The sequence below is a fragment of the Oreochromis aureus genome, linkage group 23, assembly GCF_013358895.1.
Source record: "Oreochromis aureus strain Israel breed Guangdong linkage group 23, ZZ_aureus, whole genome shotgun sequence".
Taxonomy (NCBI): Eukaryota; Metazoa; Chordata; class Actinopteri; order Cichliformes; family Cichlidae; genus Oreochromis; species Oreochromis aureus.
Window position 1 is genome coordinate 26247810 of NC_052963.1, and position 141389 is coordinate 26389198.

A 141389-nucleotide genomic window follows, 5' to 3' on the forward strand; every position below is an offset into this window, starting at 1 on the left:
GTTCATGTCTTGAGGTAGAAATTTATGATTTTTATGATCAGTAAGGCTCTTAAGACTTCTTAGGTACATGGAGTCATCTGCTTCTCCATCTAGTCATAGTATCAATTACTGTATCTTTATCTGGTGCTTGAACTAATTCTTGATGATTTACCCACAGGCTGGACCAGGAGAGCTCAGATGTTCCTAGTCATCAGTCTGCCCAAGACCATGAAAGACATCTTGACTCCATATTTATGGTATCTATGTGTACAACAAATACTTTTATATGTATTCTGTTCAGTCATCTCCATGCTGCTCTTGGTAGACCAGTTAATTATCAGTATGTCCAACATGGATCTGATATTTGGCTGCATGATTTCAGTCTGACTAAGTCATTCATGTAAAATTCTGTTCCAGCTGCTAGAGGACAACATCATTACTTTTGTGAGGAACGAGCTGAAGAAGTTCCACAAGGTTCTGAGTCCCAATTATGCAGAATACTTAAATGGTCAACGGGAGGATGAGGAAGTGCTGGAAGATAAGGATGGGGAGCAGATGAGGAGCAGCAGAGAGGCATTTGTAAAGATAACACTGTACTTCCTGAAGAGAATGAAACAGGAGGAGCTGGTTGATCGTCTCAAGAGCAGTAAGAGGATTTGTAGTTCTTTTTTTCCCATTGTTTAGGGAGATTAAATTTTCATAAGAACTCTATAAATATCTACTTAATATCTTGAGTTCTTTCCCTTTCATTTCCAAATAGGAACTCCCACTGGATTTTGTCAACATCTAAAGTCTACTCTGAAGAATAAGTTCAGACATGTGTTTGAGGGGATCGCTAAAGCAGGAAACCCAACCCTGCTGAATGAGATCTACACAGAGCTCTACGTCACAGAGGGAGGGACTGAAAAGGTCAATGATGAACATGAGGTCCGACATATTGAAATTGCATCTACAAAACAGCACCAACCAGAAAGAACAATCAGACAAGAAGATATCTTTAAAGACTCACCTGGAAGAGATGAACCAATCAGAACAGTCCTGACAAAGGGAGTGGCTGGCATTGGGAAAACAATCTTAACACAGAAGTTTATTCTAGACTGGGCTGAAGACAAAGCCAACCAGGACATCCAGTTCATATTTCCATTTACATTCAGAGAGCTGAATGTGCTGAAAGAGAAAGTGTTCAGCTTGGTGGAACTCATTCATCACTTTTTTACTAAAACCAAAGAAGGAATCTGCAACTTTGAGGACTTCCAGGTTATGTTCGTCTTTGATGGTCTAGATGAGTGTCGATTTCCACTTAACTTCAATATCACAAAGACCCTGACTGATGTTACAGAGCCGACTTCAGTGGACGTACTGCTGATAAACCTCATCAAGGGGAACCTGCTTCCCTCTGCTCATCTCTGGATAACCACACGGCCCGCAGCAGCCAATCAGATCCCTCCTGAGTGTATTACCATGGTAACTGAGATCAGAGGGTTCACTGACCAACAGAAAGAAAAGTACTTCAGAAAAAGATTCAGAGAAGAGGAGCAGGCCAACAGGATCATCTCCCACATCAAGACATCACGAAGCCTCCACATCATGTGCCACATTCCAGTCTTCTGCTGGATCACTGCTACAGTCCTGGAGGATGTGCTGAAAACTAGAAAAAGGACCAAACTTCTTAAGACTCTGACAGAGATGTATGTGCACTTGCTGGTAATTCAGGCCAAAGTGAAAAAGGTCAAGTATGATGGAGGAGCTGAGACAGATCAACACTGGAGTCCAGAGAGCAGTAAGATGATTGAGTCTCTGGGAAAACTGGCTTTTGAGCAGCTGCAGAAAGGAAACCTGATCTTCTATGAATCAGACCTGACAGAGTGTGGCATCGATATCAGAGCAGCCTCAGTGTACTCAGGAGTGTTCACACAGATCTTTAGAGAGGAGAGAGGACTGTACCAGGACAAGGTGTTCTGCTTCATCCATCTGAGTGTTCAGGAGTTTCTGGCTGCGCTTCATGTTCACCTGACTTTCATTAACTCTGCAGTCAATCTGCTGGAAGAACAGCAAACAACCTCTATATGGTATACATTATTTAAAAAATCTAAATTACAATCGTTGCACCAGAGTGCTGTGAACAAGGCGTTACAGAGTTCAAATGGACACCTGGACTTGTTCCTCCGCTTCCTGCTGGGTCTTTCACTGGAGGCCAATCAAACTCTCCTACGAGGTCTGCTAACAAAGATGGAAAATAGCTCAGGGACCAACCAGGGAACAGTCCAGTACATCAAGAAGAAGCTCAGTGAAAACCTGTCTGCAGAGAAAAGCATCAATTTATTCCATTGCCTGAATGAACTGAATGATCGTTCTTTATTGGAGGAGATCCAGCAGTCCTTGAGTTCAGGACGTCTCTCCACAGATAAACTGTCTCCTGTTCAGTGGTCAGCTCTGGCCTTCATCTTACTGTCATCCGAAGAAGATCTGGATGTGTTTGATCTGAAGAAATACTCTGCTTCAGAGCAGGCTCTTCTGAGGCTTCTGCCAATCATTAAAGCATCAAGAAAAGTATTGTAAGTAAAAAGTAAGATGCATTTTTTTATACACTGCACTGCTAACTTACTACATATCTTCTTATTTTCACATTTTCAGAGTGAATGTCTGTAACCTTTCAGAGAGAAGCTGTGAAGTTCTGTCCTCAATTCTCAGCTCTCAGTCTTCAAATCTCAGAATACTTGACTTGAGTAACAATGACCTTCAGAATTCAGGAGTGAATCTGCTCTCTTCTGGACTAGAGAGCCAGCACTGTAAAGTGGAAACTCTCCGGTCAGTATAAACTCAATTTAAGATGGTGTATAAAAGGTTTACGATAATGGATTCATTTGTAGGATTGCATAATTTGTGAAATAGTTTTTTGCAGTAGTTTTTTTACTCAGTGTGTTAGCCTTCATAAGGACTGTTTTTGTGTTTTTGTTTGTTTTAGTGTTTTCATAACCAACTTGTTGCTTCTGTCTTGTGGCTAATTTGATTTTGCCGTAGTTACAGTTTTGTCGCACAGTATCTGTTGGTGACACTTCACTCTTCATCACATCCAAATAGAGAGTCTCATAGATCAAACAATTTTGTTGGACTGGATTTGATAAAACCTACAAGTAATACACTCAGCAAGTTTGGTTTATATTTCCTGCTGCCATTTTACACTTGACAATTATCATCGTGCAGACTTGAGTTACTTTGATCCTCAAAAACATCCACTTCCTAGCCTGGTTAATTAAAATTTCACACACATATGGATATAGTTCAACTTGTTGTTGGTAGCTGGACATAGTTGGACTTAGTTTGATATGTTGATGTTTAGATTTGCTAAAATATGTATCATGTCTGCTGTTTTGTGTGTCTGCAGCCTGTCAGGCTGTCTGATCACAGATGAAGGCTGCAATTCTCTGGCCTCAGCTCTAACCTCCAACCCCTCACATCTGACAGAGCTGGACCTGAGTTACAATCATCCAGGAGACTCAGGAATGAAAGCCCTGTATTCTGGACTGGAAGATCCACATTGGAGTCTGGACACTCTTAGGTATGGAAATGGCTTTTGTAGCCACAGTCATGTCCAATAGAGAAGGAAGAGGTGGGGAAAAATGCTCTGTTATCTGCTGTGCACCTGTGTGTTTACCTAATAATAGATATGACTGGTATATTATTAGGCAATGTGAAAATCTTTTTCCTTTTCTTACAGAGACACTAAATATACTTGAGATAAATAAATATAAAGGGTATACAGGAGCTCTATTTGTAGCAGATACATCAGGAACACCAGTTATAACCAGCTGCTTTTTAGTTTGGACAGCTCTCTATTGTTAAAGGAGCACTATGTCATTTTAGTTTAGCACTAAGACTTGTGGTAAATTTAGATTAAACAAAAACAGAAAACTAAATCATTCTGAGATTCAAATTCAAACAAGAACAATGGAACTGTAATTCACATTTCGATGAATAAATGTGTTAACATTATGAATTATAAGTGTACATATATGTATAGACATTTTTATTTGTGAAATATGTGTAATGTGCATGTTTCCATAATAAAAGAGACTGTGGTGGTCTGACCCCCCTCCTCCTTTCAGGGTGGAGCCTGCTGGAGAACAATGGTTGACACCAGGTCTGAGGAAGTGTAAGTGTGTTTTTAATGTGATTCATGAAAATAAAGCAGCACACATTCAACCATCTTCAAACTGTCACATCACTCATTCACATCTCTGATGTCAGGAGTCATCATCAAAGTGTCAATCAATGAACAGATGATGGATCAATAACTGCAGCTGGATTGTGTTTGTTCTCTCCACCAGATTCCTGTCAACTCACAATCGACACAAACACAGTGAACACAAACCTCAAACTGTCTGACAACAACAGGAAGGTGACATATGTGGACAAGGATCAACGATATCCAAAGCATTCAGATAGATTTGATAAATGGTGCCCCCAGGTGCTGTGTAGAGAAGGTCTGACTGGTCGCTGTTACTGGGAGGTTGAGAAAAGTGGACAGGTTCACATCTCAGTGAGCTACAGAAGAATCCCAAGAAAGGGACACAGAGATATTAGAAATGAAATTGAATTCGGATTTAATGATCAGTCCTGGTGTCTCAGCATATCTGATAAAGGTTGCTCTGCTTGGCACAACAATAGAGAAACGTTCATCTGCTCTTCCTATTCTTGGTCTGGCAGAGTAGCAGTGTATGTGGACTGTCCTGCTGGCACTCTGTCCTTCTACAGAGTCTCCTCTGACACTCTGATCCACCTCCACACCTTCAACACCACATTCACTGAACCTCTTTATCCTGGATTTGGATTTGTGTTCAGGATGTCATCAGGGTTTTCGATCACTCTTGGTTCTTCAGCATCTCTGTGTTCAGTTTAGTATAGATAGTCCCCAAAGCTCAGTTCAGCACTCACTACCTTAGACTTTCACAAGTGGAAGTATTTAGTTCTCAGTTTATTTAGGTGGCTGTGGATATGGAGGTACAAGGCCTCATGGTTGCTAAACTATGTGTCATAGATAAAGTACTGTATGAATATGTGTCAGTGAATGAATTATAATGTAATAACTGAGAGGTTAGTAAAGTAGGATACACCCTACAGATGTCTATTGTGACATCTGTTCAACTGTCAATCACCACACCAGCTGCATGGACTTTAGCTTAGTCTTACTGTCACATTGTCACCCAAAACCAGCCCGCTGCAGACCAGATAGTTCTTTTAGTTTTAAACACCTCAACTTTTTTGTCTGCTAGTCCTCCAGTTTTGACTCATAGTTTCTTAGAAAGTTTCCCTAATTGATAAAATTACTCACCCACAGTCTTTAAACCCAGAAGATTTAACACTTTGATCCTAACACCATGAGGTAGTCTGTTTTCTGCTGGCTGTCACCGTTGTAATGGTAACTGTCCACAAGCTGTTTTTGTACACTTGATGAACTAAACTTTAAACAATGACACTATCTTGCAGAAACACTGAGTTTATTTAAGATAATTTCATTCAACAACAAGTGTGTTTTTAAGTGTTTGCAAAAGCACTGAAAACATACCAGAACAAAACTCCATGCAATTATGAACAACTCAGGTAACTACCCCATCACTCAAAACCGATGTAATGCTGCTGAAGTTGCGTGGCTAAATAGGCAACGACTGTGAAGTGCAAAAAGAAACGCTCCTGTGGACACATACCATGAGTCACACTGATAATTGTTGTGGATTTGTCCAGTAATTGAATCATTGAATTGTTTTTTTAACTGTATTTTGCAATACTTCTTTCACAGAAAGACCCATCACCTCTCAACACAGTACACTGCGTTTGTAAACTATCTGTGCTGTGTGAGGGTTCCTGGGTCGTTGACCCAACGTTTTCAGTTTGTACTCTCTCACCGTTTAACTTCAAATGTATGTTTCCTGTTTTATTGTGTTAGCCTTTGTTCTGTGTGCATTACGTTCAGTTGTATTTCTGGTGTCTCATTAGTTATATATATTCAGCTGTGCACTCATCTGTCTCTTATCATCATCATTATCCTGCCTATTTAAGCCCTCAGTTTCCTCAGTTCCTTGTCTTGTCATCATCAATCCTGTGTGTGCCAGTCAGTCAGTCAGTTGTCTCATGTTCTGTTCATCCTGCTATCACAATAAACACCGTCCGCGTCCTTCACCAGCCTACGAGTCCTGCGTTTAGGTCCCCTCTTCTCCACGTCCACACACCAATCGTGACATGCTGTGCATGTATTGCTGCAAAATCACGCATGACATCAGAAAAAGACCTTCTGATTAAAAGTTTTAAGATTTGTGTTTGTGTCTTTCCTCTCCTTCCACTGCACTTGGCCTCCTCTTTAGTTTGGACCCAGGAACTGCCAATCCAGTCTGGGCCCTTTCTTTCATGGTCTCGTTCTTGGGGGAAATTAGTTTTAGGTGGTTTTGAAGTTGAGATACCTAGTTATTTATTTTTTCTCAGCTTGAGCTTTTCCTCTGTTTGGCCAACTAATGTGCACAGTGAAAGTGCAGAAGGCAGGAATTAAGAAGACAGGACTATCAAACTATTTAAAAACTTTTTCTTTCCATCTCCACTGCTCAGCCATCCCTCACAACCTTTTTTAGTGCAATGTGTTAAATGCTGGTCGCTTATATTTCATTATATAGTGTGTAAATTCTGAAAGAATTGACTTGGGAACTGAACTGTTTTCAAGAAGTTATGCTCAAACTGAAAACATCGTGTATGTTGTACATATTGAAAGTGTCTGTAAAGATTTTATTTTGTGTACTTGTAGTTTGTTACCAACTATAGCTCAGTACAGCTTCCAGTTACCAAGAGCTTTAAATAGTCTCAATAAACCTGTACCACTTCACATCTGCTGCCTGTTTCTTATTTATTTTTAATCAGCAACTCAGATTTAAATGCAATGATCTGAGTGAGTCATACATGGTTACAGTTACTGAGGTATATATAAAAAATACGACATTGGTTTTGTAAGGAAGTATAGAAGCAGCAACTGCTGGTGGTTTTGAATGTGTTGGATAAAATGTATCAAAACACTTGCTTGGCTAAATCTGCCTATCAAGGTTCTGGATGCGAATCAAGACTGGACCAAGACTCTGGTTGGTCACTGCTCATATCTGTCATTTACATGATGCTTAATATTAAATACATTCACATCAGTGATGAACGTTAGCACTGAATGCCAACGTGAATATCGTTCTTGTCAGTGCTGTATGCATGGAGTTGTAGTTACTGAGAGTCACCACTGGATGGCAATAAAATGAAAAAAATAAAAGAAAACGTTTCTGTAATGCGTTAATCTGAATAAAGGTCCAGTAAAAACAACATTTTGCATATCATCTGTGGACTCACCACTTGTACTGGGTGCTTTCCAGTTCTCCCAGTCACCCGAGCTTCTCATTCAACATATAGCAAAATTAAATTATATAAAAAAACGTTCTGTTTATCTGATAGATACAGTTAAGCCCAAAATTATTCATACCCCTGCCAAATTTTGACTTAAAGTTACTTTTATTCAACTAGCAAGTTATTTTTTGACTGGAAATGACACAGGCGTCTCCCAAAAGATAATAAGATGATGTACAAGACGCATCATTGTGGAAAAAAAAAAATTTCTCAGCTTTTATTTACATTTGAGCAAAAAGTATCATGTCCAGAATTATTCATACCCTTCACAAACTGTCACAGTCTCTGGGAAAATCCAAAGTTCCATACCATTCCAAATAGTCAAAGCTGTTCTAAAGCATCCTAATTACCCTGATTAATTGGAAATAGCTGTTTTAATCAACTCAACAGGTGAAAAACAGCAGCTCTCTGCAGGTGGTTTGTGGACAGTCATGGCTAAGACAAAGGAACTCAGTGAGGACCTGCAGCTGTGCATTGTGGCTGCTCACAAGTGAGGAAAGGGCTACAAGGCCATATCCAAATGTTTTCAAGTTCCAGTGGCTACAGTGCAAAGTATTATTAAAAAATACAAGATGTTCCGCACAGTGGAAAATCTCAGAGGACGTTGTCGGAAGCCAAAAGTGACACCTGTGCTGGCCAGGAGGATAGTGAGAGAGGTGAAAAAGAATCCAGGATCACCACCAAGGCCATTCTGGTGAATCTGGGCTCTGCTGGTGGCAATGTCTCAAGGCAGACAGTCCAACGGACACTGCACACTGCTGGGTTCCACGGATGCAGACCAAGGAAAACGCCACTTCTCCAGATAAGGCACGCAAAAGCTCGTTTGGCCTTTGCAAATGCTCATCTGGACAAAGAAGAAGATTTCTGGTCTTCAGTGTTATGGTCAGATGAAACAAAAATTGAATTATTTGGTCACAATGATGTTGCCTTCATTTGGCATAAAAAAGGAGAAGCCTTCAACCCACAGAACACCATCCCCACTGTCAAACATGGTGGTGGGAACCTAATGCTTTGGGGTGTTTTCAGCCAATGGACCAGGGAACCTAATCACAGTAAACAGCATCATGAAAAAGAGCAATACATGAAGATTCTCAACAACAACATCAGGCAGTCTGCAGAAAAACTTGGCCTTGGGAACCAGTGGACATTTTAGCACGACAATGACCCAAAACATACAGCAAAAGTGGTGAAGAAATGGTTAGCAGACAACAACATTAACGTTTTGCAGTGGCCTAGCCAGAGTCCTGACTTGAATCCAATTGAGAATCTGTGGAGGGAGCTAAAGATCAGGGTGATGGCAAGAAGACCCTCCAACCTGAAAGATTTGGAGCTCATTGCTAAAGATGAATGGGCAAAAATGCCTGTGGAGACATGCAAAAAGCTGGTCTGCAATTATAGGAAGCGTTTGATTGCTGTAATAGCCAATAAAGGCTTTTTTCTATTGATTATTGAGAAGGGTATGAATAATTCTGGACATGATACTTTTTGCTAAAATATAAATAAAACCTGAGAAATATTTTTTTCCACAATGATGCCTCTTGTACATCGTCTTATTATCTTTTGGGAGACACCTGTGTCATTTCTGGTCAAAAAAGAACTTCCTGGTTGAACAAAAGTAACTTTAAGTCAAAATTTGTCAGGGGTATGAATAATTATGGGCTTAACTGTATCTGACTAAATACAGCTGATGTCTCACATTAGACAATTTTTCCAAATGAGTGTTGGGTGTTATTATTAAATGAGTGTTACTGCTGACAACAGTGTTGAAACAGTTTATTATTATCATTGTTCTCATGATCAGAATGACGAAAAATAAACCTCAGGGTCAGTGTGAAAATGATTCTTGTGAACAACGTATGCAGTGTTGTGTACTGTGAGAGTGGTTTTACCCAACATGGCCAGGTCATTTAACATGGTGCACTTCATGACTGCAATAGTATTTATGAATGACAGAATAACTTTATCATCACTTTCATTTTATAGATACATACATTTTTTTTAATTTTTTTTTTTTAAAAGCCCTCTCGCCCCTGTGGGCGAGCTCGGGTCCTCTACCAGAGGCCAGGGAGCTTGAGGGTCCTGTACAGTATCTTTGCTGTTCCTAGGACTGTCCTCTGGACAGAGATCTCAGATGTTGTTCCTGGGATCTGCTGGAGCCACTCGCCTAGTTTGGGAGTCACCGCACCTAGTGCATCTATTACCTCTGGGACCACCGTTACCATCACCCTCCACATTTTCTTGAGCTCTTCTCTGAGCCCTTGGTATTTCTTCTGCTTCTTGTGTTCCTTCTTCCTGATGTTGCTGTCATTTGGAACCGCTACATCGATCACTACGGCCGTCTTCTTCTGTTTGTCTACCACCACTATGTTGGTGGTGGTAGGTTGGTAAGCCATCACCATTTTGTCCGTCTGTATCTGGAAGTCTCAAAGGATCTTAGCTTGGTCATTCTCCATCACCCTAGAGAGTGTCTCCCATTTTGACCTCAGGACTTCAAGTCCATACTCGAAACTGTTATGTGCTGGATTGTCTCATGGGCATCTTTACACAGCCTGCACCTGTGTTTTGGTACACTATATATATATAGATAGATAGATATAGATAGATATGTGTGTATATATATATATATATCTATATATCTATATATCTATATATATATATATATATATATATATATATATATATATATATATATATATATATATATATATATATATATATATATATATATATATATATATATATATATATATATATATATATATATATATATATATATATATATATATATATATAAGATCCGGGCCATCAACACCTACGCCCTGCCCGGGATCAGGTACCCTGCTGGGGTAATAGGCTGGCCAAAGGAGGAGATAGAAGCCACTGACATCAAGACAAGAAAGCTCCTTACCATGCATGGAGGGTTTCACCCCAAGTCCAGCACCCTGAGGCTGTACGCTAAGCGGAAGGAAGGGGGCCGGGGACTGGTAAGTGTCAGCACTACAGTCCAGGATGAGACAACGAACATCCAAGAATACATCACGAAGATGGCCCCAACTGACCGAGTGCTCAGTGAATACCTCAGGCAGCAGAAACCCAAGAAAGAGGACGGAGACGAGAAACCATCATGGAAGGACAGGCCCCTGCACGGTATGTACCACCAGCAGATAGAGGAGGTGGCTGATATCCAGAAATCCTACCAGTGGCTGGACAAAGCTGGACTGAAAGACAGCACAGAGGCACTAATCATGGCAGCACAAGAACAAGCTCTGAGTACAAGATCCATAGAGGCTGGGGTCTATCACACCAGGCAAGACCCCAGGTGCAGGCTGTGTAAAGATGCCCCAGAGACAATCCAGCACATAACAGCAGGGTGCAAGATGCTAGCAGGCAAGGCATACATGGAACGCCATAACCAAGTGGCCGGCATAGTATACAGAAACATCTGTGCCGAGTATAACCTGGAAGTCCCAAGGTCAAAATGGGAGACGCCCCCAAGGGTGATGGAGAATGACCGAGCTAAGTTCCTGTGGGACTTCCAGATACAGACGGACAAAATGGTGTTGGCTAACCAACCGGACATAGTGGTGGTGGACAAACAGAAGAAGACGGCCGTAGTGATCGATGTAGCGGTTCCGAATGACAGCAAGATCAGGAAGAAGGAACACGAGAAGCTGGAGAAATACCAAGGGCTCAGAGAAGAGATGGAGAGCTCCATGTGGCAATCGCCACTGAAGAGCTGAAATCCTGCCAGCTGCAGTTCAGACTCCAGTATCGATCCACACAGCATTGTTTCTCTGAAGTGCAATACAGCAGAAGATCACAGGTCTCTGTTTTTCCCTATCAATAGCAGTCATCTATTTTACTCCCTAATGAGTGTACGTTGGAGAGGGATTTTCCCTGTTGTACAAAGATCCCCACTGGTGGAGATGCACTAGTGCAGCGGCTCAATGATACGTGGCAACTAGAACAACTAAGGCAGATCTTGGCTAATGACCTCAAGCGGGTTAACAATACTGCACTCCCAGGGAAACTGAAGCTCTGGTGCTTCCGGTTCGGGTTATTACCCAGACTACTGTGGCCATTGACAGTGTACGAGGTCTTGCTCAATCATGCCAATCGACTAGAGAGGCTAGTGAGCTCCTACATTAAGTTTCATCATCCGAGCGACATGCGATGTGCTGCTTTCCCCAATAAATCTGCAGCTGTGGTTCAGAAAGGACCCATCCTGGCCCCTGTGTACAGTCCCAGCTACACTTAAGCACATCTTGGTTTGTTGTAGGACTAGCCTTACTCAGGGCAGATGCACATTGAGACACAACCAGGTTCTCAGGTGTCTAGCTGAGAAAGTTGAGCGCAAAAGAAAATCCATCAACGCTCAACCTTTCACGAACCAAGAGGAGCGTCAGTTTTTATCAGCATTTGTGCGGGAAGGAGACAAGCTGATGACGAGCCCGTCAAACCCAGACCTGGGCTCGCTGAAGGTTGCCAGGGATTGGCAGATGCAAGTGGACTTGGATCAGAGGCTAATTTTTCTTGTACAAATGACAATAAACGCTTTGAATCTTGAATTAAGTCTTTAGATGTAAAAGCCTCTAAGTGCCGCCTCCATCAACATTGTATCAAATGAAAGCTTTCTGTGAGTGCTATAAGACAAACGCTTTTGCTTCAAGCCTTGCTAAATCCTACCTGAGCCTCTGAGCACCTGACCTGAGCACCAGTCAGAGAACACAAATCAGATCATGTCAAGTCTCATTTATCCATTTGTTCAGATTATCACAAAGTTGCTTCTTGCTAACTTCATGCAGTTCTGTCTTGATTTACTTGTGATGACACTCATATAGTTCTTATTCTTACTTTTTTATGTTACATTTTATATTGATTTCATGTTTATCCTTGTTTTGAGCAGCGTGTGGTGCAACTTTTGTGGATTGTCTTCTGCTTAAAATTTATTGTTTATATGGTCATTTTATTGCTGATCATTTATTCAGTGTTTTGTTTGTGAACTGTGTTTTCATTATTTGTAATGTTTCATGTTGCATCTTAAATTTGTTTGCCACTGTTTCCTATGAATTGTCTAAACTGGTGACCTTAAAGGTTTCTGCACAAAATAAAAAAAAACAAAAAATAATTTAAATTACATTTTTCAAATAAGACATTTCATTCAGTGTCAGTTTTATTTCTAGTTTTTGCATTTGAACTTTTCAAATTCTGAATTTCATGCCAGAAAAATGTTTCAATTATTTTGGGGCAGGGAAAACTACTAATTTTAATGCAATAGAGGACAAAAACGTAGCTCTATGTCACAGGATGAATAGCAACCTTGATATTCCAAATAGAGCACAGAGTGTGGGTGCTGACACTGTTGGAGATATTGTATCTCTAACATATAGCAGCTGCAGGTTAATTATTGATGGCATTAAAGTCATTTCAGTGTGAAGCTAATCTTTGACCTGTGAGCTGCAGATTAGGATTTTTTAGTGGTTTGAAGTGTTTTATTTGGCAGAAGTCTCCTGATGCAGAGGAGCAATCACAGGGAAGAAGCGGAGGATTTTCTGTTTTTCAATAGAAATCTGGTCCAGGCAGCAGAGAGCTGCAGACTGAAGTTCATGGGAACAAGCTGAGTAAGTGCAACTTTGATTCATTTGAGTCTGAGATTTCTTCTTCATCACAGAGCTGCTGCTCTTTGTTAATGTGTGTTTGTTTGGGGAACAGATTGGGACTCATTGCATCTCTGAATACATCTCTGAATAAATCAATAAAAACAATACACAAAATTCCTTTAACGAAAAAGTTTTTGATATCGAATTTAGAGCTTTTCAAACCAATCCATGTAAGAAGATCTTTTCCCCCTCACATCACGTCAGACTGACAGTTTGTGTTTTTCTTTATCGGGCAACAACAGTTTGTTAACAGCATCATGAAATGTGTCTCAGTGTGCACGTCACATCAGATCCGATCAGAGAAAGTCTGACTGTAATGTGATGTTTAGTAAGATGGACTCTGAACAAGCTCACCATCAAACTGTAAAACTATAAAAATCCTGGATTTCATGTTCATGATCAGATTGTTTTATGAAGGATCATAGTTAATTTCTGTTAAATATTCTCCATAATTCATGGAGAATATTTAACAGGAATCGCTGAGAGCCCCCTGCTGGTTCCCTCTAAGTCAGGGGTGTCAAGTATTAGGCCCAGGGACTGAATCAGCCCGGCAAAGACTAATCCTACCTGCTGGACGAGTTTGGAATATTTTGGACTTCTAACTGTGTTTTTATGCTTTACATCTTTTCCTACTGATCAACATCTCCCCATAGCAATTCATTCATTCAAGCTTTTAAATAATATCTGTTTTAAAAAGTTTAAAAACATCTGCTCGCTGGGCTGGAAGTTAGATTTCCACCACTGTCTGCTTGTGAAATTTCTCTGGTAAAACATCAGTTAAGTTTACCAATTGCAGCTCTGAGTCAGTTTCTTGATGGTGAGTATTACTGTTGTTTAGAGGTCTACATCTACACACAAATCAAATTTACTCTTTTTCTCAGACACTTCAGAATAAATAAGTTGCCCTAAATTATCTATCCTAAGTAAGCATAACTTTGTTTTTTCAAGGCAATGAGTTTGCATACTCATTACTGTACAGCTTTTCATTTTTTTTCTGATTATCCAATTAGGGGTTCAGGTGATGAGGAAGAAATTAAAATATTCAGTCAAAGTAGCTTCATGGCGCCATCTAATGGACTGATAGTAGAAGTAGAGCCGCTGATGGCAGCTTCCTCTGCCTCACACTGCTGTCTGACTGCATTCAGCTGACACTCAGATGTAGCAGAAAAGAATCAGCTGATATTTGGACAGCACAGATGATGGAAAGGAGGATTTCAGTTGATGTGCACATGCATGATTTGTGTTTCCTCTGAAGGTGAAGGTAGAAAGTGTGTGTGAGCTGACGTGAATTCAGCAGCATGGATCAGTGTGAGGACAGAGAGGAGGGAGTCCCTCCCTCTAAAACCAGTCTGTGTGGGGAACATGAGAGCCAGACCACAGCTCAGAGGTGAGATGACCATCTCTAACTGTCCATGACTCTTCTCCACGTCACAGCTCAGCACTCACATCACTGCTCCATCATTATTCACAGGAATCAACCTGGACCTGAACCCAGCTGTGTGTCCTTGAAGAGCAACTTCTCAAAAGGTATTGGTGAAGATTTTATGGGACAACATTCTCCACCAGAAAGGTAACCTGTAAATGTCTTTACTCTTCTTCACACATACATTTTTGTGTTCATGTGTTACACAGTCTGTGTTAAAGTTGGTTTTTTGGGGGGGGGTTTTTGTTGTTTTTTTGGGGGGGTGTTAATAAGAATAAGAATACCTTAGCCTTTCTTAACAAACATAAGTTGTGTTGTCTGTCCTTTCAACAGTGGCAGGACACACGTCACTCCCAGAAGCTGTAAACAACGAAACAATCAATATATTTTGACACAACACACTCAATTTTTCAAAAAGAAATAAAATCTTCCAGTTATAATGATAGTGAATAATAAATATTATAATGTTATTCAACCTTGTATATTGGAAAACATTTGTTTTCAATGATAGAGTCTTGGAGTGCAGGAGTGCCTCTCACATTGATGAATCACAGTGTAACTGCAGTAGCATTTGTAGTTCTGATGTGTGAGATGACCACCTCTGACTGTCCATAACTCTTCACCATGTCATAGCTCAGCACTCACATCACTGCTCCATCATTATTCACAGAAACCAACTTAAACTTGAGCCTTGGCCTACACCTGAACCCTGCTGTCTGTCTTTAAAAAGCAACTTCTCAAAAGGTATTGGTGAAGATTTTAGACAACAGCATTCTCCAGCAGAGAGGTAATTTTTTTCTGAATAAATGTTGAACTCTTTTTACACACATTTGAGTGAATAATAATAATAATAATAATAATAATAATAATAATAATAATAATAATACCTTAGTCTTTCTGATCAAACATAAGTAGTAATGCCTGTCCTTTCAGCTGCAGCTATGGCACACTGCTCCACTCCGCACAGCTTTAAACACCAAAACAATCACTATGGCAACTCTAATTTCACACAACACACCCACTGTTTGTTTGTTTGTTTTTAAATAATCAATCAAAAAATTATGTTAAATAATGAATTATCAGTAATAAATATTAATAATAATGTTATTGACCTTTAAATATATTTACAAGTACAGAACCTTGGAGTGCAGGAATGCATGGTGGTTTTCTGGGTGATGTGCTGTTCTAGGGGCACACAGTAAATGAACTGGAGTGTATGCAAGTCTGATGTGTCAAAGAGGTCGAGTCCCCTCATTAAACTTGAACTCTCTAAATAATGGCTTTAATATTTAGCCCTATTATAGATGATAAAGTACAGAGTTTAGAAATATACACACATGTGATTTTTTAAATTGTATTTTTTTATTCTGTATTATCATTAACCGATCTAACACAGTAACTGTTAAAACCAGGAAATCAATGTGGAGCAACAAGAGTCAAAAAAAAAAGAGTGATCTCAGTGGGAGTGGAGAGAGAACAGAGTAGATTTTGTAAAAGGAGAAGTAGTCATGGTCAAACAGCTGCCATCTCAAAAGATGATTAAGGATTTATTCTCTGCTCGCTCTGCTGCACTGGATTAAGAACATGAGGGGATCTAGGGAATCATGAATCACTACTTCCTCATCTGCTGTACATCCATCCAACGGTGCAAGAAGTCAAACTCAAAGCTAAACTCAAAGATGAGCCGTTTATTCTTAGTGGGATAAGCAGAAACTATTTCTGTGGGGTTATTACAACCACAGGGAGTCACTTGCTTCAGTGTTTTGTCAAAATATCAGTTACTACATACACTTTGAACTAATCATGATTTCTCCACAGAGTGGACACGAAGCGCTCAGTGGTTCCCAGTGTTCATTCTGCCCAGCAGAATCCAAAACACCTGGACTCCATATTTATGGTCTGTACATGTACAACAACTACTGTACTTTTACATCTATTCTGTTCACAGTCATCTACATGATGCAATTTGTAGACCAGTGCAATGTCACTGTTTCATGGCTCTTATATTGTGGTCCACAATTTCACCCCAACTGGTTCATTAATGCAACTACTGTTGTGTTCCAGCTGCTGGAGGAAAACATTATCACTTTTGTGAAGAATGAGTTGAAGAAGATCCAGGAGGTTCTGAATCCCGGTTACAGGCAAAACCTAGAGAGTCAGAAGGAGGATGAGGAGGTGTTAGACACTGAGAATCAAGAGCAGAGGAACAGCAGCAGAGAGGCATTTGTGAAAATCACACTGCACTTCCTGAGGAGAATGAAGCAGGAGGATCTGGCTGACTGTTTGCAGAGCAGTAAGAAGATTTCTCTCAATATTTAAACTGCTCCATAAATGTGATAAAGAAAGTTTGCAAAGGAATCTATGCAGTCCTGTGAAAAATGATCAAACTTATTGCTGGAGCATTCAGGTGTGTTTTAAGACGTTGCCAGAGTCTTAACAAGAGTGGATGTCCTATAAAATTTATGTTACGTAAGGCCCAAAATGGCCTCCGTGCAAGAAAGTAGTAGCTCTAATATTGACCAGTAAGGAACCACCACATGCACACTGCAATGGGGTACACAAGATATTTTTCCTCAGAGTCAAACTACTGGCTGAACACAACTCTGGCCAGGAATCCAAGGCCCAAAGCCACCACGGTCAGGGTTGTTAGCCTGGTTACCAACAGGGGAAAGGTGGTCACTTGGAAGAACAAGCAGCCAAAAATAATCAATCCTGCGTTTTCCTCAGAAAGGCTTGCCACCCACCTTTTCAGGCCTGGTGTCGTTCGAGGTTGGGTCTCCACATCAAATCCTTTGGCTTCCACTTTGGAGCTGAAACTTCCCTAAAACTTGTCCAGTTTCCTTTTCATGGGCGCAGAGAGTCTCCAATCCAGTGTTTTTTCTCCCAGCAGATCCAAAAAAATCCCAACTAAAATGAGTCCTCCCTCCAACATCCTCAGATTATTTTAAAAGCAAAACCAGGCCAGGTTAAAAATCTTTTAAAATGTGCACACTTCATTCTGGAGTCTCCGAGGCTTCCCTGCTGCAACCTCCCCCCCCCCTTCCTGATTCCTCTCCCCTTTATAGAGAAGGGCTCCAATCCTTAAGTACACTGGCTAATGATGATCATTGGGGACCAGTGAAAACACAGCTGAACATAATGAAACAGAAAGTAGAACTAATGACACTGAGACAGTTCAGGAGGGCGGCCATGGGGAAGGCAGTGGCGGCAACTGAGCAGATCCAGAGGCCGACCACGCCGGCGACAAGGTCCAGTCAGCGACCTGCAAGGTGGCCGCCAACGTTAAATCAGATGTGGGCGAGGAGGTGGCGTGGGACTCGCTGGACTAGATGAAGCATGACCAGATAGCGACAGGGCAGCTGCAGGCGACGGTGTGGGAGCTGGCGGTGCAGGGCCAGCAGGTGTGGAAACCTTTGGCTCAAGAACTGAACAAGGGGATGAATGAGTGACTAGGCCAGAGACTGGATAGGAGAGTGGGCAACGGGCGACTGAGCTACAGGAGAGTGGACTACAGACTGGACTGACTGGAATACAGGGGACTGGGCAACAGACTGAGCCACAGGTGACTGGAGGACAGGAAGAGACTGAGCTACAGGTGACTGTGCTACTCTTGGTGAGGTTAATGGCTGAGCTGATGGTTGGGTTAGAGATGGTGACAGTGCTGCAGCCTGAGATAATAAACCGGGTGCTTGAGCTGGGAATAGCTCTGTTAATTTGACCAGGGATTGAGCTACGGTGTGTAAAGCTGGATGAGGAGGTAGATGAAGTGGTAGACTGGCACGTGGAGAGGCTAGCTCTTCCGAGCCTCTAGGGAGGTCAGCCTGGATTCTGGCTGCCCTCACCCTGGGCGCTGGGACAGGCACAGAAGGTGGCTGGACACCAGTAATCCCCACCCGAGAAACAGGAACGGCTGTGGAGGTAGACTGGGTCACAGCTGCCCTCGTCTTGGGGGCTGGCACAGGATGTTACGATTTAATGTTGTCAGTGTTTTGTTTTATATTATGTTTAAGGATTTGTTCTCGTTTCCTGTTTTATTGTGAAGGTCTGCGTCTCATGTGAGTGTGTTCAGTTTTACCTCTGTCTCGTCTTGTTGATTATTCCCAGCTGTGTTCCCCACCTGTGTGCAATCTCCCTGTGTGTATTTAAGTCGCGTCCTCTGTCTTTGTTTTTTTTTTGGGGCTGGTCCGTCTGTGTATCCACTATGTTCCACTCGGGTGTCTGTTGTTAGTATCGTAGTTTTGTAAATAGTTGTAAATAGTCTTATCAAGTAGCAATCGTGTATATTGTTCACCTTGTACATATTCTTCACTGCAGCAGCCTAGTAGGCGTGAGAAGCCATTTTTGTTTAAGTTTTCTCCTGTTTTTCGGTTAGAAAGTTAGGTAAGTGGATTGTCTTTTGGTTGGTTTTTATTTTGTGTAGGAAAGCACAGGGACCAGGGGCCTGTTCTTCGTACCTCGCTTACTACATCCAAGATCAAATGACACATCCAAGATCAAATCATCGCGCTAACTTTGAGCTCGCTAATCCGGTTCTCCGAACGCACCTGTTGTTGACGATTAGTATAGCTGGATGAAGTAATCTGAGATCACTGGGTGGCTTAAAAGGGCTACGATCGATAGTAGAAACATTGATCGGCAACCCTGTGATTGGTCGGCGAAGATGTCGAAGGAGCGCGCAGTATCTCACGGCAGCAGAGCAAGAACTCTTGATTGAGGGATAGCAGGAGTTTCAGAGTTTAATTAAAACGCAGGGGAACACTGCAAAGGCTGCAAAAGCAAGAGAGAGGGCTGGCAGAAAGTTGCTGACAAATTAAACTCGTAAGTGATCCATGATATTACATTATATCATGTGATATTATATTATACTACATTATATTATATTACATCATATCCTCTTTCACATTAGAGCCACAACAGGACCCACTAGAACATGGGAAAAAGTAAAAGTGAAATATAAGAATATTCCACAGAATGGTAATATTTATCACTTATATTGCTTTTAGTCTATGACAAGAGACCCTGGAATAATCTGTTTGTTTATAACAGCAACCAAGAAAAGGGCAGAGCAAATAAAGACAGGTGGTGGTCCTGCACCCCTCGTCACACCCCTTTTGTACTGTGACATTTATTGACATTGTGGGTTTTTATGTGTGTAGTTTGAATAACACTCCATCACTTTTACCTGTTCCCATGCAAGGGGTGACTGAAGCATGCACAGTAAGTCGGGAGTAAGTATATACAGTACAGTAAGTCATCCATACATACATACATACATACATACATATATATCTATATCTATATATAGATATAGATATATATCGAGAGAGAGAGAGAGAAAGGGGAGGAAGAAAGTAAATAATACCCTCACGGAGAATCGATATCTTTCTATGAGCACACCGTCGTCGCTGAGCTAAAGGATCCTGTCTATCCCGCAATATACGCTAAATTCTGTAAACTCTCCTTATCAATCTTGCACCTTCCTTGCTCGCGTACAAACGGACAGGACATGGCTGCGACAGACTTCCCAAATCCACCTTCGCTTTTATAGTCGTGGTCTCTCATCTTGATTACACTAAGTAATTTACTATTAAGACTCTAAAATATGAATTACATCTGACATGATCTACTACATGTAATAGAATGGTTAATAGTACATTTCCCTTTTTTTCGGAAATGATCTGTATGTATCTGTATGCAATCAATAAAAGAATCAAATACTGCATTATCTTTAGTTACATTGATAATATTTATTTATGGTAAAACAGTGGAGAAATATCGCTCTTGCTTTCATATAACTGCAGCAGACATACCTGAGTGGCCGCGATCTAATCCTGTTTACATAAAGTAAACCTGCTCCCGAGCAGGCTTACTCTTACGGATCTGTTGCTATGACAGCAAGTCCCAGATGAGCTTCGGAGAACCGAACGATCCAAGATCACGCGAAATCGTCAACATTCAAATCCGGCTAACTTACTTAGCGAGGTACGAAGAACAGGCCCCAGTAGGGAGTTTTGTTTGTTATTTTTGGCACTGCTCACAGCTGAAGTAAATAAATGGCTGCTTAGCATTTTAGAAGATATTGTTGTTTGTGTATTTACTTGGGTGGTCTGTGTGTGGGCCAATTTCTTGTTGCGTTCATACACGCCTAGACAAAGAACGTAACAGAATTGGGGGCTCGTCCGGGATCCGTCTGTCTTCGCTGGAGGGTCCGAGGGGCCTGTCCAGCCTTCATTCGTCTCCGCTGGAGGGGTCCAAGGGGCCTGTCCAGCCAACATTCGCCTTCGCTGGAGGGTCCGAGGGGCCTGTCCAGCCTTCGTCCGTCTTCGCTGGAGGGTCCGAGGGACCGCTTCAGCCTTCCGTTTCCGCTGGAGGAGTCCAAGGGGCCTGTCCAGCCAACATTCGCCTTCGCTGGAGGGTCCGAGGGGCCTGTCCAGCCCGTCCGTCTCCGCTGAGGGTCCGAGGGACCGCTTCAGCCTTCCGTTTCCGCTGGAGGAGTCCAAGGGGCCTGTCCAGCCAACATTCGTCTTCGCTGGAGGGTCCGAGGGGCCTGTCCAGCCTTCGTCCGTCTTCGCTGGAGGGTCCGAGGGACCGCTTCAGCCTTCCGTTTCCGCTGGAGGGGTCCAAGGGGCCTGTCCAGCCAACATTTGTCTTCGTCTCCGCTGGAGGGGTCCGAGGGGCCTGTCCAGCCAACATTAAATCTTCGTCTCCGCTGGAGGGGTCCGAGGGCCTGTCCAGCCAACATTCGCTTCGTCTCCGCTGGAGGGGTCCGAGGGCCTGTCCAGCCAACATTAAATCTTCGTCTCCGCTGGAGGGGTCCGAGGGGCCTGTCCAGCCAACATTCGTCTTCGTCTCCGCTGGAGGGGTCCGAGGGGCCTGTCCAGCCAACATTAAATCTTCGTCTCCGCTGGAGGGGTCCAAGGGCCTGTCCAGCCAACATTCGCTTCGCTGGAGGGTCCGAGGGGCCTGTCCAGCCATCATTCGTCTTCGCTGGAGGGTCCGGAGGACCGCTTCAGCATTCTGTTTCAGCTGGAGGGTCCGAGGGGCCTGTCCAGCCTTTATTAAATCTCCGCTGGAGGGGTCCGAGGGGCCTGTCCAGCCAACATTAAATCTTCGTCTCCGCTGGAGGGGTCCAAGGGCCTGTCCAGCCAACATTAAATCTTCGCTGGAGGGTCCGAGGGGCCTGTCCAGCCAACATTCGCCTTCGTCTCCGCTGGAGGGGTCCAAGGGGCCTGTCCAGCCAACATTAAATCTTCGCTGGAGGGTCCGAGGGCCTGTCCAGCCTTCGTCCGTCTCCGCTGGAGGGTCCGAGGGACCGCTTCAGCCTTCCATTTCCGCTGGAGGGGTCCAGGGGCCTGTCCAGCCAACATTCGCCTTCGCTGGAGGGTCCGAGGGGCCTGTTCAGCCTTCGCCTGTCTTCGCTGGAGGGTCCGAGGGACCGCTTCAGCATTCCGTCTCGCTGGAGGGTCCGAGGGACCGCTTCAGCCTTCCGCTTCCGCTGGAGGGGTCCAGGGGCCTGTCCAGCCAACATTCGCTTCGCTGGAGGGTCCGAGGGGCCTGTCCAGCCTTCGTCCGTCTCCGCTGGAGGGTCCGAGGGGCCTGTCCAGCCTTCGTCCGTCTTCGCTGGAGGGTCCGGAGGACCGCTTCAGCATTACGTCTGCCTGCAGAATAGCGGCCAGTGCCTTGTGCGCTGGTCCTCCAGGACTACAGCATTCATGGCTCTCTAGGTCATGAATCAAACATTTTCATTTGGGGTTAAATGTTTGATTTTTGGGTGGGGGGAAATGTTACGATTTAATGTTGTCAGTGTTTTGTTTTATGTTATGTTTAAGGATTTGTTCTCGTTTCCTGTTTTATTGTGAAGGTCTGCGTCTCATGTGAGTGTGTTCAGTTTTACCTCTGTCTCGTCTTGTTGATTATTCCCAGCTGTGTTCCCCACCTGTGTGCAATCTCCCTGTGTGTATTTAAGTCGCGTCCTCTGTCTTTGTTTTTTTTTTGGGGCTGGTCCGTCTGTGTATCCACTATGTTCCACTCGGGTGTCTGTTGTTAGTATCGTAGTTTTGTAAATAGTTGTAAATAGTCTTATCAAGTAGCAATCGTGTATATTGTTCACCTTGTACATATTCTTCACTGCAGCAGCCTAGTAGGCGTGAGAAGCCATTTTTGTTTAAGTTTTCTCCTGTTTTTCGGTTAGAAAGTTAGGTAAGTGGATTGTCTTTTGGTTGGTTTTTATTTTGTGTAGGAAAGCACAGGGACCAGTAGGGAGTTTTGTTTGTTATTTTTGGCACTGCTCACAGCTGAAGTAAATAAATGGCTGCTTAGCATTTTAGAAGATATTGTTGTTTGTGTATTTACTTGGGTGGTCTGTGTGTGGGCCAATTTCTTGTTGCGTTCATACACGCCTAGACAAAGAACGTAACAAGGAACAGGCGATGGCTGAACATTAACTGCCCTCACCTGAGCAGAATGAACAGGTGAAGGGAATGGCAGACTTTGAGGTGCCTTGCTAACAGGAAAAGGCTGAACTATGGGTGAGGAGATTTTGATTGAGTGGGAGAAATTATCTGATCTAGTGGTGTGAATGTCATTAGTAACGTCCTGGGATAATGAAACAGTCTCTTTGGGAGAGGGGATCAGACTTCTCAGCATCACTGGGAATGTCTATGCCAGGGCGCTGAAGAGGTTAGTTGAGTCTCAAATACAGGAAGAACAGTGTTGTTTTCAACCTGGTCAGAGAACACTAGACCAGCTCTTTATCCTCCTGAGGATATTTGATGATACGTGGGAGTTTGCCATTCATGTTTTGTGGAATTAAAGAAGGCATTTGAGTGCATCCCTTGGAGTATCCTGTGAGGGGTAGCTCGGGTGTATTGAGTGTCTGGCTTGTTGCTACAAGCCATTCATTCCCTATATAACAGTTACAGGAACCTGTTCTGCATTGCCAGCAATAAGATGAACTTGTTCGCAGAGGGTGTCGGACTCCAGCGGGCCGTACTTTTTTCACTTGAATCCTGTTCAGAATTCTTATGCGTAGAAATTCTAGACATACCCAGATGGCAGAAGGATTCCACTTTGATAGCCTCAGAATTTCATCTCCTCCTCAGGTGGTGGCATCCAGCTCAGCCTGGAGGGTTTAGCGTTGAGTTTGAAGCACACTGTGGATGTTGTCACTTACAGAATAATTTCTTGGCACTGATCCCATGAATACCAGTGAATCTGGATTTTTTTTCATTGCATTAAGTTTCTCATCTGAAGCTGACAGATCAGACCTCCACATGTTTTATTCTTTTTCTTGTAATCTGTTAGTCTTTTTCATATGAACATTGATTCCAGTTTTTTTTTTTTTTTTTTTTTTTTCACTCAAGTCAGAGTAAGTGTCTTGGGGAAAATTATGTTATTATATGTTATATGTTATTTGAGCCCAAGTATCTTAAATAAAATATTTCCACTTATATTTATATATTTGTTCACTCCTCCACTGCAGCTGAGCCAGGGACAACACCTCTGCCACAAAACTCTAATTATAATTTTTTTTTTTTTTTTTTTTTTTTGTAGAATTTTTTTAACAGTCATCACTTCCATGGAAACACTTTGGAAAACAGCTTCTCTTCTGGTGTCCTCATTGGAGCCCGAACAGTACTATTCAGTTCTCCATAGTGAGACTTTCTCTTTATTTTTTGCCTTAGAAGTGCAGGTAGTGATGGCCCGCTTGAAGCTGACGCTCCGGAGCGTGTGTCGAAAAAAACAACACACTGGTTCAGAAGCACTGTGTCGAGGCTTGCTTCGTTTGGCAAAAGTCACGTGACCAGTGACGTCCGAAGCTTCATTACGCACGTAATTGCTTCGGTACCTGATTCAAATGGAACGAAGTGAATCATTTGCGGGATTTGTGGAGTGTTTTGATGGTGGCAGATAGCGAACCACTGATCATTCTACTGAGAGATTTGGTTCTGTTGTGTGGGAGTATTTTGAGTTGATTCTGGTCGGTGGGTTGTCCAGCTTTGTGTTCTGGCTGTTTGCTTTTGTTTTGTGCGTGTTTATTTCATCTGAAAACGGGAAAAACTTAAAATGTCAAAAATCTGCTTTTCATAATATAAATATCATTAAATAACTTTAGAAAAACTTCCATTTGACTCGTAACATTTAATGTTATACAAAGATATATTTTATTTAAAAAAATAATCTTAAAATGTTAGTCTACAAAATGTGCAGCAATTTAATTTATTTATTCTCTTTAGCTGATAGTTTGTGCAGCCATAACTGCATCTCTACCAGTTTTTCTGCACTCCAGCCTCTTCTGTGACATGTGAAGGGATTTTCCTTAAGGCAGGAGAAATTATCTCCACGAAAAGGAACAAGTTCGGCCATCGCACAGTGGAACTAATTCTCTTCTCAAATAAAAATGAAAAAGGGTTACGTTAAATGCATCATGGTTTTAATTTGAAAGTTCATAAGCATTTCCCTTTCCATTTCATAATCAATTCTACCCCCAGGTCAAAAATATGTATAGGAAAATTTCCCTAATATAATATTATTTATAAATATACCCGTCTAGCGATTAATTGCATAAGTACATGGAGGCTGGACCTCACAGCAGAAGCATACTGCATAATGTGCATTATTATATGTATGTTATATGTAACGTGGTATTTTTCAATTATTGCATTTACCAACATCAAGAAGTCACAACCAAAGAAAGACCACACCATGGTGCATGTTCAAACAAGGAAAGTTTACTGGTCAAAATTATTTATTAAACAAATAAACTACATTTTTAACACCAAAAAATACGCGTTCAAAGCAACACAACAGAAGCCCAATATCACACAGAATTCCGCTCTGTAGAGTGAGCAATCATTATGAAGGAGTTGGTTTTATTTTGTGGATTCAAGCTGCTCTTCATACTTGTGGCCACCAGATGTAACCAGAGAGGACTGTGTTGAAAAGCTTCGAGTAATGAACCGTTTATCAATACAAGCTTCAGTGCTTCAGAAAGCTTCATTTGGCCATCACTAAGTGCAGGCTTTTCTCTTAGAAAAATCATCATCAGTTTCTCTGCTTTACCTTAATATGTTTTGTTATATAAGAAATGTGAGTGGGTCAGTATGCAGACAGTGTTTAAATTCTCTGGAGATTGCACAATTGCACAAACATACACAGGTCTTACATACACAATGAGAACAAAATTTATCAACAAAATAGACTAGTATGTGCATTACAGATTATTAGGCAGAGGCTCTGAAACAATAAAGTACAACAGTAGATCGTATTATTGTATGATCTACTGTACAATGTAAAGCGCCTTGAGGCGACTGCTGATGTGATTTGGCGCTATATAAATAAAATTGAATTGAATTGAATTGAATAGATCCCATGGTAATTTTGTGTGAGTACACATTGTTTGCATAGGATAGGAATGTTTGCATGCAAATATTAGTAAATTAAGCCTGATGTCCTTTGGACAGGCAATAATAATGAAGTTTGGTCATAAGGCACAGTTTGTGTTTAGAGAAAACTAAACACAGTACAGGAGCACAAATGCCTCATACCAACTGTGAAGCACGGTAAGGGAGGATGATGATTTGGGGTTGTTTTGCAGCGATGGGACCTGGGCACCTTGCAGTCATTAAATTAGCCATGAACTCCTCTTTATAAAAAGTTATTCTAGAGACAAATTCTCAAAATGATGATAACTGTCCAGAAGCTAAAACTTGGCCACAACTGGGCCATAAACAATGGCAGCAGCAAATCAAATACAGAATAGATGAAAAATAACATTGCATTGCAATGGCTCAGTAAAATTCAACTCTCAAGTGGACTGAAGCACTGAAGCACTTTGCACAGTTTTTCACAGGACTGTATATTCATGACAATAATTCTCTTGAGGAATGGGATGTTGGGATTATTTAAGTACTATAATTCATTTATTTGACTTATTTGTTGTGTATTTTTCAGAAATGTTTGCTCCACTTTATCAACATAACCTAAAATCTAAGCTGAAGAGGAAGTTCCAGTGTGTCTTTGAGGGGATCACTAAAGCAGGAAACCCAACCCTTCTGAATCAGATCTACACAGAGCTCTACATCACAGAGGGAGGGACTGCAGGGGTCAATGATGAACATGAGGTCAGACAGATTGAAAAAAAGTCCAGAAAACCAGACAGACCAGAAGCAACAATCAGACAAGAAGACATCTTTCAAACCTCACCTGGAAGAGAGACACCAATCAGAGCAATGCTGACAACAGGGGTGGCTGGTATTGGGAAAACAATCTTAACTCAGAAGGTAACTGTGGATTGGGCTGAAGAAAAAGCCAACCAGGACATCCAGTTCATGTTTCCATTCACTTTCAGAGAGCTGAATCTGCTAAAAGAGGGAAACTTCAGCTTGATGGAACTTGTTCATTATTTCTTTACTGAAACCAAAGAAGCAAGAATCTGTAGCTTTGAAGATTTCAAGGTTGTCTTTATTTTTGATGGTCTGGATGAGTGTCGACTTCCTCTGGACTTCTACAATACTGAAATCCTAACTGACCCTAGAAAGTCCACCTCAATAGATGTGCTGCTGACAAATCTCATCAGAGGTGATCTTCTCCCCTCTGCTCGCCTCTGGATAACCACACGACCTGCAGCAGCCAATCAGATCCCTGCTAATTGCATTGACATGGTGACAGAGGTCAGGGGGTTCACTGACCCACAGAAGGAGGAGTACTTCAGAAAGAGATCCACAGACGAGCGACTGGCCAGCAGGATCATCTCCCACATCAAGACATCACGAAGCCTCCACATCATGTGCCACATTCCAGTCTTCTGCTGGATCACTGCTACAGTTCTGGAGGATGTGCTGAAAACCACAGAGGGAGAAGAGCTGCCCAAGACCCTGACTGAGATGTACATCCACTTCCTGGTGGTTCAGGCCAAAGTGAAGAAGGTCAAGTATGATGGAGGAGCTGAGACAGATCCACACTGGAGTCCAGAGAGCAGGAAGATGATTGAGTCTCTGGGAAAACTGGCTTTTGAGCAGCTGCAGAAAGGAAACCTGATCTTCTATGAATCAGACCTGACAGAGTGTGGCATCGATATCAGAGCAGCCTCAGTGTACTCAGGAGTGTTCACACAGATCTTTAAAGAGGAGAGAGGACTGTACCAGGACAAGGTGTTCTGCTTTGTTCATCTGAGTGTTCAGGAGTTTTTGGCTGCTCTTCATGTTCACCTGACATTTGTGAAGTCTGGAGTCAATCTGCTGGAAGAAAATCAAAAAGACTCCCAGAAATTTGAAACAAGAAAACCTGGAAAGAAACATTTCTACCAGAGTGCCGTGAAGAAGGCCTTACAGAGCCAAAATGGACAACTGGACTTGTTCCTCCGCTTCCTTCTGGGTCTTTCGCTTCATAATAATCAAAGTCTTCTGCAAGGACTGTTGGCATATACACCAAATAGCTCACAGACAAATCAAATTCTGTCACAATGTTTGTTGACACTGACTGGAAGTAGCTCACAGACCAATAGAAAAGCAGCTCAGTATATAAAAATGAAGCTCAGTGGGAATCTGTCTACAGAGCAAAGCATCAATTTGTTCCATTGTCTGAATGAACTGAATGATCGTTCTCTGGTGAAGAAGATCCAACAATCGTTGAGTTCACAACGTTTTTCCACAGATAAACTGTCTCCTGCTCAGTGGTCAGCTCTGGTCTTCATGTTACTGTCATCAGAAGAAGCTCTTGAAGTGTTCGATCTGAAGAGTTACTCTGCTTCAGAGGAGGTTCTTCTGAGATTGTTGCCAGTGGTCAAAGCCTCCAACAAAGCTATGTATGTACACATATACTACAGTATATTCATTAATGAATATACTAGTTCTTTTATGAAAAGTAAGGCACTGGACATCATTATCATCAAGGTTTGAGTTAAATCATGTTAAGCCCTGGCGTAGGGGAAACCCAAAGCGCAACATGCAGATGGCTCCCCTGCTCCCAGAGGAAAGGCACAGCAGGACTTGTAATTTCAAACACAGGACATTTTATTTCCCTTTAGCCATAGAAATCAGGGTGGGCATAGCAAAAACAATAAACAAAACATTCTGGAAAGGAAACTCAGCAAACTTATGTACCTATCACAAGAAGCAAAAGAAAATACAGGCCTCTGACCTGTCTTCCTAACCTAAACCTAAGGGAGAAAAAGGCTTTAAAAGAAAAAGGCTTTCCACCCCTACAGCTACCAGATCAATCTCTACAAAAACAAAACATTATTTACAATATACATAAAAAAATAACAAATCTAGCTCTTCTAGATAAAGAAAAACTTCATTACACAATACACACACAATACACAACTAAATACACAGCATGGTCTGATTGGATACTGGAAGTAGGCGGTGCTACACTGGTGGGTTCCAATTCATAGTCTTATTCAGTCTAAAGTCTTTTATATAAATTAATAAGTTTATACCACTTGTTTTTTTGCTTTTTTTAAAGAAATATTCTACCACATTTTCAACCAGATATACATGTTTCTTTATATTTCTCTCCATATTTCTGTTTCTTCAGACTGAGCAACTGCAACCTTTCAGAGAGAAGCTGTGAAGCTCTGTCCTCAGTTCTTAGATCCCAGTCCTCCAGTCTGAGAGAGCTGGACCTAAGTAACAACAACCTAATGGATTCAGGAGCGAAGATGCTGTTTGCTGAACTGAAGAGTCAGCACTGTACACTGGAAACATTAAGGTCGGATGTGTATGTTTGTATGTGGATATTAGAGAGAGTGAGAGAGACATTATTTTTACTATTAAATTCATTAGTTTCTAAGACGTAGCTAAAACAAGTGTCTACATATTTATATTATTGTATTTTTTTCAGATTAAGTCTGTGCAACCTCTCAGAGAGAAGCTGTGAGGCACTTTCCTCAATTCTTGGACTACATCCCACATCTTTAAAAGAACTGGACCTGAGCAACAATGACCTGAAGGACTCAGGAGTAAAGATGCTTTCTGCTGGACTGAAGAGTCCACAATGTACATTGGAAATTCTAAGGTAATGTTGAGCTCTATTTTTATTGTTTGAGAAAATTAACCACTAAGAATTGTTACTAATACAATTCAGAGGCTCATACGCGTCCACAAAACCGAGTTGGCAGGCAATTAAACTTTATATATGTTAGATGTCAGTATGACTGAATTTTGAAGCAGCATATAAGCATTGTTTAGTGGCTGTAGAATTTTGCTCAAAGCATCAATGTGTTTTAACTGTAACACAGATGAGCATCTACAAAACATAAATCACAGTCATTTCTAACTCACCAACTCCCTTACTCAGTGACTGTTTAATTATATGTTGGAAACAGTTTTCTCTTATATTATTCACAGCAGAAAACAATTCTTTCAGAGAACCTGTGATATGAATTGGTTTATGTGTCTGCAGGCTTTCAGGTTGTATGATCACAGAAGAAGGAAGTAATGATTTGGCTTCAGCTCTGAGCTCCAACCCCTTCCATCTGAGAGAACTGGATTTGAGCTACAATCATCCAGGATACTCAGCAGTAAAGCTTCTGTCTTCTGGAGTGAAGGATTCACACTGGAGACTTGACACTTTGAGGTATAGAGAGAGCTGCCGCAACAAACTCATGCTGCAAAACTTGCCAAATCCTCAAAGAAGATTTGGCAAGATTTTATCAGTGCAACCTACATACTCAATTCTCCTCCTTAACCCACAAATACCTTTTTCTTATGGCACAAATATGGTACCATTTAAGGGGAAATCAAATGGTTTTCCATACACGATTTACTGCCAAGAAGCATTGTACAACAGGGAAATAATCATTTAAATACAAATTTCCTCACTTTTTGTGCTACATTTAAATTTTCTGTCACCAAAGTGACAGAGAATATATCTGGCATGGGTCAGTACAACAAATAAAAAAAGATGTATGTCAAAACATTTGGTTAATTAGTCTGGATTAGTTCAAATGTTGTGCTCTTCTGTCATCACTGTCTAACAGTATGTGTATGAGAGCGATGTAGTGTTCATGTGTGCATGCTGAAAGAGACTGTGCTGGTCTGACCCCCCTCCTCCTTTCAGGGTGGAGCCTGCTGGAGTCCAATGGTTGAGACCAGGTCTGAGGAAGTGTAAGTGTGTTTTTAATGTGATTCATGAAAACAAAGCAGCACACATTCAACCATCTTCAACAGATGTTTATTATGTTTGTTCCCTCCATCAGATGCCTGTGAACTTACAATTGACATGAACACAATTAGCAGAGAACTTCATCTGTCTGACAACAACAGGAAGGTGACACGTGGACGACCATTTCAGTCATATCCTGATCATCCAGAAAGATTTGAACGGCCTCAGTTTCTGTGTCGTGATCCCCTGAGGGGTCGCTGCTACTGGGAGGTTGAGTGGAGAGGATATTCTGATCTATCTGTAAGTTACAGCAAAATCAAAAGGAAAGGAAGAAATAATACTGGTGCATTTGGATGGAATGATCATTCCTGGAGTTTGTGGTTCTCTGAAAGTAATCCTTACTGTGTCTCTTACAATAACAAAAAAACACATATCTCCTCCTCCTCCTCCGTCTCTAACAGAGTAGCAGTGTATGTGGACTGTCCTGCTGGCACTCTGTCCTTCTACAGAGTCTCCTCTGACACTCTGATCCACCTCCACACCTTCAACACCACATTCACTGAACCTCTTTATCCTGGATTTACACTCTGGGATAGAGCCTCAGTGAGTCTGTGTGTACTTTAGTATAAAGAGTGTCCTCTTGTTAAAAATATTCTCAGTTGAATTTGTATCTGAGTACAGTTAAATCTGTAAATATCTGTCTATTTCATTTAGACACATTTTCAGATTCCTGGATTAAGACAAATTTAAAAACTGCTCAGAGACATTCAGACATTATTACCTAAAGAAGTTTTCGTTCACCCTCTTTTTATTCATACTCACTCTTACAATACTGAAATGATAACTATGCTGTAACCTGTTTGTGATGTATAAATAACCAGGAAATTATTATTATGTTACAAATTATGTTTAAATTTTTGCAGTTGTAGACAATGTTCCTTGTTTTTTACACTGCATCTGTTTTTTATAGCATGTATTTGGTGTTTAAAACAAAATGCTGTGTTATGTTTTTTAGCCAAAATCTGAACAAATTAGAAAACATCTTAAAACTGAGACCTTCGGTTGCCTTTAACAGCCTGTTGACTCGGTTGTTTATAAAGAACCAGGGATCAATTTCATATGAACAAAAACAAAAAGAAAAGAAATGACAGTTAAGGTTACTCACAGTTGCCTTGCCCCAATGTTTAACTTCTAGTCTCTTAATCTAATGTTATCTTTTAAATAAAGTGCACAAATGACTAATATCACCAAATATGTAACTCCACCCGGAGTAACTAGGGACATATCCATACAAGTTCAACCCAAACTTGCCTGAACCTAAGTGGGGGGCTTTTTTCTTTCTTAAACAATCTGTGAATATTTTACACATTTGCATTAGAATGGCCGATATTTATTTTCCTCCAATGGAATAAATTGTTTCTACTCATTCTTTCTGAGGTTTAAGCAATTAATCCAGCCGAACACTTTTCCACTTCTTATTCTGTCTGGTTTCTGTGATTGAAAGAGTAACAGTGAAAATAATATATTAAGATTTTTAATTAATTGATGTTGTAATTGTAATTCCAGATCATTTTTCTCACTCAGTTATTATTGTATTACTTTATATACTGAAGGTGAATTTATATCAGCTTATTACTTGTTTAATTTTTCAATAAAATGGTGTCATACGACAAAGATCAGCTGTTTGGATGTCTCTGTTTCTCTATTTATCTGTGGCTGCAGCTGCAGACTCTTCCTCACTATCAGTCTGCAGACTGTTTACTCAAAATAATGATTTGTCTGGTAAATATCAGCGATCGCTGAAAGGTTCCCACTGTTTGTTTAAGCGGGACAACAATACGAAAGCTTCAAATAATCAGATTACAGCCAGAGATGATAAAATAAAAACTTCAAAACAGTTAAGAGCTTCAACATGGAGATGATTGGAAGATGATTCAACAATTATCAGAACAGATCCAGATTAATTTTCTGGTATAAACGAGAAAACATCACTTCATTGGTTGCTTTAATTCTGGGACAGTATAAACATTGAGACCGAAATCACAGAAGAACCCAGGATCAAGTAACATGCGGTGACCATCAGATTGATCTCTATTCTCTGTCCCAAGTAGAAAAAAATATACCGCATTGCTTTTCACAAAACAAAGGCACCAAACATTCAAGGAACAGCAGAGGCACTAGCGTTACTATTTCGCGGCCTGCCCCACTCCACTTCAGTTTCAGCCTGAACAACAATGACTCAATCACTCAAAGATAACTCATGGTTTACCCCAGCTTCACTAAAAACAGTCAGTCAGATTCATTCAATCCAGAGCCAGCAGCATAGTTTAGATTGGAGAAATCCTCATTCACACAGGTTCACTTCAAGAATTATTTTCATGTTGTTCTTTTTAACCTGCTTCACAACAGGTGAACATGGCTCGAAGGGCTAATTCTGCATCAGAAAATCTAAAGGATTGACATCATGTGGTCAAATACACACATAACTAATGCATAACTCAATACTCAACAAACCATACACAAGCAAAACATCACAACAGCTATGTCTCTCTAACCAGATTCTGATCAGGCTGCCCCTCATCTTTAAGTCCTTCTAATGGTGTTACTTATGTACGACACAATCCTGGTAACAGTGATGGAAACCCTGTGATATGGTCCAATCAGATATGCCCAGACAGCAACTCTGGCGATTTTCATCCATTTTTATGGAAACAACCTGCCAAACAAATTCCGAAGGGCAGCGGCAGTTTTATCACAAATCACGGATATAGTGTTATGATTGACTTTTGAGGTGTCAGGGGTCACAGCCTGGCCCAAACACTGAACAAGACACTGTAAGCAACATGGGGTGGTAACCAAGAAGATAAACTATAAGCAACTCAAAAAGATGTTTACTTATCAGGAAATATCTGATGTGTAAAAACTATATGGAAGCGTGGCAGTGTGCACAAAGAACAAAAGGATGAGCATGCTGTTGCAGAAGTCAGCCTCAGCACAGCATGATGAAGGATGTCTCGGATCCTAAAATGTGTCACAGTGGGAGATGAAGCTATTATGAAGGATGCACAGTTGTACCCTTTAGAACTGTTTTTACCTTCACAATATGGAAGAACAGAGGAAGGAAGTCTTTAAACAACTACTGCATAAACAGATCACCTGATGTCACAGTGCTTCATGTTATGAATTCTGTTTAAAGTGGCTGTAAATATGAAACACGTCGTGTCACACCTGAGCTCGTAACATACAGCAAACAAAACTGTCCATGCTGTATTTTAATTTAATAGACGTTTAAAAACAAGAACATTGAATTTAAACAATCCTCCCTCTTTGCGTCGCTTCCTCCGACTCCTCCACTCAGAGCTCTGGTGGGAGGGACTAAGAGGAAGAGTGGATGAACATACAGGGTGGATTCGCGATCTTTGCTGAGTTTTGTGAGTGGGCCTCTGGGACGAGGCTCGTTGTAATGACTGAATCCTCGCAGCTGGAAGCTTTTTAAAGGCAGGTGAGTGGCTGCCATCAGAGGTGTGATTATAGTGTGAAGTGGGTGTTTTTGTGCGTCCACAATATTATATATTATTACTGTTACTCATTGCGTCATGTTCCGAAGGAGGATAAACATCTTTGTAAGGGTTTCTAGTGTCTCAGTCCGCAGTTTTAGCAGAGTCTCAATTACATTTTCTGGGTGTCACGTGTGTTTTCTGTGACCTGCCCCGCGGTGCGTGGGCTCCGTTTGGCTTGTTTCGTGTTTTCAGTGTCTACAGACGGCTCTCTCTCTCTCTCTCTCTCTCTCTGCTTGTTTCTGGGCAGCTGTTCAGTTTCGGTTGCTCACCGGAAATGATTGTGAACGGACTGGACAGGTGAGTCTGCGCAGCCGCAGTTGAAGGTGTCCGAGTTCTCTGAAACAAAACACCTGTTAAATTCACCGAGTGCCTCATACACACATCCGCTGGTCTGTTTTCACTGAGGTGGGCGGGGAAACCGGCCCGCGGGGAAAACACACCGGGTTTATCCAGGATGATGAAATTCTGAACGTTTGCCTCCTGCTTCCTATAAATAGAATAGAATAGCCCTTTATTGTCATTGTACATCTAGAACGAAAATGTAGATGCGCCACATCAACTGTGCAACAATATAAAACTACTAGTAGACAGTGGGAATAAATGGAAATCAGGAGAGAAATATATTGATTAAATTAAGAGAAATGTATAGAAAAAATAAGAGAAAGGCGAACTTTGGAAAACAAAATAGTTGCAAAGTGCTCTGAGAAAGTGCAAAGAAAAGACACGAAAAGTGCGTGTGTGAGTGGCCTGAGTAATGAAGGTTATAACTCAGTTACATTTACTGACACTAATTCCATTAAAAACATGATTAAAAATATTAAACTGCACACAGAGCAACAAGATAAGCTGAGCAAAGTTAACACACTGATGCTCAGCTGGATCAAATTTTATGGAAACTTTTATAGATGTAAGGATTTAAAATGTTTCCAGAAAGTCTCTCATTAGATGTTTTTGGTTGATTTAAAGTCTGTGATGTTGCTGTAGAGGCCGCTTTTCAAAAATCTAAGTACTGATCAAAAGTCTGTATACACAAATGTCCTACTGATTTTAAAGCTGAGGTGGCCACAGCACAGCCGGATTCTGTCAAACCAGCAACAAAACCTAACATAAAGCCAGTCAGCTTGAAACCAGATTCATTTTGTGTTAAAACAATAATTCTACTATAAAATCAGCTTCATGCTTCCTTTTAATATTCCGTGATTCATGACTGAACCTGAGGGTTTTTTTTAGGAAATTATGAGGGTGAAATAATGTGGAGAACACATGAGCTCTAATACAACATGTGTGTAATAGATATATAACAGCTGGTTATCTGGTTCAGACTAACATCCTGCAGTTTCCTGTTACCATCACCATCAGTGACATCTATGGAAGTAATGAGCTGAATATTTCTGAATGAAAAGCGTTATGAACGCTGCAGCTTATATACGTCTGTGACATGGAGACAGTCGGATTAGTGCGTTCATGACATTTTGTTTTTTGTCACCATCATTTCTCAGAATGATGACCTGCAGGTCCACGAGGAGCCACCATGAGTCCGCCCATCGTATTTGACAGACAACCTTCTGAAAACATGATGTAAGTCAGCATTATGCATTTCTGTATAATGAACGGTAACTTCATCATACAGAAATGTAACCCCACACAGAATCTTGTACAGAAGACTTCACTGTGGTCCTACAGTAGAAACATTGCTTTATTTTGTATGTGTCAGTGTTTATAAAGCAGTTTCCTTTCAGAGCTGTTTTTCCTTGTTTCACTCCAGACTGTAACTGATGATTATTTCATCATGGATTTATAATTGATCTGCTGATTCTTTGTTTGCTTGAATAAAAACTATTGCAAAGTGCTGTCTTCAGATGATAATTAATGCTTTATATAAGGTTAAGAAGTTAAAACTGTGAATAACTTTTCTTTTTTGTAATGTGTGACAGAGAAAGCGAGATAGTAAGCAGTAACTAAAGCTCTAAGATCAAATCCAGTGCAGTAGAAGTAACTCAGAGCTGCAATGAAGCACTACTCACTGAACTAATTACTTAGTTACTTCTATCTTTTATGTATTTTCTTGTCAACTACTTGAGAGACAATCAGACAATGATGGTTGCCGTCTTTCCAGTTATCTTCTGGTCTCTTCCAGGTTTTACCAGAGGTCAGTTTCTCCTGAAGCAGATTCTGGAGTCAGCTGTTTGTCTTTGAAGAGTAATGAGTCAAAGGCTGAACCTCTCCTTTTTAAAGAAGGCTTTTGCTGTGCTGAGCACAGGCAAGCTATTTTTAACATTCACGTTTTAGCTCAAGACATCCTGAGCAACTTTACTGTTTCTTAAGTGTTGATTTCCTGACTAATGATAGTTAATACGATACAGGAAGCTCAGTAAAGCATCACGGGTAATGCTCTTTGGTGGTCTTCTAACAGGATCCATCACAGATCATCTGAGGCTGAGTCTAAACTCAGCTGTTTGTCCTTGAAGAGCAACGAGTCAAAGTCTGACCCTCTGCTGTTTAAACCAGGAGTCTGCTGTCCTGATCCCGGCCTGAGGTGAGGTCTTCAAACTGTTTCAGTTCTGACCTGCAGACACAGTAAAATACGTTTAAAAGAGAAAGGTGTACAAACAGTGTAATTATAAAGTCTACGTTTATCAAATTAAGAAACAATACCTTACTTTTTATATAATGTGTAACAGTTTATAGTAACCTATAAATAATTCTAAATGTATAGTTATTTATAATGAAGTCAAAAGCTGTTTTACCGTTTACAATAAAAACATGAATGTTATACACAAGTTTATTATATTTTACTAATATAAAATAAAAAAATAAAACTAGGCATGAAAAAAATATTTTATTTAACTAAGACAACAATAAAAACTAGACTTTTGAAAAATTGTTTAAAACTAAAATAAAATTAAATATATATAAAGAAATATCCTTAGTTTTAGTGTCTATTAGTGTGGTTGAAAAAAAACATTACTAAAACTTGCCTGATGGCATAGATGGATATGTTTATCAAGACTCTAAATGTCTGTGTGAGTAAACGGCTTTTAAAACGTTTTTATTTTTTTAACACCTGTACTGATTTTTGGTAATTTTCCCTCTGATATGTGTCCTCCTTACAAGACTGATTAAAAAGACTAAAACTGAAACACTGAAATGAATAAGACCTCAAATACAACTAAACATTTACAAGAATAAAAACTTAACTGAAACAAAAACTAGTCTGGAAACTAACTGAAACTATACTTAATTATAAACAAAAAATTAAAAAAAAAAAAAAACTATAAAACTATAATAAATATATTAACTACAAGCGTTAAATTTAATCATTTACATTTCCAACAGGAAAATAAAATATGATGTAATTTTCTCTGTCTTATTAACTCTAAACATAATGACTATGATGGGGAAACACAGAAAACACTAACACTTAGTTGAGACAAAGATCGGGAAGCAGTGATTCAGCTAGAATAATAGTTAAAAACAAGAAAAACAGGAACCAAAACCCCGGCCAGTGGTGTAATGTTAATTTTTATTCGTCATTAGTTGGTATAATAAAGAAATAATAATTTTGTTATCAAATTTTCTGGCAGCTCAGAGACTTGGTGTTCTTTACCTTTAGACCCACGATATGTACAATGCCAATAAATAGAGAGTAAATTGTTGTATTTTACCCAAGTTGTTGTAAGTTGTGGTATTTTTTTCTAAATCCAGTCACACTAGTAAGTAAAAGTGAAAGTAGCCACATTAAAAACTATATTAACCAGTGAGAGAGCTGGGACACAAAGGTTAACAGTGTATTACATCGGGTCACTCCATCTTCTCTCTTATACATGCTTTAAAACACTAAACTTCACAGATGGACACTATGCAAGATAAGATAAGTCGTTATTGTCATTGCACAGTCATACTTAGTACAATAGTACAAGGAAATGTAGAACCCAGGCTGTGGAACTCTCTACCCCCAGATTTAAGAAACACTGGTTCTCTCCCTCAGTTTGAATCTCAACTCAAAATCTATCTGTTCAAGTCTGCATATTCACTGTAAACATATTGTTTATTTTATCTTTTTTTATTGTTCTTCATTTTGTTCTACTATGTGTTTTAGTCTATTGTTAAGTGTCCTTGGGTGTCTTGAGAGGAGCTTTTAAATGAAATTTATTATTATTATTTTTATGCATTATAGTGAACTGTTAACAGTTACTAAACAATATTATTATTCCACTCTCTCTTAGCAGTCTACATTCATTTAAATGTATGAATTGAGTGTATAAATATTGTAAATAAGTGCTTTACATATTTAAGGGTTTTTAATAAGATAATGTAAGTTTGTAACTGAGAATGAATAAAAAATTATTTAAGTGTGAGAAACTAAAAAGGCATTTTAAGGACTAGCTGAAACTACTTGCTAAACTCCCATAAGGTTGAGTCTCTTCATCTGGACGTAGCATTTTCAGCAGCAGAAAAGTTTCATTACTCATCCAAGTGACCTCTTCAGTCGTTGGATGAGTGATGAAACGTCTCTCTCACTGAAAATGCTACGTCCAGACGAACAGACTCAACTTTTTGGGATTTACTTACCAGGAGTGACTGTACATGCATCAAGATTCTTCCTAAACTTCTAAAAACTAAATAAGTTTTTATCACCATTCATTTTTTCATGTATTTTTCTTTTTTACTTTTTTTATGAAAGTAACAAGGGATTATACTTTCACATTAAATGCAATGAGGTCTTTAGTTATTTCACATAAGTTTAAATTAAACGTGAAATTATACATTTCATTTTTGGAACATGCTGGTCTGCATAAATGTAACAATTGTAAGTTGTTTGGGTGCAAACACTTGTAAAAACCCAACTAATAATTGTTCCTTTTAAACAAGGACTTTAGAGTCTAAATTTATAAAGCCCCACTGCACATTTGCTTAAGTGAAGTCAAAGTTTGCGACATGTTTATTTCATGTTCAGTTCATAATTATGACTTCAGGGATCCTTACATTGTGTCTGTCTCTAATTCTTCATGATTTCTTCACAGCGTGGACCAGCAGACCTCAGGAGCTCCTCAAGGCCGGTCTGCCCAGGATCATCAAACACACCTGGACTCCATATTTATGGTCTGTACATGCACAACAGCTATTCTTGCATCTATACGGTTCAGTCATTTCTATGCTGCACTTGTAGACCAGCACATTGTTAGTGTTTACAACGTGAATCTGATTGGCTTGATGATTTCAGTTTGATTGGATATTCACAGAGTATTGTGTTCTAGCTGCTGGAGGACAACATCATCGCTTTTGTGAAGAGTGAGCTGAAAAAGATACAGAAGGTTCTGAATCCAGATTACCCACAATGCTTAGAGAGTCAAAGAGAGGTTGATGAGTTGTTGGAGGGTGAGGATGAAGAGGAGAGGAAGAGAAGTAGAGAAGCATTTCTGAAGATCACACTGCACTTCCTGAGGAGAATGAAGAAGGAGAGGCTCGCTGACTGTTTGCAGTGCAGTAAGAATATTTCTCTAATGGCTTAAACAGAGACTTGTTCAGGATAAATAGTTTATAACTAGTTTATGCTACCTTTGCTAGATTTTCACCAAATGCTGTAAATATTTGATCAGTCACTATGGACCTGTGCTTTGTCTGCTTTTTGTTTCTGACCGTCTCTGGCTTTGAGCTCCCTCCTCCCAGCATCAAGCTTCTCTTTTGGCTGGCTTTAGCCTAAGTAGATTAGATTTTCAAATGTACCTCACCATCCAAGCAAGCTAATAACACCAACAGACTTCTTTAAAGTAGAATTACGTTTTTGTTTTTTGTTTTTTACAAATGGTACAGTGGCACCATTTGTAAAAAAAAAAAAATGGTGCCAGTGTACTTAAATGAAGTCACATGCTTCATTTATGCCAAGTTTTTTTTTTTTTTTTGTAATGAAAGGCTGATTTTATTTGCACTTCAACAAGAATCAAAATGACAATTATTCTGCGTCAGCCAAGAGTAAAAAGTTTTGTGTCAGTATTATGATGTAAGTTCTCTTTAAGTACAGGATGTTCTTTGTTCTTTCAGAATCTCCTTCCATGTGCCAGCAGAATCTCAAATCTACTCTGAAAAAGAAGTTCCAGTGTGTGTTTGAGGGGATCGCTAAAGCAGGAAATCCAACCCTTTTGAATCAGATCTACACAGAGCTCCACATCACAGAGGGAGGGACTGCAGAGGTCAATGATGAACATGAGGTCAGACAGATTGAAAAAAATTCCAGAAAACCAGACAGACCAGAAGCAACAATTAGACAAGAAGATATTTTTAAAGGCTTGCCTGGAAAAGAGGAACCAAAAATAGTGCTGACAAAGGGAGTGGCTGGCATTGGGAAAACAGTCTTAACACAGAAGTTCATTCTGGACTGGGCTGAAGGCAAAGCCAACCAGGACATTCAGTTCATATTTCCATTCACTTTCAGAGAGCTGAATGTGCTGAAAGAGGAAAAGTTCAGCTTGGTGGAACTTGTTCATCACTTCTTTACTGAAACCAAAGATGCAGGAATCTGCAGGTTTGAAGACTTCCAGGTTGCGTTCATCTTTGATGGTCTGGATGAGTGTCGACTTCCTCTGGACTTTAACAATGCAGACATCCTAACTGACCCTAGAAAGTCCACCTCAGTGGAAGTGCTGCTGACAAACCTTATAAGAGGGAAACTGCTTCCTTCTGTTCACCTCTGGATAACCACACGACCTGCAGCAGCCAATCAGATTCCTTCTGACTGTGTTAACATTCTGACAGAGGTCAGAGGGTTCACTGACCCTCAGAAGGAACAGTACTTCAAGAAGAGGTTCCCAGATGACAAGCTAGCAGATAAAGTTCTCTCACATATAAAGACATCACGAAGTATTCACATCATGTGCCACATCCCAGTCTTCTGCTGGATCACTGCTACAGTTCTGGAGGATGTGCTAAAAACCAGAGGGGGAGGAGAGCTGCCCAAGAACTTGACTGAGATGTACATTCACTTCCTGGTGGTTCAGACAAAACTGAGAAACATTAAGTATAATCAATATAGTAAATCTGAACCAGATAAACACTGGAGTCCAGAGAGCAGGAAGATGATTGAGTCTCTGGGAAAACTGGCTTTTAATGAGCTGCAGAAAGGAAACCTGATGTTCTATGAATCAGACCTGACAGAGTGTGGCATCGATATTAAAGAAGCCTCAGTGTACTCAGGAGTGTTCACACAGATCTTTAGAGAGGAGAGAGGACTGTACCAGGACAAGGTGTTCTGCTTCGTCCATCTTAGTGTTCAGGAGTTTCTGGCTGCTCTTCATGTCCATCTGACCTTTATTAAGTCTGGTATCAATCTGATGGAAGAACAACAATCAACTTTCCAAAGAGAAAAAGGGTTTTACCAGTGTGGTGTGGATAAGGCTTTAGAGAGTCCAAATGGGCACCTGGACTTGTTTCTTCGATTCCTTTTCGGTCTGTCACTGCAGAGCAATCAGATTCTCCTTCGAGGTCTGCTGACACAACCAGGAAGTGGCTCACAGACCAAAGAGGAAACTGTCCAGTACATCAAGATGAAGATCGAGGAAATCCCTTGTCCAGAGAAAAGCATCAACCTGTTCCACTGTCTGAATGAACTGAATGATCGTTCTCTAGTGGAAGAGATCCAAAAGTCCCTGAGATCGGGAAGTCTCTCCACAGATAAACTATCTTCTGCTCAGTGGTCAGCTCTGGTCTTCATCTTACTGTCATCAGAAGAAGATCTAGATGTGTTTGACCTGAAAAAATACTCTGCTTCTGAGGTTGCATTTCTGAGGCTGCTACCAGTGGTCAAGGCCTCTAAGAAAGCTCTGTAAGTGGGTACAGATATTGGTTTTGGTATTTTGGTTCATGTGATAGTTGTTAAAACCAGATTTTTTTCTCCTTTTCTTTTAAATATGTGTTTATTTATTCTCATATGTTTTTCCAGACTGAGTGGCTGTAACCTTACAGAGCGAAGTTGTGACGCTCTGTCCACAATTCTCAGCTCTCCATCCTGTAGACTCAGAGAGCTGGACTTGAGTAACAACGACCTGCAGGACGAAGGAGTGAAGGCACTGTCCAGAGGTCTGGAAAGTCCATATTGCGCCCTGGAAACTCTTGGGTCAGTTCAATATCTTCTGTTTTACTGAGTTGCTTTAAAAATGAACATTCATGTTTTTTGTTTTTTTTTATCGTCATTGCACCTCATATTTGTTTTCCAAAATCTCAATTTAAGAAAATGTATTTAGTTTAGTCATATGCATGACGACATTAAAAAAAACAAGAAAAAGAAAAAGAAGCAAAAAAGTGTGTGCGTGTATTTATCTTTATTGTACAGCTGTGTGACGATTGTTTGATCAGAGAAGGTAATTTGGGGTTTAGTGTCTTGCCCAGTAGACTTGCAAAGGTGACTAGGTTGCCCAGTATTTGTCCACAGTGATTCTGGAGCACCTCAAAGTCTGCTAGTGATGAGAAATGCTATTTTCAGTTTGAATACACTGTTTGGGTTTGTCCATCAGCAGATTCAGAGGTAATCCAAATGGGTGTGGATAATATGTAATATAATATAGAATAACCTCTCTCTGCAACAGTTGCTGGACAGACAATGGAACTCTTTCTCTAAGATTCACAGATTGCAGTAATGTTTCAATTTTTTATTATTTAAATTTTATTTTATTTCACTTTGCAACTTGTTCTTTTCACTCTATAAGTTTTTACCTTACTGGGCTATTTTGTTATTCTGCTTCATTTATGGCCTTTTTTAATAGATTTTGTTTAATGCATTGGCTCCCGTGACACCCTTTTCCAACTCCCAGGATAAAAGAAGTATAATACATCTTATCTCATAAAGTGTAATATATCCTAGTTAATGGTAGTTTTGCATTTGCAGGTTGACAGGCTGCATGATCACGCATGAAGGGTGCATTGCTCTGGCCTCAGCTCTGAACTCCAACCCCTCCTCCCATCTGAGAGAGGTGGACCTGTCCTACAATCACCCTGGAGACACAGGAGTGAAACTTCTGGCTACTGAGTTGAATGATCCACACTGGAGAATAGAAAATCTCAGGTCAGCAATCACCCTGATTAAAAACATGAAAAAGTCCTCATCCGCATCTACATGCAAACTTAACTAGGATTACAATTTTCAGTAGTTCTGTGATATGCAAAGATTTCTTTTGCAGACTATTTGCTCTTAGTTGTGTTTACCAAAGGGATACTTCACAAATATTACAACAATCTTTCCACATTTGGTGTTTTGCTTTATTTAACTTTATTTGCATCTTAGTGTTTAGAAGTATTTGCGGCGTAACAAAGGAAGATAATATTTTCTCCTCCCATATCTTCCAGAGCTGACCCAGTTGGAATCGAGTGGTTAAAATCAAGTCTGAGGAAGTGTAAGTGCTCTTTTTTGTTTTTTCCAATGTACTATGTTTATACTTCCCCTGTTGAGCTCTCTCTCCCACTTTCAGTGATTCATAGTTTTTCTTTTGAATTAGTTTCTCTTATTCATCATGATATTGCATTTTGTGCATTCTTGCATAGTAAATGTTACTCTATATTGTATGATTTGTGCTTCATCAACCACATCAGGGCTGAATATGAAGTCCCTTGCTTTTAATTCATACATGGAGGGGATGGATCGCAAACCTTTTTGGCATGTGATGCCATTTTGATTTAGAGTTTTGATCTTGAACGTCTTGATTCTTTTCAAACCATTCACAGTTTTCGGTACTGCATATATTGAGCTTGTTTCCCTTAAGTATTTTCTCATGTCATATCAAATATGAGTCCACCGACATCTCCTCAAACGTCCCCAGTGGCAGGGTACAACACACTGGAGGAGGTAGTTTTACCCCAGATGGAAACATCACTTAGTAACAAAATAGACTTAGCCAAAAATCAACTTAATGCAGTTTAAATATAGATATCCATGAAAACAGGAAACTTTAGACAATGTTAACCAAAGCTTTTTATGCTCTTTTTGGTAGATTTCTGTGAATTCACGCTGGACCCAAACACAGCTCACAAATTCCTCAAATTATCCGAAAGCAACAAAAAAGTGACAGACCTGAGAAAGGAGCACCCGTATCCTGACCACCCAGAGAGATTTGATTACTGGCCTCAGGTGCTGTGTGAAAATGGTGTGACTGGTCGCTGTTACTGGGAGGTCGAGTGGGTTGGAAAGGTTTATATTGCAGTAAGCTACAGAGGGATCGTAAGGAATGGAGACAGTGATGCCTCAAAATTTGGAGGCAATGAGCAGTCCTGGTGTCTGACCTGCACTGATGGAGGGTATAGCGCCTGGCACAACAACAGCGGGACTCCCATTACAGTAACGTCATTATCTGATGTCTCTAACAGAGTAGCAGTGTATGTGGACTGTCCTGCTGGCACTCTGTCCTTCTACAGAGTCTCCTCTGACACTCTGATCCACCTCCACACCTTCAACACCACTTTCACCGAAACTCTTTATCCTGGGTTTGGTTATGGGGTGAAGTTTAACTCATCAGCCTTTCTGTGCACACTGTAGACCAGAAGCATGGACAGAAATCTTACTGGTTCCATTAATAATAATAATAATGATAATGCATTGGATTTATATAGCGCTTTTCAAGGCACCCAAAGCACTTTACAATGACATTATTCATTCACGCTCACATTCACACACTGGTGGAGACAAGCTACAGTTGTAGCCACAGCTGCCCTGGGGCAGACTGACAGAAGCGAGGCTGCCATATCGCGCCATCGGCCCCTCTGGCCAACACCAGTAGGCGGTAGGGTAAAGTGTCTTGCCCAAGGACACAACGACCAGGACAGAGAAACCGGCGACCTTCCGGTTACAGGTGCCCTTCCCAACCCCCTGAGCCACGGTCGCCTGTTTAACCTTAAAACTGATGAAGATTGTGAAATATGATTTTGGAATGAAAACTGACAGAACCAAGTTTGAACAAAAACCCAGGGTGAGATCAGTGTCACTGAACTTTTTATTTCAATTTTATTTATATAGTACCAAATCACAACAACAGCTGCCTATAATTTATATTTATATTGTAATGTAAAGACCCTATAATAATAAGGGTCTTTTAGACTTTAAAATCTTGGAAAATGTCAACTTTCAAACCAGGTACTGTACACTGCTCTGTTTATGTTTGTTGTGTTCACCTTCATTTTGTATTTATTTTAATTTTATTAGTTTTAATGCTGTAAGAAAATTATTTCACAATTCTGGGCTAAAGACTATTTCGTCGTTATTTTGTCTTTATGAAATTTGTTTATACACTGTTAATACATATAGTTTTATTTTGTCTCTCATCTTGTTTGTTTATTTATTATACTGCCTTTTTTACAGTAGTAATAGTAGCAGTAGTAGATAATAGTAGTAGTATAACAGTGCCTAATGTTTGGGGTAAGTAACAGTAGCATCTGTAATGGAATATAAAGAGATTTAAATCTACAACAAAAGTGTTTTTGTTGATTGTTTTGAAACAGTTTACCAGAACATGTGGTCTTCATGTTTGAAACTCTGTATGTTAATGAACATACTGATGCTGTGTAATGTAGGTAAACAAGGGTTTTGCTCTTTTTTTTCTGTAGGCTGTGTGAGGCTACGGGTTCTTCTTAAAATCTGCCACAGTCGCATTAACAGTTGCATTTCAATACAGTCTGCATAGCTCTGATGGGGGTAAACTATATGAAAATCACTCTGTGTGCACTGCTGAGAAAAGAGCCCCTTTTGTGAAGAGCTGCAGGACAGAGACAAAGTTTTAGCACTACACTCACATCTTTGAGTCGTACATCCATCCCATTTATATTTTTCTGACCTTTCCCCATTAATCCAGATAAACACTCAAACCATCACAAATCCTACAACTGAAATCACACATGGTTTTTCAGTGTTAAATTTACTGCATACCACAAATATTATTATTAATGTAAAATGTGAAATACATTATAGATCTGCCATAAAAAGACTTGCTGTGACCATGCCTCTCAGTCACAAAAATGACACTACACCACTTGAAAATCCCAACCGTAGTTTTTTAATGCCTGAACATGTTTGTTTCTCTGGTGCTGACTGTTAGTAAATCGAGCCACTGTCTGTTAAAGTGAGCTGATGGATTTCCAGCGTTAAAAACCTTTTTGCTCAAACCAGAGGAATCATCCCATAATGACCACAAGTACAGTCAGACAGCTCTGCAACACCACAAATGGCGCATTACAGTGAGGCTCTCATGTTTCATCATCAGAGGACTCTCTCTCAATTATGTGTTTAAAATATGATGAAAGTTCACTGAAGCTCTAGTAAAACTAATATCAACTGTGAACGAGTTTGACTCTAAATTGGTGAGTTGTCGCTCTCTGCTGGTAAAACTTTGACCTACATTCTGATATAAATGACTGGCTCTCACTAAATGTGTAGGACGTGCTGCATTTATTTCGCTCCCTGTGAAACTTCGCTGCTCCCCAAAAGTTCAGTTCAGTTCAGAACTTAATCAAGGATGCAGCTCACACAAAACAACAGTACACTGTCAGACTTGAAAAAATAAATGTTTTAAGCATTGAAGAAATTAAGAGCTTAATCCTTCAAGTTAAAAAATAGGCCTGTGTGTTTGACGTTTAAGTGACAAAAAAATTACACCGTAAGACAAACAGTAATATATGCGTCAAAAACATTTCTCTCCCCAAAAAGATTAAAACTATAAAGTGATCAGATGTTGATTTTGTCAATTCTGATTGGCCTTAAACGCATCTCTGAGTGTTTCCTTCCTCATTGAAGTTTCATTTCACTTTCCTGTATTTCGTATCAGATGATTGTTTCCATTTGAAGCTCCGTGTGAAGGTGAGTCAGGCGGTCTGTAATTTTTCCTGGATCACATCAGCTGTGTGCAGTTTAGTTCCAGCACAACTCTGCCGCTCATAGTTCACAGTAACAGACTCAGAGTGAATGAAGGAGGCCAGCAGGTAAATGTGTCAGCCACAATTTTATCTGTGTGCATGTTTCTTTGTATGTGAGCCAAGGAACTTACCTACTTATTAACTATATTTGAATTCCTATTTAAATATTTTCACCATGAGGATTTTTGTCTTTTATTTTGAAACTAGCTTTACAAATTTGATCTTATCCTGGACCTGAAAGTGCTGAAAGTTAACTCAATATTTTTTCTTCACTGCTCTCTTCGAGTAACTTTGAATATTTCTTTTTTTCTGCTTGAGATATTCCCACCGCTACAGTTACTTCAACTCAAAGTACACCTTCCATAATTCAATGATTAAACCATAGACAGGAGCTGTTCCAAATGAACAGTATTTTTACTTTTACTACATTTGTCTGAGAACACTTGTTAAGATGAGAGCAATGCTTTCATTTTGGTGTCTTCCACCACACCTACCTTTAAGGGGTTTTTTTTCCTAATTATTAAGAGCTCAAAATTTCTGTTTATTTTTAGAAATGATATAATCATATATAGCTCTGCAAAAGATGACATTTTATTTATGTATTTCTACTGATTTCTTCCTAGAACAGAGTGAACATGTACACTGCTCAAAAAATGAACACTTTGAAAACACATCAGATGTCAGTGGGGGAAAAGGACACCGTGGATATTTGTACTGATATTGAATAGGTAATGTGGTCGGAATGAAAAGAGGCCACGTCGTTTGATGGGAATGAAAATAACAAACCTAATGAATTCAAAGACACTCAGAAAACCGAAGTGAAAAATTTTCTGAGAGGTGAGTCCATTTTGATGAAATTTAATGGCACCAACTCAAAATGGTATTCAGTAGTCTGTATGGACGTCATGTGCTTGTATGCAAGCCTGACAATGTCTGGGTGTGTTCCTGACAAGAGGGTGGAGGATGTACAGAGGGATCTTATCACAGATCTGGAGAAGGGCATCACTGACCTCCTCAGCAGTCTGAAACTTGGTGGCATCAGATGGACTCAAACATAACGTCCCAGAGTTGTTCTGTTGGATTTGGGTTAGGCAAGCTTGGGGGCCAGTCAGTGCTGTCAGTTCCTTCACCCTCCAGGAACTGCCTGCATACTCTCGCCATATTTTTCATCAGGAGGAACCCAGGACCCTCTCCACCACTGTCAGGTAGGACATGGGTCTGGGGATTTCATCCTGATACCTAATGGCAGTCAGGGTGTAGTTGCCCAGCCTGTAGAAGTCTGTGTATCCCTCCATCGATTTGTGTCCTCAGACCATCACTGACCCAACACTAAACCGGACATGCTGACATGCTACAGGCAGCATGACGTTCTCCACTGCTTTTTAGAGCCTTTCACAGCTGTCACACATGCTCAGGGTAAACCTGCTCTCATCTGTAAAAAACACAGGGTGCCAGTGGTGGACCTGCTAATTCTAGTACTCCACAGCAAATGACAATCAGGCTGGTGCTGTGGTGCTGGGCAGTGAGTACAGGGCCCAGTAGAGGATCTCGACCTTCACCACAGGATCTTCACCTTCGTGAAGTCTGTTTCTAATTGTTCGGTCATTTACACCAGTGCACTGCTGGAGGTTGTTTTGTAAGGCTCTGACAGTGCTCATCCTGTTCCTCTTAGCACAAAAGAACAGATACTGCTGATGGCTCAGGACCTTTTATGGCCCTGTCCAGCTCTACCAGAGTGACTGTCTCTTGGTATCTCCTTGATGCTGTTGAGACTTTACAGCAAACGTTCTGGTATCACCTCTTGGTGCCAGTAGGGACAATGACCTTAGCCAAAGCAAAACTAATGACAAGACAGACAGAAAAGATGAAGAGGGAAAAATGTTAGTGCCCTGCACCTGTAAAACCATTCCCGCTCCTGCTCTATTAACAGAAAGCTTTAATTATTTCTTTGAGTAGTACACATTTATAATGGACTTTATTTGATCCTGCTCCAACATTATAAAGCTTAATAATAATAATAATTTGATAATAACTGATAATAATTTGTATGTTTTACCATTAAAGGTTCTAGTTTTCTGACTGTCACTGTGTACTCATTGCCCAGCCTGTTGGGTTGTTACTGAGGATTTACACCTGCTACATCTGGCAGTAAAGACTTTTGTTCCATAGGTCAAAAAGAAGTTATTGAATTTTTCATTACATTGAAGCAAAAATATTAAACATATTTAATCTTAAGAATATAATGTATATATGTATGTATGTAAGCATATATCACAGAAGAAACAGCTAGAGACTAGGATGAATGCACAAAGCTGACACTGATTTCTCCCGTGTCAGCCTGTTTTACTAAAACTCATCCTAGACATGTGACATCACATGGTAAAAATGCAAACCACGGTTGCATGTGTTTCCTGTCTTCTCTTTTTTCTGACAGATACAAATGCAACCAAAGGAAGTGAAACACGTTGCCATGGTAACATGGAAACTTGTCAGTCACCTCCATATATTTCTGCAAATACTGATGTCATTGGTCTAATGTGTAACAACAAAATATTTGACTTCCTGTCCAATTAGTTCAGGCAAAAGATAAAAGAATTGTTACTTAATATAAAAACACAATTTAGAGAAACACGTGTGAACCTTAGTTTACTATGATTTATAAAACGTTAAACCAAAACTCGTACATTGGGTAGATAATGTTGTAATCTTCACTCTATACTGCTGGCCCTTTTATCACCCAGCTAAAAAACCACTCTGAAGTTACAAACACCCTAATGCTTTGATCTACCTCTGTTCAGAGGGAGATCATGCAACCTACAAGCAGATCTGAGTGGCAGTCCATCAGGTCCTTACATTTAGACTTGGTGTTTTTGTTTCTAATGGTCATCTACAGCATTCAAAACAACTTTCCTAAATGATGATATATGAATATACATAGCACTATGTGTGTGTGAGTGTGCGTGTCTGTGTGTGACACCAATGCTCAGGCCCCTATAAAACAGGATGTGTGTGGGTATGCCGTACCCTCTGCACCTCAGGCTGAAGGGTAACGAACTACTTCTCTCTTTCCTAGCTGTTCCACACATTCCTAGCACCCTCCAGCTGTGGCTTTCTATTTCCTTTTATGACAGGCAGACCCCCACTGTCAATAAATTCCACTCTCTCTACAATTACACACACCCAGGCTTATAGCTAAACCAACCTAAAACACACACATTAACAAATCCTGTCCTATTCTTGTGATCTACAGCTGCACCCTATCATCTAAACAAACTTGAGCCTATTTTATTCTAATCATTGTTTTCTTGTACTCACAATAATTATAATCATCACATATTCAAACAGTAATATCCAGTTCTTCACTTTACCTTAAATACTACTGATCCTCTTTGATTTATGGATCATCCAAACTGTTTTAAAATCCTGTTTAAGTGTGTTAAACTGAGTGATTATTAATGAACTGAAGCTTCCAGTTACAGTGACTCAGTGTATTTCAGTGTGTGATTCATGGCGCCATCTAGTGGACTGATAGTAGAAGTAGATGGCAGCTTCCTCTGCCTCACACTGCTGTCTGACTGCATTCAGCTGACACTGAGATGAAGCAGGAAAGAAGCAGCTGGTATTTGGACAGCACAGATGATGGAAAGGAGGATTTCAGTTGATGTGCACATGAATGATTTGTGTTTCCTCTGCAGGTGAAGGTAGAAAGTGTGTGTGAGCTGATGTGGATGTGAATTCAGCAGCATGGATCAGTGTGAGGACAGAGAGGAGGGAGTCCCTCCATGTGAAACAACTCTGTGTGAGAGCCAGACCAAAGCTCAGAGGTGAGATGACCATCTCTAACTGTCCATGACTCTTCTCCATGTCACAGCTCAGCTCTCACATCACTGCTCCATCATTATTCACAGGAACCAACCTGGACCTGAACCCAGCTGTGTGTCCTTAAAAAGCAGTGATTCAAAGGAAGCTGTGATTAATTTCAGACAAAAAAGTTCCTTTGGTAAAATGTAAGTTGATATTGGTATTAACTGATTTGGACGTCAAATACACATTTTAAGGTTTTATGTGCAAGGAAACATTTGCGGAATTTAACAACATTTCTTCTGTCAGGATTCATCAAAGACCAGACGCACCTGGACATGAATATAAAGATGAACCCAGCGATGTCTCCTTTAAGAGCAATAATTCAAGGAAACTGCCTACTGATTTTAAAGATGGACAGGCTAATTCTGTAAAGTAAGCAGAAGCATGTTGACTTTGTTAAGATATAGAAAACAAATACATTTTGTTAATTTTTGTTTTGCTGCTGTTTTGATTTTCAGGCCTTTAGATGAATGTATGACCACAAGAGGAAAGATTTCCTCAATTCATGTCCATATTAGTTTTGTTTATGAGACAGTCCTGCTTTTGGTCTTGAAATAATTGTATTAACCTCTTTTTTTTTTAAGTATCCATCAGACTCTGAATTCTCCTGAACCTAAACCCAGCTGTGTGTCCTTAAAGAGTGATCAATCAAAGGATATGAGCATTGATTTTAAAGGACAACATTTTGCTCCAGATAGGTAATCTCTATTTAAATGTAACTGACTCAGCATGGAGAGTTTCTCTGCTTTCCACAAGTTTAGGCCTGTTTGTGCTGATTTTTGTGTCTGATATCCGATATTTATTCTAATCTACTGGACCGATAGGTCTTCTCGTGACCTCTGTTCCCTTCACCTTTCTGCCCACTGACCTGCTGCAATTACCACTCTGTAATCCCTGCCCAGGAACACTCTTTACCATTTCACCTAGCTTACTTCATAATTTGTCTTTCTCTTCCGAATGACATTTCGGAACAACCTGTGGGGCATGCCCACTAAAAACACTCAACATCACCCGTTGGATTACTGGTGTTAAACTCATGACCTTTTTCTTTCCAAGCTCCTTAGATCCTGTCTGACATTCTTTTGACCTGCACAGCACTATTCACATACTTTTCCTTCCTCCTACTTCATTATGTTTCATAACTACACCTTTGAACAATAGTTTGAATCCACCTCCAACGGCCCTGGCCTTGCTGTCCTTCCACACACAACATTTCTACATCCCTTCTTTCGCTCAACCAATTTGCTTTGTTTACCAATTGTGGCCCACCATTTGAAGCCCATATTGTTACCTTCCTTCTCTCTCACTGCATTTGAATATGCCGTTCCCTTCTCCTCCTCTTTTGCCTTTAGCCAATACTGGCAGTTTTAACTGTCACCCTGTTAATCAGCAGAGTTGTTTGTTAACCCAGGTCCTGACTGGCTTGGGAGTGCTAATTATACTCCTACCTCTTCTTGACTTTGTTAGATTCAGTTTTGTTGTTTTTTTCTTTTGATAATGCTAAAGTGGTGATTGAATTCATTCTCTTTAAAAATATATATCAGATTATTGATTTGGAAACTCCTAGAATTTATGCTACCTATGTGATAGGTTTATTTTGATTCCTCCATAGCTTGGACCAGGAGAGCTCAGAGGTACCCAGTGGGCAATCTGCACATTCGTGTCAAACACACTTGGAGTCAATATTTATGGTCTGTACATGTATAACCAGTTTTACATATATTTTGTTCACAGTCATCTCTATGCTGCAGTTTGCAGACCAGTGGATTGTTAGTGTGTACAACATGGATCTGATGTTTGGCTCAATTATTTCAATTTATTGTATCATTTGTGTGGTATTTTGTTCCAGCTCGTGGAGGACAACATCATCTCTTTTGTGAAGAAACAACTGAAGGAACTACAGGAGGTTTTACATGCAGATTTTCCAGAATACTTAGAAAGTCAGAGCAAGGATGAAGAGATGCTGGAGGGTGAGGTTAAAGAGCAGTGGGAAAACAGCAGAGAGGCTTTTGTGAAGATTACACTGCACTTCCTGAGGAAAATTAAACAAGAGGAACTTGCTGATAGTCTGCAAAACAGTAAGAGGATTTTTCTCAAGATTGCAGATGTTGGATAAATGCAACTAATATAAGAATAAGAATAAGAATGACTTTATTTATCCCGAGGGAAATTCTTTTGTCATGTACATGCTCAAAGCAGCAGGAGAGACAGAGGAACAGATGAATAAGATTGTCGGTCATACATTTCAATACAGGGAGTGCAGAATTATTAGGCAAATGAGTATTTTGTCCACATCATCCTCTTCATGCATGTTGTCTTACTTCAAGCTGCATAGGCTCGAAAGCCCACTACCAATTAAGCATATTAGGTGATGTGCATCTCTGTAATGAGAAGGGGTGTGGTCTAATGACATCAACACCCTATATCAGGTGTGCATAATTATTAGGCAACTTCCTTTCCTTTGGCAAAATGGGTCAAAAGAAGGACTTGACAGGCTCAGAAAAGTCAAAAATAGTGAGATATCTTGCAGAGGGATGCAGCAGTCTTAAAATTGCAAAGCTTCTGAAGCGTGATCATCGAACAATCAAGCGTTTCATTCAAAATAGTCAACAGGGTCGCAAGAAGCGTGTGGAAAACCAAGGCGCAAAATAACTGCCCATGAACTGAGAAAAGTCAAGCGTGCAGCTGCCAAGATGCCACTTGCCACCAGTTTGGCCATATTTCAGAGCTGCAACATCACTGGAGTGCCCAAAAGCACAAGGTATGCAATACTCAGAGACATGGCCAAGGTAAGAAAGGCTGAAAGACGACCACCACTGAACAAGACACACAAGCTGAAACGTCAAGACTGGGCCAAGAAATATCTCAAGACTGATTTTTCTAAGGTTTTATGGACTGATGAAATGAGTGAGTCTTGATGGGCCAGATGGATGGGCCCGTGGCTGGATTGGTAAAGGGCAGAGAGCTCCAGTCCGACTCAGACGCCAGCAAGGTGGAGGTGGAGTACTGGTTTGGGCTGGTATCATCAAAGATGAGCTTGTGGGGCCTTTTCGGGTTGAGGATGGAGTCAAGCTCAACTCCCAGTCCTACTGCCAGTTTCTGGAAGACACCTTCTTCAAGCAGTGGTACAGGAAGAATTCTGCATCCTTCAAGAAAAACATGATTTTCATGCAGGACAATGCTCCATCACACGCGTCCAAGTACTCCACAGCGTGGCTGGCAAGAAAGGGTATAAAGAAGAAAAACTAATGACATGGCCTCCTTGTTCACCTGATCTGAACCCCATTGAGAACCTGTGGTCCATCATCAAATGTGAGATTTACAAGGAGGGAAAACAGTACACCTCTCTGAACAGTGTCTGGGAGGCTGTGGTTGCTGCTGCTGCACGCAATGTTAATGGTGAACAGATCAAAACACTGACAGAATCCATGGATGGCAGGCTTTTGAGTGTCCTTGCAAAGAAAGGTGGCTATATTGGTCGCTGCTGATTTGTTTTTGTTTGGTTTTGAATGTCAGAAATGTATATTTGTGAATGTGGAGATGTTATATTGGTTTCACTGGTAAAAATAAATAATTGAAATGGGTATATATTTGTTTTTGTTAAGTTGCCTAATAATTATGCACAGTAATAGTCACCTGCACACACAGATATCCCCTAAAATAGCTAAAACTAAAAACAAACTAAAAACTACTTCCAAAAACATTCAGCTTTGATATTAATGAGTTTTTTGGGTTCATTGAGAACATGGTTGTTGTTCAATAATAAAATTATTCCTCAAAAATACAACTTGCCTAATAATTCTGCACTCCCTGTAGTAGAAGCCTGTATAAAAATGTTTCTAAAATTACAGAATGTTTAAGTAAGTTAAAAAAGTTTAATATAATTGCAATATCAGAAACCTGGCTCGATAATGAGAAAGTTAGTGAAATGGGACTGGAAGGATACGAATTATTTACAATGAACTGGGTGAATAAAACAGGAGGCGGTGTTGCTTTATATGTAGATAAAGTTTTGAAATGTAGTCTGATTGAATGTATGTCAAGCATCATAGATGACGTAATGGAATGTGTTACTATCGAAATCCATGTTGAAAAAGCTAGCAATATAATTATAAGTTGCATCTATAGGACACCAGGATCATGCCTTGAGACATTCAATGAAAAACTTGCTGCTATGTTTAGCAACCTAAATGATAAAAAAGTGCAAATAATTTGTGGTGATTTTAATATAGATTTGCTAAACCCAAATGGACATCAGAAAACAACAGATTTCATCAGTACAATGTATAGTAACTGCCTTTTCCCTGTAATTATAAAACCAAGTAGAATAACAATTGATACAGCTACATTGATAGATAATATATTCACAAATAAAATTGACCATGAAATAGTAGGTGGACTTCTTATAACTGATATAAGTGATCATCTTCCTGTTTTTGCAATTTTTCAAAATTATTTTGGGATTAAAACTAAAAAAAAGAATCAAACATTTGATATGATACGACATAGAACATCAAAAGCCATTGCTGCCCTCCAGGTGGACTTAAAGGAACACAATTGGAATGAGGTTTTTGCAAATGAAGATTCAAGTAGTGCATATGATGCATTCCTATCAACGGTATTTTCACTATATGAAAAACATTGTCCTTTAATGAAAATCACTGGAAAGCATCACAGATCAAATAAGCCATGGATCACAAAGGGGATAGAAGATGCATGTAAAAAGAAAAATAATCTATATAAGAGATTCATAAAACAGAGGACGAAAGATGCTGAAATAAAGTAAAAGTTATATAAAAATAGATTAGTAAATATTATAAGAACAAGTAAGAAAGAATATTACCACACATTATTGGAGCAAAACAGAAGTAACATACAAGAAACATGGAGGATATTAAATAGTATAATCAAAAAGGGCTCAAAAAATAAGAATTATCCAGACTATTTTAAAAAAGATAAAGATAGTGTGCTTGATAAAACTAAAGACATTGTAAATGAATTTAATGATTTCTTTGTAAATGTTGGCTTTAATTTAGCAAAAGAAATTCCAGAGTCAAGAAATAATAACGACCTAAATAAACATATTACTCAGAATGTGTCCACCATGTTTATTGGTGCTGTAACTCATAGAGAAATAATTAACATTGTGAAGACATTTAAAAATAAAAAGTCCACCAACTGTTTTGGTATTGACATGATATTAATTAAAAGTATTATAGAATATATAGTGCAACCTTTCGCATACATTTGTAATCTGTCCTTTCGAACTGGTGTGTTTCCCTCACAAATGAAAATAGCAAACGTTATTCCAATCCATAAAAACGGAGAGAGATGTCAGTTTACCAACTACAGGCCAATATCACTACTCCCACAGTTCTCAAAAATTTTAGAAAAGTTATTTGTTAATAGACTTGATAAATATATGGAGAAGCATAATTTCCTAAGTGATAACCAATATGGCTTTAGAGCGAAAAGGTCCACTTGGATGGCAGTGATGGAACTTGTAGAAGGGATATCTAATGCAATAGATAATAAGGAATATACTGTTGGTGTTTTTATAGACTTACAAAAGGCGTTTGATACAATTGATCATTCTATATTAATGAATAAACTAGAGAGATATGGCATAAGAGGGATAGCATATAAGTGGATGAAAAGTTACCTGGATGACAGATATCAATATGTTGAAATCAATAATGTAAAATCTAAGCAGTTGAAGGTAACTTGTGGTGTTCCTCAGGGCTCTGTGCTGGGCCCTAAATTATTCATATTATATACAAATGACATATGTAGTGTTTCCAAACTGTTAAAATGTGTATTGTTCGCTGATGATACTACTCCGTATTGCTCAGGTGAAGACCTAGAACAGCTTCTGACTACAGTGGAAAAGGAGTTAAATATATTAAAAAAACTGGTTTGATGTAAATAAGTTATCACTAAATATAAAGAAAACAAAATTGATTATTTTTGGCACTAGACAAATGAAAAATGTATCTAAAATCAGGGTTAATGGAATTGAAATTGAAAGAGTGTTCGAAAATAAATTTCTTGGAGTGCTAATTGATGATAAGCTGAGCTGGAAGTCTCATATAAACCATGTGAAAACAAAAATGTCAAAAACCATTGCTATTCTCTACAAAACAAAGCAAGTCCTGAACAAGAAATCATTATACACACTTTATTGTACTCTGTTGCTTCCATATATGACTTATTGTCTGGAGATATGGGGTAATGCATATAAAACAAATACTCTTCCTATTTTCAAGTTACAAAAAAGAGCTATAAGAATTATAAATCAATCAAACTATATAGAACCAACTAACATTTTGTTTATTAATCTGAATACCCTAAAATTTTATGATTTAGTTGAATATAAAATGGCACAGATAATGTATAAAGCAGAAAATAACTTGCTTTGCCGCAGTACTCAGAAGCTGTTTGAAGTCAGAGAGAGTCAATATGACTTAAGGGGAACAGATGTCTTTAAAAAAACAAGATAAGGACAAATATAAAGCAGAGATGTGTTTCTGTTAGAGGAGTTAACCTGTGGAATAGTTATGACAGTGATTTAAAAAGGTGTAGTTCAATTTCCTTGTTTAAAAACATGTTTAAAAATAGAGTATTAGAAAAATATATAAATCAAGAATGAAAAGAGCAAAAATAATAATACTGAAACTCTTGATTGTTTTGCTTTGATGTAGTTACTTATCTAAGGTGGAAAGTTTTTTTGTTTGTTTGTTTGTTTGTTTGTTTGTTTTTGCTTTGTTTTATTCTTTGCTTCGAGCCCTGTAGGAGCTGCATGCAAAAGATTTTTTGTTAAAAGGGTTGGCGTAATAAGCAAATGCTTCAGCCAATACCTTTGATTGGCCTTGTCTCATGATTTTTTGCTTTGTGGTAATCTTTATTCTGTATTCACTGAGATATTTGAATGCTAATCAATAAAATCAAATCAAATCAAAAAATAAGATATAAGATATACAATATATACAATAAGAATAGTAGTGTACAGTAATCTCAAGAGGTAGACAAATATATGTTCACTCTTTAGGGAAATGAGATGTTGACTATATAATAATTCATGTATTTGGGTTATTTATTTTATGTTTTCAGAAATCTTTGCTCGACGTTATCAATATGAACTTAAATCTCACCTAAAGAAGAAATTTGGGTTTGTGTTTGAGGGGATCGCTAAAACAGGAAATCCAACCCTTCTGAATCAGATCTACACAGAGCTCTACATCACAGAGGGAGGGACTGGAAACGTGAATGCCAAACATGAGATAAGACAGATTGAAACAGCATCGAGGAAACTACACAAAAAAGAAACAACAATCACACAAGAAGACATCTTTAAACCCCCACCTGGAAGAGATAAACAAATCAGAACAGTCCTGACAAAGGGAGTGGCTGGCATCGGGAAAACAGTCTTAACACAGAAGTTCACGCTAGACTGGGCTGAAAAAAAGGCTAACCAGAATTTTCAGTTCATATTTCCATTTGCATTCAGAGAACTGAATGTCCTTAAAGAGAAAAAGTTGAGTTTGGTGGAACTTGTTAATCTCTTCTTTAGTGAAATCAGAGAAGTAAGAATCTGCAGCTTTGAGGACTTCCAGGTTTTGTTTATCTTTGATGGTCTGGATGAGTGTCGACTTCCTCTGGACTTTAACAATACAGACATCCTAACTGACCCTAGAAAGTCCACCTCAGTGGAAGTGCTGCTGACAAACCTTATAAGAGGGAAACTGCTTCCTTCTGTTCACCTCTGGATAACCACACGACCTGCAGCAGCCAATCAGATCCCTGCTGAGTGTGTCGACATGGTGACAGAGGTCAGGGGGTTCACTGACCCACAGAAGGAGGAGTATTTCAGGAAGAGATCTAGAGATGATCAGCAGGCCAGCAAGATCATTTCCCACATCAAGACATCACGAAGCCTCCACATCATGTGTCACATCCCAGTCTTCTGCTGGATCACCGCTACAGTTGTGGAGGATGTGCTGAAAACCAGAGACGGAGGACAGCTGCCAAAGACCTTGACTGATATGTACATCCACTTCCTGGTTGTTCAGACTAAAGTGAAGAAGGTCAAGTATGATGGAGGAGCTGAGACAGATCCACACTGGAGTCCAGAGAGCAGGAAGATGATTGAGTCTCTGGGAAAACTGGCTTTTGAGCAGCTGCAGAAAGACAACCTGATCTTCTATGAATCAGACCTGACAGAGTGTGGCATCGATATCAGAGCAGCCTCAGTGTACTCAGGAGTGTTCACACAGATCTTTAAAGAGGAGAGAGGACTGTACCAGGACAAGGTGTTCTGCTTCATCCATCTGAGTGTTCAGGAGTTTCTGGCTGCTCTTCATGTTCATCTGACCTTCATCAACTCTGGAGTCAATCTGCTGGAAGAAAAACAAAACACCTGCAGGAACTTTGAAACAAGACAACATACAGGGTCTCAATTCTATCAGACTGCTGTCAAAAAGGCCTTACAGAGTCCAAATGGATTACTGGACTTGTTTCTTCGCTTCCTCCTGGGTCTTTCACTGCAGTCCAATCAGACCCTCCTACAAGGTCTTCTGACACAGACAGGAAATGGCTCACAGATCAATCAGGAAACTGTCCAGTACATAAAGAAGAAGCTCAATGAGAATCTGTCTGTAGAGAAAAGCATCAACCTGTTCCACTGTTTAAATGAGCTGAATGATCGTGCCATAGTGGAGAAGATCCAACAGTCTTTGAGTTCAGAACATTTCTCCACAGATGAGCTGTCTCCTGCTCAGTGGTCAGCTCTGGTTTTCATCTTACTGTCGTCAGAAGAAGACCTTGAGGTTTTTGACTTGAAGAAATATTCTACTTCAGAGGATGCTCTTCTGAAACTGCTGCCAGTGGTCAAAGCTTCTCAAAAAGCTCTGTAAGTTATAAAGATTTAAAGATTTAAAAATCCATCTCTCCCTTTAACAGGAATGACAAACACATCCATCACTGCTTAATTTCATATTACTGTATCTTCAGGCTAAATAGCTGTAACCTGTCAGAGAGAAGCTGTGAAGCTCTGTCCTCTGTGCTTACAATGGAGGACTGTGAGTTGACAGCTATAGATCTGAGTAACAACAACCTGCGGGACTCAGGAGTGAAGTTGATATCTGCTGGACTGAAGCATCCACACATTACACTGAAAACTATCAGGTCAGATAATGTATTTTGCAATTTGATGTGAGAAGGTAATTAGTAGCTATTTAAAAATAAAACTTCCCAGACTTTGAATTTGATGTTTGATGTTTTACAGATGTATATTCATGTTTTTGATTATTAAAATCTATAAAGTCTGGTGATGAGACTAACAAACTCATATATACATTTATTGGAAAGAGTTAAGCATTTCATTTTAAGCACTTTATTTACTCACTCAGAGTAGGCCAGTAAAGACTTTGCATGTACAAGAATTATCTTTTTTTTTTTTGGTGTTTTGTTGTCTTTCCAGACTGAGTGGCTGTGACCTATCACAGAGAAGCTGTGAAATTATATCTTCCATTCTCAGTTCCCAGTTCTGTAGTCTAACTGAGCTGGACTTGAGTAACAATGACCTGGCAAAATCAGGAGTGAAAGTGTTGTCTTCTGGATTAGGAAGTCTTCACTGTAAACTAGAAACACTCAGGTCAGGATTCTACATTTTTTTATTACTAATAACCACTTTCGTTAGCTTCATTTTTATGATTGTTAGACAGACGGTTTTTAGGATTTTTCATAAATTTTCTCCTTCTTTCCACCATAATGTATTGTCACAAATTATTCAGATTTTTACTTGAATTTGGTTAAAGACTGAAAATAGGTTCCAACTTAGTTTAAGTTTAGCATAGATTTATATTTTTTACTTTCATTTTAACTATTCTACTTTTATTTGAACTATTATATTTCATTGTTTATCATATCATTGACTATGATAAAACATTTAGATTTTAATGTTTTCTCTCAGTGATTTATAGTAACCTAAATGATCATCTGTGTTTGAAATTTAGTGCCATCTTCTGGTCAACATTGTAGTTTGCCCACTACACACTAAACCACTACATTTATTTATATATATCTACAGTCTTTCTGAGTAAGTTTCTTTTTAACTGCACTGCTATTCTGGAAGATTAGCTGTCATGCTTGGTGTCTGCAGGTTGTCAGGTTGTTTGATCACAGACGAAGCTTGTGGTTCTCTCGTCTCAGCTCTGAGCTCCAACCCTTCTTATCTGAGGGAGCTGGACCTGAGCTACAATCATCCAGGACAGGAACAAGTAAAGCAGCTGTCTGCTATACTGAAGGATCCATCCTGGGGACTCAACACTCTTAGGTATAGAGAAGCCTTTTGCAGCCACAGCCAGTCTCTAATATAACAGTAATAGATGGCAGTTCTTTCTGTCCTTTATTCCCTCTGGTACACTTGCCTCATTGCTCGATGTCTATGATATTTGGACATCAAACATGTATGAGCTCCATCAAAAGAGTAAACTAACATATTAGTCACATGAAATAATTAAGCATCAGCATTTGACTTCATCTAATTAAAATGTATTGCACTGCTATGCTGCTGTTTCTGACCGTTACTGTTGAAACTGTGCTCCCTTAAAAGAATAAGGGAGCACTTATCTTTCACTCATAGTTACTGGTTGGGTGAAGCCATTTATTAAACAACTGTGTTTGCCTGTTTTAAAAATCTTACTGAAAACAGTAAATACCAACATGACCCTAATTCAAAGTTTACATACACTAGTTTTTAATAAATAAATAAAAACATGTGAATGTGTGACCCTCCAAGAAGATGCTTCACACAACCATCACAGACACGCTGGCTCCTGCAGTGTAATGTTGGCCAAATTTGTTTGCTCTTAAGGTGGAGTGCTTCTTTCTAAAAATGCTCATGAAGGATTGTGTGATTGTTTTTTATTTAGCAACTAAAGTGCCTACAGGCAGCTGTTGTCATGACTGGCACTCTAAAAATATCATTCAGTTGAACTGATATTAATTTAATCACTGGTTAAATCACTTGTTTAGTCTATTTGTTTGTTTTATAAATTATGGACTCATTTATTAAACAAACTATTTTATGAAACAAACAAAAATGTATCAGTACTTTGATATAAATAAATTATAATAATTTTGAATCTATAAGGCCGTGCTGAATCTATATGGTGAAGCAGTGCTGCCCATAATATGTACCTTTCAGACCACATCACCGTGAGTTAAGTTTGGGGATTTTTTATTTTTTTTAATACGTTTCACACAAACTGAAGAGTAAAGTAAATAGTATGCTTACAACAAAAAAGTCAAATTGTCTGCTCAGCCTGCAATTTTTATAAATATGTTGGACTGCTCCTTTATCAGTGTCTAACAGTATGTGTATGAGAGCGATGTAATGTCCATGTGTGCATGCTGAAAGAGACTGTGCTGGTCTGACCCCCTCCTCCTTTCAGGGTGGAGCCTGCTGGAGTCCGATGGTTGAGACCAGGTCTGAGGAAGTGTAAGTGTGTTTTTAATGTGATTCATGAAAACAAAGCAGCCCATTCAACCATCTTCAAACTGTCACATCACTCATTCACATCTCTGATGTCAGGAGTCATCATCAAAGTGTCAATCAATGAACACATGACGGATCAATAACTGCAGCTGGATTGTGTTTGTTCTCTCCATCAGATTCCTGTCAACTCACAATCGACATAAACACAGTAAACAGAAACCTCAAACTGTCTGAAAACAACAGGAAGGTGATGTTTGTGTGGGAGAGTCTTCCATATCCTGATCATCCTGACAGATTTGATTGCATCTGTCCTCAACTGCTGTATAGAAATGGTCTGACTGGTCGTTGTTACTGGGAGGTCGAGTGGAGAGGAGGAGTTTATATATCAGTGAGTTACAGAACAATCAGAAGGAAGGGGAGGACAGGCTGTGTGTTCGGAAAAAATGATCAGTCCTGGAGTCTGAGCTGCTCTGATTATTGTGGTTACTCTGTGTGGCACAATAACCAAAAAACATCCATCTCCTCCTCCTCTGTCTCTAAGAGAGTAGCAGTGTATGTGGACTGTCCTGCTGGCACTCTGTCCTTCTACAGAGTCTCTAACACTCTGATCCACCTCCACACCTTCAACACTACATTCACTGAACCTCTTTATCCTGGGTTTACGGTCTCATTTGGTTCTTCAGTGTGTCTGTGTGTAGTTTAGTATGAATAGTCTTCTTGAGCATTTCAGTCTGTACATGTCTGCCTTTCTCAGTCAAAAACATGTTTTCAGATTCATGGATGTTTTAAATGATGATGGAAACTTCAGTTATTGAAAAATGGAATCTATGATTATCCCAGGATTCTTTTTTTGTATGTTGTGTTTCTCTGAAGTTTAGTTCAGCTCATAATCTTTATATAATACCTCTTCATTAAATAACTGTAATAATAGCATGTAAATTTGGAGACAAAGCTTCTGAAGTATAACATTGTTATTCAGATTTATAAAGAAGTAAATTTCATGATACTACATCAGTGACCCAGTATTTGTGTTTTTCTGATTTCATTTATAATGTGGGATTTAGTATTATTCATGGTTCAGTTTCCTTGTTTGTCCCGGAATCTCCCGGAGCCAGAATTTCTCCCGATTTCCACCCGGACAACAAAATTGTTAAACCATCCTTAACTGGGCTGCCATTTCTGGCCGGACAATAATAACAGTGACACCTTGAAATCAAGTGCTACTGGCTGCGAAGCATTGCACCTTCAAATATGTAGAGGAGTGTTGTTGTTATGGATATTGTTATAGTTAGGGAAGAGTATCCCCAGTTCTCTGTTTATGTAAATACCTGTATCTGTTGTTGTATAGGATGGTTCTATTGAACCATCACTACCATGCACAGGTACTGGACAGCTATTTCATTTATTTATTTTTTGTCCGATAAATAAACACTGTAAAATGTAGGGTTTTTTGTGTGTATATGTATATGACGATCCCCCCCAACTTCCCTTTTGAATGCTGTACTTTATCTGTGAGGCTTTGCACCCCTGATGATCCAAAAGGACAAACTCAGCCTCCTCTTCCTGTGTGAGGAAGAGGAGGAGGAAGAGCCAGCACCAGCTGAGAAATGGAGAGAATAGACAGACTGTTCCCTCTGTGTGAAGGACTGCTTGAAAAGTTTAAAATAACAGATTATCTATCCTGAGTCAGTCTTATTAGGTAATTTTAAAATAATTTTATCATTCAAGTGTTTTCAGTGTGGAGGAAAGAACTCAGGGCCTTAAAATCAAAAACTATGAAAGGCAGCAAAAAGTTTTATAGTTCAGAAACTGAAAGTATGTAAGTATCTGTAGCACAATGCACCTGAAAATAAATGGCCATATTTTTTTTCTGTTATATGAAGCATGGAGTATTTTGGATTAGTAGCACTGCTGTGTTTGTTGCATCATATTGCTGTAAATGTTTATATGCTTTATATATTCTGAGGTAAGTTGCTCTATAGCAGGGGTCGGCAACCTTTCTGATGATGAGTGCCATCTAAAATGTCCTCAGAAGTCAATGTGCCATATGACTGCATTAGCAATAAATTTAATAACACTCTATAAAAACTGTTACACACTATATAGAACAAATTTATAGAATTATATTTGTTTGCAGATGTTGGCAGCTATCAGCGAATAGTTATCAGCTATTTTGAAACAAAAAAAAGACACTTTTTATCCATAGCAAGAACAACATAACAGCAAATGAACTGTACAACAGAAAATGCAAATGCTATTTATGGTCTCCTCACAACAATGATAAGAAAAATAAACTGTGCCAATATGGCATGTTTGTTAATACAGAGATACACATGTTAATGTGATCTCTGGTCTCCCACTCAGAGACACAGGTCTCCGAGTGTCCAGCATTCAGACGGCTACCTGAGGACACTCATGTGAGAGAAAATCTGTTCACACAGATATGTAGAGCCAAATACTGTCAATAAGGCCTCTGCAATGTTCTGAAGACAGTGAAACTTGTCAGGTAGTAATGTCCAGCAGGTGAAAATGCAAGCTCCATGAACACGCACAGCTGTGGATTCCAGCTGCGTTCGTAGTTCTGCAAACTTTGACCCCCACAGAGTCGAGCTTTTCAGTTCAATCAGCTACATTTCGATGTCCTCTGTGTCCAGCTAGTTATTGCGAGACAAATCCAGCTGCTCATTAAAGCTTTCTGGTTTGATCAGAAGAGAAAACATTGGTCCATACACCTGAAAGTCCCCTAAATGCATTGTGAATTCTGTCTCGAGTCTACAGATGTATCCGTGTATTTCCGTGGTGCTGATGCTGCGCTGAGTGGAAAGCTCCTGAAGCTTTTGAAGTGTCGGAATGTGGAAATTTCAACATCACTTGAAAAAACTGCCAGCTAGCAACGTCCCAATCACAGCTAGGCTATGTTATTTTTAGCCAATTACAAGGTGAATCTGGTAGTTGGGGTTGTTAGCTAAGATACCGTCATTAAGAAGCGGCATGTGTCTATGCGAGCTAATTTGCGATGTGCACCGCTGGCCCAGCCATTTATTTTTTAATGTACCTTCTCAGATTAATTCACTGCATGTCGTGCCCAGGCCTAGACTGGGACAAAAATCACCAGAATAACTCCAGCTTTGTGTCTTTTTCCATCCTAGCTGAAGTAGGGGACAAACTGTGTTCCCTTTCAGCTCAATACGAAACGCGTAGTACTTTCTCTGAATACAGGACGATTCCGTTTTTTACGGGAAGGTTGGCAACTCTACTAACTAACCTTATGAATAAAACAAAGTTCACTATCAGTAACCTCATAGCACCCACCCAGTTGTATAGAAACTCCATCATGCTAGCTAGTACGCAGTACGAGTTATTGTAACTGACTGTAAAAAGTCAGCATAATGCAAATAAACTCCACCTAAACTTGGTTTATATCTGACCCAGATAGACTGCAGGTCATAACTTCTTACCTGAAGTTCAGTTCACCTGACACTCGGACCGGCGGCTGCCTCGGGTCTCTCCTCCTCCTGCCTCCCCTTTCCCTCATCCACCTGCTAGCCTCTGTGGATGCTCCGCCATAGAAACCACCACCAAACAACTGAGTTATTTTTACACATCTGCCAGCATCTTGCCAATCCAACACCTTTCATTGTTTATACCGTTACACCCCCCCCCCCAAAATAAAAATAAATAAATAAATAAATAACAAATATTGGCCCATAAAAACGAAAAATCACCATCGGCCCACCCTATGCCCGATGGCCAGTCCAGCTACGCTCGTACCATCAGTTATCCCAGTGGATCCCAAACACAACCTCCAACCACACACATCCATATTTTGTTTTCAAACCCCATTGTTGTTTATTTTACTCAAACCTCAAGCATTTAGTAAACAATTAAGCAAATACAAGTAATCTGGAATAAATTACAGGTAGTAATAAAATAAACTACTAACTCTTTTACGCTATGCCCACACCTACGCGGGTATTTTTTGAAAACGCAGCTGTTTCGTCCACACGTAAACGGTGTTTCAAATCACCGAAAACTGAGATTTTTTAAAACTCCGTTTTGCGTTTATGTGTGGACGAGGAATACAGACTTCGTCATGCAACATCAAAGGTATGTGCCTCTTTTCACGTCACGCTGTGCGCCACGTTATTGTTTACATGAGATGAATTGCAGAATGGCAGATAGATACAAAATACTACTGTTACTGTTAATCTGACTATCTTCAGATTTTACACGCTTACATGTACACACGCAGTTACTGTCCCTCCATTTAGAAAGGCAGAGGCGTCACGGTGTAATTATTTTACGTGTAGTTGTTTTTTTTCCTGTGTAATAATATTCAACATTGCTATCAATACATTTTTCAAAAATGCCTCTCTGTGCAAAATGGGTTCAAAACATAAACAACTGTGGGATACTGTTTGTCCGTGATTTGGACAGGGGGAACAAATTAAGGCAGGATCAGCCTGATATTATTTTTATCCCACTGTAACTGTACTGTGTAAAGAGCTAACATCTCCAAAATGTCAGTAGTTAGACACTATGAGAAGTGTTTATGAAGTAAAAATCAAATATGTGGGATACTGTTTGTGCGTGATTTGGAGAGCCCAGCGCGTGTTCCCGACACAGGGAAAACCAATTCTGTCGCAGAGACCTACCTCGGCACTTGTGTACGTGAAGCCAAAGGGAAGATATGCTTCACCACATTTTCTAGTCTTTGGCTTGGAAGGAAGTTGGTTTGGAAACATATTTGGTGATGCTTCATCTCCTGCTTTACGTTTGTGTGGGAGCCCCGTCAAAAACCTGTCCTATGCTAGCAGTGTTTAAGCATTCTTTTTTTTTCTCTTTTTTTCCTTTTCATCCCCCCCACCCCGCAGGGCGCAGAGCCCACACTTTGGGAACCTCTGAGTAAACCCGCGAAGGGTTACTGACCCCTACTCTAGCACAGGGGTGGGCAACGGCTCTTTTGTCCTTATACTGCAGCTCCGGGTGGTTTGGGAAAATAAATTAGAAGTATTTAGCTGAAGTGTATTTTATTTGTGTTTAGTTCTTTTTTTAACTTGTAGTTCTAAATTGGAATATTATTGTGATATTGAAATATAAAAATAAATTTATATTTTATTATTTTTCATTGCTCAAAATAAGCGTCACACTCGCGGAAGCCGGTGTACCCGCCGAAACGCCGTGCATTTATCGAGACTTTCAACCCCAGGTAGGCCAATTATGGATCTTCGGATCCACATTATGTCAGCAGCTGTTCTCAACCGTGAACTATGTTAAAAACAAACACCGCTCCCGCCTCACAGACAACAGCTTACAGTCCTGCGTGAAGATGAATGCCCCGATTTGCAGATGCTGTGCGCAGAGGTTCAGGAGCAGAAGTCCCACTGTAAACATACCACGGCAGACCCGACGATGTTTCCATGAACATGCTTTTCAGCGTCTCTTTATTGACCACTTTTCACACACAGTTTCTGTACGCATACAGGCGGCTGTAGCTTTTCAGCTCACAGTCCGACAACACAACAGCAGAGAGAGCACAGGCTTTAAGGCGGCGAGGCGCGATTGCGGGTGCCGCTCAGGTGCGTCCGCCTCCCCTGCAGCGGCGCTGCAGACCACGCCCCGCCACACACATTAACCAGGTGAAATAGATATTTAGGCAGAATTTTGCAAATATCTATTTTTCATTTTTTAGCAGCATAGTGCTTTTTTTCAATTATTTTTTAAAAGTCAGGTCAAGGCTCCAAAAGCTCAAAGACAATATAAGGGTGGCGGCTCACAACAGTTTTTGTTTGCTACATGGATCATTTTAGTTCAGCTGGGTGTCTTTCCTTTGGTTATATTTCTTTAAGAGTTAAAAATGTGTTAATTACATAAATAAAATGTAATTTTCATTGTAGCACTTCATGGATTTAAGCAACACACCTTAGTTGTTCACACAAAGCATAAAAGTAAAAAAAAACCAATATATACAGTGTTATCTTCATTTTAGATGTCAACAAGTATTTGCGGCTTCCAGTGTTTTCTTTTGCGTGGAAGCTGGGTCCAAGTGGCTCTTTGGGTGTTAAAGGTTGCCGACCCCTGGTCTATCAGAATCAGGCTGAGGTTAAGGTTGAGGTGAGGCAGACAGGAAAACTACTTTTACATAACCTGGGAAGTACAGTCTAAGAGCAAAATGCTCTTTTGTGGTAATATGGTACCTTGAGGTCTTTATGATATGATGGGGCCTGATTTTTGAAGATCTTGTATGTGAATGATTTTAAATTTGATTGTCTCAATGCAAACTCAATGATCCAGGTAAGGAAATCCCTGATTGTTGTTTCTGTTCATGTGGATGTAGCATTTTCAGAGGGAGCAGTGCAGTTTTAGTTCCCTTTGATGAACAGAACATGGTTAAAAGGTCTGCTATAATCCTTTACACTGAGGAAAGACACTGCCCTCTACAGACTGAGCCAGTGGATAAATTAAGCATAACAAATAAGAAAACTACAGCAGTTACAGCAGTTGCTGAAGGCCACTGGACATAAATATTAACATGAATTTAATAAAATCAGCATGGTTGATCATCCATATCACTGATATAATAAAATAGAAACTGATGCAATGACACAAGTTTATTCAGGTTGCAGGAATCCATCAACAGTTTCCTGCTTCAATATGTACAACAATATCTATCATAAATGCAGTCATATAAAACTGTGTCATAAAAAATAGCTTTTCAGTTGTTTTTCAGGGTTACAGCTTAGCTTTAGAGTGATGCAGTGTTAGTCGTTAGTGTTTATTTTCCTTTTGGAAATTCTTTTTGTGCCTGGATGAAATGTCAAATAAATATGATCGCATCACAGACAACATCACAGTTATTGGCATTATACATATATTAACACTAAACTATGCCATTACAAGAATCAAGATTCAGTCCACCACAGAATGAGAGATATAACAGTGATACAGTGTTTGTGTTCTTTTAACTCTGTGATTTAATACATTCAGCTACATAGATGCTACATTACAGTGTTGAGTATCTGATGAGTAGGTTTATGTCTATATAGAAAAAACAGTGTGGCAGATAAATCCTATTCAACCCATAGTGCCAGCTGTTTAAGTCTTCTCGTGCTGCTCGTGTTCTCACTAGAACCAAGAAAATAGAGCACATTACCCCAGTTCTAAAGTCATTACACTGGCTCCCTGTAGCTCAGAGAATAGACTTTAAAGTGCTTTTATTAGTTTATAAATCCTTGAATGGGTTAGCACAAGAGTACATTAGAGATCTGCTATCATGGTACAAACTAGGGCTGCCACGACTAGTCGACTAGTCACGATTACGTCGACTATCAAAATCGTCGACGACTAATTTAATAGTCGACGCGTCGTTTGAAGCTTTGTAAGATCCAAAAAGATGCAGGAATAAGTAGTAGGATTTAAGAGTGTAATAACGGACTGAAACAGAAGATGGCAGCACTGCATGCACAAGGATGCCAGCTGCCGTTGAACCCCGAAGAAGAAGAAACTGTGTCCCAGAATTCATAGCGCGGCAGCTAGTTAGTTTTAATATTACTCTTATTATTCTTTCTGGGCCACAAAATAAACGTTTAACATATTTTCCGGCGAGAATGTAGCTGTGTAAACCTCAAATATCTGCTCAGTTTATCAAGACACCACATATTTTCAAAAGCGCTCCGTTTCGGAGACATCTTTTACCCACTAGCTCGATAGCTAAGCGGGGATCAAGGCTCACTAGAGCCCGTGAGAACACCGGACACCCGGCAAATCGTTTTCAAACCTACCGCGGTCTTTCGCTACTCAGGTTAAACATGATATATAAGTCACTTCGATAACTTAAAAATGTTATTGTTTGGCCTTTTTCAGTGTTTTATTTGTTCCTGAGTAAATCGGTTTGGCTGAGATTAAAGTTATAGTTTTTACACAGCTGAATAAACGTCAAGCAGACAACTGATTATCAGAAGTGTGAGATGCTCGAGAATTTACTCTGGTGTCCTGTTATATTTTAGATAGCAAGGAACAGACGGATGAGTTTATTAAGCTTCACTGAAACAATCTGCAAATTTCATTAAAATGTAATAAACTATCATCTTGAATTTATTTTTAGTTAGCACATACCTTAAACACTTCAAGCTGTAAGCTAATGATAGTTATACAAGAGCAGATGCATGCTGGTGCAATAAGCTGTACATTTTACGTCCAATGGGTGGATGATCTGATTAGTCGACTAATCGCAAAAATAATCGGTGACTAGTCGACTATCAAAATAATCGTTTGTGGCAGCCCTAGTACAAACCAGGATCAGTTAGGTCCTCCAGCTCTAGTTTACTGACTGTCCCTAGAACCAGAACTAAACACGGAGAAGCAGCTTTTAGTTTCTATGCTTCTCACATCTGGAACACACTATCGGGAGAATACAAAGCTGCAGAGACACTATATTAAGTTAGACTTAACTCTTTTAAGTCTAAAATTAAAACTTACTTATTTAGACTTGCTTATAAGTAACTGATCCTATTATGGCTTTCTACTTGCTTGTTTTTCCATTCCATTTTCATACAAATTATTGTCTTGATTATTGTTTTATTGTAAATGCTTTTTTGTAAATGCTTTCTTGTATTTTAACCTTTAAAGCACTGAAGAGACAAAGTTAAAAGGAAAGAGACAGAAATGTACAGACTGAATTATCTGTTCAACAGTTTGCCTGGAAAATCTGTGACTCTAAAGATTTCTTATGTTTAAACAGAACACAAACACAATGAAGAAACAGGCCTGAACGCAAACCCAGCATAAAGAGGTTCAGCGAATGTGGTATTGAAGGTGTGGAGGTGGATCAGAGTGTCAGAGGAGACTCTGTAGAAGGACAGAGTGCCAGCAGGACAGTCCACATACACTGCTACTCTGTTAGAGACAGAGGAGGAGGAGGAGGATGAAGAAAAACATGTCTTTTGGTTATTGTGCCAGACAAAATAACGATTTTCAGAGCAGCTCAGACTCCAGGACTGATCATTTCCACCAAACAAACACCTAACACTGTCTCCTTTCCTTCTGATTCCTCTGTAACTCACTGAAATGTCAACCCTGCCTCTCCACTCGACCTCCCAGTAACAGCGACCACTCAGACCATCTCTGCACAGCAGCTGAGGACGGTCATCAAATCTGTCTGGATGATCAGGATACGACTGAACCTCCTCCACATGTGTCACCTTCCTGTTGTTGTCAGACAGCTTAAGGTTCTTGTGTACTGTGTTTGTGTCGATTGTGAGTTGACAGGAATCTGATGGAGAGAACAAACACAATCCAGCTGCAGTTATTGATCCATCATCTGCTCATTGATTGAAACTTTGATAATGACTCCTGACATCAGAGATGTGAATGAGTGATGTGACAGTTTGAAGATGGTTGAATGTGTGCTGCTTTGTTTTCATGAATCACATTAAAAACACACTTACACTTCCTCAGACCTGGTCTCAACCACCGGACTCCAGCAGGCTCCACCCTGAAAGGAGGAGGGGGGTCAGACCAGCACAGTCTCTTTCACCATAAATAATATGTAAATCAATATGTTGTGTGTGTTAAATCATTTATTAACAGGGACTTAGAAGAGACACCTAATGGTGCCAGTCAGATAAAACGTACGAGAAATCATATAAAGACAAATGTCCCAGGTGTTCTTCTGGGAAATCCTCTGCATGTAAGACAGGTCCTATGTGTGTGATTGTTCATATAAATGTCAAAATCCGGCTTTAAAAAACAAAAACAAAAAAAAAAAAACTACCCGCACTTGAAGGACAAAGAAAAAATTTCCACCCCTTTTTCCTCTATCAACATTGTACATGGCTGCAGCCAGTCACTCCATACCTGAGAGTCTCAAGTGTCAGCTGCTTCAGGAGATTCACTCCTGTCTCTCCAGGATGATTGTAGCTCAGGTCCAGCGCTCTCAGATGGGTAGTGTTGGTGGTTAGAGCTGACGTAAGTGAATCACAGCCTTTCTCTGTGACCAAACAGCCTGACAGACTGTGAGACACACAAAACACCACAAGTGGGGAAGAATTTATGGAAACTGGTACTTGGTCCACATTTTAGTTAATGACTCAAACTTAAGTAACTAAAAATGTTTTAACAAGAGAGGGGACAGTATGGGTGCCTCAGATTTTGGCAGTGGAAACTGAATTTTGATACTTGGAACTTTAATGCAAAGTAAAAACACTGAGTTTTAGACACAAACATTGTTAATGCCACCTCTACATTCAGTTTGGAACCAAACGTCTCAGTAAGTGATGCAAAGATATGTTTAATGCTTATTTTCCCAGTCAAATGGACAGGTTGAACAGATAGATATGTAAATGGAATTTAACTCTATAATAAATGTTGATTCTTCGGTCACGTTCTTACTTCTGATTAACAGATCTCAAATCTGTTTGTATTTAAAATCCTTTCAAATGTTCATAAGGACTGGTTTTCATTAGTAAGTCTAAGCTACATTTTCTGAAGTGGCGCTAACAATGCCCATGAGCAGCATAATAATGTTATTGTGTACTGGATACTAATTGCAGCATATGGCCTTCAGGGTACTCATTCAGTTTCGCAAGAGGATCATTGCCACATAAACACTGAAGGGTGAATAAAGCGAAAACGAAATCCAAACAATTTTTAAAAAAAGTAATAATTGTGAGATCATTTTACAACGTTCATGAGTTTAACAGTGTGATGAACCCTGACCTTAGAGCTTCCAGTTTGCAGTGTGGACTCTGCAGTCCAGCTGACAAAAGCGTCACTCCTGAATCCTGCAGGTCGTTGTTACTCAAATCCAGGTCTCTCACACTGGAGAACTGGAAGCTAAGAACCAAGGACAGACTTTCACAGCTTCTTTCTGAGAGGTTACAGCCGTTCATCCTGAAGAGATATAGTTGCATAGTTATTTATTCAAAGCACATTTAAAACAACAAATGTTGACCAAGGTCCTGTACAATTAAGATAATCAAAAGAAATAAAAACATAGGGAGGAATGATAAAAATTAAGAAAAAGAATCATAAAATTAGAAGTTGAGTAAGACATAAGATAAATAAAAGAAATACAAACTCATTCTGATTTGAAAGCTAAGGAATAAAAATGGGTTTTCAGACGGGTTTTAATAGTCTCCAATGTTGGGGAGGTCCTGATGTGAAGGGGCAGTTTGTTCCACAATTTAGGAGCAGTCACAGCAAAGGCCCGATCTCCTCTGCTTTAGTCGAGGCGAGATGAAATGAAGACATGGATAGCTCTCTCAAAGTCTCTAAAACAGGGAAATGGCTTCACTTTAGCAAGTAGTCGAAAATGAAAGAAACTGGACTTGATTACAGCATTGATGTTTATCAAATGTTAGATTAGACTCAAAAATCACACCTAGGTTCCTCGCAAAGATTTTTTTTCCCATGAATTTCTAAGGGGCCAAAGTTGCAGTGGTCACAGGGACCAAACACAATCACCTCTGTTTTCTGTTCATTTAGGTTACGAAAGTTTAAAGCCATCCATGCCTTAACATCCTCCAAACAATCTAGCAAAACCTTCAGTGGACTCACAGGTCAACGTTTCAGTGGCAGGTAAATCTGTGAGTCGTCTGCATTACAATGGAATGGGATGCCATGTTTTTTAAAAATGTAATGTCAGGCAATATTTTCACGGACCGGCCTTTAAGGTGTTGCGGATAAATGCAACAAAATAAAATAATACAAGCAAGACAAAAACTGGTATTTTGCGAATATAATAATAAACGGGAATTCACTGTGATATTGTGTAACTTTATTGGCAGCGTCCTCCTGAAATGCACCAACAACATTGAGAGCAACATCCTCCTCTCTGCCCCTCAATGCTCTCTAGTCGCCATGGTAATGTGTAAATATTTCTTTCAAAATAAGACACACAACTACAACACTGGAAAAGACCCAGGGAAACAGAGTTAGCGATAAAAACCCTGAAAACCATAGATTTCACACCCGAGCCTCAACTCTCGCGGCCCAGTACCAAACTGAGGTTTAATAGTATTAAAATGGCAGAATCTCCCAAGTTAGTAAAAGTTAGAAGGTCATTAAAAACTTTTAAAAGAGCGGTTTCAGTGCTGTGGAGTGCTTTAAAACCAGACTGAAATACTTCACTAATGCTTCACTAATAAAGGTCTGGAGCTGAAGAAGGACAACTTTCTCCAGGACTTTAGAAAGAAAAGGCAATTTAGAAATTGGTCTGTAGTTGGATAAAACTGCTGGATCCAGGTTTTGTTTTTCAAGAATAGGTTCCACCACAGCATGTTTGAAGTCAGCAGGGACACACCCAAACCGAAGACTGCTACTGACAATAGAAAGCAAACTCATATCCACAGTGCCAAAAACTTCTTTTAGTAAACGAGATGGAACAATATCCAAAGTACATCTTATGGGTTTCAAGTTGTTGACTACTTCATTCAGTAATGAAAAGGGCACGGGCTCAAAATGGTCAAAAGCAACCGAAGCTGGTGTATGAACAGATGAGTCAGTAGCAGCAAAGATAATATGAGACCCAATATCTGCAATCCTATTAATGAAGAATCTGAAGAAAGTTTTCACATGCTGCTTTTGATGCTACCTGGGGTGCAGCAACAGGCGGATTGAGAACTGAATTAATAATGCCAAATAAAATATGAGGCTTGTGACAGTTATTAGACACAATGTTAAAGAAATATTTTGTTTTTGCTGCTCTTAAGCCTTTCTGATAATTTAACAAAAATTCTCTAAGACTACGTTCACACTGCAGGCGAAAGCGCATCAAATCCGACTTTTTTGACCCTGTGCGATGTGTGATGTTTTTATCCATTCGTCCTGTGATGGTGGGTCTATCTTGTTCCATTTTCTTGTAATTGCCTTTTTACAGGCAGCAAGCATAATTTTCAATATGTATCCATCTTCTTTCATCCCATTTCCCGTAATGACACCAAAATATAATAATGTACAAGTCTTAGATACAGCATAACCCAGAATTTTACCTATAACTAAATGAACATCTGCCCAAAATTTTGTAATCTTGGGACAGAACCAGAACACATGGGAATGATTCACATCTACCTCTCCACAGCCCCTCCAACACGGTTGTGGTAATGAAGTATGTTTGTTCTTAATTTTGGGTGTTATAAAAAATCTAATTACATTTTTCCAGCAGTGCAGTCTCCAGGCACGTGATGATGTTGTTGACTGCTGTATTTTCCAGGTTTGTGACCATTCATCATCATTCATCACCCAACTCTCTCTGTTTTACATATGTTGTCGTACACCCTCTTGCCTCCATTATATGCTTGTAAATTGTAGAAATTATTCTAATTTTTTTTTGCTTTGTAAACTTCAGTTATGGTTTTAATTATCGAATTTTTATCCAGATCTACACTATGTTTTACTTCTTTATTTAAAAGTCCCTAATCTGTAAATATCTGTAGTGATCTTGATTACTTAGGTCATATTTTTGTTTAATCTCCTGGAAACTCATAAAATTCCATCTTTGATTAGTGTACACATCGCTGTTAATCCAGTAGGAATCCACTGTTTAAATCTTTGGTCCATAGAACCGGTGTAAAACCCTTATCATAGGCTATCCATCGGATTAATCCAAGCTCTTTTTCTAGTTTGTATTTTCGTATCAGGTTAAACCATATTTTAAGCGTAAACTGAGTGACTGAATTCAGCTGTTTAATTACTCTCATTGTTTATTTTCTGTCTCCTATAAGGCTTTGAATTTCTCTTCCTTGTACTGATTTTTCTAAATTCTTCCATTTGGCTTCATAATCATTGTCACACCAACAAATGAAGCGGGCCGCTTTGAGGGCCATGAACAGTTCACACTAGAGCACGTTTGCTGTCACATTTTATTTGTAGTTTGAACAACCAGACAAAAAGAAAGATTGGATTTGGTCAAAAAATCGGAATTGAGCATTAAGACCTGCAGTGTGAACGTAGCCTTAGTAAGTCAAACGATACCTGAAGTCTGTCCTTTTTCCATTTTCGCTCAGCTTTTCTACACACCTGTCTGATTTCTCTGGTATCCTTATTCAACCAAGGCCGGGTTTTAGGTTTTAGACACCTGCTTGTGAGTGGAGCAATGGAATCAAGTATTTCCAAGCAGGTTGAATTAAACAGAGAAAGTAGGCTGTCAGTGCTCAAGTGAGAGGACTTATTAGAAAGTAAGGCAGGATTAGAGTTTTTATAAGAACAACCAAAACAATCAGCTGTATCTGAGGTAATCATGCGAGATTGGTATTTGGGTATATCAGGTCTGACAGGCTGACATGAAAGAGGGAACTCAAATACTACAGGCATGTGGTCAGAGCAGGGCTCTAGACTAACTTTTTGCCACGGTTGCACTGGTGCGCCTAACTTTTTTTCTTAGGTGCACATTTCTACAAGAAAGATAAGCTGCCGTATTTTTTGGACCATAAGGCGCACCTGATTTTAAGGTACATTAAGTGAAACCAAACAGTCAGATAAGTCACACTTTATTCAACTCATTCTTCTTGCTTCCTCCACTTCCGTACCACTGATTCATTAATGCTGAATTCTCTCCCAGCTGCTCTATTCCCATGTTCTACTGCGTGACTGCTAGAGTTTATGGCAGTTGTAATGCTCTGGACTATAAAGCTCTATGGAAGGTGATCAGATCAGCCCAACATATCACCCGATCTGAACTGCCAGCCATCCAGGACCTCTACAGATAGGGTTGTAAGAAGAAGGCCCACTGGATCCTCTCTGATTCCAGCCACCCCAACCATATACTCTTTATCGTCCTTAAGTTTAAGAAAGTTGTGAGTGAACCAAACCTTGATTTCACTTAAACATTTAGAAAAAGATGTGGGTGTGAGAGTAGCTGTGAGTTTGGAAGATAAGTAGAGGTGGGTGGCATCTGCATAGCAGTGAAACTGGCTATTATGTTTCCTGAAAATATTACCTGGGGGTAGGAGATAGATAATAAAAAAGTAAAGGACCCAGGACAGAGCCTTGGGGTACACAGGAATTAACTGGAGTAGACAGTGATCTCTGAGTGAGTAATTGAACAAACTGTGAACGGCCAGAGAGATATACCAGGCAAGTGCTGTACCACTGACGCTAACAGATGCTAATCTATGAAGAAGGATGTGGTGGGAGATGGTATCGAAAGCTGCTTGAATCCAAAATATAAGAATGGTTTTAAGCTACTTTTATCTTCAGAGATAAGTAAAATCAAAACAATAAATTCTTACTTTTTTTCATTATATTTTATTTGTTTGTTTTTTTGCTTGTTTTCCACTAGGCTCTATGTTGCTGTACCTGTGCTTCTTGTCTTTAATTACCTTGTAACTGATTTGTACTTGTTGTAACTTAAAGAAATTTATGAATCTGAAACCTGATAAATATCTAAAAACCATAAAAAAAACAAAGTGTGAGTTGCTCTGACCTGAGAGTTTCAAGTGTGCAGTGTTGACTCTTCAATCCAATTGATAACAGCTGTACTCCTGAATGTTGCAGGTCATTGTTGCCTAGTTCCAGCTGTTTCAGCCTAGAGGACTGAGAGCTGAGAACTGTAGACAGAGCTTCACAGCTTCTTTCTGAAAGGAAACACTCACTCAATCTGAAAAGACATAAACATGAAGGCAAGTTTTTTTTCCCCCCCCTATCACTGAACCAGAGCAATGTATTAAAATAATGTTAACTTGACAATAACTTACAGAGCTTTCTTGGAGGCTTTGACCACTGGCAGCAGTCTCAGTAGAGCCTCTTCTGAAACAGAGTATTTCTTCAGGTCAAACACATCCAGATCTTCTTCTGCTGACAGCAAGATGAAGACCAGAGCTGACCACTGAGCAGGAGACAGTTTATCTGTGAAGAGACGTCCTGATCTCAAGTACTGTTGGATCTCTTTTACTAGAGAACGATCATTCAGTTCATTCAGACAGTGGAACAGGTTGATGCTTTTCTCTGCAGACAGATTCTCATTGATCTTCTTTTTGATGTACTGGACGGTTTCCTGATTGGTCTTTGAGCTACTTCCTGTTTGGTTTAACAGACCTCGTAAGAGAGTCTGATTGGTCTCCAGTGACAGACCAAGAAGGAAACGAAGGAACAAGTCCAGGTGTCCATTTGGACTCTGTAAGGCCTTGTCCACAGCAGTCTGGTAGAAGTGTTTATCTGTTTCAGACTGATGGGATGTTTTTTGTTGCTCCTTAAACAAGTTGACTTCAGAGTTGATGAAAGTCAGATGGACATGAAGAGCAGCCAGAAACTCCTGAACACTCAGATGGACAAAGCAGAACACCTTGTCCTGGTACAGTCCTCTCTCCTCTCTAAAGATCTGTGTGAACACTCCTGAGTACACTGAGGCTGCTCTGATATCGATGCCACACTCTGTCAGGTCTGATTCATAGAAGATCAGGTTTCCTTTCTGCAGCTGCTCAAAAGCCAGTTTTCCCAGAGACTCAATCATCTTTGTATTTTCCAAACTCCAGTGTGGATCTGTCTCAACTCCATCATCATACTTGACCTTCTTCACTTTGACCTGAACAACCAAGAAGTGGATGTACATCTCAGTCAGGGTCTTGGGCAGCTCTCCTCCCTCTCTAGTTTTCAACACATCCTCAAAAACTGTAGCAGTGATCCAGCAAAAGACTGGGATGTTGCACATGATGTGGAGGCTTCGTGATGTCTTGATGTGGGAGATGAGCCTGCTGGCCTGGTCCTTGTCTGGGAATCTCTTCTTAAAATACACCTCCTTCTGTGGTCTAGTGAAACCTCTGACCTCTGTCACCATATCTACAAATTTAGGAGGGATCTGACTGGCTGCTGCAGGTCGTGTGGTTATCCAAAGATGTGCAGAGGGAAGCAGTTTCCCCCTGATGAGATTTGTCAACAGCACATTCACTGAGGTCGACTTTCTGGTGTCAGTTAGGACTTCAGTTTTGTGAAAGTCCAGAGGAAGTCGACACTCATCCAGACCATCAAAGATGAACACAACCTGGAAGTCTTCAAAGCTGCAGATTCCTGCTTCTTTGGTTTCAGTAAAAAACAGATGAACAAGTTCCACCAAGCTGAACTTTTCCTCTTTTAGTACATTCAGCTCTCTGAAAGTGAATGGAAATATGAACTGGATGTCTTGGTTGGTTTTGCCTTCAGCCCAGTCCAGAATGAACTTCTGTGTTAAGACAGTTTTCCCAATGCCAGCCACTCCTTTTGTCAGCACTGTTCTGATTGGTTCATCTCTTCCAGTGGCGCCTTTAAAGATGTCTTCTTGTCTGATTGGTATTTCTGGTCTGTCTGGTTTCCTGGATGCTGTTTCAATCTGTCTGACCTCATGTTCACCATTGACCTCTGCAGTCCCTCCCTCTGTGATGTAGAGCTCTGTGTAGATCTCATTCAGAAAGGTTGGGTTTCCTGCTTTAGCGATCCCCTCAAACACACACTGGAACTTCTGCTTCAGCTTAGATTTAAGATTGAAGCTAGCTCCACCATGTGTTCCTAGAAAATGATTATCAAATAAGATTAATAAAGTAATTCTGCAATAAATCTAGTTCACATTGATGGTGCATCTGAAAAGTATTCACAGCATTTTAATTGTTCCACATTTTTCATATTACAACCTTTTCCCAAAATGGATTAAATTAATTTTATACCTCAAGATTCTACAAACAATACCCCTTAATGACAAAGTGAAAAAAGTTTGCTTCAAATTTTTGCAAATTCATTAAAAAGAAATGTGCATAAGTATTCATAGCCTTTGCAATGAAACTCAAACTTGAGCTCAGGTGCTTCCTGATTCCACTGATCATACGTTTGGTCGGAGTCCACCTGTGGCAAATTCAGTTGATTGGACATTATTTGAAAAGGCCCACACGTGTCTATGTAAGGTTCCATAGTGGACAGTTAATCTCAGAGCACAAACGAAACCATGAAGTACAAGGAATTGCCTGTAGACCTCTGAGACAGGATTGTATTGAGGCACTGATCTAGGAAAGAGTAAAGAAAAATTTCTGCAGCATTAAAGGTCCCAGTGATCATAGTGACCTCCATAATCAATAATGGTCACCAACAACCCGATGGTCACTCTAAAAGAGCTCCAGTATTGCTCCTTGGGGACAGGAGGACTTTCCAGAAGAACAACCATTTCTGCAGCACTGCATCAGTCAGACCTGTATGATAGAGAGGCCAGATGGAAGCCACTCCTCAGTAAAAGTCATGTGAGAGCCTTCCTGGAGTTTGCCAAATGGCACCTGAAGGACTCAGACCGTGAGAAACAAAACTCTCTGGTCTAATAATATAGAGATTGAACTCTTTGACTTAAATGCCAAGTATCATGTCTGGAGGAAACCAGGCAATACTCATGATCTGGCCAACACCATCTCTACAGTGAGGTATGCTGGTGACATCATACTGTGGGGATGATTATTGGCAACAGGAACTGGGAGGCTAATAAGGGTCAAAGGAAAGATGAATGCAATTATGTACAGAGATATCCTTGATGATAACCAGCTCCAAAAAATCCTGAACTGGAGCGAAGGTTCATCTTCTAACAGGACAACGAACCTAAGCAAATAAACAAGATATTAAATGAGTGGCTTTTGGGACCACTCTGTAAATGTACTTGACTGCCCAGCCAGAGCCCAAACCTAAACTAGAAAGATCTGAAAATGGCTGCGCAACGATGTTCCCCATCCAACCTGAAGTAGCCTGAGAGGTTCTGCAGATCCCCCCAAAAAGCTTGTAGCATAATATTCAAAAAGACTTGACTATGACACCAGAGGTGCATGAACAAAGTATTGAGCAAAGGGTTTGAATCAGTATGTGGGTTTTTTAATTAATTAATTAATTAATTTAATAAATTTGCAAGAATTTCAGGCAAAGTTATGTCACTTAGTTCTAATGAGAATTTCTGGTGAAATAGACAGTGCAGAATGGAGATTACTGTAAACATGTAAAAGCAGTTATATATGCACAGACTGTAAATAGGGAGTCCAGGTTTGCTTGATCCTGCTGGGCAAAGTCACCACTGGGGACATCTGAGCTCCTCCAGTTAACTCTGTGAGTAAATCATAAACAAGTGGTTCACATTATGTTCGTCCAATCATGTTTATGACTTTTTCCCCTTAAATATTCTGTCACTGTCAGTGCAGGTTGGGGTTTTCTCTTTCTCTACTTTCTCTTGTGATCTCTTTCTTGGAAATGTAGGCTGGTGTGTCCTTGTAGGATCTGCCTGTGGTTGGAGTTGCTTACCTTTCTCTCACACCTGTGCTTCATTTTATATTCACCACTGAGTATTTAAAAGGGACGGGCAGCTTGAAAGAGATGTTTCAACCCTGTATTGAGCTTCAGAAGCACAGATGATTCGAGACACTGCTCCAAAGTATGGTTACAAAGAAAAGGGGCACGTGACCACAACTACACTCTGAACACTGAAATCAAAAGTGCAATAAATAAATATTATATAGATGTATAAATAATATATAAATCTCTTTTTTGAATAATTACTGGCATATAGGTGACAAAAAAAAAACAGACTGATCTCCATTCACTCATATCAGCAGTCAAAGAGCCACACTGTGCTGTATATTTGTTAAAATATCAGTTTTCAGCTCTGACTCAGTCTGTTCTCTAGTTTTTTCAACTTTCAACCGAAAATTTATTGTTATTATTATTTTACATTTTAAAATTGATTTAAACATTTTTAATATTTCAACACATTTTAATCAATGGCAATTTTAACCTGGTTACAAATAAAAAAACTGATTAACTCAAATAAATAAAACCAGTTAAAGAAAAACAGGAAAATGTCAAATAAAAACAATTAATACATATACTGAATAAATCAGTCAGCTACCACATAATATATCACGTTTGTTTATAAACCACATGTATTCATATGTATTATGTTGATAACAACAACGTTAATATTTGTACACAAAAAATGTTTAAATGTATTAATCATGTAAATTTCCTGCACCTGTCATAAATGTCCACAAGACGGACAAAAAATTTACTCAGTCCAAAGTTAAATTTTTCAACTTCATGTTAAATTCCACATTTTCGTTTGTGAATAACAAAGTTACAGTGATGTGAGTGCTGAGCTGTGACATGGAGAGGATTCATAGGCAGTTAGAGATGGTCTTCTCACCTCTGAGCTTCGATCTGCTCCTCTTTATTAAAATAAATGACACGTTCAACTGAGGCGTCGCTGGTTCCAGGTTGAGTTTCAGATCCTGTTTCTAGTCCAGGTTCAAAGCTTTAAAACAACATAGACAGAGCAGAATAATGATGGAGCAGTGATGTGAGTGCTGAGCTGTGACAGGGAGAAGAGTCGTGAACAGTTAGAAATCGTCATCTCACCTCTGAGCTTTGGTCTGGCTCATTCGGGCTCTTTTAGGGGGAGGGACTCCCTCCTCTCTGTCCTCACACTGGTCCATAACTCCTGACATGGGGAATAAAAAGGGAAAATTTGATCATTTTTCCTGATTTGCTCTTTTGTCTTACCATTTCTTAATAAAACATCATTTTAAAATAATCATCTACACTGTAATGGGGAAATACAGCGAGTAAATTATTAATGAACGTGTCACTAATTCTCTAAATATATTTCTAAATGGGCTATAGACATGAACTTCTGATCAGCTGCTGGTAACAATCTAGTATCTAGTAAACACATGCAGAGAAATCAAAAGATGTCCGTCAATGATGTGCAATAATGAGAAATGACACGGAGAAAATTTTGAACACATGAAGAAAGGGAGGTGCAAAAAGGAATGGAAAGTCATGACACCAGCTGAAATCTATCAGTCATTAGTTATTTGCCACTTAGTGCAAATTAATATCAGCTGGTTTAGTCCCAACTGATGGCCTATAAACAGGTGTCTCATTAGCTCGCAAGACCTTTGCAACCTAATTCTTGCAAAACATGCTGATGGTACAGGTTAGAGAAGAATCTGAAGGTTCCAGTGAGCACTGTTGGCCTATTAGCCACAAGTGGAAAGAGCATCATTTCACCATAAACTGACCACAACCAGGTGCTCCCCACAAGATTCCAGACAGAGGAATGAAAAGAATTCAAAGGGCTTTCTCAAGAGCCAAGGACCTGGAATCAGCACGTATAGTTTTTAAAGAAAACAATAAGTAATGCAATCAACCACGATGGCCTGAATGCATACCGACCATGCAAGACTCCATTACCAAGCAAAAGCATGTTGAAGGGTGTTTAAAAAAATTTCCGAACAACATTTAGACAAGTCTGTGATAATCTGTAACTCCAAAAGGACCCAACACGATTCCGTGGGTGTGCTTTTGCTTTCTTATTATTCTGACACAATCACTTCTTTTCATTCGTTGCACTTTCCAGTGCACGCTGCTCTGGCTCTGGTGCTCTGCTCCAGCAGCTCTCCTCTCTCCGGCCCGGCCGCTACAGAAACAGGGAAGGCACGATTAGAAGGCTTGTCGACAAACCAGGCTCCCAGACACCACACCCTGAACCCGCTGCTCCACTCCTCCCCTGCAACCGAGCCACCAACCACACCCCGCCACAATATTCTGTTAGGATAAGACTATGATGAACTCTTTGGGTACCATAATACAGACGATGTTTGGAGGTCAAAAGGCACTGCATATCACCCCCAAAGCACCACACCAACAGTGAGGTTTGGCACTGGGAACATCATGGTGTGGGGTTAGTGATATTTATTTGGACTGTTTCTTCCTAATGATCAGTCTGCACTAACAATAATTACTTCATCCAAACCATCAGTCTACCCATCAAACCCCACGCCTACAATACGGTTCAAAGGAGTCTTGGTGTTAAACAGTCTCCCAATTTCAAATGTGATTCATTTAGTTGTATTAGCAGGCTGTATCCCACAAACTTTAAAGCTTACTCTTATTGAACCAGCAAAAATACCTTAGTTAATCCAGCTGCCTTAAGTAACAAGAAGCACTCTGAGAGTGTAAATGTCCAGAGTGGTGGCTTTGTATTTAATTTCATGCAATTTTATTTTTATAGCACTAAAAAAAGTCATCCCAAGTGACTTTAGATTTGTAAGTTAAAGTCCCGACAACATTAAACAAAGACATATCACCCTGGGTGAGTTTATTACCAGGCCTCTGGAGAAATTTAAGACATGTTGAGGAGGTCATTTAGTCATTTAAATAAGCTGTGTTGGATCAAGCACACATCTAAAACCTGCATCACACCAGCCCTTGAGCCTGGAGTTTGACACCCCGATCTACTCTGTTGAATCAAATTCTCCTCTTTTTAATGTGCTGTAGTGTTTAAGTTATTTCTGTCTATATATTTTAATTAATTTCACTCTAGCTCTGTCGTGTAGACACCAGTTTCCACATAATATATGAAGGGGAACTCAAAAAAGTACAAACTTCCTCCCATGTCTGTTTGTTTACTGAGGTACGGTAATACCCAGAATAGAGGAGCAAAAAAAATTCAAGCAGGCCTTTTAGCCACTTCACGAAATACGGCTCATTTAATCACATCTAACAGCAAAGTCACCTCCAGCTGATCGTTCGAACATTAAAGCCCCGCTCTAACAGTATTTACTCCACCCAGATCTGTGGCGTGAATATATCAACACAGTCGCTCCAGAAAATAGCGACATAATCTAGCGGCTCGTCTCCGCCTCCTCCACAGACTGATGGAGGCAGGAAAAGCTGCCTTCAGTTACCGTGAACTATGCAGCGGCAGATTTGTACTTGTACTAAGCTCCACACAGCTGATGTTAACTTAAAAAAACATTACAGAGACTGCGTCCCTTACTTCACACGGAGACGATCAACTGCGTTTACTTCGTCGTCTTCTTCTAAGTTTTATTGGCAGTTGACAAACAACCGAGTGGTGCATTACCGCCACCAACTGGTATGGGGTGTGGACCGGAACGTTGCCCATAATAAATAAATGCATAAACTCAAATCCTCCCAAACAATTTACCCTCTTTAAAAAACTGGAACAAGGCCTGATAACGTTCACTTCTTGAGTCCTTTTGCAGTAAATCAATAAGATCCTGTTTCATTTTTATGTTACTGAGGTTTTGGGTCAGTTGTCTTCTTTTTCTTAACTATTGCTGTCAGACTCTACAACATGGTCCCTTAAGATGACCACACAGTGCAGACAGACACACACACACACATCCCATACACAACTGTAATTGTCTCCCTGATGTGCAATATTGCCAAGTGCAATTTTTCCCTACAGACAGAGCATTTTATTCTATTTTGTACAGTATTTTATTTTGTATAGTAATTTATTCTATTGTATGTAGTATTTTATTCTTGTTGTATAGTGTGCTATTCTATTCTATTTCTCTTATTCTATTCTGTTGTGTTTTTCTTAACTTTTACTGCTCTCACCATCTGATTAAGACCATTAAGAAGGACATTAAAATATACATGAATGAAAGAATAATAACTATTCACTTGCACATTTAAAACGGGTCCCTGTTTCACCTGTACTTTTATTTTCTATACTTTAACTTCCCTTTGATGCTAAATCATCTTTGCTGTTACTTCATGAATGGACGAATGGTTGAGGTCAGTGGTGCAAACAAACAAACACATAAGCTCTGATCTACAGATGTGAGGAAAAAAGTTAGTCTATATGTTCTTCACAAATGTGACAGTGTGTGGCATATTAAAGGTTTGATGAGCAGGTAAAGTCAGAAATGAATCAAATATATAATTTAGCCATTAAAACAATCTTTGTTTCTGTTCAGGAATGTAAGCATCTGTGATCTGACATCTTAATCTAAATAATAATAATAAAGTCTTTTACTAATGCTTTCATATATTTGTTAAAACAATTTGAAAATTCATACATAACAATAATTATATGTTAGCATTGAAAATAATATTTAGATTAAGAGTTTGTGCATACTGGTGGATTAACCATTACAGAAAATTATCAGGGCTTTAATTTAGAGCATCTATGGCATAAACTGTACACTCAGTGGTGGTCTGATAAATTTGAATGCAAATTTTACTCACAATGCTGCTGAATGTAAATAAGCATTACCATGCTTCAGCATAGTCTGCATTACCACTCTTTGTTTTTTCTTTGAATTTGTTACCCAACTATTCTTGAGTCCATATCCAACTTTCAGCCACATAAAACAATATCTATTTCTATCTGCGGTGTCATGTCTCATGTGTGTTCTGTGTGTTGGAATTTTTATGTGATTACATGAGAAGTCCAAGGCAGGGTTAAACAACAAAAGAGAAGAGAAGAAGCTCTTCATATAAACTAATTGTTTTCAATGTCACTTGGTGGGCGTTCCCCAAAACGAGTTTTCTCTTACTTTAAATGTCTTTTGATGCCACTACAGCTTAAAGTTTTGTTCACTTTTTAGCACACACCTATTTCATACATGTTATTGTACACTAAGAGATTTAGTAACATAGATTGCTATAAAAACTGAGAAAAGTAAATGCTGCATTCTTCAGACCCTCTGATGCTGTTTAGTGCAATAAAAGCTGCTCATCAGAGGCAACATACAGCAGAAGCAGTCATGTGAAACCTTTTCTCCAAATATATTTTTATATACTGGTATATTTAACCCTTTCATGCATAGTGGTCACTACAGTGGACAGCTATTCAAAGGCTGTTTTCTTGTATTTGTGTCAGTGTTGATTGTATACTTGCACATAAACCACTACATTGGACACTGATGTGTCACTCCATACCCTTCCACCCACTGGTCAGCCAGTGTTGTCCACCTAAGTGGACATATAAAAAACGCTTTGAAAAGTTCAAAAATCTTTTTTTCATGCCTAAAAACAAATAAAATTACTTAAGAAAAAAATCTGGATAGAGGTTGTCATAATTCATGAAATGCATGAAAAGATTGAAGTGTCAGTGCTAATCAAATCCCTCAGCTTTTAGTTGATTTTCCTCTTTCTAACTCACCCTCATCGTAGTTTTTATTTTTCATCTACTGTCAGTGAAACTCCCCCCTCTGTGGTTAAAAATCTTATCATTTTTATACAAGTTTAACATTGCTCTCAGACTCCTCTCCAGGTAATAATAAAGTTTAAATTTGGTCAGTCTCCTGTTTAAGGCCATGCTGTTGTGTATCTTTGTAATACACAGCCTGTTTTTTGCACACACAAGCTAAATCTTTGATCCCCACCTGATCTACTTCTTGGTTTTTCTTCGCTGTGACTTTCTCCACCTCCTGAAAGGGAAAATAAGCTGAAACAATGGAGGAGATCCACCACAGTTAGGTTTCTGAGGTTTCGAGGACCATAACTGGAAGTTCTTGATCACACCTTGGACATTTTGATCACTGCAGTTTGCACTGGAGTCAGACCTCCAGACCTACTCATTTAACTGTAAAACAACTCCAACCCAGTGAGCTGTGTCTGTGTGTTTCAGGTGACAGTGAGGGAGAAGGAGCAGAAGCTGAAACAGCACCAGGAGCTGGACCTGAGCTACAATCATCCAGGACAGGAACAAGTAAAGCAGCTGTCTGCTATACTGAAGGATCCATACTGGGGACTCCACACTCTTAGCTATAGAGAAGTCCTTTGCAGCCACAGCCAGTCTCTGATATAACCGTAATAAACAACATTTCTTTCTGTCCTTTATTCCCTCTGGTACACTTGCCTCATTACTGGATGATATTTGGACATCAAACATGTATGAGCTCCATCAAAAGAGTTAAACTAAAGCATTAGTCACATGTAATAATTAAGCATCGGCATTTGACTTCATCTAATTAAAATGTGTTGCACTGCTATGCTGCTGCTTCTGACAGTTTGAACTACCAGAGGACAACACTGCAGACATAGAGGACAGCTACAAGTACCTGTGGATCCCACAGGCAAATGGAAACCATGAAGAGGCCGCTAGGAAAGCTGTAACCACCAAGTACCTGCAGAGGGTCAGGCAAGTCCTGAGGAGTCAGCTGAACGGTAAGAACAAGATCCGGGGTATCAACGCCTACGCGCTGCCTGTGATCAGGTACCCTGCTGGGGTAATAAGCTGAAGGAGGAGATAGAAGCCACTGACATAAAGACTAGAAAGCTCCTGACCATACATGGAGGTTTTCACCCCAAGTCCAGCACCCTGAGGCTGTACGCTAAGCGGAAGGAAGGGGGCCGGGGACTGGTGAGTGTCAGCACCACAGTCCAGGATGAGACAAGGAACATCCACGAATACATCACGAAGATGGCCCCAACTGACAGCGTGCTCAGTGAATACCTCAGGCAGCAGAAACCCAAGAAAGAGGAGGAAGACGAGGAACCATCATGGAAGGACAGGCCCCTGCACGGTATGTACCACCGGCAGATGAGGTGGATATCCAGAAATCCTACCAGTGTCTGGACAAAGCTGGACTGAAAGACAGCACAGAGGCACTAATCATGGCAGCACAGGAACAAGCTCTGAGCACAAGATCCATAGAGGCTGGGGTCTATCACACCAGGCAAGACCCCAGGTGCAGGCTGTGTAAAGATGCCCCAGAGACAATCCAGCACATAAATGCAGGGTGTAAGATGCTAGCAGGCAAGGCATACATGGAACGCCATAACCAAGCGGCCGGTATAGTGTACAGGAACATCTGTGTTGAATACGGCCTGGAAGTCCCGAGGTTAAAATGGGAGACACCCCGTAGGGTGATGGAAAATGACCGAGCTAAGATCCTGTGGGACTCCCAGATACAGATGGACAAAATGGTGGTGGCTAACCAACCGGACATAGTGGTGGTGGACAAACAGAAGAAGACGGCCGTAGTGATTGATGTAGCGGTTCCGAATGACAGCAATATCAGGAAGAAGGAACACGAGAAGCTGGAGAAATACCAAGGGCTCAGAGAAGAGCTCGAGAGGATGTGGAGGGTGAAGGTAACGGTGGTCCCAGTGGTAATCAGAGCACTTGGTGCAGTGACCCCCAAGCTAGGCGAGTGGCTCCAGCAGATCCCGGGAACAACATCGGAGATCTCTGTCCAGAAGAGCGCAGTCCTGGGAACAGCTAAGATACTGCGCAGGACCCTCAAGCTCCCAGGCCTCTGGTAGAGGACCCGAGCTTGAAGGATAAACCGCCCACAGGGGCGAGCTGGGTGGTTTTTTTGGTTTTTTTTATATATATATATGAGTATCTGAAAGTATCTGAAAAGTCCACTTAAGTATAGTAACAAAACACATACTTCCCACCTCTGTTTTTGTTACAGTTGCTAGAAGACAGCATTTTGACATTTGTGGAGAATGAGCTGAATAAGATCCTAAGGGTTCTTGGTGCACATGACCTTGAATGTTTAGAGGGTCAGAGGGACATTGTGGACATGTTGGAGGGTGATGATGAAGAGCAGAAGAAGAGTGTCACAGAGGCATTTGTAAAGATCACGCTGCACTTCTTGAAGAGAATGAAGCAGGATGAGCTGGTTGAGCATCTTCAAAGCAGTAAGACAATTTCTCAAAATTGCAGGATAATTAAATTATTTATTATCTCAGTGTATGGGACAGTATATATTCAAACGTGTATTGTTTAAGGGGAATGAAATGAACGAAACTGACCAACAAATATCCCAAATTTCACCATTTTGAGAGATGGGATTTTGATTGAATTAAATTCAGTCCAGTTTTATTTACACAGCCCCAAATCACAACTAAAGTCACCTGAAGGCACTTTATATAGAGCAAGCACTTGGTAACAAGGGAAGGAGAAAGATCAGTTCTAACAGGAAGAAACCTTTGGTAGAACTAGACTCAGAGAGGGAAAGCCATTTTCCACGACTGCTTAGGGGTGAGGGGAAGAAGACAGGACAAAAGACAAGCTGTGCAATGGCGCTAGGCATTAATAAAAACTAATGATTAAATGCAAAGGGAGGTATAACAACATAGTGAAAGGTGAGTGAAGAAAAAACACCAGGGGGTTTATCGCAGCATAACTAAGGGAGGATTCAGGGTCACCTGATCCAGCCCTAACTATATGCTTTATAAACCTAATCTTAAAAGTAAAGAATTCAGTAGTGTCTGTCTCCCAAATCCAAACTGGGAGTTTGTTCCACAGAAGAGGGGTCTGAAAGCCCAAGGCTCTGCCTCCTAAAAGATAAAGTTATAAGATGTTTTATCTAACATTTCAAATTAAATAATATTGATTTATGTAACTTATTTTCTGTGTCTTTTCAGACATGTTTGCTCCAGTTTGTCAACATAATCTTAAATCTCAACTGAAGAAGAAGTTCCAGTGTGTATTTGAGGGGATCGCTAAAGCAGGAAACCCAACCTTTCTAAATCAGATCTACACAGAGCTCCACCTCACAGAGGGAGGGACTGCAGAGGTCAATGATGAACATGAAGTCAGGCAGATTGAAACAGCATCCAGGAAACCAGACAGACCAGAAACAACAATCAGACAAGAAGACATCTTTAATGCCTCATCTGGAAGAGATGAACCAATCAGAACAGTGTTGACAAAGGGAGTGGCTGGCATTGGGAAAACAGTCCTAACACAGAAGTTTATTCTGGACTGGGCTGAAGACAAAGCCAACCAGAACATCCAGTTCATTTTTCCATTCACTTTCAGGGAGCTGAATGTGTTGAAAGAGGAAAAGATGAGCTTGGTGGAACTCGTTCATCACTTCTTTACTGAAACTAAAGAAGCAGGAATCTGCAGCTTTGAAGACTTCCAGGTTATGTTCATCTTTGATGGTCTGGATGAATGTCGACCTTCTCTGGACTTCCACAAAACTAAAATCCTTACTGACCCTACAGAGTCCACCTCTGTGGATGTGTTACTGACGAATCTGATCAGAGATCTAAATTCAAACAAAAAACATAAAATCTGAGTAGAAATAGTTATATTTTTTACTGTAACAACCACAAACATGTTTATTGAAACATATTTCATAACTTTGAATGCAAATATAATTGTCAATTTTAAAATCATATACAGTTTTGCAAACAACAAATGTGTGTGCATAGACTGAACTACAGATGATGATTTGAGGCGTGCTCAAATCTTAATGTTAACAGACAGCCCACTCTGTATCCTGAGTGCTAGACAATATTAATCTCACTAAACCTGCTCAGTGCTGTGTGATGACATACTCTCTCTTAATATGTATATGATAATAAAACCACTCTGTGTTGTTATATAATTATGATTTCCATATCAAAAAATGTAAGAGTTGTGTGAAATTTTAGTGCACTATTTTTAAAGAAAGACTTTAAGTTTTACATTTTTATAAACTCTTTTCAGACAAGATCAGATTTTGTATATTTACATGATTAAAAATGATGTCTGTAAACTGATTTGATTTTCACATGTATTTTATACAATCAAAATATGCATCATTTTTTGCACCACACCTTTATTTCTTGCATTAGTTCATTTAAATAAAGAAATGACACTCACTGGTATCTTTATTGTCATGCCACCTGACTGTAATATTATTACATGACTACTGTGAAAATCATTACGACATCTTTATGTTTAGACTGACACATGAAGTACAAAATCAGTGCAGTTATTGCAAAAATTAACAAAGCAGACTCACAACTTTAATGTAACTATTACAGCATCACTTTATTTTTCACTATTTGAAAATAATTTAATCATGATAAAACAATCTGATGTGTAAACATTAGGATGACTGTTGCATAGCTTCAGTCAGAGCTCCATAAAACAAAAATCTGCAGAACTTTCAGAAATAGTCTGAGATGCGCTCGTCTCTATAGAAATACTATTTTTAATAATGACATAATAAAGAAATACAATAAAGCAAAATAAAACATTCTAAAGTAGCTATTAAAGCTTACTGAACCATTATTGCTGTTGTACATTACAGATTAGCAAGAAACAATTATGAGACCATAAAACCACGGGTCCCTGATGATGATGATGATGATGATGATGGTGATGAGTTCTTCACCAGACCTCAAACTGCTTGTGTTCCTTGAAGGCTGCTCTGTGCACGATGTTGTTGCTGTAGAGTCTAGAAAGAGACCAAAGCAGAGAGAGCAGACGTCACTCATTCACTCAGAACAACATGAATCCATGTGAGCTCAGACTGTGAATGATTCCTCTGAGAGTCTGAGGAGAAACTCCTTCACTGATGGGGACTGATTCATGTTGGCTCACCGCACACAGTCGATGGAGGGGTTGATGGAGAGCAGCTGCAGTAACACATCAGTCGAAGCATCAGTGATCTGATTGTGACTCAGACTGTAACACAAACACAACAAGTGGCTCTAATTGTTTGCTGCACGTTATATTATTGTAGTGTGTGTGAACAGGTTGATGTTATTGGTGCCTCCCAGAGAAGGATCAGTGTGTGACACTCACTCCAGGACTTGGACTTTGTGCAGATGTGTGATGAGAGGGAGCAGCAGCTGGTCAGTGAGCTGACAGTGACTGAGGTCCAGCTCTGTCAGCCCTTCACACGAGTCCAGCATCTGGACCAAAGCCCCACAGGCCCTCTGATCCAGCGTGCTGTGACTGAGATCCAGCTCTCCACCCAGGGCTCCACACAGGGACACCGCCCGCCTCACTGTGTCCCTCTCACTGTTCACAGGAACCAGAGACAGCAGCTGGAGGAGGACAGTTTTACTGACTCTAAACAGGACAAACAGAGCAAAGAGAAACTGTCAGGATGCATCAACACCAGTGTGAACGAGCTTCTCTCTGGTTTAGACTCTTCTGTGGTTTTTCCCACCTGAGGCGGACCCTGTGGAGGACAGGAAACAGCAGGTCCAGCACGCTGTCCTCCACCTCACAGTCTCGCAGGTCGAGCTGTGTGTCCCGGCTGCTGTGTGTCAGGATGGTGGAGACGGCCCTGCAGTCATCAGCAGTCAGACTCAGAGGCTCAGGCTGATCCTCCTCTGGTAGCTCCACACAGGAGGAGCAGGACAGATCCAAGCTGTGCTGCAGAGTCCTCAGCAGGCCTGACGCTGCCTCCTGCTGGACGTCACAGGCAGCACAGCAGTGGATGAACCTCAGCAGCTGGTTCCTGTCAACACTGCAAGGAAAACACATGGAGACAGAAAAACTAAAATTATAGATGCTGAGAACAAACTGCTAGCTTCAATAAAATGTGTTAAAATCTTTGAAACTAAAGGATTTTGAGAACAGCATCTATGAACTAGCACCAAATACATTATTGTAATTAGATGCTGGATTTATGCACTCTCATGTTATTAAATTAGTGACAAAGTCACACTGAGCCCAGTTTTACTGTTTAAGCTGATTGTGCATGTGGATGTTAACAGATAACAGCTTTAAATGAAAAGGACTCAGTTTAACTGTGTTGTCCATAATTTACTGCAATATAATCAGATTAAAGGCATCATTTGTCAGCAGTGATGAAGAGTAAAAATCTCCTTTGTGTCCAGGAAACCACAGAAACAGAGCGTGTTGCAGATTATTTTAATGGGTCCAATTAAAATGTGTCTGGAGACGGACTTATGAATTCCAGCCTTCAGCTTATTGTTTGAGCAACTGATAAAAGTAGCCAACAACACATTCATGTAATAGTTTTAATTATAAAATTACTAATGATTAGTAAATATCATTCATTATTATTTGAAGGCAAAGTTAATTAATGATCAATTTGCCACTTGTGGATACAGTAAAGTTTTACTGTGTAACTTTTATTATCTGTAGTTAACATGTTTTTTTTTATTTTAAAGACTTTAAAAGTTTCCTTCTAGTTTCTTGATCAGCTGTTCAGAAAATCTTTTCCACGCAGTAAAAGTCAAATGTTAGTTTATGAAGCAGTGCACTGTAAGTATGTTATAATGATAAAATTTATTTAAAAAAATTGGTAAAGAAATGGAGTCCTCAATGACAGTGACTGAATAAAGTCCAGTGTGTTGTTCAGCACTCACACAGGTGCATCACAGAGAAACGAGTTGTAATATCTGACCTGAGATGAGAAACTTTGTCCAGCATGAAGAGGATGGACTCTACTCCCTCTGCTGGTATGGAGGTCCACAGGAGGTTCAGTTTAACTCCGTCTCCGTGTTTGAGGATGAAGATCAGAGCAGCACAGTCCACTGAGTCCAGCTCTCTGCTGCTCAGGTTGATCACATGACCAAATGACCTCAGTAAACTGGGTACAGCGTGACTGTCATGAGCTCTGTAGAGCTCTCTGATGGAGCTCATCACAAAGCTGGGACTGGGCCTGAAAACAAACAGTTTATTTCCAACTTTGTTTAAAGGATCCATAAACTGCTGATTTAAGATGAGACAGCATTTCAAATCCTCCTGATTAAACAGCAGAAACTGTGTTTGGTAAAAGATCAAACTACATTCAGCACCTTTTAAACACAATCCTGTCCAGAAAGGGAAGCAGACGTGTGGTTTCCTCCTGTAAGAAGAAGTTCTTCCTCAGGTCCACAGTGATGGTCTGAGCTGACGACTGCTGCAGCAGATAGTGAAGAAGCTCCCAGTTCAGACAGCAGGAGGTCAGGTCTCCACCAACCTTACTCAGGAAGGACAACGTCAAGTCCTTGTCCTGGATTTCATGGAGGAGACACAGAAGCTGCTGGAAGCTCTCTTCACTCAGTCTGCAGAGATCATAAATATAAAATAAGCTTTAAAGTAAAAATCTACATGTTATTTGGCCTGTGATGTTCAGGAAAGACATTTACTTGACTGTTAGAGGACCATCATGGAGCAGCAGTGTAATGAGACCCTGAGCAGGGATGCAGGTCTCAGTCAGGTCTAACCGTGCGACTGTCCAGTATCTCAGCAGGGAAGCCAAACTACTGACAGCCCTCAACATTACTCTGTGTGATGGTCGGGCTTTCTTAGGCACAAGAGAAAGCTCTTCAACAGCCAGCGGACAGACCACTCTGCCTCTTCTTACCCACTGACACAGGAGCAAGGACATGTCGATGGAAAGCCTGAAGATCAAAGAGACAAAAGAGCAGAAATGATGAACACCAAGAACTAAAGATTCAAAGTGGACAGCAGATAAATGGTTTATAGGAACAAGAGAGTCATGATTTCACTTCCTGCCTCAGACTGTGTAGTTGTGTTGTGTGTCTAAAGAGGAGAGCGGCTCCTCTGGCAGACATCTTGCTGGGTGTGAGGATGAGATCCACTTTAGAGCTGCACAGTTTGAGAACTCTCCCCACAGACCAGCAGCTTTTCCTGTGTAACTCTCCTGTTAACAGCAGCTGGAACCCCAGGAGCTGCAGCAGAGACTTCAGCTGCTGGGCCTCCTCTCTGGATCTTACAGACATGGATGTACACACACTCTGGAAGAAGTCTGGATCACAGCTGAAACACAGTGAAGATGAAATCAGAGAACATGCTGAAAATATTCTGTAAATGAAAACATTAATTAAAATCTGCCTTATTTACCTGAGCTGTGAGATATAAGGCAGACACTGCAGGAAACTCCTCAGTACACTGTCTTCTTCTTCTTCTTCTTCTGGCCATTCTCTCAGCTCCACTTGTTTCTTCTCTGATTGGAGTTTCAGTACTTCTAGGAGGATGGAGAAGTTGGTGTATATGAAGTTTATGGACCAGACTGCAGGAGCTGACTGGAAAACTGACTGTATTGATGGGAGGACACTCAAGCCTGTTTTAGTCTCATAGTCCTTCACGTGGCAGTACAGATCCAACAGGAAATCAGACCGATAACAATCATTAATGAAAATGTCATTAACAGGGAATGTTTGATATGTGCACACTGATGATAACAGCTCCAGTATCGTCTCTCCTGTCTGCTGTTCTCTCTCTGCTGCTGCACAGAACAGATTCACAAAGAACCTGGCGCCCTCAAATGGATCTGTCCAATCAGGATAAACACTGTAACTATAAGAAGGAAACATTTAGTGATGATTTGATGTGAGCTGCATAAAAACAACCACACACTACTGATGGACTCCATCTTGTCCTTCCTGTACATAATGAAGCTCCATGTTAAACACATCTTCCATCAGAGCAGCTGAACACTGTTTTACACTCGTACAACACAAACACTCATCCTGCTCTAACACATCTGCTACATCTGCAGGTGGACACACAAAGTGATGAAGACTCTCTGCTGTCTGAAATCTTCATCTGCTGCTCACTATAGAGCTGCTACCATCATCATCATCACGCTCAGTAAAGTTCAACAAAGTCAGGAGATAAAGTGCAGCTTCATGTAACTCATTCATTTACTGAGTTACTCACTGAAGGACTCATTGAGTTTGCTTTCATGTTGTTTCCATGGCGATGATGGATTCAGGTGTAAAGGATGTTTCTGGCTGTATCACTGCAGCATAGAGATGGTTCACAGCTGCTTTGATTTTGAAGCTGCTCTCATTTTCCAAAAGCCACAAACAGTTTGAACTTTGACTTTAAACATTTGATGTCACGTTGTTGTTGTTTTAAGAGCAGCTTTAAACAGGACTGACTTGTCAGCACTGAGCTACGTTCTTCTTCTTCTTCACATCATTTCATGATTCTGCTGCAGGTCAAACATGCAAGTTTCCATCAAACACATGTGTGCACTCCAACACTCTCCTCTCTGCTGCATGAAATCAGTCACACAACTTACATCAGCTTATTGAATTTAACATGAAATCAATTCATTTCTAAATCTATCAAATCTAAATCAAATCTAACCTTTCTGATGAGAACTTCTTTATTTTAGATCCTGTTTCATCTGAGATTTATAGAAAATATGAAACTTCACAGCAACAAACAGCTGAACAAGTCAGTGAAACACAGTGGTGTACTGAGCACGTTTCCCTCTGAAATATGACAGAGTCTGAATACATTTACAATATGATCCATGTAGATAAAGTCACAAATATGATGCTGATGACAAACAAATAGCACAAGACAAAATCATCAGTTTACAATTATGGAGCCTCAAATATTTCCATCACTTCTTTTCACAGCACATCTTTTCTTACAGATATTTGACTCATGTGAAGAAGATTTCATTTACCTGAGCTGTGAGATATAAGGCAGACACTGCAGGAAACTCCTAATTTTACTCTTTTTATGAGTGTACTGTGTCAGCTCCACTTGTTTCTTCTCTGGTTGGAGTTTCAGCACTTCCAGGAGGATGGAGGTCTTTCTCTCTGAGAGGTTTATGAACCAGACTGCAGGAGCTGACTGGAAAACTGACTGTAATGATGGAAGGACACTCAAGCCTGTTTTAGTCTCACAGTCCTTCACATCAGAGCACATATCCAGGAGGAGATCACACCGATATTTGTCCAAATCATCATCATAGCCATCAAAAGGGAACATGTTAAATGTGCACACTGATGATAACAGCTCCAGTATCGTCTCTCCTGTCTGCTGTTCTCTCTCTGCTGCTGCACAGAACAGATTCACAAAGAACCTGATTTCTTCATCTGGATCCTCAAAATAAACACTGGAACAATAAGAAGGAAACATTTAGTGATGATTTGATGTGAGCTGCATAGAAACAACCACACACTACTGATGGACTCCATCTTGTCCTTCCTGTACATAATGAAGCTCCATGTTAAACACATCTTCCATCACAGCAGCTGAGCACTGTTTTACACTCTTACAACACAAACACTCATCCTGCTCTAACACATCTGCTACATCTGCAGGTGGACACACAAAGTGATGAAGACTCTCTGCTGTCTGAAATCTTCATCTGCTGCTCACTATAGAGCTGCTACCATCATCATCATCATGCTCAGTAAAGTTCGACAAAGTCAGGAGATAAAGTGCAGCTTCATGTAACTCATTCATTTACTGAGTTACTCACTGAAAGACTCATTGAGTTTGTAAAGGATGTTTCTGGCTGTATCACTGCAGCATAGAGATGGTTCACAGCTGCTTTGATTTTGAAGCTGCTCTCATTTTCAAAAAGCCACAAACAGTTTGAACTTTGACTTTAAACATTTGATGTCACGTTGTTGTTGTTTTAAGAGCAGCTTTAAACAGGACTGACTTGTCAGCACTGAGCTACGTTCTTCTTCTTCTTCACATCATTTCATGATTCTGCTGCAGGTCAAACATGCAAGTTTCCATCAAACACATGTGTGCACTCCAACACTCTCCTCTCTGCTGCATGAGCTCAGTCACATGCTCACCTTCATTCACACAACTTACATCAGTTTATTGAATTTAACATGAAATCAATTCATTCCTACATCTATCAGATCTAAATATAATTCAACCTTTCTGATGAGAACTTCTTATTTTAGATCCTGTTGTCCTGTTTCATCTGAGATTTATAGAAAACATGAAACTTCATAGCAACAAACAGCTGAACAAGTCAGTGAAACACAGTGGTGTACTGAGCACGTTTCCCTCTGAAATATGACAGAGTCTGAATATATTTACAATATGATCCATGTAGATAAGGTCACAAATATGATGCTGATGACAAACAAATAGCACAAGACAAAATCATTACTTTACAATTTATGGAGCTCAAATATTTCCATCACTTCTTTTCACAGCACATCTTTTCTTACAGATATTTGACTCATGTGAAGAAGATTTCATTTACCTGAGCTGTGAGATATAAGGCAGACACTGCAGGAAACTCCTAATTTTACTCTTTTTATGAGTGTACTGTGTCAGCTCCACTTGTTTCTTCTCTGGTTGGAGTTTCAGCACTTCCAGGAGGATGGAGGTCTTTCTCTCTGAGAGGTTTATGAACCAGACTGCAGGAGCTGACTGGAAAACTGACTGTAATGATGGAAGGACACTCAAGCCAGTTTTAGCCTCACAGTCCTTCACTTTGGAGTACAGATCCAGGAGGTGATCACACTGACGTTTCTTCATATCATCATCATCATCCTTGCATCTCTCATTAAAAGGGAATGTTTGATATGTGCACACTGATGATAACAGCTCCAGTATCTTCTCTCCTGTCTGCTGTTCTCTCTCTGCTGCTGCACAGAACAGATTCACAAAGAACTTTGTTCTGTCTTCATCTGATGTCTTTGTATCAACACTGGAACAATAAGAAGGAAACATTTAGTGATGATTTCATCTCAGCTGCATAAAAACAACCAAACACTACTGATGGATCAAATACTTGTTTCACTGAGTGACACACAAATCACTTTGTAATGTTTGTGTGTTTAATAGTGTTGCAATGGATCACGGTTTATCCGTAATCCGAACCGATCCCACTCCACGGTTCGGCACGCACGTGATCCGAAGATTCGAAAAAGAAGGAAAAAAAAAGTATGTGTATAGTGCGCGTGGTAAGCCATAGTTATGGCCAGCGGTAGCGGTCCAAGTGGAGGAGCAGAGGAGTTTGCGGTATTGGGGTGTTTAGCTGCAGACGGGAGGCCGTATTCCATTGTGCAAAACAAGGGGTTTAAACTGTCTGTGACTGTGAAGGTTCTCAGTCATCCAGGTAATCGTAGTCTAAGGAGCTTGGAAAGAAAAGCGTCTGGACTTCTTTGAGTTGCTTGAAGACGTTTCACCTCTCATCCGAGAAGCTTCTTCAGTTCTAAGGGTCAAATGGTGGGAAGTCCCAGATATAAAACCCAGTGTGAGTTTCCCCCGAAAGAGGGTCAAAGGATCCCCTGATGATCCTCTACCTAATCACATTAGCCAAGGTGTGAAAGTGGGTGTGGGTCACAATCAGCCAGGGTTTCAGGTGTGCTCATTGTGAAACCTGGCCCCACCCTATCATGTGATTTCCTGAGGTCAGATGGCCCAGGATGTGATTGGGCATTAAGGCGTCTGGGAAGGTATCCCAAAACTGGATTATAGATGGCAACCTCAACATTGAAGTTTACCGGAAGCCCACACACATGGACCAGTACCTCCTCTTTGACTCCCATCACCCTCTGGAACACAAACTTGGGGTAATTAGGACCCTACACCACCGGGCAGAACATGTTCCCTCTAAGCCTGAAGGGAAAAAGAAGGAACGCACACATGTAAAAGAGGCACTTAAAACATGCGGTTATCCTAATTGGGCGTTTATAAAGTCAGCAAAGATGCACAGAAAAGAAGATCAGACACCAGCGAGGGAGGATAAGAAAGACAAACTCAACAACATTGCCATTCCCTATGTAGCCGGTGTATCAGAGAAACTCAGGAGAGTTTTCTCCAAGCACGACATCCCAGTGTACTTCAGACCCAGCAACACACTCAGACAGAAACTGGTTCACCCGAAAGACAAAACTCCTAAACACAAACTTAACAATGTGGTGTATGCTGTATAGTGCAGCGAGGAATGCCCAGACCTCTACATTGGAGAGACCAAACAGCCACTTCACAAGCGCATGGCACAACATAGAAGAGCCACCTCCACAGGACAAGACTCAGCAGTTCATCTGCATCTAAAGGACAAAGTCACTCTTTCGAGGATGCCAACGTTCACATTTTGGACAGAGAGGACAGATGGTTTGAAAGAGGAGTGAAAGAAGCCATTTACGTCTACTGTGAGCGACCATCTTTGAACAGAGGCGGTGGTTTACGACACCAACTGTCTGCCATCTATAATCCAGTTTTGAGACCCTCCCCAGACGCCTTAACGCCCACTCACATCCTGGCCCATCTGACCTCAGGAAATCACATGATAGGGTGGGGCCAGGTTTCACAATGAGCTCACCCGAAACCCTGGCTGATGAGGACCCCCACCTGCTTTCACACCTTGGCTAATGTGATTAGGTAGAGGATCATCAGGGGGTCCTTTTGTCCCTCTTTGAAGGGAAACTCCCACTGGGTTTTATATCTGGGACTCTCCACCATTTGACCCTAGAACTGAAGAAGCTTCTCGGATGAGAGGTGAAACGTCTTCAAGCAACTCAAAGAAGTCCAGACGCTTTTCTTTCCAAGCTCTTTAGACAAGGGGTTTAAACTATGATGAACGTGCTTGAGCCATGCTATGATATCCCATTGTGCGTCCACTTTAGTGGCAAGATCGTTCCAAGCATTAATGAGCAGGAAAAGTTTAAAGTTATGGCTGAACTGTCCCAGGCATCTTCTGTTGCCCTAACTACTAATGGGTGGACCTCCAGGGCAACGGAGAGCTACATGACCGTGACAGCTCATTATATCACAGCGGAGTGCGATATAATGAGCGGTATGTATTACTGTAGGGTCTACCTTACAATATAAAGCTGTTGTTGTGATTTGGCGCTTTATAAATAAAATTGAATTGAATTGCATTGAGTGGTAGATAGAAAGCCCTATACTGCCCTATATTGTACCATAATTTGTTTTTATATAATTGCATGGAATGAGTCTTGAGTTGAATGTTTTTAACAGGCAAAAAATACTTTAATAAGTAAATGTTAATTTTTTAGTTTTTTTTTTCGCTGATCCGAAAATTGATCCGATCCGTGACTTAAAACCGTGATCCGATCCAAACCGTGAGATTTTTGATCCGTTGCACCACTAGTGTTTAATCTGGATCTTTGGTTGATTTTCTATCTTCAGTAAAATGAAACTGTGATAAAAATCAGAGACTGTTTATTTCTTTGTAAGTCAGCAAACTTATAAATTGAGAAGAGGATCAAATAATTATTTCCTGCGCTGTAAAAAGGTAGAATACTCTGTGTGAGAACAGCTGTGATACAGTGTTGTACTAATTCATGTATTTCTGAGTATGTTGAGAGTTATATTGGTTATGGTCACTGAATCCTGGTATTTATTGATTGAATGCAGTAACATCTCTGTGTTATACAGGCTAATGTTTGATGTTACAGGAAATGCTGTTTGCTTTGGATTCTCCATGATGAAGGAGATGGCGAGCCACCTCTGAACCTGATCACCTCCTTAGCCTGAGCAGCTGCTCTAAGTTTTCACTGTGACACACAAGGAGGCCACGCCCTTTTCTTTCATCATCCACCTGAGTTCACCTGTGTGAAAGCACAGCACCAAACAGCTTAACTGATGTGTTTCATTCAGGAGCTCTTTGGAAGTGAACCTGACTGGACGCTGACCTGTTTACTAAAACTAACTGACTACAAACCAGAGGAAAGTTGAACCTGAGGAACCAACTAAAGAACTTCCAAACTCTTCAACATCCCAGAGACACTTTCCTGCATTATCAGGTGACTCCTTGTGATGAGGGAGCAGCCTAACTGCCTGAATTAACCAGGAATATCTGTGATACATGTAAAACTTTAGATTCTTAATCCATCATTGAAAAAGTATCAAACTGCTGTCATTAAACATGTTTTATATGAGCTTATTAAGCAATACTTTTATATCCATGTTTATGAATGACATACTAAGGAGGAGTAATGCTTTGTAAATGATGAAATCAGTATTAACTAATACCTCATCAATGCTTAAGTGTGTGTAGCTATTATAAAGTGTTAGCAGTAAAACACTAAATATCAACAATATAGAAACACACAGAGTGGAACAACAACATCTACACTTCATATCTTGTAGAACAGCAGCTTCACCTGCTGTTCACATCACACATGTGGAAATCACACTTATTCTACATCTGCAGGTGGAGACACAAAGTGATGAAGACTCTCTGCTGTCTGAAGTCTTCACTTGTTGCTCACTGTAGAGCTGCTAACATGATCATCATGCTCAGTAAAGTTCACTGCAGTCAAACACAGCTAACTGTGAAAATCTGTCTCCTTTCATTTAAAATGATTTTCAGTTTAATGACAACAAGAAACTGAAAGAGTCGATCAAATATAACAGCAGCAAAAACAAAACTGAAACATGATTCATTCTTGTTGAATCCTCACAATTCAAATACAAAACTGATGAAAAAGGAAGATCATCAGAATATTTAACATTTCAAATTTTAAATATAAAATAAAATTTGTCAAAATGCTTTTATTTAAATTCCAATATTTCCTGATACAATCATGTGAAGAAGATTTCATTTACCTGAGCTGTGAGATATAAGGCAGACACTGCAGGAAACTCCTAATTTTACTCTTTTTATGAGTGTACTGTGTCAGCTCCACTTGTTTCTTCTCTGGTTGGAGTTTCAGCACTTCCAGGAGGATGGAGGTCTTTCTCTCTGAGAGGTTTATGGACCAGACTGCAGGAGCTGACTGGAAAACTGACTGTAATGATGGAAGGACACTCAAGCCTGTTTTAGACTCACAGTCCTTCACTTTGGAGTACAGATCCAGCAGGAAATCAGACTGACATTTCTTTCCATAATCAGTCAAGTTTGTGTTAACATAGGGGAAATTGTGACATCGGCACACTGATGATAACAGCTCCAGTATCTTCTCTCCTGTCTGCTGTTCTCTCTCTGCTGCTGCACAGAACAGATTCACAAAGAACCTGACTGCTTCATGAAGACGTGGCCCCAAACTATCAACACTGGAACAATAAGAAGGAAACATTTAGTGATGATTTTTAACTGAGCTGCATAAAAACAATCACACACTACTGATGTTTTAAATATGTTGATCGCACACGTGGAAATCACACTTATTCTGCACATCTTCATGTGTTATTACAGTAAACTGAAAAGGATGCTAGTTCAGCTCTATCGGAACAGATTTGTTTTTTTGCTTTTTTATTGTGAAAGGGTGAGATATTCTAAAAAGCGACGCCAGTTTTAACTTGTGGTTTTCAAAACTTTAAAAAACTATTTTTTACAGCATTACAACATGACAGTGTTGTTGTTACTGAGCTAGACTGTTCTTACTAATCAGTTAAATAACTCAAATAATAAATTATGTGTACTCCACACTTTTATCTTCGAAAATGGAAACATTTTCTATTGTTGATTTCAGGGAGCATCTTGTCTTATGCAGATTTAATCATGTGAAGAACATTTCATTTACCTGAGCTGTGAGATATAAGGCAGACACTGCAGGAAACTCCTAATTTTACTCTTTTTATGAGTGTACTGTGTCAGCTCCACTTGTTTCTTCTCTGGTTGGAGTTTCAGCACTTCCAGGAGGATGGAGGTCGTTCTCTCTGAGAGGTTTATGGACCAGACTGCAGGAGCTGACTGGAAAACTGACTGTAATGATGGAAGGACACTCAAGCCTGTTTTAGTCTCACAGTCCTTCACTTTGGAGTACAGATCAAGGAGGTGATCACACTGACGTTTCTTCATATCATCATCGTCATCGTCATTGTCATCATCCATGTCTTTCTCATTAACAGGGAATGTTTGATATGTGCACACTGATGATAACAGCTCCAGTATCGTCTCTCCTGTCTGCTGTTCTCTCTCTGCTGCTGCACAGAACAGATTCACAAAGAACCTGATTTCTTCATCTGGATCCTCAAAATAAACACTGGAACAATAAGAAGGAAACATTTAGTGATGATTTGATGTGAGCTGCATAAAAACAACCACACACTACTGATGGACTCCATCTTGTCCTTCCTGTACATAATGAAGCTCCATGTTAAACACATCTTCCATCAGAGCAGCTGAGCACTGTTTTACACTCGTACAACACAAACACTCATCCTGCTCTAACACATCTGCTACATCTGCAGGTGGACACACAAAGTGATGAAGACTCTCTGCTGTCTGAAATCTTCATCTGCTGCTCACTATAGAGCTGCTACCATCATCATCATCATCATGCTCAGTAAAGTTCAACAAAGTCAGGAGATAAAGTGCAGCTTCATGTAACTCATTCATTTACTGAGTTACTCACTGAAGGACTCATTGAGTTTGCTTTCATGTTGTTTCCATGGCGATGATGGATTCAGGTGTAAAGGATGTTTCTGGCTGTATCACTGCAGCATAGAGATGGTTCACAGCTGCTTTGATTTTGAAGCTGCTCTCATTTTCCAAAAGCCACAAACAGTTTGAACTTTGACTTTAAACATTTGATGTCACGTTGTTGTTGTTTTAAGAGCAGCTTTAAACAGGACTGACTTGTCAGCACTGAGCTACGTTCTTCTTCTTCTTCACATCATTTCATGATTCTGCTGCAGGTCAAACAAGTTTCCATCAAACACATGTGTGCACTCCAACACTCTCCTCTCTGCTGCATGAGCTCAGTCACATGCTCACCTTCATTCACACAACTTACATCAACTTATTGAATTTAACATGAAATCAATTCATTTCTACATCTATCAGATCTAAATAAAATTCAACCTTTCTGATGAGAACTTCTTATTTTAGATCCTGTTTCATCTGAGATTTATAGAAAATATGAAACTTCATAGCAACAAACAGCTGAACAAGTCAGTGAAACACAGTGGTGTACTGAGCACGTTTCCCTCTGAAATATGACAGAGTCTGAATACATTTACAATATGATCCATGTAGATAAAGTCACAAATATGATGCTGATGACAAACAAATAGCACAAGACAAAATCATCAGTTTACAATTATGGAGCCTCAAATATTTCCATCACTTCTTTTCACAGCACATCTTTTCTTACAGATATTTGACTCATGTGAAGAAGATTTCATTTACCTGAGCTGTGAGATATAAGGCAGACACTGCAGGAAACTCCTAATTTTACTCTTTTTATGAGTGTACTGTGTCAGCTCCACTTGTTTCTTCTCTGGTTGGAGTTTCAGCACTTCCAGGAGGATGGAGGTCGTTCTCTCTGAGAGGTTTATGAACCAGACTGCAGGAGCTGACTGGAAAACTGACTGTAATGATGGAAGGACACTCAAGCCTGTTTTAGCCTCACAGTCCTTCACTTTGGAGTACAGATCCAGCAGGAAGTCACTTTGACACTTTTTTCCATAATCACTCAAGTTTATGTTCCCATAGGGGAATGTTTGATATGTGCACACTGATGATAACAGCTCCAGTATCTTCTCTCCTGTCTGCTGTTCTCTCTCTGCTGCTGCACAGAACAGATTCACAAAGAACCTGACTGCTTCATGAAGACGTGGCCCCAAACTATCAACACTGGAACAATAAGAAGGAAACATTTAGTGATGATTTTTAACTGAGCTGCATAAAAACAATCACACACTACTGATGTTTTAAATATGTTGATCGCACACGTGGAAATCACACTTATTCTGCACATCTTCATGTGTTATTACAGTAAACTGAAAAGGATGCTAGTTCAGCTCTATCGGAACAGATTTGTTTTTTTGCTTTTTTATTGTGAAAGGGTGAGATATTCTAAAAAGCAACATCGGTTTTAACTTGTGGTTTTCAAAACTTTAAAAAACTATTTTTTACAGCATTACAACATGACAGTGTTGTTGTTACTGAGCTAGACTGTTCTTACTAATCAGTTAAATAACTCAAATAATAAATTATGTGTACTCCACACTTTTATCTTCGAAAATGGAAACATTTTCTATTGTTGATTTCAGGGAGCATCTTGTCTTATGCAGATTTAATCATGTGAAGAACATTTCATTTACCTGAGCTGTGAGATATAAGGCAGACACTGCAGGAAACTCCTAATTTTACTCTTTTTATGAGTGTACTGTGTCAGCTCCACTTGTTTCTTCTCTGGTTGGAGTTTCAGCACTTCCAGGAGGATGGAGGTCGTTCTCTCTGAGAGGTTTATGGACCAGACTGCAGGAGCTGACTGGAAAACTGACTGTAATGATGGAAGGACACTCAAGCCTGTTTTAGTCTCACAGTCTTTCACTTTGGAGTACAGATCAAGGAGGTGATCACACTGACGTTTCTTCATATCATCGTCGTCATCGTCATTGTCATCATCCATGTCTTTCTCATTAACAGGGAATGTTTGATATGTGCACACTGATGATAACAGCTCCAGTATCGTCTCTCCTGTCTGCTGTTCTCTCTCTGCTGCTGCACAGAACAGATTCACAAAGAACCTGATTTCTTCATCTGGATCCTCAAAATAAACACTGGAACAATAAGAAGGAAACATTTAGTGATGATTTGATGTGAGCTGCATAAAAACAACCACACACTACTGATGGACTCCATCTTGTCCTTCCTGTACATAATGAAGCTCCATGTTAAACACATCTTCCATCACAGCAGCTGAACACTGTTTTACATTCTTACAACACAAACACTCATCCTGCTCTAACACATCTGCTACATCTGCAGGTGGACACACAAAGTGATGACGACTCTCTGCTGTCTGAAATCTTCATCTGCTGCTCACTATAGAGCTGCTACCATCATCATCATCATCATCATGCTCAGTAAAGTTCAACAAAGTCAGGAAATAAAGTGCAGCTTCATGTAACTCATTCATTTACTGAGTTACTCACTGAAGGACTCATTGAGTTTGCTTTCATGTTGTTTCCATGGCGATGATGGATTCAGGTGTAAAGGATGTTTCTGGCTGTATCACTGCAGCATAGAGATGGTTCACAGCTGCTTTGATTTTGAAGCTGCTCTCATTTTCCAAAAGCCACAAACAGTTTGAACTTTGACTTTAAACATTTGATGTCACGTTGTTGTTGTTTTAAGAGCAGCTTTAAACAGGACTGACTTGTCAGCACTGAGCTACGTTCTTCTTCTTCTTCACATCATTTCATGATTCTGCTGCAGGTCAAACAAGTTTCCATCAAACACATGTGTGCACTCCAACACTCTCCTCTCTGCTGCATGAGCTCAGTCACATGCTCACCTTCATTCACACAACTTACATCAACTTATTGAATTTAACATGAAATCAATTCATTTCTACATCTATCAGATCTAAATCAAATTCAACCTTTCTGATGAGAACTTCTTATTTTAGATCCTGTTTCATCTGAGATTTATAGAAAATATGAAACTTCATAGCAACAAACAGCTGAACAAGTCAGTGAAACACAGTGGTGTACTGAGCACGTTTCCCTCTGAAATATGACAGAGTCTGAATACATTTACAATATGATCCATGTAGATAAAGTCACAAATATGATGCTGATGACAAACAAATAGCACAACACAAAATCATCACTTTACCATTTAAGGAGCTTCAAATATTTCCATCACTTCTTTTCACAGCACATCTTTTCTTACAGATATTTGACTCATGTGAAGAAGATTTCATTTACCTGAGCTGTGAGATATAAGGCAGACACTGCAGGAAACTCCTAATTTTACTCTTTTTATGAGTGTACTGTGTCAGCTCCACTTGTTTCTTCTCTGGTTGGAGTTTCAGCACTTCCAGAAGGATGGAGGTCTTTCTCTCTGAGAGGTTTATGAACCAGACTGCAGGAGCTGACTGGAAAACTGACTGTAATGATGGAAGGACACTCAAGCCTGTTTTAGCCTCACAGTCCTTCACTTTGGAGTACAGATCCAGGAGGAGATCACACTGACGTTTCTTCATATCATGGTCATCGTCATCATCCTTGCATCTCTCATTAAAAGGGAATGTTTGATATGTGCACACTGATGATAACAGCTCCAGTATCTTCTCTCCTGTCTGCTGTTCTCTCTCTGCTGCTGCACAGAACAGATTCACAAAGAACTTTGTTCTGTCTTCATCTGATGTCTTTGTATCAACACTGGAACAATAAGAAGGAAACATTTAGTGATGATTTCATCTCAGCTGCATAAAAACAACCAAACACTACTGATGGATCAAATACTTATTTCACTCAGTGACACACAAATCACTTTGTAATGTTTGTGTGTTTAATAGTGTTGCAACAGATCATGGTTTATCCGTAATCCGAACCGATCCCACTCCACGGTTCGGCACGCACGTGATCCGAAGATTCGAAAAAGAAGGGAAAAAAAAGTACGTGTATAGTGCGCGTGGTAAGCCATAGTTATGGCCAGCGGTAGCGGTCCAAGTGGAGGAGCAGAGGAGTTTGCGGTATTTAAGCCGGACTTTGCTGCCCAATCCGACCGGGCTAAAGTTATTACAAAAGCTATTGGGGTATTTAGCTGCAGACGGGAGGCCGTATTCTGTTGTGCAAAACGAGGGGTTTAAACTGTGATGAACGTGCTTGAGCCATGCTATGATATCCCATTGTGCGTCCACTTTAGTGGCAAGATCGTTCCAAGCATTAATGAGCAGGAAAAGTTTAAAGTTATGGCTGAACTGTCCCAGGCATCTTCTGTTGCCCTAACTACTAATGGGTGGACCTCCAGGGCAACGGAAAGCTACATGACCGTGACAGCTCATTATATCACAGCGGAGTGCGATATAATGAGCGGTATGTATTACTGTAGGGTCTACCTTACAATATAAAGCTGTTGTTGTGATTTGGCGCTTTATAAATAAAATTGAATTGAATTGCATTGAGTGGTAGATAGAAAGCCCTATACTGCCCTATATTGTACCATAATTTGTTTTATATAATTGCATGGAATGAGTCTTGAGTTGAATGTTTTTAACAGGCAAAAATACTTTAATAAGTAAATGTTAATTTTTAGTTTTTTTTTTCGCTGATCCGAAAATTGATCCGATCCGTGACTTAAAACCGTGATCCGATCCAAACCGTGAGATTTTGATCCGTTGCACCACTAGTGTTTAATCTGGATCTTTGGTTGATTTTCTATCTTCAGTAAAATGAAACTGTGATAAAAATCAGAGACTGTTTATTTCTTTGTAAGTCAGCAAACTTATAAATTGAGAAGAGGATCAAATAATTATTTCCTGCGCTGTAAAAAGGTAGAATACTCTGTGTGAGAACAGCTGTGATACAGTGTTGTACTAATTCATGTATTTCTGAGTATGTTGAGAGTTATATTGGTTATGGTCACTGAATCCTGGTATTTATTGATTGAATGCAGTAACATCTCTGTGTTATACAGGCTAATGTTTGATGTTACAGGAAATGCTGTTTGCTTTGGATTCTCCATGATGAAGGAGATGGCGAGCCACCTCTGAACCTGATCACCTCCTTAGCCTGAGCAGCTGCTCTAAGTTTTCACTGTGACACACGAGGAGGCCACGCCCTTTTCTTTCATCATCCACCTGAGTTCACCTGTGTGAAAGCACAGCACCAAACAGCTTAACTGATGTGTTTCATTCAGGAGCTCTTTGGAAGTGAACCTGACTGGACGCTGACCTGTTTACTAAAACTAACTGACTACAAACCAGAGGAAAGTTGAACCTGAGGAACCAACTAAAGAACTTCCAAACTCTTCAACATCCCAGAGACATTTTCCTGCATCATCAGGTGACTCCTTGTGATGAGGGAGCAGCCTAAAGTAGCTTTGATCACTTCAACATCAACACTGTGTTTGTGCTGTTTACACTTGTCTGTGACGCTCTGTGAAATATTCACTAGTGTTTTCTGATCACTTCATTCATATTTGATTTTAAAGAAGAAGTTTCGATACATTGAAGTTAAAGTTCTCTGTGGCTGCAGCTGCTCAGTGAGTCTCTTTCTCTCTTAAACCCTCAAACAAACTCAGACTCTGGTCCTGCTCACATTTAATATTCTGCAAACCTTCAGTGAGTTATGTTTGCATCTTGTGATCAATATTTGTATGTTCTGTATCACTTTGTGCTTTTTCCTTTTTCTGTCATGAAGACAGCTGAGACTGGTTGGAGTCTCCAGGTCCTGCTGACCTTTCACTTTATTTGATAAATGCTTTGTGAGGCATGGATGGGCCTCACTTTAGACCAGCTCACACAAGATACTTCACTAACAACCAGTAACTGCCTGAATTAACCAGGAATATCTGTGATACATGTAAAACTTTAGATTCTTAATCCATCATTGAAAAAGTATCAAACTGCTGTCATTAAACTAGAGCTGGGCGATAGAACGATAACGATATGTATTGCGAAATAACTTTTTCTCGATAGAAAAATTAAACTATTGTGATAGGCCTCATCTCTCTTGTCCTCTTAAAAAAAAAAAGAAGATCAGCCAATCCAAATTAAGTAGCGCAGAGCCGAAATAATCACAGCTGCAGCGTCACGTCACGTGACTTGTTACGTACAGCACAAGTGCCAAGGCGCACATGTGTATTTGTTTGGGAAGCAGCCAGCCGTGCCGCCCGGGTAATGGAGGAAATGAGTGTGCCAACTAGAGAAAAATCAACCGAGAGCGTGAGCGAAGGTTGCTGAAGAGAAAACAGATGATGGTTCCAATGCCGGAGAGACTGTCGAACGGAAGGGCCATAGAAGTTCCGTAGTGTGAAGGTATTTCGGCTATTTCAAGTCTGACAAAAAACAGAGTAGCGCGCACTGTAAATTGTGCCGAAAGCAAGTCTGGAAATACAATAAACCGGTGCATGCTCAATCTCTGACTGAATTCAATTCAATTCAATTCAATTTTATTTATATAGCGGCAAATCACAACAAAAGTCACCTCAAGGCGCTTCATAGGTACAGAGAAAAACCCAACAATCATATGACCCCCTATGAGCAAGCACTTTGGTGACAGTGGGGAGGAAAAGTTCCCTTTTAACAGGAAGAAACCTCCGGCAGAACCAGGCTCAGGGAGGGGCGGGGCCATCTGCTGCGACCGGTTGGGGTGAAAGAAGGAAAACAGGATAAAGACATGCTGTGGAAGAGAGACAGAGGTTAATAACAGATATGATTCAATGCAGAGAGGTCTATTAACACATACTGAGTGAGAAAGGTGACTGGAAAGGAAAAACTCAATGCATCATGGGAATCCCCGGCAGCCTACGTCTATTGCAGCATAACTAAGGGAGGATTCAGGGTCACCTGGTCCAGCCCTAACTATATGCTTTAGCAAAAGGAAAGTTTTAAGCCTAATCTTGAAAGTAGAGATAGTGTCTGTCTCCCGAATCCAAACTGGAAGTTGGTTCCACAGAAGAGGGGCCTGAAAACTGAAGGCTCTGCCTCCCATTCTACTTTTAAATACTCTAGGAACAGCAAGTAGGCCTGCAGTGCGAGAGCGAAGTCCTCTAATAGGGTGATATGGTACTACAAGGTCATTAAGATAAGATGGGGCCTGATTATTTAAGACCTTGTATGTGAGGAGCAGGATTTTGAATTCAATTCTGGATTTAACAGGAAGCCAATGAAGGGAAGCCAAAACAGGAGAAATATGCTCTCTCTTTCTAGTCCCTGTCAGGACTCTTGCTGCAGCATTTTGGATTAGCTGAAGACTTTTCAGCGAGTTTTTAGGACATCCTGATAATAAAGAATTACAGTAGTCCAGCCTGGAAGTAATGAATGCATGAACTAGTTTTTAGGCGTCACTCTGAGACAGGATATTTCTAATTTTAGAGATGTTGCGCAAATGGAAGAAAGCAGTCTTACATATTTGTTTAATATGTGCATTGAAGGACATGTCCTGGTCAAAAATGACTCCAAGGTTCCTCACAGCATTACTGGAGGCCAAGGTAATGCCATCCAGAGTCAGAATCTGGTTAGATACCATATTTCTAAGGTTTTCAGGGCCGAGTACAATAACCTCAGTTTTATCTGAATTAAGAAGCAGAAAGTTAGCGGCCATCCAGCTCTTTATGTCTTTAAGACATTCCTGCAGTTTAACTAATTGGTGTGTGTTACCTGGCTTCATGGATAGATAGAGCTGCGTGTCATCTGCATAGCAGTGAAAATTTATGCTATGTCTTCTAATGATGCTGCCTAAGGGAAGCATGTATAATGTAAATAGAATTGGTCCTAGCACTGAACCCTGTGCAACACCATAATTGACCTTAGTGTGTGAAGAGGACTCTCCATTTACATGCACAAATTGGAGTCTATTAGATAGATATGATACAAACCACTGCAGTACAGTACCTTTAATACCTACAGCATGTTCTAATCGCTCTAATAGGATATTATGGTCAACAGTATCAAACGCAGCACTAAGGTCTAGCAGGACAAGCACAGAGATGAGTCCACTGTCATAGGCCATAAGAAGATCATTTGTAACCTTCACTAAAGCTGTTTCTGTGCTGTGATGAGCTCTGAAACCTGACTGAAACTCTTCAAATAAGCCATTCCTCTGCAGATGATCTGTTAGCTGTTTGACAACTACTCTTTCAAGGATTTTTGATATGAAAGGAAGGTTGGAGATTGGCCTATAATTAGCTAAGACAGCTGGGTCTAGAGATGGCTTTTTGAGTAAAGGTTTAACTACAGCCACCTTGAAGGCCTGTGGTACATAGCCGATTATTAGAGATAGGTTGATCATATTTAAGATCGAAGAATTAATTAATGGCAGGACTTCTTTGAGCAGTTTTGTAGGAATGGGGTCTAAAAGACACGTTGATGGTTTGGAGGAAGTAATTATTGAAGTTAACTCAGAAAGATCAATTGGAGAAAAGAGTCTAACTTAACATCGATGGTACTAAGAGTAGCTGTAGATAATATTACATCTGTGGGATGATTATTGGTAATTTTTTCTCTAATGATAAGAATTTTATTTGTGAAGAAGTTCATGAAATCATTACTAGTTAGCGTTAAAGGGATTGTTGGCTCAGTAGAGCTCTGACTTTTTGTCAGCCTGGCTACAGTGCTGAAGAGAAACCTGGGGTTCTTATTTTCTTCAATCAGTGATGAATAGTAAGATGTTCTGGCTTTTATGGAGGGCTTTCTTATAAAGCAGCAAACTATTTCTCCAGGCTAAATGATGATCCTCTAAATTTGTGACACGCCATTTCCTCTCCAGCTTACGAGTTATCTGCTTTAGGCTACGTGTTTGAGAATTATACCACGGAGTCAGGTACTCGGATTTGAGACCTTAGTTTTCACAGGAGCTACAGTATCCAGAGTCGTACGTAGTGAGAAGGTAAAATTATTAACAAGATAATCGACCTCTGTTGGAGTAGCGTTCAGGTAGCTGCTCTGCTCTATGTTGGTACAGGGCATTGAAGATGATAACAGTGGGTGGATTATATTCTTAAACTTAGTTACAGCTCTTTCAGAAAGACATCTACTGTGATAAAGTCTACTCTCCACTGCTGTGTAATCAATTATTGTAAATGTAAATGTTATCAGGAAATGATCAGACAGCAGAGGGTTTTCAGGAAACACTGTTAAATGTTCAGTTTCTATGCCATATGTTAAAACAAGATCTAGAGTGTGATTAAAGTGGTGGGTGGGTTCTTTTACATTTTGAGAGAAGCCAATTGAGTCTAATAACAGATTAAATGCCATGTTGAGGCTGTCATTTTAGCATCTACATGGATGTTAAAATCACCCACAATAATTATTTTATCTGAGCTGAGCACTAAATCAGATAAAAAGTCTGAGAAATCAGAGAGAAACTCTGTGTAAGGCCCAGGTGGACAATATATGATAACAAGTAAGACTGGTTTCTGAGTTTTACAGCTGGGGTGGACGAGGCTAAGCATCAGGCTTTCAAATGAATTAAAAGTCTGTCTTGGTCTTTCGTTAATTAATAGGCTGGTGTGAAAAATTGCTGCCACACCGCCCCCTCAGCCTGTGCTTCGAGGTTTCTGGTAGTTAGAATGACTCGGGGGTGCTGATTCATTTAAACTAACATAATCATCCTGCTGCAACCAGGTTTCTGTAAGGCAGAGTAAATCGATTTGTTGATCAATTTGAACTGAAAGCGCTAATTCGTCATTCGGCTTTTGTCAGACTAAAGTAACTGTTAAAACTGTTTGAAAAGCTAAGCTATACAACAAGGAGAGATTGAGAATTTCCTTTTAGTTCTCAGTTTATTTGATATTGACAAAAGTTAGTCAATTTTGTCTGTTCTTCTGCAAAACAAACTAAGATGTATTTTTAGAATTAATATTTTGTTTCTAAGTGGAATTGACAATTTAGTAGTCTGTTTTGTTTGTTCTATTTTGAAACTTAAACGCTTTAGCGGCTGCGTTTTGTGTAGTTTGCAATATTTGCCTTTATTTATCTGAAAAAGTCTCATGTTCCTTAAGTACATCTGCCCTGTTGAACTTATTATGGGAAATAAATATTTAAATCAAAACAAGCTGCTGATTATTTCACATTTTACTTGTGAGCAACGGCACATTTAAATCTTACAAATATAGTTATTTGGCTTATATCGTGATATATATCGTTATCGCCTGAAATGAAAAAAACATATCGTGATATGAAAAAATCTTATATCGCCCAGCTCTACATTAAACATGTTTTATATGAGCTTATTAAGCAATACTTTTATATCCATGTTTATGAATGACATACTAAGGAGGAGTAATGCTTTGTAAATGATGAAATCAGTATTAACTAATACCTCATCAATGCTTAAGTGTGTGTAGCTATTATAAAGTGTTAGCAGTAAAACACTAAATATCAACAATATAGAAACACACAGAGTGGAACAACAACATCTACACTTCATATCTTGTACAACAGCAGCTTCACCTGCTGCTCACATCACACACGTGGAAATCACACTTGTTCTACATCTGCAGGTGGAGACACAAAGTGATGAAGACTCTCTGCTGTCTGAAGTCTTCACTTGTTGCTCACTGTAGAGCTGCTAACATGATCATCATGCTCAGTAAAGTTCACTGCAGTCAAACACAGCTAACTGTGAAAATCTGTTTCCTGTCATTTAAAATGATTTTCAGTTTAATGACAACAAGAAACTGAAAGAGTCGATCAAATATAACAGCAGCAAAAACAAAACTGAAACATGATTCATTCTTGTTGAATCCTCACAATTCAAATATAAAACTGATGAAAAAGGAAGATCACCAGAATATTTAACATTTCAAATTGTAAATATAAAATAAAATTTGTCAAAATGTTTTTTATTTAAATTCCAATACTTCCTGATACAATCATGTGAAGAAGATTTCATTTACCTGAGCTGTGAGATATAAGGCAGACACTGCAGGAAACTCCTCACTTCACTCTCTTCATGTGAGCAGCCTGTCAGCTCCACTTGTTTCTTCTCTGGTTGGAGTCTCAGCACTTCCAGGAGGATGGAGGTCTTTCTCTCTGAGAGGTTTATGGACCAGACTGCAGGAGCTGACTGGAAAACTGACTGTAATGATGGAAGGACACTCAAGCCTGTTTTGGTCTCATAAGAGTACAAGTCCATGAGGAAGTCACACCATTTCTCTGTCAGAGGACTGTTTTTGTATCTGCACACTGATGATAACAGCTGCAGTATCTTCTCTCCTGTCTGCTGTTCTCTCTCTGCTGCTCCGATGATGAGATTCATCAAGAATTTATTTTGATCTGAGAGATTTTTTGATGACTGAAAGAAACTGTAGATTCCAAGATGTTATTTATAAATATTTAAAGTCAGTATTTTAATTCAGTGGCATAATTTCTGTAAGCATGACACATTTGAAGGTAAAGTCAGATGAAACATGTATGAGGTTATAAATAGATTAATATGCATACAAGCAGTATACCTGAGTGAGTGGATGTTGGGTAAACACAGTAAGAGAAACTTGCTGACAGATTGGTAAACAGAACTTCTGTGATCCCAGTGGAGGCAGACTTTAACCTTCTCAGCACTTTTCTGCAGAACTTTTCCAGCTCGGTCATAGAGTTGTGTTTGACTGTTTACTGAAAGGTGCAGCTGGTTTTCAGCAAAGCAAAGTAAGCTGATGTAATCCACCTCCACCTCACTGAGAAGACAAATGGTCCACAGCTGCCATGATAAGAAGTCAGTCCTACAATTGGAAATTCATTGAAGAGCTTCATATTAATTGACAAGTAATCAGATCGCAACAACTGCAAGAGTCTACATAGACAACTCTGCAACCGGTTCATCAAGTGTGCTGTTAACATGTACAGCCTAATGACTAATGCACAGAACTTTAGTTTACATTTTGCCCTTTTTGGTTACCCTTAGTTTGGCCACTGAATTAAAAGTCAGCAGAAAGCATTTTATCAGCTAAAGCTAGAAGAGCTTCAAGACAGTTTAAAGTATAAATTGCAGTGAATTCCCAATTTATATGTTGTACATAAGGTGTTGGGATTCTTGCTCCATCTCTTCTTTAGTTACATTAACATGTGTAAATGACCACGGCAGACCCAGGTGTACATTCATGGTTTGTTGCATCTTTATTCAACTACTTTTTCCACACACAGTTGCTGTACACTTACAATGGGCTGCAACTCTGCTGCTGCCAGCCACACACATCAACAACAACACCATGACAGGACCCTACACCACTCTTAAGCTGGCGAGGCGTAATTGCGATGGTGTTACAGATGCATCCACCTTCCCTGCTGCGGCACTGCTGCCACAACATTTTTCATCTATCAACAGATAGTTAGTGTTCCACTGAATTTGAAAAAGTATTCTTACTTCTGTAATCATTTCAAAGTTTTCCCATTTTTTTCTGCTCAGCTTAGGTTTTATTAGATCCAAATTGTTTGCCTGTTTTAGTTTAGTGTTTGTTATTAAGTGTTGTTTTTTTTCATTTAATAATTGAATACAATGATAATTCTGGGATATTCATCTTGTTAATTAGGTTGCCCGGCCTCATGTGACATCCAACAGAATACCTCTGACCTATCATGTTTTGGTCCATCCAAAATCACAACAACAATTTGACCAAAGCTTTGTTTTGATAGCATCAGTGAAGCATGGTGGTGCCACCATAATGGTTGCTACAAGTGAGAATGCTGTAATTAAAAAAATCATGAATGTGTGAGTTTATCAAGAGAAAAGGGAAAGGCTCAGATACACATGTATCTTTTAAATGGAGAGTAAGTGTACTTTGATTTACAAACATGTAAATTACAAACATGTAAACTATATGTTCTTACTTACCTTTGTAGTTTGCTCAGACATCCTAGTAATGGTCTCACTCCTTGTTTTGATACTGTTGTATCCTCCAGGTTCAGCTGTATTTTCCTCTCCTTACTCTGGCTGATTATATAGGACACGGCATAGCATTGCTGAGGATTGAGAGTCTCCCCACTCAGATCAAGAGAGTAGTCCAGTTTATCCAGAAGATAAACACAGGCTTCAGCAGACTGAGACTCATAGAGACACTGACATAAGAACAGCAAGTCTATTTCACAGTCCTCAGTGTCACTACAATCTACAAAGGTGGTCACCAAGTGTTTGAAGAACCAGCCAGATGTTTCTCTGAGATGCTGAGAAGTAAACAGAAATTGTAACAAGTCCATGTTCTTCTCATTTAACAGTCCACACAAAAAAGGAACCAAATGTTTCATGTGTTTGATGTCGTCAGTGAGACACTGTTGAACAACACTCCTGATCCTTTCTGGATCCTTCAGGAGCCACAGAGCTGCAAAAACCTCCTGAATTGTGTAGTGGAGAAAAGCACACAAGGGTTTCTTTTGAACGGGACCGGCTTGAATTAGAAGTTTGTTCATAAAGCCCAAATTAGCACACCTGTCAATCTGGGTTAGTGATGTCAGGTTCACATTTTTTCCTTTTGTTGCATAAAAAGCAGCTTCAGCTAAAGATAGTATTGCATTGCACTGGACGGCTTCATTTTCAGATGTCTTTCCAACATTTCTCTGATTGCAGAAATGGAGGATATTGAGGTATATTTCGGTAACTGTGCAGGGATGCGGACAGAAAACTGTGCCTTCAAAACTAAAGCAGGCAACCACCATCAGGGCGTACATGGGGACATGGCACAGAGAGAACAACTCCAAGTTACACAAAACTTTGCTGAAGTGTTCCTCACTCAGATTCTTGGATAAGTACTCTCTGATGCCCTGTTCACTGAAGCCTTTCACTTCCACTCTGAGACAGTCCCAATCTAACAGGAAGTCTGCTGACTCCACCTCTGGTCTGCAGGTGATGATGATCTTTGCTTCAGGTAGAAGAGTCTTCTGTATGAGCTCCAGCACTACAGACTGGGTTGATGAAGAGGGGACATCTGCCACTCCATCAAAAATTATAGTAACACTGTCAGCATTATTCTTTAAATCCTCTAAGACTTTGTCTTTGCCTTCATCTGGTTCACTGAACTTACAGAAGAGAAGATCCTTCAGTTTATGGACCTCTGTGATGTTGGGTGTTTCTCTCATATCAAAGTAGAACATGTAATCTATATCCTTGTTGTCTTTCTCTGACCACAGTTTCAACATCTGATGGACCACAGCCGTTTTCCCAATTCCAGGTTTTCCTACCAAAAGGATTTTTCTTTCATACGTTTTCAGCAGTTCACTGGGGGAAGTTTCCTGTTTGTCCTCAGGTATGTGGGCCTTTAGTTTTTTAGTACGAACCTTCCTGCTTTTCTTGATCTTTGATTTTTTTATTTTGGATGCTGAAGCCTGTCCTTGTGTGTCTAACACAAGTGACGAGTACGACAAAGATGTCTCCTTGTTGAACAGGACTGCTTTACTTTGGGTCCATGATCTTTCTGAAATCTTCTGAGCTTTGGATTTCAGCTTTTGCTGGTATCTGTGGCACGGGCTGGGCCCTGAAAGAAAGGAGAAATGAATTAAAAAGTAATTTAGTGATTTAACTCATGTGTCACTGAGCAATACTGCATTATAAATGAGTGTGATCACATGAAATCATGCAACAGACTTCAGTTTGTTTAAAAATACCTTGTAAATACGTTACATCCATGTTGGTGTCCTCCTTGAAGGAAAAGCAGCTGATCCAGTAGCTCAGGTCAAATTTGTCTCGTGAAGAGGAATTTGAATCTGTATTTTCCAGAAAAGATGGTGGCCTTTCTGTGGATCTCTTTCTTGTTATGTCAATAATCCTAAGAAACTCATAGCAAGCTGCTTCCCCCCCTTTTATTACAGTGTCCACAATTCCTCTATTTTTGTCAAAGTCGTCCCTCTCTGTGTTTATTTTACTGACTTCTTCCTCTGAGAAAACTCCTCTCTGGTACAGATTCTCCACAATCACAGTAGTGAGCCCCTTTAATGTTCTCACCAGGTTGGTTCTGGCCCTCCTGACGTACTCCACTGCTGACTGAGAAGAACAAGCCATCTTTCCTTTATTTCCTGGATTTCAGTAGTTTCTGTTCAAGCAAAATATGAATTTAAACAAAATGTATTTCATTTCAAAGATTCTGACTATGGAATATAAAGTATGCTAAAAGAAACAGACTTGATCACATTGTCTCCACCCAACACTTATTTATCTTACATTGATGTTGCCACTGATCACATCCTGTGTCAAACAAGCTGGTTAAAAGGGGAGGGACTAAAACTGTATTTAAAACAAAGAGACACACACCTGGTTTATTTTAAATTATTTTTTTAAATTAAGGACAAAAGTTGAATTTTCTTTTCCACACTTTTATTTCTTGCTTATGCCACTGTGTTTTATTTTTGATCTTGCTCTTAATCCTAGCATTGCTAGGCTTTGTTTTAAACTGATGTGTCAAGTGTAGTGATAATTTATCCTCAGTCTTTGACTTTTAGTTTTTTTTAACCTTCTCCCCTTTTTCTGTCTATTGATTTCATTTTCTTGTCCTCTTGTTTTTGTTTTCAAAGAAACTTGTAACTCTGGTTTTGATTAGTGCTATGCATTTTCTCGTTTCCTCACTACTTACTCAACACACAGCAAGTCTTAGTGATTTGTGTATTAATCTCTTTAAATGTACATGTGTCATATGCTCTTGTCAATGCGTATTTATTAGTTAATTCATTTATTTATTATACCAGTAGTCCCCAACCTTTTTTGCGCCATGGTGCGGTTTAATGTCAGACAATATTTCAACGGACCGGCAGGTAAATACAACAAAATAAAATGATTTGACCAAGACAAAAACTCTGGTATTTTGTAAATATAATATTAAACGCGAATTCAATGTGTAATTGTGTAACTTTATTAACAGCGTCCTCCAGAAATGCTCCAACAACATTGAGAGTAACATCCTCCTCTCTGCCTCTTAGTGCTCTCTGGTTGCTATGGTAACACGTAAATATTTCTTTCAAAATAAGACACACAACAACAAAACAAATATATATTTTCTTGTACTTTTATAACTTACCACAACACTCAATGAGAGCCCTGTTCTTGTTTCTCTGCAGCGAGTTGGTCCCACCTGGGCGAAGTGTGTTGCTTATGCTCAGTCTGCTCCTCAATTTTGTTTTCATAGCTTCTTCACACAGATATGATTTTTGACATGGCAAGAGGGTTTTTAGTGCTGTTGTGGCAATCTCGGGGTGTTCTGCCATTATTTTTATCCAGAATATCCAGATTATTATCCAGAATGTCTTGAACATACTTTAAGGCCGCCGTCATTTGTGATTTCCAACAGTTGATCCTCTCCCTTTAACAGCGGGGGCGTTGCGTCCTCCACAGACAGCTAGTGTGTGGGGGTATGTATATGCGTGTTCCAAAGAAATACCCGCGGTGAAACACAGCCCCAGGTGAGAAGAGACGATAAGAGTGGAGATTGGTGGTACTAAGTATGTTGGGTTTGGGTGAGGGGGCACACAGTCGTAACAATATTGTTTGGGGTTTTTTCATTGTTTTTTTTTTCATTTGTTATTTACAAGTACAAGAAAGGCATAGTAGAACAAAGAAGGCAATGTCACGCACTACACCGTGGGAGTAGAAAAATAAGGCTCACAGAGGTGCAACGCCAAGACGTACAGCAACACCCTCGTGGACCTCGTCACGTTTGGCTCCGCTACTGTGACCGGACACGTTTCGCCATCGAGGGATAGCGGTCCGCCGAGAAGAAGAGGACTCAATAGCCCGTATCCTTGCCCGGGAAGAGCACTACTACGAGCATGAGGATGCGGAGAGATACGACAAGGCGGACCTTGCCGGGCAAAGTGGCCTTGTGCGTGTGCAGGCCCCGCAAGGCGAGGACTACGAAACGCCATCGCAACATTGCCAGGGTGAAGGCTCGAAAGGCCAGTTGAAAGAGGAACCCGAGCGTGAGGTCGCGGAGCTCTAGGTGTTGTTGACGGTGATTGCCCTGAAGACGGCAGCCGGTTTGATCGTGACTGTAATTGCGGCCAACATGGCGCGGACAATTACGACGAAGCTGTAGGCATTCGACATGAAAGCTACGCCGAGGACTATCGCGAACACGACGGCAGCGGAGAGCACGAGGGTACCGACGACTACAAAGAGGGGGACGAGGATGACTATGACGAAGAGGAGGACACCAACAGCGAGGACAACGACCACCACCACCACGATGACGAGCACCACGACCAACCTCGTTCGGAGCTGCGAGGAGGGAAACACTGAAAAGGTTGTGGCTGCGGCGCGAGACGAAGCGTCCTCGTTCATGGCATACTTTCCACCATAGTTAGAGGACTTGGTGATCGCAATGACCAACCTGGAAGCATTCAGGTTGTTTTGGGGTTTTTTGTTTTTTTAACAACTCTGTCTCCTCCATTTCTGAAAGGTCTCGGCTTTCCCTTCTTACTCCCTCTGTCGTTACCAGGGAGATGTCCGTTCAGACAGTACATCCCCCAGCAAACCGGCGAGGTACGGAATCAAGATATGGGTGGCTTGCAGTGCCCGTTCCAGCTACACGTGGTAAATGCAAGTGTACACCGGCAAACCCGACAAGCGAGGTCCTCCCGAAAAGAACCTGGCCGCTCGAGTGGTCCTGCACATTACAGAGGGACTGACGCCCCCGCGCAACGTTACCTGCAACAACTTCTTCACGTCTCGCAGACTCGCCGACAGGCTCTTTTGAGAAAGAAGCCACACATACAAACAGATCCGAGATCCCCGGAGAGCTGCTCTCCTTCAAGGACAAAGCCGTGGGCTCCACCAAGATCGTGTTGTTAGACCCCGGCTCTGCCGCTCCCTCCATGTCCTTCTCCCCCTCCTTGCCCGACTCGTGCTGTCCTACGTGGCCAAGAAAAACAAGAACGTACTGCTCCTCACCACCTGCTCTCGCTACACCAACAACATCAACACCACCACCACCGTCACTGTCCTCGCGCAGGAAGGCGCAAAAAGAAAACCTCCCATGGTGCTACATTATAATCGCACCAAGGGAGGCGTCGACAACCTGGACAAAGTGGCAGGCACGTACAGCTGCAGGAGAAAGACTCGCCGGTGGCCCGTGGCTCTTTTCCACAACATGGTGGACGTGGCAGCCTTCGTGATCTGGAGGGAAATTCGCCCCGAGTGGATGGCGGGAAAGCTCAACAAACGAAGGCTCTTTCTCGAGCGACTGGGCACAGGAGTCGTTCGGGTCATTGCCTCACTGGAGAGGCGGTCGCTGCATATTATGCAGAGTGGGCTTGGTGCGTGGGAATCACCTGTCACGATAAATCCATATTTCAAGTAGATCTTTTGGTATTGTCTTTTAAATGAAGCTTTATTTTTCTTAGTGGCTGTCATAGACTCTTCTTTTGTCTCCTCACTGGGACTTTTTCCCTTTGCAAAGAAACCTTCCAAAGACGTCTGTTTTTTACTCATTTTGCTAGCTTGTAAGTTTTATATTAGCGTTAATTAATGTATCTTGACATGGGTCAAGAGTGAGTCATAGACGGAAGTAACTGAGAGAATTCAGTCATTTTCAAAATAAAACACTGTTGAGAGTTGGATAACAAATAAAACGGAAATAATGTAAGTTATTATTTTTTTCTTTGTGGCCGGATACGAGCCTCAGCTCTCGCGGCCCGGTAGCAAACGACTCACGGACCGGTACCAGTTTACGGCCCGGGGGTTGGGGACCACTGTGTTATACAATAGCTCAGACATCGTTTAGGAAGACCTCCGCACATGTTGGAAATTTACTCCAAATTCATGTTATATTTTTTTATAAACCACATTCATCTCACCTCTAATTTTTAAACCTTTCATGCTTTAAGCTGAGTTTATATCAACTCCAAACCTTGGAACGCACAACTGGGAGATTTTGAGACAAAACAGTGGAGCTGCTCTTCCTTCTTTTTTGTTTTGCTTCTTTATGGTTATTAACCTGCCAGCATGTGCATGTTTCCAGAGGAGAGGGCATGCATGTTCTCTAACTACAGACTACTGATCCAAAAACAGGCTTTACTGAATTGGATATACTTTTTAAAGTAGTGTTGTTTCATTGAGCTGCATTAAATACAATAATCTATGTGTATTCTTTTTCATGTAGGTCTACTCTAGTAAAAACAAGATTCTTGTCTGTATATGTAATATATACAACCACATTCATGGTATTGGACATCTAGGCTGGAATTTTAAATTCTGACATTTTGATCTAAAATGCAGAAATTAAAAAAAATAGATTTTAAAAATCTAAAAATCCTTTGAAATCCTGTATTCAAAGCTTTTTCAGCTTACCATTGACCAAGTAAAAGTGAAGATGGTTGTGTCCAACCAGAAGGCTCCCAGGTCCTCATATTTGCACATCACATTTTTTTTCTGAAAACAAATGATAAACAAATTTAACAAAAATGAAGGACAAACATCATAATGCATAGCTTCCACTGTGTGACCAAAAACCAAACAGCAGATAAGCTTTAGTGCAAAGGTTATAAATGACTAGATTTGTTGTGTCACCTGCAAAATTATAAAATTAAGCATTTGCAGAAATGGTTACCATGTAGCACCATGGTATACCACGAGGCCTGCTTCTAACAGCTTGGATGAGTTTACGGACACTGTCACCTCCTATATCCACTTCTGCATTGTGCCAGGGTGAGTTATAATAATGGCAAACCTTAGTTTACTCCTAAACTCAAACAGCTGTGGTTAGAAATGAGAAAGGCGTTTAGAAGCGGAGACAGGGACTGCTACAGAGAAGCCAAGTACAGTAGAAGTAAAGAAGTGGACATTGCTAAACATCAGCACTCTGAGAAGATGCAGCAGCAGATCTCAGAGAATGACTCAAATTTTAGGAGGATTACTAACTACAAGCCCCCACTCCACTGACGACTTGCTCTTGGCCAACACCCTCAATGACTTTTACTGCCGTTTTATGAGCCATCAAGCAGCCTTTGCACCTCCACCAGCCCCAACAATACAGAAACCTTGGACACTCATCCGCCCACCTCCCTTTCTCCCCAACCACAGAGCCATCACCAACATCAAAGAGTTCACCCACAACACCCCCTCCTCACCCCACACCTATGAGGATTTCACACCACCTTCTCCCACTACAACCCTTCATTTTCATGAAGCAGATGTGAGGAAGCATTTTAAGGCTACGTCCACACTAATTAGTTTTCGTTTGGAAACGCATCTTTCTCTCTCCGTTTTGGCCTTTCATCCACATTGAGACTGCGTTTTCGGTCAAGGAAAACGCAGTTTTTTCAAAACACTCTCCAAAGCGGATACATTAGAATTTCGTATCGCGGTGTGGACAGCGAACCCAGAGCCTTTTTGAAAATGATGACACATTTTAGTCATGTGATGCAGTTATGTGACCAATTAAACTAAGATAGCGGAGAGCATTACACTGAAGTTGTTTTGTTTGCTCTTAATTTTGACAGCCCTATTAAAGATTAATATCAGTTTGTACATGCTCCAGAATTCTCAGTCGCTTTTACAACTTTGCACTTTTGTGGTACTCGCAGCAACAACTCCACATTATTGTTAGTCCATTTAAAAAACTCAGTGCTTTTCCAAAACATTTTGCCGCAACCTTTCAAAGAGCCGGAAAGTAAATAAACGATAGACAGAAATGAGGCAGGTCGAATCGTCTTGCGTTTCACGCATGCACAGTACTGGAACGTAAGCGTTTTCAGCCATTTCAATGTGAATGAACAACTCTGAAAACAAATAAAAATGATAGCGTGGACGCGGAGCGTTTTCAGATGTATACGCCATTTTCAAATTTATCCAGGCCCGGATAAATTTGAAAACGGCATTTGACCTGCATCATTTCTGCCATTTATTTACTTTCCGGCACGTTGAAATGTCACAAAATGTCACAAAATGTCGAGGAAAAGCATCAAGTCTTTTAAATGGACTAACAATGAGGTGGAGTTGTTGTTGTGAGTAACACAAAAGTACAAAGTTGCAAAAGCAAGTGAGAATTAAAGAATTTGAAGAAAAGATAACTAGCCCAGCCTTCTGGCTACAGCCACAACCACGCACACACACACACACACACACACACCTTCCTATACATAGACACATGGAACAAAACCCCAGATGGCGGAACAGTGCACACACATACACCAAATAATAATAATAATAATGATAATGATGATGATGATGATAATAATAATAACAACAACAACAACAACAACAGTCCACACTGCTCACGGACCCCGACACTCGGAGACCTGTGTCTCTGAGTGGGAGACCAGAGATCGCATTAACATTTGTATCTCTGCAATATCAAACATGCCATTTTATTTTTCTTTTCATTGTTGTGAAGAGACCATAAATAGCATTTGTATTTTCTGTTGTACAGTTCATTTGCTGTTATGGAGTTCTTGTTATGGATAAAAAGTGTCTTTTTTTTTGTTTCAAAATAGCTGATCTGCACTATGCCAACATCTGCGAACAAATATAATTCTATAAAGTTGCTCTATATAGTGTGTAACTGTTAATATAGAGCGTTATTAAATTTATTGCTAATGCAATCATATGGCACACTGACTTCTGAGGAAATTTTAGATGGCACTCGTCATCAGAAAGGTTGCCAACCCCTGCACTACTGTATGTACTGTTTGGCTAAAACAGGGGTCGGCAACCCGCGGCTCCGGAGTCGCATGCGGCTCTTTAGTCTTCATTTTGCAGCTCCGGGTGGTTTGGGAAAATAAATTAGAAGTATTTAGCTGAAGTGAATTTTATTTGTGTTTAGTTCTCTTTTTAACTTGTAGTTCTAAATTGGAAGATTATTGTGATATTGAAATATAAAAATAAAATTATATCTTATTATTTTTTTCATTGCTCAAAATAAGCGTCACACTCGCGGAAGCCGGTGTACCCACCGAAATGCCGTGCATTTATCGAGACTTTCAACCCCAGGTAGGCCAATTATGGATCTTCGGATCCACATTATGTCGGCAGCTGTTCTCCACCGTGAACTATGTTAAAAACAAACACCGCTCACGCTTCACAGATGACAGCTTACAGTCCTGCGTAAAGATGAAAGCCCCGATTTGCAGACGCTGTTGACAGAGGTTTGGGACCAGAAGTCTCATTGTAAACATATCACGGCGGACCCGACGATGTTTGCATGGACATGCTTTTCAGCATCTCTTTATTGACCACTTTTCACACACCATTGCTGTACGCATACAGCTGGTTGTAGCTTTGCAGCTCACAGCCTGACACATACCAACAACAGCAGAGAGAGCACAGACTTTAAGGCGGCGAGGCGTGATTGCGGGTGCAGCTCAGGTGCGTCCGACTGCCATGCAGCGGCACTGCAGACCACGCCCCGCCACATACATTAACCAGGTAAAATACATATTTAGGCAGAATTTTGCAAATATCTATTTCATTTTTTTTTTAGCAGCATAGTGCTTTTTCTCCAATTATTTTTTAAAAGTCAGGTCAAGGCTCCAAAAGCCCAAAGGCGATATAAGGGTGGCGGCTGACAACAGTTTTTGTTTGCTACATGGATCATTTTAGTTCAGCTGGTTGTCTTTCCTTTTGTTATATGTCTTTAAGAGTTCAAAATGTGTTAATTACATAAATAAAATGTAATTTTCTCTGTAGCACTTCATGGATTTCATAAGCAACACACCTTAGTTGCTCTGTGGATTCTTTTAAAAAGCAGTTAAAAACTTTTCTGTTCAAACAAGCCTTTTGTTGATCTACGTATTTTATATTCTTTACATTATTTACATTTGATCTTTTACATTGTGTATAATGTCTATTGATTGTATTGTTTATTTTAATATTTGTGTACAGCGCTTTGTGACTGCCTGTCTGTGAAAAGCGCTTAATAAATAAACTTTACTTACTTACTTTAGTTGTTCACACAAAGCACAAAGGTAAAAAAAAAACGGCTCCCAGTGTTTTCTTTTGCGTGGAAACCGGGTCCAAGTGGCTCTTTGGGTGTTAAAGGTTGCAGACCCCTGTGCTAAAATCATGTTCCATGTTTTTTAAGGTTTGCACTATTACACAACCACAGTTTGCAAAACATGAACACATGGACTACTTTTGTAACCTTGTTCCAGCTTCTGCTCTGCAAGACTTTGAAACACACTCCAAACCATAAACTCTCAGTTTTTAATTACATGTCAAAACACATTTGTTCAGACTTGCATACACTTTATTATTACCATGGTCATAGTGTATTTGTTACCTTGATAAGATCTTTATAGTTTTGTGGTTTTATTCAGTTATTTTATTCCTTTTTAACTATGTATATGTTTTTAAGTTGTTGTAGTAATGTAATATCTCAGTGTGGGCTTTGAGAGGCACCTATAAATAAAATGCGTTATTATTATTATTATCAAAAATATTTTTATGTATCTAAAGTGACACAGTATTTAAATGTGTCTTTGGTTTAACCCACGAATAATTAAGTCACGAGGACATTTACTTTTCATGTAGCACATGCAGAGAAATCATTCAGGGGTCACGACTGTGCAACAGGCTCCTTTTCAAAGATTTCACATCACAAATGTCTCTGTATACAAAAACATCAACAACACAAGAAAGAAAAAGATGAAATTACAGATGAAAATACTCTCAGCTGAGCTCCAGGTTTCATCATTTCCTCTTTTCTTAGTGGATTCTCTTTTTGTTTTTTACTAAATGTTTATTGCTTAGTGCAGGGGTGTCAAACTCAATTGCACAGGGGGCCAAAACTCAAGGCACACTTTAGGTCACGGGCCAAACAAGATAAACATTTGTTGAACACACTAAAACAATGTTTTTTAAACATAAATATGAATAAAACAGACAGGAATAGTGTTCCAGATTAAATAAACTAAAAAAAAATAAACTTTAACTTTAAATATTTTGCTCTTCATAAAAATATATCCTGTCAAAATTATGCAAGTTAGAAATATGAACATGCTGCCAAAAACCCCAGAAAAAATAAATGAAAGCATACACAAGGTTGGAGCCGCATGTAGACGGAGCTGGGGAATTGCTTCAGGAAAGGAACTAATAAACTGTGCGGGCCATTCAGTGTCGTACTTTGCCTTGAGTGTATCATTACACTGCAGCTCCATCTGAATCTGCACAGGTGCATTTCAGCAAAGTCCGCTGACTTGGTTCAACATTACTTGGCAACAGGGAAAGTGAGGCAGGTTGCACTGGTGCATTTGTGACAGCTTCACTTGAAATGCCTTCACCGCATCATACATGCCATGTCCGTGAACTGACAGATTTCTTTGCTGAGCTCAAAAACTCTATTGAGAACTTTTCCCCAACTCAGCCAACAACAGTGGCGTGTCCAGCGGGGTGGCCTGGGGGGGCACAGGCCACCCCCCCAACCAGACTGGTCACCCCGAAGCTAAAACAATAAAATTCAATGAAATATCAAATGTACGATTATGTTTTCACAGTGAAGCTCAGATATCCAAGTGTAAGTGAATGCAGCATCGGCTTCTGCACTATGAGCATCACGTTAGCAAAGGAAGGAAAGCCAAGCTCAAAACACGGCACCGCAGAAAACAATTTTTGGGCGAAAGATAATGAGGAGAGAATAAATGTCCCGGTAAGTAATATTAAGTTTGTTGAGTTTAGTAAACTTCGGTGAAATTAGAATACCAGGGAAAAAATAACACTTAAAGAATTATTGCAACCGCCGAATATTTCAGACAGTAGGCTACTGGGGGGAGCTAGCATAAGAGTTATGAGTTATACGATATAATCCAAGTCATAGCATTGCTGTATGGAGATGCAGATTTGGTTGCAGGTTAATACTGGCAGTGTCACCATGCCAGCTGACTGTATTTCATCATCAGCCAGTGTTGTTCTTTATACATCAATATTACCAAAGTTTACCATAAGGCAGCACTTACACTACACTGTGCGGTCTAGCTAATTTCTCTCATTACTTATCCTATCTGCCAGCTCCATGTTATGAAGTGTAAATCAGTGTAAGAGTGTAAATCACCCCATGAAATGGCTGTGCCATGTTCAATGCAGGGATGTGCAGTTCTGGTTCTCAAGGCTCCTGTCCTCACAGTTTATTTAGTAATTTAGATTATTATCAAAATCTAAATTACTAATGAAAAACATTGACCAGGCAGCTGTGATAGAGCAGCAATGTCCATCCAACTCTTTTCATGGTTGTTGTAGTTGTGATCATTTTGTGAGGCCACATTGAAAAACCTTGGATACGGAAGCGTAGAGCTGCCACCCAGGCAAAAGAAAAATAGAGCTATATCATGTTATAACGTGAAAAGTATATTATTATAGTATACTATTGTTCTAACAAAAGTATATTGTTCTAACAGTATACTTTTCATGTTTGTACAATATACTATCATGTAGGTACAATATACCTTTCAACTTTGAACTATATAATATCATGTTATTGCAATATACATAATAATATTGTACAAACATACAATTGAGATTAGAGGCTACATTGCAGCTCCAGTCACGGCTTCATCACTGTCTTTCTCGTCTTTTCCCAGAGTAACAGCCAAACAGGAGGATCTATTGGCTAGCACTGCTTAGCCTTGCACGCGTTCTTATTTTAAACTTAATCTGGAATTCATTGCAAACTATTTGTGCGGGATATGAATGACAAGATTTTGTTTTTCAACAGGAGTTAGTAAAAAACATCTCCAGTGTGATCAAATCTTCTTGCCAAACATCCGCAGCTTGGCAGTGTATACAGCACTATAATGACCAGACCTAATTCTTTTGAAAACCATACATCTTTCCACAGGTCTCAACTTCATCAGACATCACCTAGACCCAGAGCTGGATGAGACCAGCACAAACAGCAGCCTAACCGACTAAGATGATGGATCCATGGGGTCAGGAAAGCCAGAAGCAGGGGAGCTGGAGAGGTACCTTTCACGTCCATTTACTGGAGGTGTGGATCTATTGCATAGCTTTCCTCACATCAAGAAGCTGTCGATCAAAATCAGTACAGCTCTTCCTGCATCTGGAGCTTGTGAAGGATTTCTTAGTCATGCAGGACTCCTGTTCACTGCTAAACAGTTACAGCTTCACAGAAAGAATCTTGAGAGCAAACTGCTGCTGAAGCTTAACCATCACTTCACTGAGTGAACAAATGACACATTTTTGCTAAATATGCAGAAATAAATGCACACCCATACAATTTATGGTAAACTGAGCTGCCTTGTATGTGCATATGTTGAAGTTGCCTTGTTCTAATGTTTTCTCTGAGGCTGCTGTGCCATTTGGAGCAAAAATGAATATAAAGTTTACAGCATATCTTGTCACTGGAAATTGTTTGCACTGTTTATATATTTATATTATTTACTGTAGGTATTGGTGAAAAAAAGCTTTATGTTGTGAAAAACTGAAATCTGTAAATTAGAATAGTTTTGCCTTATTTTGTTGATCTTTTTACATATATTCCTTTTGAAAATACTAAAATTTGTATATTTATTTATTTTTGTCTGATAGCATTTATTTAAAAAATAAATCGGACATTTCAAACAGTTACTCGCTACTTGACTAGTCTTTTCACCAAGTACTTTTTTACTCTTACTTGAGTAACCTTTTTAACGACTACTTTTCACTTTTACTTGAATAAAATTATTTTAAAGTAATGCTACTCTTACTTGAGTACAGTTTTTGGATACTCGACCCACCTCTGTTTCATCCACAGCAAGAGAGTATGCGATAAAGTTTTTGCTTCTTTCACACAACTGTGTTCTTAAATCAGTGGCCATCTCACAAACCCGATCAGCAATCGTATTTCTCCTCAGGCTCACATTTGCCAAAATCTGCGTTTTGTCTGGACACAAGACGTCGCACAGCTTCATCATGCAGCTCTTCAGAGTGCTGGGCTGATTTGGCTATCTCCTACAATAAAACTTGCTTTCACAACAGCTTCACTTTGTGATTTTGCTCTGGTGAAAAAAGTCTGCTGAAATGTCAGATTCTTCTTTAGACTTCTACTTTCTGTAGTTTCTGCTCTGCATTTAGGTTTTTCAGCTTATCCTGACGTTTTGTCTCGTAGTGCCGTCTTAAATTAAATTCCTTAATTACAGCCACATTAGCTCCACGAATAAGACACACGGGTTTGCCAGCAATGCCTGTAAACATATATTCAGTCACCCACCGGTGCTGAAAGGCTCTGCTTTCAGAATCAACTTTTCTCTCCACCATTGTGAGCGGCTAGGCAGGAATGTTCCCAGTTAGCCCAGCGTTCAGCAAGGAGGCTGCAGCGCTGCATTATGGGATCTGTAGTTTGTATATTATTAGCACTTAGTGGTTTTCAGTCCATCGTATCAGTGAGGGACATAGACCAGAGACAGAGGAGAGCGGGTAATCATTATATCTGTGAGCTGAAACATGACTACTTTAAATATTCATAAGATACTTTGAATAGGAAGAAGAAATCATCTGTGGTTCTCATGTCATTACATAATTTAATGTTTAAAGAAAAAATTAAGATTACATTTGTGTATCAAGCAGGTATTGTGATTTTTTTTAATGTATTTTACAGTCAAATGAGAGTTGGTTATACAGCACAGTGCAAAAGTCTTTAGCCATCCACCAGATCGTTTTTCTTTACAGATTTTCTTTAAGGATTCCGATGTTTTTCTAATTTTTAATGCAATAATTCTCCAGGTTTCTTTGACTGGTGACTTAAATGTTAGTATTAAAAATGTATTTTCTTGTTAAAGGCTCCTTCCCTGTTCACTTTCAGGTAGTTTCTATAAAACTATCCTTCCATGTCATTTATAAAACAGTGATGAGGACTCTGGCTGCTGTGCTGTTAGTGATGAAGACTAAGTGAACAGATCTGTTTTATTTTTGCATTTATTAGAAATATTCTAATATTCTATTTATTAGAAATATTCAATTGTCATCCCAGAATAATTACTGGTTGATCTCCAGGAATTTACAAACAATATAAAACATGAACTCTCTCTTTATTGTTGACATTTTTTCATATCTTATTCTGTAGTTTTTATTTATTGATCTTAAATCATATTACTTAAATCTTTCTGTAGTTTGAACTAGGAAGTCAAAAACATCCGTGTTTGGCCTTAAAGGATTCGCTCACTTCCTGTAATCTTGGTGGAAAAAATACAACAAACTCGAACAGCTGTGTCTGTTAGAGAACCTGCACTACTTTTATAATGGTTTTATAAATGTATTGTATAGTTCTCAAGAACCAGACGTTTTGGTCTCAGTTTGTCCGTTTATTCAGTGACACAGGCAAACGGGCCGTTAACTCCGGGGAGAGTGCTCTCATGCAACACCTCACTTCAGCCCCGCACAGTCACACACACAACAAGGACCCCCTCCCCTTCCTGCACACATTAACTCCCTTTTTCCTGCAGCACAACCAAACATGTATCTTAAAGAAATAACAGCGTGCAGAGATAACCAGCCTGTCACTGTAACATAACATTTAACCATCGTTACAGTATTAATTTATTGTTATTATTATAAACTCATCGGTGTGTTACACTGTCTGTTGTAATTTTAAAATAATCTTTCGGCTGAGTAATATGGCTGACACATCGTGGGACAAAGGGCGGCAGCCATATAGATATGACTTATAGGGGAAAAAAAGACGTAAATCACATACGTTACAGTTACATAAATTACATAAGTTACAGTCGGAACATTTGTGTCTCTCTTTAAACGTTTACATCAGTTCATGGTTTCTATGTCTGCACGAACAAGTGCATTTAAGCAAATACCGTGTAACGTTAGAGTCACATATCTTGCACATATACGGAGAGTTTACTGTGTGGATCAAGTTTAAAGCGAAAATAACTGAACGTGAAGTTATAACACGACGATGTTCTGTTAGGAAACACAAACTCGATGTAACGGCATGAGTCTGACCTCAAAACATCTTTAAAAACAAGTCATAACATACCTGAGCAGCAAAGCAGAGCATCCCAGCTGAAGCTACTTTAATTTTTAACACTTCCTGTAGTTTCTCCTCAGGTCTGTTTGTAGGTGCTGCAGGTGTCCACACGATGGCGCCATTGAAGTGGCAGAAAGTTGACACAAACCACTTCTGTGGACTTGTTTTTATTGTTTTTATTGTTTATGTTTTTATTGAGAAAGAGAAAATATTAAACGATTTAAATAAAAATAGAAATAGAAAAATAGAAAGTAATAATAATTCTTTAAATACACTAACAACAATAAATACCATGATACGGTATTTATATACTGACACAATGGCTCAAATGTGAAGAATGAAAATCTGTAGTCAGTTTACTTTTCACTGCAAGGTTTAACCAATACAAAGATCGAGCAGATGGAACATAAGTTCCAACAAAATATCATAGCTCACTTTGAAAACACACTCAGTTAAAAAACATCTGAAACTTTTATTTCGTATTTCACACTTGAGGACATTTTCTCAATAACTCCAGTGATTTTGTATTACATGTTGATCTGACCTTTTCCTCAATAATAATTACAACAAACCGGACACTAGTCCAAACAAAGAAGGATCAATAGATTTAGGACAGAATGTGGAAGGACTAACCACAGTTTGTGTAGGCCATCACAGTTCATGTTTGCAACTCATAGGAAACAGCTGCTCATCGTCAGTCACGTAGAGCCCAGTTTAGAGATCTAGAGGTCAGGTCAGGTTCACATACCAATTTACTGCAAGTCAGCACATTTTAATCTGCAGAACCTTGTTTTTAAAACACTGACATGTCAGTTAGATGTAAGTTCATTTTCCATTTCTGGTATTTGACACGAATAATCAGTCTTGTATGGTCAGTTTCTCATCATTGTCATGACACAGCTATCACTGGACATCACTGACTCATTAACAGCTCAAAATAAAATTTAGAGGCTTCATCCACTTAAACCTGGGGTTTTCAGAGTACTGAAATGCAGGTAAGGCCATAATTTCTAAAATGTGTTTAACACAAACATACACATTGAGTAGTTGGAGACACAGGATAGGTTTACTTAAATATCCTGAAGTTTCTCCCTTTAAAATAAAAATAAGGTTATTACAAAAAACAGCGAATATTTCACAGAGCTTTTGAAATAAGTGCATTCATATAAGTGTACATATATTTTAAGATATATTATTAGAATTATAATAAGGCATCATAAGAATTATAAGAACATATTTTTTCATGACTGTCTCAGAGCAGTAAATTAATTGTTGGAGCTCAGTGATTCCTCTGATGTCAAAGTTTGTCTCATCTGCAGCAAAATAACTGCAGCTGACAAGTGAATCAACTCAGCTGAACTGAGCTTCAGAAAAACACAACATACTGAGATTCACTGTGAAGGTTTGAGTGGGAAAAGACAGAAAAACAACACGTGGATCCTGGAATAATCATAGCTTCCATCTTTAAAGGATAGAAGAGGAAGAAATTTACAAGGAATCATTAAGAACAGTTTAAACCATCAACTGAGTGAATCCATGAATCTGAAAACGTGTTTCTGAGTGAAAGAGACAGACATGTACAGACTGAACTCTCTGTTCAACAGTCAGTGTTTCTCTAACAGGAGGACACTCTTTACACTCAACTCAGCACAGACACACTGAGGAAGAACAACCAACTCTAAATCCAAGATAAAGAGTTTCAGTGTCCCTTGTGACCACCATGCCTCCTCTTCACTGACTTCAGCTCGGCTTTTAATACCATCTTTCCTTACAGACTCGTTTGCAACCGCGCAGACCTGGGACTCCCCTTTTCCAGCTGGTTCTGGATTCAGGACTTCCTGACGGGTTGTACACAGGCCCTCACACCTCCTCAGCCATCAGCATCAACACCGGCTCTCCCCAGGGCTGTCTGCTGAGCCTCCTGCTGACACAACTATGAGGTGAGGCTCATCTCTGGGGGGGATGAGTCTGCCGACAGGAACAGTGGAGCAACTGACAGCGTGGTGCAGGACAACAACCTGATCCTAAACACAACTGTGGCCAAAGATTCATCGTGGATTTCAGGAAAAGAAAAATTGACATTCAACCACTTTACATCAATGGGGACCATGTAGAGCAGGTGCCAGACTTCCGTTTCCTGGGTGTCCACATCATGGAGAACTTGGCCTGGATTGTGAACATGAAATAGCTGACAAAGAAGGCCCAGCAGAGACATTTCCTAAGAGTCCTCTGGAAAAACAGTGCCTCTTAAAAACTGTTGGTGTGCTTCTGCTCTGTTGAGAGCATCCTGTGCTACTGCCTCTTTGTGTGGTTCTCCAGCTGCACAGCAACACAGAGGAAAACATTTTAGAGAATCATTAAAACTACTCCAGAGAACATCGGCTGTTCTTTACCCTCTCTTGAAGATTTTCATAGGTCTCGCTGGCTTAGGAAAGCCAAGACGATTTTAAAAGACTCTTCACACCCTGGTGACAATTTGTTCCAACTGTTGCAATCTGACAGCAGATACAGGAGCATTAAAGCAAAGACAAACAGACTGAAGAACAGTTTCTATCTGGTAGCCATCAGGCCATTAAATGGCACCTTGCACCATATGTAAATTATGTTCAGTGATGACATGTGCACACATGTGATGGTGTTCTTATGTAGTAGTTTTACAGGCTCTGTGCAATGGTGTTTTGTGTGAATGACTGTCATTGTAAGGAATGCACCTAATCTCGTTATAGTTGATGTATTTTTTTCATGTAACCTTAATGACAATAAAGATAAAGAAAGAAGGAAAGCTCTATCCACAGCAGACCATGCAGAATAGCTGAGAATCTCCTTCATCGTGGATTCCCGCCCCTGGCTTCCGCACCTGCAAATAATCATCTGTGAGCAGCACTCTCTCAAGCTCACTACTTAAGGCAGCTCATGGGAATGCCTCGTCGCTGGATTGTGTAACCCTCGTCAGTGTTTCCTTAATTCTTCAGCTTTCTTCGAGTTACCTTCGTGCATCATTTTAATACTAATCCCCTCTCTCCATGCCAGACTCTGCATGCCCAGCCTGAGGACCTGTTGCTACTGATCTGTTGTGAGTGTGGTGAGTCGGTGTGGTGTGAGCGTGAAGAGGAATCCCTGGGAGGGGAAGGCCTGTGTGTGAATAACCCATTTGTGTTTTGCCCTCACTGCCTTTGTGACCCCTGGAGACCCCAACCCCCTTTCCAATCACCTGTACATAGTTGCACTAGGTGTGAGAAAATAAACTAACTGATCTCTGTGATTCCAGTCTGTGTCTGAGTCCCTCCTGAGCTTGTGACATCTACATACCCAAGGAGGTACAGTCTGAGAGCAAAAAGCTCTTTTGTTGTAATATGGTACTATGAGGTCTTTAACATAAGATGGGGCCTGATTATTCAAGATATTGTATGTGAGGAGGACTTTAAATTTCATATTCTCAATGCAACCTCAATGATCCACCTCAAGGAAATCCCCGATTGTTGATTCTGTTCATCTGGACATAGCGTTTTCAGTGGGAGAAGTGTAGTTTTGGTTCCCTTTGTAGAACAGAACATTTTTATAAGGTTTGCATTAATGTTTTTAATGTTTCACACTCAGGAGAGACACTGCCCTCTACAGACTGACTGGACAAAGGAAGCATAACAAACAAGAAAACTAGCAGTTACAGCGGCTGCTGAAGGTCACTGGACATTAATATTAACATGCATTTAATAAAATCAGCATGGTTGATCATCCATATCATTGATTGATATTAAACAAACTGTTGCAATGACACAAGTTTATTCAGGTTGTAGGAACCCAACATTTTTCTGCTTCAACATGTACGACAACGTCGATCATAAATACAGTCATAAAACTGTGTCGTAAAAATAGCTTTCAGTCACTTTTCAGGGTTAAATCTTAGCTTTAGAGTGATGCAGCGTTAGTCATTAATGTTCATTTTGCTTTTGGAAATTCTTTTTGTGCCTGTATGAAATGTCAGATAAATATGATCACCTCACAGACAACATCACAGTTATAGGTATTATATATACACACACACACACACACACACACACACACACACACACACACATACACATATACATATATATATATATAACAGTAAACTATGCCATTACAAGAATCAACATTCAGCCACCACAGAATATAAGGGAGACATATAACAGTAATACAGTGTTTGTGTTCTTTTAAGTCTGTGATTTAATATTTCGGCTACATAGATGCTACATTACAGTGTTGAGTATCTGATGAGTAGGTTTATGTCTATATAGAAAAAACAGTATGGCAGATAAATCCTATTCAACCCATAGTGCCAGCTGTTTAAGTCTTCTAATCTAATATGTATGTACGTATGTTTTTTATATGAAAATATTGCCCATAAAGATTATTAAAAGAATATTTACAAAAATATGTGAACAGGTTAAAGTTTTCACTTAAGTCATTAATTATGAATAAAATCTGGATAAACCCCAGCTGGTCTCTAAACTTTTGTTCACTGAAAAATAATGTGTGAATGTCTCTGAAGAGTTTGTAAATTCATCTTCTGGGTTTGTGTAGCTCAGTGATTCCTCCCTGATATCACAGTTTGTCTCATGTACAACAAACTAACTGCAGCCGACATGAAGTAAAACGTCTCAGGTGAGTTCAGCTTTAGAGAAACACAACATACAGGTCCTTCTCAAAAAATTAGCATATTGTGATAAAGTTCATTATTTCCTGTAATGTACTGATAAACATTAGACTTTCATATATTTTAGATTCATTACACACAACTGAAGTAGTTCAAGCCTTTCATTGTTTTAATATTGATGATTTTGGCATACATAACTCATGAAAACCCAAAATTCCTGTCTCAAAAAATTAGCATATCTTGAAAAGGTTCTCTAAACGAGCTATTAACCTAACCATCTGAATCAACGAATTAACTCTAAACACCTGCAAAAGATTCCTGAGGCTTTTAAAAACTCCCAGCCTGGTTCATTACTCAAAACCGCAATCATGGGTAAGACTGCCGACCTGACTGCTGTCCAGAAGGCCATCATTGACACCCTCAAGCAAGAGGGTAAGACACAGAAAGAAATTTCTGAACGAATAGGCTGTTCCCAGAGTGCTGTATCAAGGCACCTCAGTGGGGAGTCAGTGGGAAGGAAAAAGTGTGGCAGAAAACGCTGCACAACGAGAAGAGGTGACCGGACCCTGAGGAAGATTGTGGAGAAGGACCGATTCCAGACCTTGGGGGACCTGCGGAAGAAGTGGACTGAGTCTGGAGTAGAAACATCCAGAGCCACCGTGTACAGGCGTGTGCAGGAAGTGGGCTACAGGTGCCGCATTCCCCAGGTCAAGCCACTTTTGAACCAGAAACAGCGGCAGAAGCGCCTGACCTGGGCTACAGAGAAGCAGCACTGGACTGTTGCACAGTGGTCCAAAGTACTTTTTTCGGATGAAAGCAACTTTTGCATGTCATTCGGAAATCAAGGTGCCAGAGTCTGGAGGAAGACTGGGGAGAGGGAAATGCCAAAATGCCTGAAGTCCAGTGTCAAGTACCCACAGTCAGTGATGGTCTGGGGTGCCATGTCAGCTGCCGGTGTTGGTCCACTGTGTTTTATCAAGGGCAGGGTCAATGCAGCTAGCTATCAGGAGATTTTGGAGCACTTCATGCTTCCATCTGCTGAAAAGCTTTATGGAGATGAAGATTTCATTTTTCAGCACGACCTGGCACCTGCTCACAGTGCCAAAACCACTGGTAAATGGTTTACTGACCATGGTATTACTGTGCTCAATTGGCCTGCCAACTCTCCTGACTTGAACCCCATAGAGAATCTGTGGAATATTGTGAAGAGAAAGTTGAGAGACGCAAGACCCAACACTCTGGATGAGCTTAAGGCCGCTATCGAAGCATCCTGGGCCTCCATAACACCTCAGCAGTGCCACAGGCTGATTGCCTCCATGCCACGCCGCATTGAAGCAGTCATTTCTGCAAAAGGATTCCCGACCAAGTGGTAAGTGCATAACTGCACATAATTATTTGAAGGTTGACTTTTTTTGTATTAAAAACACTTTTCTTTTATTGGTCGGATGAAATATGCTAATTTTTTGAGACAGGAATTTTGGGTTTTCATGAGTAATTTCCCGTAATGACACCAAAATATAATAATGTACAAGTCTTAGATACAGCATAACCCAGAATTTTACCTATAACTAAATGAACATCTGCCCAAAATTTTGTAATCTTGGGACAGAACCAGAACACATGGGAATGATTCACATCTACCTCTCCACAGCCCCTCCAACACGGTTGTGGTAATGAAGTATGTTTGTTCTTAATTTTGGGTGTTATAAAAAATCTAATTACATTTTTCCAGCAGTGCAGTCTCCAGGCACGTGATGATGTTGTTGACTGCTGTATTTTCCAGGTTTGTGACCATTCATCATCATTCATCACCCAACTCTCTCTGTTTTACATATGTTGTCGTACACCCTCTTGCCTCCATTATATGCTTGTAAATTGTAGAAATTATTCTAATTTTTTTTGCTTTGTAAACTTCAGTTATGGTTTTAATTATTGAATTTTTATCCAGATCTACACTATGTTTTACTTCTTTATTTAAAAAGTCCCTAATCTGTAAATATCTGTAGTGATCTTGATTACTTAGGTCATATTTTTGTTTAATCTCCTGGAAACTCATAAAATTCCCATCTTTGATTAGTGTACACATCGCTGTTAATCCAGTAGGAATCCACTGTTTAAATCTTTGGTCCATAGAACCGGGTGTAAAACCCTTATCATAGGCTATCCATCGGATTAATCCAAGCTCTTTTTCTAGTTTGTATTTTCGTATCAGGTTAAACCATATTTTAAGCGTAAACTGAGTGACTGAATTCAGCTGTTTAATTACTCTCATTGTTTATTTTCTGTCTCCTATAAGGCTTTGAATTTCTCTTCCTTGTACTGATTTTTCTAAATTCTTCCATTTGGCTTCATAATCATTGTCACACCAACAAATGAAGTGGGCCGCTTTGAGGGCCATGAACAGTTCACACTAGAGCGCGTTTGCTGTCACATTTTATTTGTAGTTTGAACAACCAGACAAAAAAAAATAACTGGATTTGGTCAAAAAATCGGAATTGAGCATTAAGACCTGCAGTGTGAACGTAGCCTTAGTAAGTCAAACGATACCTGAAGTCTGTCCTTTTTCCATTTTCGCTCAGCTTTTCTACACACCTGTCTGATTTCTCTGGTATCCTTATTCAACCAAGGTCGGGTTTTAGGTTTTAGACACCTGCTTGTGAGTGGAGCAATGGAATCAAGTATTTCCAAGCAGGTTGAATTAAACAGAGAAAGTAGGCTGTCAGTGCTCAAGTGAGAGGACCTATTAGAAAGTGAGGCAGGATTAGAGTTTTTATAAGAACAACCAAAACAATCAGCTGTATCTGAGGTAATCATGCGAGATTGGTATTTGGGTATATCAGGTCTGACAGGCTGACATGAAAGAGGGAACTCAAATACTACAGGCATGTGGTCAGAGCAGGGCTCTAGACTAA

At 39.9% G+C, this 141389-nt stretch overlaps 6 protein-coding genes across 9 annotated transcripts; 4 read left to right on the forward strand and 2 right to left on the reverse strand.

Moving 5' to 3' along the window:
- The first annotated feature begins 551 nt into the window (after nt 1-551).
- Nucleotides 552-6847, forward strand: LOC116316695 (protein NLRC3-like). The gene is made up of 6 exons (XM_031735324.2): nt 552-625; nt 740-2534; nt 2614-2787; nt 3365-3538; nt 4086-4132; nt 4308-6847. Exons 1-6 carry the CDS (start codon nt 589-591, stop codon nt 4877-4879), a joined length of 2799 nt encoding a protein of 932 aa, XP_031591184.2. The 5' UTR covers nt 552-588; the 3' UTR covers nt 4880-6847.
- Nucleotides 6848-26441: 19594 nt separating this feature from the next.
- On the forward strand, nt 26442-31523 carry LOC116316694 (NLR family CARD domain-containing protein 3-like). Its single transcript, XM_039607045.1, has 7 exons — nt 26442-28291; nt 29026-29199; nt 29332-29505; nt 29893-30145; nt 30569-30596; nt 30689-31197; nt 31518-31523. Exons 1-7 carry the CDS (start codon nt 26442-26444, stop codon nt 31521-31523), a joined length of 2994 nt encoding a protein of 997 aa, XP_039462979.1.
- A 2446-nt stretch (nt 31524-33969) lies between these two features.
- On the forward strand, nt 33970-44828 carry LOC120436012 (protein NLRC3-like). Of its 4 annotated transcripts, XM_039606251.1 has the most exons (12): nt 33987-34096; nt 34402-34451; nt 35654-35732; nt 36292-36414; nt 36568-36690; nt 39179-39257; nt 39413-39641; nt 40197-41973; nt 42091-42264; nt 43033-43209; nt 43491-43537; nt 44132-44828. In XM_039606251.1, the coding sequence occupies exons 3-12, from the start codon at nt 35686-35688 to the stop codon at nt 44671-44673; spliced, it is 3318 nt and encodes a 1105-aa protein (XP_039462185.1). In that variant the 5' UTR covers nt 33987-34096; nt 34402-34451; nt 35654-35685; the 3' UTR covers nt 44674-44828. The 4 variants fall into 4 exon arrangements, with proteins under 4 accessions (XP_039462184.1, XP_039462185.1, XP_039462186.1 ...); XM_039606250.1 differs by lacking the exon at nt 34402-34451 and having other exon boundaries at nt 33970-34096; XM_039606252.1 differs by lacking the exon at nt 34402-34451 and having other exon boundaries at nt 33987-34092.
- A 5978-nt stretch (nt 44829-50806) lies between these two features.
- Nucleotides 50807-59815, forward strand: LOC116316702 (protein NLRC3-like). Its single transcript, XM_039607207.1, has 7 exons — nt 50807-50863; nt 50948-51046; nt 51150-51275; nt 51488-51601; nt 52516-52594; nt 52753-52981; nt 58014-59815. Coding segments are annotated over exons 2-7 (2352 nt in total). The 5' UTR covers nt 50807-50863; nt 50948-51044.
- A 10745-nt stretch (nt 59816-70560) lies between these two features.
- Nucleotides 70561-87310, reverse strand: LOC116316693 (NLR family CARD domain-containing protein 3-like). Its single transcript, XM_039607046.1, has 8 exons — nt 87305-87310; nt 82526-82616; nt 78093-79875; nt 77822-77995; nt 73117-73290; nt 72256-72411; nt 71847-71893; nt 70561-71671 (listed from the first exon to the last, which is right to left on the reverse strand). Exons 1-8 carry the CDS (start codon nt 87308-87310, stop codon nt 71133-71135), a joined length of 2970 nt encoding a protein of 989 aa, XP_039462980.1. The 3' UTR covers nt 70561-71132.
- Nucleotides 87311-91877: 4567 nt separating this feature from the next.
- On the reverse strand, nt 91878-115919 carry LOC116316710. Its single transcript, XM_039607202.1, has 17 exons — nt 115863-115919; nt 108224-108679; nt 106610-107071; nt 105693-106139; nt 104083-104544; nt 103166-103612; nt 98844-99293; nt 97290-97724; nt 95708-96163; nt 95360-95623; nt 94990-95244; nt 94657-94905; nt 94263-94520; nt 93054-93356; nt 92684-92953; nt 92480-92563; nt 91878-92333 (listed from the first exon to the last, which is right to left on the reverse strand). Exons 2-17 carry the CDS (start codon nt 108499-108501, stop codon nt 92267-92269), a joined length of 5187 nt encoding a protein of 1728 aa, XP_039463136.1. The 5' UTR covers nt 108502-108679; nt 115863-115919; the 3' UTR covers nt 91878-92266.
- Between the last annotated feature and the right edge of the window lie 25470 nt (nt 115920-141389).

Coding starts and splice junctions, on each gene's coding strand:
- LOC116316695 (XM_031735324.2), top strand. CDS start 589: ATGAAACAGGAGGAGCTGGTTGATCGTCTCAAGAGCA. Junction 626..739: donor GGTTGATCGTCTCAAGAGCA/GTAAGAGGATTT, acceptor ATTTCCAAATAG/GAACTCCCACTGGATTTTGT. Junction 3,539..4,085: donor TGGAGTCTGGACACTCTTAG/GTATGGAAATGG, acceptor TCCTCCTTTCAG/GGTGGAGCCTGCTGGAGAAC.
- LOC116316694 (XM_039607045.1), top strand. CDS start 26,442: ATGTTTGCTCCACTTTATCAACATAACCTAAAATCTAAGCTGAAGAGG. Junction 28,292..29,025: donor AAAGCCTCCAACAAAGCTAT/GTATGTACACAT, acceptor CTGTTTCTTCAG/ACTGAGCAACTGCAACCTTT. Junction 30,597..30,688: donor GAGACCAGGTCTGAGGAAGT/GTAAGTGTGTTT, acceptor TCCCTCCATCAG/ATGCCTGTGAACTTACAATT.
- LOC120436012 (XM_039606250.1), top strand. CDS start 35,686: ATGAGTCCGCCCATCGTATTTGACAGACAACCTTCTGAAAACATGAT. Junction 39,642..40,196: donor CGCTGACTGTTTGCAGTGCA/GTAAGAATATTT, acceptor TTGTTCTTTCAG/AATCTCCTTCCATGTGCCAG. Junction 43,538..44,131: donor AAAATCAAGTCTGAGGAAGT/GTAAGTGCTCTT, acceptor TCTTTTTGGTAG/ATTTCTGTGAATTCACGCTG.
- LOC116316702 (XM_039607207.1), top strand. Junction 51,602..52,515: donor CAACATTTTGCTCCAGATAG/GTAATCTCTATT, acceptor ATTCCTCCATAG/CTTGGACCAGGAGAGCTCAG. Junction 52,595..52,752: donor ACTTGGAGTCAATATTTATG/GTCTGTACATGT, acceptor ATTTTGTTCCAG/CTCGTGGAGGACAACATCAT.
- LOC116316693 (XM_039607046.1), bottom strand. Junction 77,996..78,092: donor AAAGCCTCCAAGAAAGCTCT/GTAAGTTATTGT, acceptor ATGTCTTTTCAG/ATTGAGTGAGTGTTTCCTTT. Junction 72,412..73,116: donor TGCAAACTGGAAGCTCTAAG/GTCAGGGTTCAT, acceptor TGTGTCTCACAG/TCTGTCAGGCTGTTTGGTCA.
- LOC116316710 (XM_039607202.1), bottom strand. CDS start 108,501: ATGAAGAAACGTCAGTGTGATCTCCTCCTGGATCTGTACTCCAAAGTG. Junction 104,545..105,692: donor CCTTATATCTCACAGCTCAG/GTAAATGAAATC, acceptor TTATTGTTCCAG/TGTTTATTTTGAGGATCCAG. Junction 97,725..98,843: donor CCTTATATCTCACAGCTCAG/GTAAATGAAATC, acceptor TTATTGTTCCAG/TGTTTATTTTGAGGATCCAG.